Source organism: Carassius auratus, unplaced genomic scaffold (genome assembly GCF_003368295.1).
Source record: "Carassius auratus strain Wakin unplaced genomic scaffold, ASM336829v1 scaf_tig00217381, whole genome shotgun sequence".
Taxonomy (NCBI): domain Eukaryota; kingdom Metazoa; phylum Chordata; class Actinopteri; order Cypriniformes; family Cyprinidae; genus Carassius; species Carassius auratus.
The window spans coordinates 106,799-250,977 of record NW_020529037.1 but is presented as its reverse complement, the minus strand read 5'-3'; the positions used below and the strand labels follow the sequence as shown (position 1 = coordinate 250,977).

At 38.6% G+C, this 144,179-nt stretch overlaps 1 protein-coding gene across 3 annotated transcripts; it reads left to right on the top strand.

Moving 5' to 3' along the window:
* The first annotated feature begins 37,083 nt into the window (after positions 1-37,083).
* Positions 37,084-134,525, top strand: LOC113100858 (triple functional domain protein-like). 3 transcript variants are annotated; one of them, XM_026265380.1, is made up of 50 exons: positions 37,084-37,360; positions 38,005-38,235; positions 41,563-41,685; positions 41,826-42,017; positions 52,774-52,943; positions 54,845-55,019; positions 80,501-80,696; positions 85,270-85,436; positions 87,797-87,916; positions 89,521-89,712; positions 90,945-91,094; positions 91,207-91,321; positions 91,510-91,625; positions 93,741-93,863; positions 94,965-95,159; positions 95,310-95,428; positions 95,667-95,733; positions 96,609-96,718; positions 96,814-96,883; positions 97,710-97,799; positions 97,994-98,086; positions 99,016-99,127; positions 99,242-99,432; positions 99,555-99,656; positions 100,586-100,725; positions 100,925-101,024; positions 105,106-105,349; positions 114,018-114,301; positions 115,168-115,338; positions 116,663-116,758; positions 116,842-116,990; positions 117,537-117,603; positions 117,974-118,077; positions 118,176-118,245; positions 120,662-120,751; positions 120,861-120,953; positions 121,101-121,151; positions 121,577-121,654; positions 122,094-122,285; positions 122,379-122,559; positions 122,670-123,295; positions 124,516-124,763; positions 125,173-125,311; positions 125,426-125,453; positions 125,567-125,723; positions 127,335-127,456; positions 127,910-127,982; positions 128,114-128,314; positions 128,488-128,626; positions 132,792-134,525. In XM_026265380.1, exons 1-50 carry the CDS (start codon positions 37,232-37,234, stop codon positions 133,335-133,337), a joined length of 7,737 nt encoding a protein of 2,578 aa, XP_026121165.1. In that variant the 5' UTR covers positions 37,084-37,231; the 3' UTR covers positions 133,338-134,525. The 3 variants fall into 3 exon arrangements, with proteins under 3 accessions (XP_026121165.1, XP_026121164.1, XP_026121166.1); XM_026265379.1 differs by having other exon boundaries at positions 125,564-125,723; XM_026265381.1 differs by lacking the exons at positions 125,173-125,311; positions 125,426-125,453; positions 125,567-125,723; ... (3 more) ...; positions 128,488-128,626; positions 132,792-134,525 and having other exon boundaries at positions 122,670-122,885; positions 124,516-124,602.
* The last annotated feature ends 9,654 nt before the right edge of the window (positions 134,526-144,179 follow it).

Below are 144,179 nucleotides of genomic sequence, written 5' to 3'. Positions count from 1 at the left end.
ATTACAGCCTTTAATCTCCTCAAAATAAATGTGCATATAAACCATGAACAATTTAATTATAGCTGTATTTATAAAATGCTTACTAAAATATTAATTTTGGGAGAAGGCTATATAAAGCATGAACTGACTATTTACTAATGCTTAGCTAAGAATTGCAGCTATTATGAAGTGTTACCAATGCATTTACTAATGTTAACAATTGAGACATTATTTTAAAGTGTTACCAAATCCTTAAATAATTTAAAAGTGTTTTGTTATGATTTCATTAACCTATAAGCATTTGTGAAATAGTTCTGCTTGCATTACAGCTTAGTCTTGATCTGTGAGCTGAACAGTTTTACTGTTACATCCATGAGATTATGTAAATTCAAATAAATGTCATGTCACAGGGTGTCAGAGGTCAGTATCAAATGAGTTTGAAATTATTATTTGCAGCACAAATAAGGTTTTTTAGGATTTTTTTTTAATCCCTGAAACTGTCAGAAAAGGATAAGGCCTAAGATATTTCTTAAGCTGTAATGAAAACAGCACAATTAGCAACAACAACAAAAAAATAACAATTTAAAAAACAGTTTTTTTTTTCTGGTGATTAAAGAGATGTTTAAGTCTCTCTCTCTCTCTCTCTCTCTCTCTGTCTGTCTGCCACTCAGCTCACACCCCTCCCCCACTCACACTCACACACACACACAGTCAGCACTCATACATTCCTCAAACAGAGTGACAGAGTGAGATCAGATGTCTGACAGTTTTTTAATTTTCTTTTAATCATACAGTGCTGTAAAGTCATGAAACTATGCATATTTCCTCAGAATCACTGGTTTTCTAAATGAAAAATGTTTTTTAAAGGTTTGGAAGCTGCAATTTAAAAATAGAAGACGATTAATGTTTCACTTTTTACTGTCATTTCAAAAAATCACCACGACAAAACCGTTCAAGCTAACCAAAATCTGTTCGCAATTTAAGTTCCTCGATGTTTTTTCTTCATGTAGACAAAGTTTTGTGTGTATAGTGTACTTCCCCTGTGAGGAGTATTCATTAATTTTACAACTGTAAAATCTCAAAAATACACATTCAAATCAAAATAGCCGACTTCCTGTTGATCGTAGCTTATAACTGTGAATTAGAAAGTTGTCCGTCTTGATAAGAACAATTTATGTACCAAGTTTGGTGTCTGTAGCTAAAACTAACCCCCCCACTTTTGACAAAAGGTGGCGCTATAGAGTGCCTCTTCCACGCCCTTTTCAAAGCTTTTGCCATGGTTTAGCTATCTTTAATACTGATATCTGTTTCGAGTTTCATGTAAATCTGAGCTTGTTGTCTGCCTAAAAATCACCAGAACAGAACATTCAAGTTTGACACGTTGCCATGGCAACACTATATTAGATATCAATATCCCCACAACAGATTTTCTTCGGCCGTGTTTTGTCATTATTCTGATGAAGTTTGAAGCAAATCAAGTAAAAATAAGATGCTGAATTCAAAGCGTTTTGAAAATGATTCACTTCCTGCTGCCAGTTGGTGGCGCTATAACTTTGACTCCTAATAGTCACATATATACGATCGGTATCATACAACGAACAAACAAATTAAGTTTGATCAAATTCAGGAAATGTATGTGGATGTTATTAGACATTTCCTGTTTCTCATTTCTCGCCATAATTTCAACGCCTCGCCACGGGCAAACCGTTCGAGATATCAAAAATCTCTTCGCAATTTAGCATCCCCAATGTCTTGAGATCGTGTTCACCGAGTTTTGTGGTGAACGGGTGGAGTTCCTCAGAGGAGTATATCAAATTCCAGAGCATGTGTTTTTCATAAAACCCTAAATAGCCAACTTCCTGTTGGGCGGAGCTTATGACATGCAGTGTGAAAGTTGTTTGGTTTGATGAGTTATATATATGTACCAAGTTTCATATGTATACGTGCAAGTATGCATGATATATGGCCCTCAGTACTACAGGGGGCGCTGTAGAGCCCCTGTGCCACGCCCGTGTATCAGTCTCTGCCCGGCCCTAATGGCCGCAGGTTCCAATGTGTGTGCCAATTTTCAAGACTTTTTAAGCATGTTAAGGGCCCCAAAAGCCCCCGAAACCTTGAAGAAAAATAATAATAATAAATAATAATAATAACAAATAATCCTAAGGAAAACAATAGGGCTCTCGCCCTCCAGGCTTGAGCCCTAATAAAAAATAATCCTAAGGAAAACAATAGGCCTCTCGCCCTTTGGGCTTGAGCCCTAATAATAATAATAATAATAACAAATAATCCTAAGGAAAACAATAGGGCTCTCGCCCTCCAGGCTTGAGCCCTAATAACAAAGGAGAAAGCGGGCAACCCTGACGAGTACCTCGATGTATAAAGAATGGGTTAGACAGACAGAACCTGTGAGAACAGAGGCTGCTGGATTGGCATACAGAACTTTTATCATGTTTATGAAACTTGATCCTAGACCCAGATGCTGTAGAACCGCCCATAAATAGTTCCATTCTAGCTGGTCAAAAGCTTTCATTGCATCTAGAGATAATACTGCACAAGGGGAGGACGAACTATTAGTTGAATTAATAATATGATATAACCTGCGTAAGTTATCTGAAGCTGAGCGAGATTTAATGAACCCTGTTTGGTCATGGTGAACTAGCCTGTTCATATATTTCTCTAGATGACGAGATAGTACCTTAGCATATAATTTAACATCAGTCCCTATCAAAGAGAGTGGTCGGTAACTAGAATAGGAAGTCGGATCCTTATCCTTTTTTAACAAGAGAGAAATCACAGCTATATTAATAGATGGGTGAAATGAACCTTGAGAAACTGAAAACTGTATCATATCTAACATGAGGGGACCAAAATCCGAGCAAAAAGTAATATACAATTTGATAGGAATACCATCTAAACCTGGGGATTTCCTCTTGTTCATAGATCGAATTGCTGACTCCAGCTCTTGAAGGGTAATCGGTTCAGCCAGGTAATCAGAGTCCGAATCTGACAGCCTAGGTATATCAAGGTTGGACAGAAAAGATGCAAAAGAGTCAGGGTCACCAACAGCAGAAGAAGTATAGAGGTTAGAGTAAAAAGAATGAAAATAAACATTAATGTCTTTTGGATCTGTCACAATGAGCCCGGATTGGGATTTCACTGCTGAAATATTAGCAAACTTTTCACTGTTGCGTATTCTTAAAGCTAAAAGGTGGCTTGGTCTACTTCCGTGAAAATAATAATTCTGCCTGCATCTTTGAATCAGGAATTATGCCCTGGATCGCAGTAATGAATTAAGCTCGGATCTAACCGCCATGATTTTGCTGAGTGTATTGTCTGAGAAACAACGCTGATTGTCTCTAGTCAGATTCTGGATCTTTTTATGTCATTTTTTTTGAAGGAAAGAGGCATATGAAAATGAGTTATTCCTTATAAATCCTTTTAATGCGTTCCAAAGTGTTTGCGGATCATCCACTGAGACTTGGTTAATTTCAATAAACTCAGCAAAATTATTTCTGAATTGACTACAAAAGTTTTCATCTTGTAACAATTTAGGGTTAAATCGCCATCTAGTCGCACGAGATGGTCGAGGGATCAAAGATAATTTGCAAAAATTTCCATCATGATCAGAAAAAGATAAGGAACAGATATTGGCATCACAAACAGCTGAAGATAAAGAAGTAGAAATGAAAATATAGTCAATTCGTGAATAGGATTTATGAGTAGCAGAAAAGAAAGTGAAAGACTTAGCAGAAGGATTTAGTAAACGCCAACTATCCACCAATGAAGACGAGGTTACACATTGCCTAAGTTTGTCAGAACACAAGGCTTGAGAATGTGATTCCTTTGGTCCAGATCTATGTAGGATATGCGACATTACAGAATTGGTGTCTGCACCTAATACTATTTCAAAATCTGAAAAATTAAAAGATAGGAAGACAAAAAAGAGAAAAAAGTAGGTTCAGTAGTACAAGGGGCATAAACTGAAATAAATACAATATTCCTATTCTCCACTATTGTTTTTATATGTGTTATTCTACCGTCTGTATCACAACCTTTATCTAAAATAGTAATATTTAAAGTCCTCCGCACCAATATTAGAACACCCTTGGTTTTAGCATCTGAAGATGAATGAGATGCCACTTCATAAAACGTATTATTACACCTGTGTACATCCTCCTCTTTCAAATGGGATTCTTGAACTAACACTATATCAATCTTTCTCCTTCGCAAAAAATCCAGAAAACCTGCACGTTTGTGTGGGCCATTTAGGCCATTAATATTACAAATTAGAATATTAAGGTCAGTCATAGGTATCAAACAGCATTACTGCATAATAAGACAAAATAGAAATTTGAGAACAAAACCAGTTGAGTCTACCATCAAACCACCCCCCATCCCCACCCTTCCCATCAGTTTTTAAAAATATATTAACATATTTATTTCCATGAACTATGGCAGACCAAACCAAGAACAAACTTTGATCTGCCAGCACCCCTTAACATGATCCGTGGCGTCAACAAAAACCTGCACATTACAGAAGCACCAACATTGGCCCCAAAGTCACATTTTGACTAGATAGTATCTCTGTAAAAAATAAAAATAATAATAAATAAATAAATTAATTAATAAATTAATTAATTAAAACAAGAGAGAAGGAATACAACGAACAAAAATATTATACCACCGTGATCAGTAAGCGCACTCTTGGTTCTTCTGGGGAATATAACAATTTAGGTTCACCCTGATTGAGAATGACCTTCAGCGTTGCAGGATAGAGAAGAAAATTCTGGATGCCTGCCTCTCTCATTTGATTTCTTACTGGCGCGAATGCACTTCTTCTTTTGGGCGGTGGCCGGCGAAAAAACTGGAAAGAAAGACAGCGTTGCTCCATCGGATGTTTTCACCGGGGCGTGAAGTCTGGTGGCCCGCAAAATGAGCTCCCTGTCCGTGTAACTCATTCCGCATCGCTGTCAACTCAGATTAAACTGTGCAACAGTATTCGCCATCTTATCCACCACATCATCCATGGTCGGTGGTGGTTTAGATTTCTTCTTAATCAGGGAAGCCGACGGAGACATCTCTTGTTGTTTCCGATTGCCAGACATTAGGAAAAGTGTTGTTAGTGATATAAACTTAAAATGAAACGAAAAAATCAGCAAAAAGGGGCCAAACGTATGGAACTCTATTCAAGTGCGACTAGGTTCATGGGCACGTCATGTGACTCCCTATTTTTTATTTTAATTTTTTATGATCTTGCCCAACACTCTATTTACCAATAATTGGAATTCATTAAAATATAACATAAATTTCAAATCTAAGGTTTATGAAGCATTTGCAAGCCCAAGGGGTAGTTTTTGGGTCCAAAAACCATTAAAAGAAACAGTGTGCTATTTATTTGATTATTTTGATTATATTATTTTTTGTTTAGTTTGTATGAAAACATTTACATTAACAATTAAGGAAAAAACTTGGTATAGAAACGAAACAGTTCTAGATAAACAATTAAGAAAAACAGGTCACACTTTATTTTAAGGTCAAATTCTCGCTATTAATAAACCAATAACTATGACTTTACTAACTGTGACCCAAAAAACTCCTAATTTGCTGCTTATTAATAGTTAGTAAGTTAAGTTTAGGTATTGGGTACGATCTGTAATGTAGAATATGGTCATGCAGAATATGCGCTTTATAAGTACTAATTGACAGCAAATATGTTAATTATAGCCATGCTAAAGTTTTACCAAAAAACACTATAGTTATGGAAACAAAACAGATTTGGATAAATCAGTAGTGTAGCCAGAAAAGAGACTCTGGGTGTGCATATGAAAATCTGGGTGTGCCACATTTATTGTCAGATTACTTGTGCAAAAGTATGGGATAGTATGTTTGTCGCACTGCTTCCATCCAACCATACTCCTAGTGGTAATTTGCAGGTCATGTCAAAATGTAGTTAATTGTTAAATGTAATAATTTTCTTCCAAATACGATAATTTTGAACTTCTGGTACGATACTTGGACATTTCCAATCTGGCAACACTGACTGTATATTTTTGCCCCGGGGAGGGAGAAACATCCTCATCAGGTGTAATGTTAGGCCTTGTGTCCGGCTGTCCATCAAGTAGAGTTTTTTTGCTAAAAAAAATTAAGAAAGGATCTCTGCGACATATTGCTAGCTAGCAATGTGCAATCAAAAATTATCTGTTTATATCACAGACTGCTGGGGTCACAGTCAGCTGCTGTTTGCTGATTGATTGGCAGTCCGAATGTCGGCAGATGTATTTTAACAAAAATTTTAAATGTAAATTACATTTTAACATTTTTAGCATTATTGCATCATATATTGGATTCTTATTTCTGTGCCCCTGAGCATATGATTTAGAATGTTCAGTGGCATCACAGAACTGCCAGATTCAAACAGCTTTCGCGCGTTGGCTGGCACTGAGCCAGAGACGGACGCGCTAAGCACCTGTCATATATCACAATTAATATGAAGTGTTTTCAACCACATAATGTTTATTTTAGGTTTCATACATTTAAATATACATAATCACTAGTAAAACAATACATTGGTAGTTTGTAAAATGCACACTGATGTCTATGGAAGTAGGAAAAACTATCTAATCAAATGTATTAAAAGCATATTAGTATGTTATGTGTATGCCAGGTTAAAGAGATGGGTCTTTAATCTAGATTTAAACTGCAAGAGTGTGTCTGCCTCCCGAACAATGTTAGGTAGGTTATTCCAGAGTTTAGGCGCCAAATAGGAAAAGGATCTGCCGCCCGCAGTTGATTTTGATATTCTAGGTATTATCAAATTGCCTGAGTTTTGAGAACGTAGCGGACGTAGAGGAGTATAATGTAAAAGGAGCTCATTCAAATACTGAGGTGCTAAACCATTCAGGGCTTTATAAGTAATAAGCAATGTAGCAGAAATGAGTCAAATCAGACAAATCAAAGAGTCTATCAGAGCTGTGTGCATTGAAACATGAGCTGAATTCCTCAGGAAGTCATAAATCAGTTCTAGTGCCACAAGAACCAAGCAAGATAACCAACCAACCAACCAACTTGTTCACACAACAGCTTTCAACATTAACACCAATAGAACAATTATTAACAATTTTAATTCGAAGAAGAGATTGTCAAATTTATTGTTCGTGATTGGAATGCAACGCTGGACATCACATGTAAACCCAGGAGATCAAGTTAAATACTTGCATTGACTTCCCCCCCCCCCCAGCCAGTGAAACCAGACTGAAATTCCTAAGGGGGAAGGGCTTTAAACCTTTGTCTTCACAGAAAAGTCCTTTGCCAGAGAATGGCAAAGAAACCCTTTTTATACATTATATATGGACCAGAATGAACTCAAAAAAGACTTATGAATGAATCATTCCATTGCTTAACTCCATATTCATTTACGTGTAACCCACACATTTGACTATCATGTATAATCACTTATTGTGTATGTCTTTTGATAACTATAGGATACCTAGTCATGTCTAGTATTGAAATAATCGCATTTTCTTGCTTGATATTGTCCTGACAATCATTTATTTGTAAAATATATCATAATCATGTTATAGGAATCATGTCCAAAATTAGACCCTGTGAGGAAAGAACCACATGCTTGGTAAGATAAACAAATGATTTATGATACCCACCCCAAGAACATATCTGATTGGTCAAGGCAACATTTGAGGGGTGGCCAACAAGGAAGTTTAAAAACTTTGGACACGATTAAATCTTGCTTTTAGTTCTAGTCTAGCTGCTGCTATTAGCCATGTCGGCTTTTAGTTCCAGCCTTGCTCGTGCTATCAGTCATGCCTGCTCTTAGCTTTTAGCTTGTAGCTTTGCTACCTAGCTTTAGCTATAAGCATCTAGCCATGCGGTTAGTCGTCATTGTTCTTTGAGCGCGGTTCCAGCGTGCCTGCCTGCTGCTACGATACCACGATGAAAAGGAACACAACCTAGTCTCGTCAAACTTTATTTCTTTTCTTTTCCGTTTGAGAGTTTCGTGTTCTGAGTTAAGTTTTGTAACGTCCATTCAACTTCAACCAGCGAACACGACTCTGCACTTTCAGCCAACGCCCAACAACCACGGGCTTCCCAAGACGTCACTTCACTACTGAACTTCCAGCCAATCAGCGACACCGGGATACCCCTTTCAACTGGAGTCCCTTTCACAGCAAACGAAGGCAACGTACTCCCAGATATTTGTTGTGCTGGTGTATCTAATATAATTTTAACCCCATTGAGGAACTCAATGCGAGCGCTAAGTACGTGATTGATGGTTGTTCATGTCTATGCAATTTAACGTATTGCTGTTAACTTGGGATTCCATATTTCCATTCTCTTAAACTCATCTTTCCCTAACTTTCGACCTTCCTGCAACTTGTGTGAATGTGTGCGTGCGTGCGTTTATATGTTAGATTAGTTTATATGTCTTAGATTTATCTAATAAAGCCTTATTCATATTGAAAAGAGAAGTATCTTGTGTTTTGTGCTTACAAGTTAATGTCTTAAACTGTCGATCTTGTTACTGTGCTAATTGATAGTGTTTTCACTATAGTTTGGATATTAGTATCCAGCGCAGATTTGATGTTAAACGGCTCATTCACTGAACCGCAGGCGCGTCTCCGTGAGCAGCCGTGAAACAGTGATTCTGTTCAAATTCCCTTTAAAATCTTAAATGATTCCCTTTGAGCTAAATTGACCTGTTTCCCTTACACAATATTTTAAAATCTATACGATGTTTGATAGGGAGCCAGTGCAGTGTGGACAGGACCGGGCTAATATGGTCATACTTCCTGCTTCTAGTAAGAACTCTTGCTGCTGCATTTTGGACTAACTGTAGTTTGTTTACTAAGCGTGCAGAACAACCACCCAATAAAGCATTACAAAAGTCTAACCTTGAAGTCATAAATGCATGGATTAACATTTCTGCATTTGACATTGAGAGCATAGGCCGTAATTTAGATATATTTTTGAGATCGAAAAATGCAGTTTTACAAATGCTAGAAACGTGGCTTTCTAAGGAAAGATTGCGATCAAGTAGCACACTTAGGTTCCTAACTGATGACGAAGAATTGACAGTGCAACCATCAAGTCTTAGACAGTGTTCTAGGTTATTACAAGCAGAGTTTTTAGGCCCTATAATTAACACCTCTGTTTTTTCTGAATTTAGCAGTAAGAAATTACTCGTCATCCAATTTTTTATATCGACTATGCATTCCATTAGTTTTTCAAATTGGTGTGTTTCACCGGGCTGCGAGGAAATATAGAGCTGAGTATCATCAGCATAACAGTGAAAGCTAACACCATGTTTCCTGATGATATCTCCCAAGGGTAACATATAAAGCGTGAAGAGTAGCGGCCCTAGTACTGAGCCTTGAGGTACTCCATACTGCACTTGTGATTGATATGATACATCTTCGTTCACTTCTACGAACTGATGGCGGTCATATAAGTACGATTTAAACCATGCTAATGTACTTCCACTGATGTCAACAAAGTGTTCAAGTCTATGCAAAAGAATGCTGTGGTCAATTGTGTCAAACGCAGCACTAAGATCCAATAAAACTAATAGAGAGATACACCCACGATTAGATGATAAGAGCAGATCATTTGTAACTCTAAGGAGAGCAGTCTCAGTACTATGATACGGTCTAAATCCTGACTGGAAATACCACCTTTTCTAGTATCTTGGACAGAAAAGGGAGATTCGAGATTGGTCTATAATTAACAAGTTCTTTGGGGTCAAATTGTAGTTTTTTAATGACAGGCTTAATAACAGCCAGTTTGAAGGTTTTGGGGACATATACTAATGACAATGAGGAATTAATAATAGTCAGAAGAGGACCTATGACATCTGGAAGCACCTCTTTTAGGAGCTAAGATGGTATAGGGTCTAACATACATGTTGTTGGTTTAGATGATTTAACAAGTTTATACAATTCTTCCTCTCCTATAGTAGAGAATGAGTGGAACTGTTCCTCAGGGGGTCTATAGTGCACTGTCTGATGTGATACTGTAGCTGACGGCTGAATGGTTGCAATTTTATCTCTAATAATATCGATTTTAGAAGTAAAGTAGTTTATAAAGTCATTACTGTTGTGGTGTTGGGAAATGTCAACACTTGTTGAGGCTTTATTTTTCGTTAATTTAGCCACTGTATTGAATAAATACCTGGGGTTATGTTTGTTGTCTTCTAAAAGAGAAGAAAAGTAATCAGATCTAGCTGTTTTTAATGCTTTTCTGTAGGATATGCTACTTTCCCGCCAAGCAATACGAAATACCTCTAGTTTTGTTTTCCTCCAGCTGTGCTCCATTTTTCGGGCTGCTCTCTTTAGGGTGCGAGTATGCTCATTATACCATGGTGTCAAACTGTTTTCCTTAACCTTCCTTAAGCGTAAAGGAGCAACTGTATTTAAAGCGCTAGAAAAGAGAGAGTCCATAGTTTCTGTTACATCATCAAGTTGTTCTGAGGTTTTGGATATGCTAAGGAATTTGGATGCATCAGGAAGATAGCTTAAAAAGCAGTCTTTTGTGGTAGAAGTGATGGTTCTTCGATACTTGTAACAAGAAGTAGAATTTACAATTTTGGCTATATGAAGTTTGCACAGAACTAAATAATGATCTGAGATATCATCACTTGGCTGAAAAATTTCAACACTAACAACATCAATTCCATGTGACAGTATTAAATCTAGAGTATGATTTCGACAATGAGTAGGTCCTGAAACATGTTGTCTAACACCAATAGAGTACAGAATGTCTATAAATGCTGATCCCAATGCATCTTTTTCATTATCGACATGGATATTAAAATCACCAACTATTAAAACTTTATCTGCAGCCAGAACTAACTCGGATGTAAAATCACCAAACTCTTTAATAAAGTCTGTATGGTGCCCTGGTGGCCTGTATACAGTAGCCAGTACAAACATAACAGGGGATTTATCATTAACATTGGTTTCTCTGGATAATGTTATATGAAGCACCATTACTTCAAACGAGTTATACTTGAAGCCTGCCCTCTGAGAAATCCTGAAAACATTGTTATAAATTGAAGCAACTCCTCCCCCTTTGCCTTTTAGACGGGGCTCATGTTTCTAACAGTAATCTTGGGGGGTGGACTCATTTAAAATAATGTAATCATCAGGTTTTAGCCAAGTTTCTGTTAAACAGAGCACATCTATATTATGATCAGTTATCATATTATTTACAAAAAGTGTTTTCGTAGAAATGGATCTGATATTCAATAAGCCAAGCTTTATCATTTGTTTATCCATATTGCATTTGTTATTCATTTGTTGAACCTCAATTAAATTGTTAGCCTTAACTTGGTTTGGACGTTTTTTGTATTTTTTAGTTCGGGGAACAGACACAGTCTCTATAGTGTGATATCTAGGTGAAAGAGTCTCTATGTGCTGAGAATTAACTGACCTCTGTGACAGGAGGCAGCTAGCAGACGGTCGGTTTAGCCAGTCTGTCTGCTTCCTGACCTGGGCCCCAGTTAGTCAAGTATAAACACTAAGACTATTTGCCATATTTCTAGAGAGAAGAGTGGCGCCACCCCAGGAGGGATGAAGACCATCTCTTTTAAACAGGTCAGGTCTGCCCCAAAAGCTCGTCCAATTGTCTATGAAACCTATGCTATTCTGTGGGCACCACTTAGACATCCAGCCATTGAGTGATGACAATCTGCTATGCATCTCGTCACCACGGTAAGCAGGGAGGGGACCAGAGCATATTACAGTGTCTGACATCGTGCTTGCAAGTTCACACACCTCTTTAAAGTTATTTTTAGTGATCTCCGACTGGCGAAGTCGAACATCACTAGCGCCGGCATTAATAACAATCTTACTGTATTTACGTTTAGCATTAGCCAGCACTTTTAAATTTGCCAAGATGTCAGGCGCTCTGGCTCCCGGTAAACATTTGACTGTGGTGGCTGGTGTCTCTATATTCACGTTCCGTACAATAGAATCAACAATAATTAAAGCTGCAAGCAATGCAATGGGCCCTCGCACCCGGGCTCACCGCCATCATGTGGCTTTAGTAAAAAGGTGAATGGTGAGAAATATGCATTTAAAGTCTTAAAAATAATTGGAATATGTCAAAGTCATTTATTTGTGCCAATCCTCCTGTTGCCAGCAGGTGGCGCTATCATTATAATGTAATATTGGCCTTCAGATGAGTTCAGGGCAGGACTCTTATCGAACATGGGAAGGTTGGGGAAGATCGGACATTTTGTGCCTGAGTTACAACAACTTCTCTTGCTTTGGCGAGAAATCAAATTTTGTCATGGTGCCATGGACACGTCCTTTAACAAAAACTCAAGTTCTCCACAATTTAACTTTGCACAGACGTTTAGATTAGACTGACCACAAAAAATACATTCATGTCAAAAGATTTATAGGAGTAGTTTGTCGCAGCGTAAAACATGTGACTTCCTGTTGCCAGCAGGTGGCCCTATGATTATAACTGAATATGGGCATGTAGATTTGTTAAGGGCAGAAGTCTTATCTAACATGTGAAGTTTGGGGCAGATTGGTCATTGTATTTCTAAGTTACAGCAACCTCCTTTTTCATGGCGAAACATCGAAATTTGCCAGGCCGCCATGGACACGCCCTTTAACGAAGCCTCAAGATCTTCGCAATTTAACATCGCAAAGGCCTTTAGATCTAACTGACCAAGTTTGCTGTTGATCTGAATAAATCTCTAGGAGGAGTTCGTTAAAGTACAACCCCTGAAAATGGCAAAAATAACGCCAATTTTACTGGGAAAATTCTAAATAACCGATTTCCTGTTGGGATTCTGATTTCGTACCAAGAGACTTTTTTGTAGGTATTGGTGTGTTACATGTGTGTACCGATTTTTGTACATGTACGTGAAACATAGCTCGAGGCGCACTCCGTTTAAAATGTATACGCACTCCGCTGAAAGTGTATAGGTGGCGCTATCGAGCCTTTTTGCCACACCCGATGGAATATTGGCCTTCAGATCTGTTCAAGCCAGGACCCTTATCACACATGTGAAGTTTGGGCAAGATCAGACATTTTATGCCTGAGTTATAACATCTTTTATTCCCATAGCGAGACATTGAACTTCGTCATGGCGCCATGGACACGCCTTTTAACAAAAACTCAAGATCTTCACAACTAAACATCACACAGGTCTTTAGATTAGACTGACCACAAAAAAGACATTGATGTCTTAAAATTTCTAGGAGTAGTTTGTCACAGTGTAAAATATGTCACTTCCTGTTGCCAATAGGTGGTGCTATGACTATAACTGAATATTGGCATGTAGATCTGTTCAGGTCAAGAGTCGTATCAAACATGTGAAGTCTGGGGCAGATTGGACATTGTATGTCTGAGTTATAGCACCTTCATTTTTCATGGCGAATCATCAAAATTTGTCAGGCCGCCACGGACACACCCTGTAAAGAAACCTCAATTCCTTCGCAATTTAACATCGCAAAGGGCTTTAGATTACACTGACCAAGTTTGGTGTTGATCTGAATAAATCTCTAGGAGGAGTTCGTTAAAGTACAACCCCTGAAAATGACCAAAACAACACCAATATTGCAGGGAAAATTAAAAATAACCGACTTCCTGTTGGGATTCTGATTTCGTACCAAGAGACTTTTTTGTAGGTATTGGTGTGTTACATGTGTGTACCAATTTTTGTACATGTACGTGAAACATAGCTCGAGGCACACTCCGTTGAATCTGTATAGGTGGCGCTATAGAGCCATTTTGCCACACCCGATGGACTATTGGCCTTTAGATGTGTTCAGGCTAGGACTCTTATCAAACATGTGAAGTTTGGGCAAGATCTGATATTTTATGCCTGAGTTACAACAAGTTTTATTCCCATGGCGAGACATCAAACTTTGTCATGGCGTCATGGACACGCCTTTTAACGAAAACTCAAGATCTTCACAACTGAACATCGCACAGGCCTTTAGATTAGACTGACCACAAAAAATACATTGATGTCAAAAAATTTCTAGGAGTAGTTTGTCACAGCGTAAAATATGTCACTTCCTGTTGCCAATAGGTGGCGCTATGACTATAACTGAATATGGGCATGTCAATCTGTTCAGGTTCGGAGTCTCATCAAACATGTGAAGTTTGGGGCAGATTGGACATTGTATGTCTGAGTTATAGCAACTTCATTTTTCGTGGCGAATCATTGAAATTCTCCAGGCCGCCACGGACACGCCCTTCAACGAAAACTCAAGATCTTCGCAATTTAACATCGCAAAGGCCTTTAGATTAAGCATACCAAATTTGGTGTTGATTTGAAGAAATCTCTAGGAGGAGTTCGGTAAAATACAACACATGGAAATGACCAAAATTACACAAAATCTGCTCATAATATTAAAAATAACCGACATCCTGTTGGGTTTAGAATTTTGCTCCAAGAGTCTTTTTTGTAGGTATTGGTGTGTTACATATGTGTGCCAATTTTCGTGCATGTACGTGAAACATAGCTGGAAGGCTGTTGATTTTCTTAGTATAGGTGGCGCTGTCGAGCCATTTTGCCGCACCCTCTTCTGAATCCTATATCAGACGAAAATTTTCACCAGGTTTGACGCGTGTGCAAAGTATTTACAGTAACCCTCTGGCAATCAAGTTTTAAGGGTTACGGCAGTTAAAGGGTTAATCCAACCCATCTACTAGACTTTGAAATCACATACACAGAACAATATATATAACTTTAGTAACACTTTATATTAATATATATAAAAAATCTATAAGGTGTGCATCGTAGCTGACACTTAAATGAATACAATTGTTTTATGACTGCAAGTCTTTTTCCTCAAATGCTATTTAGCTTCAAATGTGCGTTTGAGCCCATGTGAAAAACTAGCATAATCTACATATGACTTTTAATAAATATCAAACATTCAATTTAATTGTGCATTATAGCTGTCACCTAGATGAACAATTACAGTTGTTTTTATGACTGTAAGTCATTCTCTTCAAATGCTACTGATATTAGAAAAGTGTATAACAATATCACATGTAACTTTAGAGATGGTCCCTAAATTTGAGACTCTCGAATCTCCAATGTTAAGCCAACTTTATGCCTGTTTTTGTTTTGTTTTTTACTTTCTTTCTTTTTCTTTTCTCTGTGCCGGATTGCTGATGTCCTTTACCCGGGCATAGATGTCTATCCATCAATTACGAACATTCATCTGCAAACATGAGGTGCGAGCGGTCGCGAGCTCGGATGGGAGAATGGCGCATGTTTTTTTTTTTTTTTTGAGCAACTGGGATGGTGCCCCCTCTGGGAGTTGGTGCCCTACGAATACTATATATATAAATTCAAGTGTACAGTTTTCTTTTATTTATTTTATTGAGTTCTGTGTTTGTTTATTTTTATTTATTTATTTTTTATTATTTTTTAGGAAGTTTACAGCCTTTAATCTCAAAATAAATGTGCATATAAACCATGAACAATTTAATTATAGCTGTATTTGTAAAATGCTTACTAATCACTATACATTTTGGGAGAAGGCTATATAAAGCAAGAACTGGCTATTTACTATTTGGCTATTTATTTGCTTAGCTAATGAGTGCAGCTATTATGAAGTGTTACCAATGAATTTACTAATGTTAACAAATGAGACATTATTTTAAAGTGTTACCAAATCCTTAAATAATAAGTGATTTGTTATGATTTTATTGACCTATAAGCATTTGTGAAATAGTTTTTCTTGCATTACAGCTTAGTCTTCATCTGTGAGCTGAACAGTTTTACCGTTACATCCATGAGATTATGTAAATTAAAATAAATGTCATGTCACAGGGTGTCAGAGGTCAGTATCAAATGAGTTTGAAATTATTATTTGCAGCACAAATAAGTATTTTTAGAATTTTTTTCTTAATTCCTGAAACTGTCAGAAAAGGATAAGGCCTAAGAGATTTCTTAAGCTGTAATGAAAACAGCACAATTAGCAACAACAACTGGTGATTAAAGGTGATTAAAGAGATGTTTAAGTCTCTCTTTCTCTCTCTCATTGTGTCTGCCACTCAGCTCATGGCCATCCCCCACTCACACACACACGCTCAGTCAGTCAGCACACATACATTCCTCAAACAGAGGGACAGAGTGAGTTGAGATGTCTGACAGTTTTTTAATTTTCTTTTAATCATACAGTGTTGTAAAGTCATGAAACTATGCATATGTCCTCACAATGATTTGATCTCTGTATGAAAAAATGCTTTCAAGTTTTTTGGAAGCTGCAATGTAAAAATACAAGACAATTAATGATTCCCTTTTTAATGTCATTTCAAAAAATCACCACGACAAAACCGTTCAAGCTAACCAAAATCCGTTCACAATTTAAGTTCCTCAATGTTTTTTCAACATGTAGACAAAGTTTAGTGAGTATAGTGAACTTTCCCTCTGAGAAGTATGCATTAAATCACAGCTGTAATTTAAGAAAAATACATATTCAAATCAAAATAGCGGACTTCCTGTTGGTCGTAGCTTATGACTGTGAATAAGAAAGTTGTCCGTCTTGATAAGAACAATTTATTTACAAAGTTTGTCATCTGTAGCTAAAACTAACCCCCTCCACTTTTGACAAAAGGTGGCGCTATAGCGTGCCTCCTTCACGCCCTTTTAAAAACTTTTGCCATTGTCTAGCTCACTAATACTGATATGTGTTTTGAGTTTCATGTAAATCTGAGGTTGTTGTCTGCCTCAAACTCACCATAACAGAACATTCAAGTTTGACGCGTTGCCATGCCAACGCCATATAAGATATTAATATCCCCACAAATAATAAGGAATTAATGTGAAGATTAATTTTTAGTCAATTCTGCAAGACAGACTTTCAGGAAAGGAGGTGGAATAAAAATGAGCTCCTAAATCTTAATCCCGGATTCTGGAAGATATATTCCTCAAACCATCAGACAAGAGGAGGTGGTGCTGCTCCTTCACGAGTCACTCTAATCTGTTCATAAAGCATATATATATAAAGTCTTAATATATAGTATTTCACAATACTTCATGGTATTCTAATTAAATAATTTTTTGGAATCTTAGATCTCTCAGAACTTGACACATTGTAATTCTGAGACTCCAGGAAAGTGGCAGTTCTGTAAAATGTTGGCGATGGAGACTAAATGCTCCCTGATAGTTTCACACCTAATTCATTTAACACACACACAAACACACACACACACACACACACACACACATTACCCACAGTGACAGAGGGACAGAGTGACATCAGATGTATGATAGTTTTTTTAATTTTCTATCATCCATATAGTGTTGTATAGTCATGAAACTATGCATATTTCCTCAGAATGACTTGTCTTCTATGTGTACATTTTTTTGAAGTGTTTAGAAGCTGCACTTTAAAAAAATAAAAGACATTTACTGGTTACTTTTTACTGTTATTTCAAAAAATCACCACGACAAAACCATTCAAGCTATCCAAAATTCATTCACACCTGTTCTGTAAGATTAATTCTTTAAACAGTGGTAAAAGAGGATGTGGTGCTGAACATTCAAGAGTCACTCAAAACATATCTGTCCATAAAGCCTATAAATAATTATTCTTAATATACAGTTCAATACTTCAGCTTGTTATTCTAATTAAGTGAGGGTCATTTTATCAGTAAAATACATAAAATTCATATTATTTTTCTGTGAAAGATTTCTATAAATGATTTAAATCATACTTGTTTCTACAATAATTATTTAAAAGTAATCATATCGCTCCATCTGGTGGCCATTATTGGTACTAAGAATTGCAAGCTTGATTTATATGTTATGATAGTTTTAATTTTATGCTGGCTCTTGAAAATGATAAAGCTATGAAACTTACTGTGCTTCCTTCAAATGATGACTTCTACCTATATAAAAAATTATGAAGAGTTGGAATGAAAAATTTTAAAGATATAGTAAAATAACTATTTTGAAAAATTTCTGAGTTCTGTATCAATCTGTGTTGTTGTTTGTTTATTTTTATTTATTTTTTTCATAGGAAGAAAACTGACCCTTTGCTCTCCTTTTTAATAAATGTGCTTATAAACCAAGAACAAGCTATTTATAGCTGTATTTATAAACTGCTTACTACTGACTATTGCTATTGGGACAAAGCTTTATAAAGCATTAACTGACTATTTACTAATGAGTGCAGTTATTATAAAGTGTTATCAATGCATTTGCTAATGTTAACAAATTAAACATTATTTTACAGTGTTATCAAATCCCTTAAATGATTTGTAAGTGTTTTGTAATGATTTTATTGACCTACAAGCATTTGTGAAAGTTCTGCTTGCATTACAGCTTAGTCTTGATCTGTGAGCTGAACAGATTTACTGTTACATCCATGATATTATGCAAATTCAAATAAATATCATGTCACAGGATGTCAGAGGTCAGTATCAAATTAGTTTGAAATTATTATTTGTAGCAAAAATAAGGTCAGAAAACTGTCAGAAAAGGATAAGGCCTAAGATTTCTATGTGAGTGGCTAAATTTATTTGTTTTTATAATTATAATGCATAAACTATGAAATTATACAAAATGTATAAAAAAGTACAACAGTTATTGATTTCCAATGTTTTTTTATTTATTTATTTATTTTTATTTTTTTGGAGTGACATTTCAAATAATTAGCCTACTACATTCATTCTAAACAGCTTGAATAAAACCTGTTAATATTTATTATAGACCACTGTAACTGTGTATAATCTAACAAACAAGTTTATTATGAAAATAAAAGTGTGTACACCAGATAAATTGGACGATAAAGAAATTGCTAACAACAGTATAATAGAGCATGTTTTAGGTTTTTAGGCGTTTAGATGCAGAAATGGACAAATCAAATGTAAAATATAATGTAATTGATCTAATTAAATATAGATTAAGTCTTGTTAGAGCAAAATAATAAATAAATACGTACACACATTAAAAAAGCAGCCAAGATGAATGAGTTTAATTTTTTATATAGATTAAAATTGAAGACAGAAGCAGGTATATGCGGTCACTTAATATTAAAATCCAGTAGATCCACTTCAGATTTATTTCTCAACAGTTTATGTTCACGTGGCTGTTTTCGTTTATATTAGCCAAGCTATTATGTATTTTGAAATAATCTTGTCCGTGATGTGTTCGTTCTTACGACGAAAGGCAGAATCCTGCAGCTCGAGAGATATATGTTATTCTGCCAATCGCGCTTTCAAACAGTCTTGTGCACTTAAACGGGTCACAAACACCTGCATTTAGCTCGTGTTGTGTTATAATGGGTGTCTTGTGTGCATTTATGGCAATAATTTATTTTAAAAAGCTCTTAAACAAGAATAAATTCGTTAGTTTTGAACTTGTGACACTGTGCGCGCTGATCGGAGGCAGTGATTTCAGATAGGCAGCCGCGAATATTTCATTTTCACACAAACAGTTCAAAAACATCTTAATTTAGCTCTTGGTGTGTTCTGATTGGTGAATTGTGTGATATCGCTGCAATACTTTATTTTTAATAGCTATAAAACAAGAATAAACTCGTTTTTTCTGAGCTCATCATTCCACACGCTCCTGCTCAGAGCGGTGATTCATCTCTCGTGTTTCTCACGTATCACTGACCACACATCAATTATTAATGAGCCCTGAGCTGGTAATAATCATATATGTTGGTTTAGCTTGTCAGTGTGAATTAAATCCAAGTATTTATTTGTATGTTAACCGATTTAAAAGTGAAACCAAAAGAGAGTCTCCTCCCTTTTTCAGATGCCTTTTTTAGTCCGGTAACTGCACCTGTAGGGGCGCTATTTCTCTCAGACAATGGAAGTCTAAGCACACAAACTCATACAGATGGACAGAGTGAGATGAGATGTCTGACAGTTTTTTAATTTTATGTTATCCATACAGTGTTGTAAAGTCATGAAACTATGCATATTTACTCAGAATAACTTTTTTTTCTGTATGAAAAAAGGTTTTGAAGTGTTTGGAATTTAAAAGTGCAGGAAAATTAATAATTCAATTTTTACTGTCATTTAAAAAAATCACCACGACAAAACCATCCAAGCTGTCCAAAACCCATTCACAATTTAAGTTCCTCAATGTTTTTTCAACATGTAGACCAAGTTTGGTGTGTATAGTGTTACTCTCCTCTGAGCAGTATGCATTAATTCACAGCTAAATGTAAAAAACAATCCACATTCAAATCAAAATAGCCGACTTCCTGTTGGTCGTAGCTGATGACTGTGAATTAGAAAGTTGTCCGTCTTGATAAGAACAATTTTTGTACTGAGTTTGGTGTCTGTAGCTAAAACTAACCCCCCCACTTTTGACAAAAGGTGGCGCTATAGAGTGCCTCTTCCACGCCCTCTTATGAACTTTTGCCAGTCACTAATACTGATATGTGTTCTGAGTTTGATGAAATTCTAAGCATGTTATATGCTTCAAAATCACCTGAGAAGTATTCCAGTTTGACATGTTGCCACGGCAACAATATTTTTAGATATCAATATCCCCCCAGCAGATTTATATCGGCTGTGTTTTAACATTATTCTGATGATAATAAGCCCTAATAATAAGAAGAAGAATAATCCTTAGAAGAACAATAGGGCTCTTCGCCCCTTCGGGCTTGAGCCCTAATAATCCTTAGGGGAACAATAGGGCTCTTCGCCCCTTCGGGCTTGAGCCCTAATAATAATAATAAACAAAGCAGATACAAGAGGGTCCTCGCACCTCGGTGCTCGGGCCCTAACTAGAGCACTTTCATCAGGTTTCTCAGTGGGTGCATCACTGAGTTGGGAGAACCTGTTTAATGTTTTGATCGGAACAGAAGAGCGGTGTTTTGACCCACGACTACGCTGCCTCACCGTCACCCAGTTGCCCTGCTGCAGGGGCTCTGTTGCCGGAACCGGACAATGTATAGGAATCCCTGAGCTAGACGCATCCAAAGCCGTATCTAGAGCCCTAACATTCTTACTGTCCTCAATTAAAGTTTGGATGCGTGTCTCTAATTCTGAAATCTTCTCCGTCAGCCTAACTATTTCCCTGCATTTATCACATGTGAATCCCTCATCAGCGACAGAGATAGATAAACTGTACATGTGGCAAGAGGTGCAAATAACGATAGCAGGCGAATTATAGGCGAATAATGTAATTGACAGTATTGTGTATTACTTAAAAAACACTTTACAGAAGGTTTCAGCACCTATAAGCTACCTGAATTTCTGAAATGTACTATTTCTAAATTGTTTCTAAAGAAATGTATTCAGTCATTATTCAATGGTATACATATAAATAAAAAATATATATACATATATATAAAAAAAAAATTACTTCGCACTGTTCTCAGATCAAATATTTGTATGCGATTTAAATGCGATTAATTTCGATTAATTAATTAGAAAGCCTCTAATTAATTAGATTAATTTTTTTAATCAAGTCCCGGCCTTAATATATATATATATATATATATATATATATATATATATATATATATATATATATATATATAAAATCTTTCCAGTGAAATTCAGTAAAGTTAATTCTATAAAAGTAGTTATACCATTATAATCTTGTCTGCTGATATATATATATATATATATATATATATATATATATTGTCACGGGGTGAAGAACCACTCGACAAGAGGTACGTGAAATCAAAAGCCCCGGAGGGTGGGTTTATTGAAAAGTGAAGGGTGCCTGGTGAAGTGTCCTGATCTGCTTTCCGCTGGTTGGTGCTCCCCGTGTGCTCTCCGTGCTCCTCTGTGCCAAACAAGGGGAAAGTGGGTGTCCAGACGTGCTCCAAAGGGTGTGGGCTGTCGGTCACTCGCTGCTTTCTGTGGGGATAGGAGAGAGGGGTTAGTCCAGCTTTGCGTTCTGTTTGAGAACCTCTTCTCAGTGCAACATGTGCTGCTTTTCAATGTGCTGGCTGATGGGGAGCAGCTGTGACCGATCAGCCGGTGACGAGGACGTGCAGGTGTTTTGGTTTGGTTTCCAGGGCGACGCTGATTCCTCTGGGAGTGCTCGTCACATCCCCCCCCCCAAGCGTCGTTCTGGTCCTGCGAAGACATGTAGAAAGTAGGGGTGAGATTAGGGGAGGGTGGGGAATGACCCCTGACAGACCTGCATAAGCTGTCCAGATCCGGGAGAGGCCATCGGCGTTCGCGTTGGCGGCCCCAGCTCGATGGCGGACTTCGAAGTGGAAGTCCTGGAGCGCTAGGAACCAGCGAGTCACCCTGGCGTTGGTGTCCTTGGCGCGGGCCATCCACTGTAGGGGCGCGTGGTCGGTTACCAGGGTGAACTTGCGGCCCAGGAGGTAGTACCGGAGCTCCAGGACTGCCCACCTGATGGCCAGGGCTTCCTTCTCCACGGCGGCGTATTTCCTCTCGGCGGGGGACAGCTTCCTGCTGATGTAGATGATCGGATGCTCCTCACCTTCCTGAATTTGGGAGAGGACCGCTCCTAGTCCTGTGTCGGAAGCATCCGTCTGCAGCAGGAAGGGGCAGCTAAAGTCCGGGGCGCGGAGTACCGGCGAGGACGTGAGTGCTGCTTTCACCTGGGAGAAGGCTTCTTCCGCCGACGGGGTCCAGCATACTTTCTCCGGCTGCCCCTTCCTGGTCAGGTCTGTCAGGGGGGCGGCTAAAGAGGAGAAGTTGGGGATAAAACAACGATAATAACCCGCCAACCCCAAGAAGGCTCGTACCTGGGTCTTTGTCTCCGGTCTTGGTGCGGCGTGGATGGCCTCAACTTTCTTGTCTTGCGGCCGGATGAGTCCTCGGCCGACTTGATAGCCCAGGTACTTGGCCTCAGAGAGGGCTAGGTGGCATTTTCGGGGGTTGGCGGTAAGTCCAGCCCGCCGGAGCTCCGAGAGCACCCTCCGCAGACGATCCAGATGTTCGTCCCACGCCTCGGAGTGGACCACGACGTCATCCAGGTAGGCGGCCGCGTAAGCTTGGTGAGGCCGCAGGAGGATGTCCATCATCCGCTGGAACGTCGTGGGGGCCCCATGTAGGCCGAAGGGAAGGGTCCGGTACTGCCAGTGGCCACTGGGGGTGGAGAAGGCGGTTTTGGGCTTGGCGGCCTCGGAGAGCGGTACCTGCCAATAGCCCTTGGTTAGGTCTAGGGTGCTGATATACCGGGCCCTTCCTAGCCGGTCCAGCAGTTCGTCCACCCGAGGCATGGGGTACCCGTCGAATTCGGAGACTTCGTTCAGGCGGCGGAAGTCGTTACAAAAGCGGAGGGTGCCATCCGGCTTTGGGACCATCACAATGGGGCTGGACCACGGACTCCGGGATGGTTCTATTACCCCCAACTTTAGCATCTGTTGGACCTCTTCCTCAATAGCCTGCCGACGAGCCTCCGGGACTCGGTAGGGCCGTTGCCTAACGACGACTCCTGGGGGCGTCCGGATATGGTGTTGAAGCACGTTGGTCTGCCCGGGCTGAGAGGAGAACACATCCTGGAACTGACTGACCAGGTGCTGCAGCTCCGTCTTCTGGGCAGCCGAAAGGTGGGGGTTGATATCCACAACCACGGGCTCGGTGAGGCTTAGGGCAGCTACTTGGTCCCGGGTCCCCACCCATTTCTTTAGGAGGTTGACGTGGTAGAGTTGCTCCGCCTGCCATCGTCCCGGCTGTCTCAGGCGGTAAGTGACCGGTCCAACCCTCTCGACGACCGAGTAGGGCCCCTTCCAGGAGGCCAGAAATTTGCAGGCGGAGCTGGGGACCAGGACCATGACGCGGTCTCCCGGTTGGAACTCCCGTGGCTGGGCTGTCCGGTCATAATGACGTTGCTGCGCTTGTTGGGCCCTGGTGAGGTGTTCCCGGACTAACGGCATCACTCGGTCGATCCATTCCCTCATTTGCCGGACATGTTCGATGACGGTACGATGCGGGGCCGGCTGCTGCTCCCACGCTTCCCGGGCCACGTCCAAGAGGCCCCGGGGTTGACGGCCAAACAGGAGCTCGAAGGGGGTGAAGCCAGTTGAGGCCTGGGGAACTTCGCGGATCCCGAAGAGCACGTAGGGGATCATGAGGTCCCAATCCCGCTTGTCCTCCGCCGCCACACGTCTGAGCATTTGCTTGAGGGTCTGGTTAAATCTCTCTACGAGGCCATCAGTCTGGGGGTGATAAACAGTGGTCCTCAACTGCTTCACCCGCAGCAGCCGGCAGAGGTCAGCCATTAGCCGGGACATAAAGGGGGTTCCCTGGTCAGTCAGGATCTCTGAGGGGAGGCCGACTCGGCTGGCCAGCAGAAACAGCTCCTGGGCGATGGACTTTGCGGTGGCCTTCCGCAGGGGGACTGCTTCTGGGTACCGGGTGGCATAGTCGACGATGACCAGGATGTGCTCATGCCCTCGGGCAGACTTCGGCAACGGCCCCACTATGTCCATTCCAATCCGCTCGAAGGGCACCTCGATGATAGGCAGCGGGATGAGCGGGCTGGGGGGAGGAGTCCGGGGACGACGTGGCCTGACAGGTCGGGCAGGCCTGGCAGAACCGCTTTACCTCGGCGTCCAGGCCCGGCCAATGGAAACGGTCGCGGATGCGTTGGGCAGTATTGGCTGCCGCGAGGTGTCCTGCCATGGGGTGGGAATGGGCCAGCTCCAGAATGGTCTCGGTCTTGGCACGAGGCACAACTAGTAACTTTTTCTCCTCCCCCCTACGCTGGGCGACACAATACAGCAGGCCATTCTCTACGACAAAATGTGGGAGAGGGTGGGGCCGGGGGAGGACGTCCTCTCCATCCACGACTCGCACCTGGCTCCAACAGTGCTTGAGTCGGTCGTCCTCCCGCTGTTCCTTGGCGAAAGAGCCCCCTCCAGCGGCCTGTTGGTAGACATCATAAAACAGATTAGTAGATTGGGAGGGGGCCTCACCTTCTCTCCCACTGTCGGAGACGAGCAGGGCCGGTCGGCGGCGGGGTCCAGGCGGCCGCCTCGGTCTTCGACGGTTCCCCTTGGGGCTGGCAGGCTGGGTAGCGGCGGACAGCAGCTTCTCGAAGCCGGGCCAATCCCTTCCAAGCAGTACGGCCACCGGCAGGTCCTTCACCAGGCCTACCTCCACTGGCCAGGTGCCCTGGGGGACGAAATGACCATTTCACGGGCCGGTACTTGACGAGTGTCTCCGTGCACACAGGTAATCGGTAGGAAGTTTTTCCGGCCGCTTCGCGGGGCGCACAGCCGCGCCTGGATGAGGGTGACCGCACTGCCTGAGTCCAACAGGGCCCGGAACCGTCTTCCATCCACCTTCACATCTGCTTCGGGGGCTCCCGCCGGCACCCGTTGGTGAAGGATGCAGCCTGCCAGCCAGGCTCGCGGAGGCGACGGTGGTTCGGCACTTGGCATGGGCTCATCTCACGGTGGGGGAACCGTCGGCCTGCTGACGGGTCGCGCGGTGCCTTCGAGCGGGCGTCGCTCCTGGACCACCCTCCGGGGGAATGGCGGCAGCCGGTCCCCTGCCCCGCTGGGATGAACGGCATCCGCCAGCTCGATCGCCTCCACTAGTTCCCGGACGTCACGTGGGTCCCTCATGCCGACGGCCTGTCGGTGGGCGCGAGGTAGTGCGCGCAGGAGGCGATCGACCACCACTCGTTCCGCTACCTGTGTTGGTGTGGGGTTTCCTGCCAACAGCCAGTGCTGGGCGAGGCGGCTGAGTTCGGCTGCCTGGGCACGGGCTGGCACCCGGGGCTTGTATTCCCACTCGTGGAACTGCTGGGCGGCACTTACAGGGGAGAGGCCCAGCCTCGCCAGGATCTCTCGCTTCACTTCGACATACCTGTCGGCACTCATCAGGGGGAGCGAGAAGTAAGCCCTCTGTGCTTCACCGGTGAGTAGGGGTGCCAGCGCACGTGCCCACTCGTCCTCTGGCCATCCCTCTCGGTGGGCAGTGTTTTCGAAGACCTGAAGGAAGGCTTCCACATCGTCATCGGCCGTCATCTTGGGCAACAGATGGGTGGCTTGTGCCCGAGGCTCAGGTAGCGGAACGCGCTGGGCCGCGGCCGCCCGGACGGCGGCGAGTTCATCCTCCGTCCTGCCCAGGCGATTGGCGAGGTGTTCCGCTATTTGCTGCTGGCGGATGCTAACCTCAGCGAGGCGTTGTAAGACGTCCTCCATCGCGGGGCCGCGCGTGCCGCCTTCCGTGGTGCTGCTGACAGAAAGCAAAAAAAAATTAGGAGTTGGGGCGGTGACCTTGTCGGTGATTCCTCACTGTTCTGCCCGCATTCTCCACCACTGTCACGGGGTGAAGAACCACTCGACAAGAGGTACGTGAAATCAAAAGCCCCGGAGGGTGGGTTTATTGAAAAGTGAAGGGTGCCTGGTGAAGTGTCCTGATCTGCTTTCCGCTGGTTGGTGCTCCCCGTGTGCTCTCCCCGAGTTGCCTTGTAAGTATGTACTGTTCACATAGTTCAATTTTAAAGACTTTACACCAGATGGATCCCAATGAAATAGAAAAAAAGTAGGATTCCAAACACAAAAACTCATACCAACTTTTAAAACCGTTTTCCGTTTATCAGAAAAAACAAGTTGTCAGGTTGTCTTAAATTCACATCACAGACTAGGGTTACATTAAGAAGGGATATGTTGACATTTTTGACCGCTCTTTTTTTTAAGAGCACCACAATCCACGCTTATTGCACTTTTTAGGAAGTCTGCCTATATAATAGGGGTGGCAAGGTTCGCTGAAAAAAAACTGAACCGTTCGGTTCACCACACACGGTTCGGCACACGCTGGGACCGCAGTTCAACTTAAATCTGACAAAGCATCTGTAATATGGTTTGCTATAAATAACACGTAGGCCTAAAACAAACAGGGTTCAGCTAATATCTGTTTCTGTTGATGGATGTGCATTCTTGCTTCCCAGACATTACAACATTAGCGATGAGAAATGAAAAAATTCCCACCCCTGAACAATGCGAATACCATATTCTGGAATATGAGCAGTCATTTATTCCATCATCATCAGGGTGCTGATAGAGCGCTCACAGATGAGATCTGAACAGAATATGTTAATATGTTTAAACTAAACTCATTTAAGATTTGCCAGTTTAAACATTTAAGAGCCAGAGGACGCAAGCGCAGTGAGAAGATTTGTGTGTGAGCTCATACAAAGCCTCAGAACGCGTGCAAATATTAAACTCTCTCTTAAGTATTGTGTTTAAATGGACAAATTCAGACAAAAAATATGTCAAAATGCTCGTCTTGGTAAGTATCCTACAGCAGACATAGCCGCCTGAACATAGGCCTACTGTATCAGTGCACTGGATCAGTGCATTTTCTTAAAGTGACAGTCTTAATTGAAGAGCAACAACAAAGAAATCGATCACTGCTCTTGATTAAAAAGCTTTTGAATCTTTAATAAAGAATACTCTTTCATTTTTACAGTTCAATATGTAATGATGTTTTACATTTGATTGCTTTATTCAATTTCTGTACCTAAAAACTTATGCTAGACCTACCTAAAAAAAAACTACAATTGAAAATCACTGTTTATGTATGTACTGTATCTTTACTCTATTGTATTTATTTGTGCTTTTGCTTGTAGTTGGATAGAATATAAAGTATAGTTCCTCTTCGGGAACTCGAGCTGCGTCGAGCGCTTTTGGGGAACGCCTTTGGCAAGAACAACTCTGAATATCGTGTGCAATCAGTTCAATGGAAGAGCGTGACGTCATGGATGGGGTGACGTAGCGACCAGGAAGCTATAAAGGCACATGCCACGCAGCTGGCTTCAGCTTCTCGTCTTTCAGCAAGCGCTCTGTGTGTGCATGTTCATAAGTCTGTCTTGTAAGTCTTATTTACTGTTGTCTGTCCAGTATCATTAGACTAAAATGCCAAAGTCTAAAGCAAAGACTAGACACGTGAAGGGCGAATCCAAATCGCGCTATAAACTGTGTGTTCCTCCATGCCAGCGCTACATCACGGCTGGAAACACACATGATTTATGCGTGGTTTGCCTGGGGTCGAAGCACGCTGAGTCGGCTCTCGAGGGAAGCATCCACTCCCCAGCCCATTGTGAACGATTGCCGATGCGGACGCTTCGATCCCGGAGGGCTCTCTTCGAGGAGGGAGCCTTTGCCAGCGTTCCCCGCGGTTCTGGCCCGCTTCTGCTGAGGCAGAGTGGCTGCTGCACTCGTTGGGTTCGCAGGTGGATCTGGCAGTCGGGGGCTCCTAGGGTAAAATCAGATCTTCGTATGGTTATCGAAGCTAGGAAGTCCTCGACGAAGAGGTCCTGACGCCAGAATCCCAGTGACCTCGAGGGTAGCCTCCACCTCATTATACGGTGCCCGTCTCTCCCTGGTGCCCTCTGGAGGCCGGTCTGCCAACCCTGCCAGTGTTTCAGGGCGCAGCGGTCTCCCGCGAGAGTCTCTCCCAGCTATTTCCGCCCGTGAGCGTAGCGGAGCTGGAAAGCTCGCCTCCCCTTCGAGGGCCTCTTACAACAGGGATCTGTCTCGAGAGACTGATTCCCTTAGTACATTATCGAGCAGCGTGGAAACTACTGCCAAATGTATCTCAATGGGTCCTGCACACAGTAGAAAGAGGCTATTCTATTCAGTTCAGCCGTCCACCGCCGAGATTCAATGGGGTTACACCGACAGTCGTCGGCCCCCAGCCAGAGATGGGGACTCGAGTTTGAGACTCGGACTCGAGTGCGACTTAAGTCGCACAAACAGTGACTTCAGACTCGACTTGAGACTCGTCCTCGAAAGACTTCAGACTCGACTCGGACTCGAGCTCCGGGACTCGTGAACAATGTTAATTTTTATTAAACGTCAGATGAGCTCGTTGTTAGAGTTGTGACGTTCGCGAACGAACCGATTCTTTTGACCGGCTCATAAACATGAACGATGGGAGCCGAGTCACGGCTGGAGGGGAGCCGTTCTTCCTGTCGCTCTTTTTTCCTATGCGTGTTTCAGAGCGCGTGTTTCATACAGATGCACACAAATGAGCTCCTCCGCGAGACAGAACAGTTATAGGGGGAGGGGCGCACCCAGCGCAGGCCAACCCTTTATAGCGTGATGATATTAGTTATTAGTTGTGCACGCATCCTTCACGTGAGTACTCCAGTGGAAAAAAACCTGCGTGCCTCTGTCATTGGGTAGGAGCGGAGCCATGACGTTTTGCACAGATATTCATTGCAGCCCACTTTGTTATTGTTCATTGACTTGAAGGGGCTGATGTCCTATTTGCAAAGTTTACAGTAGTAATAGTATGTAGACATTTCCATTTTATTTATTCTAATTTTATCTACTTTAAATATTTTTGGTTCTCTATCAAAATGTTCTTGTGTGATAACAATGTTCTTGTGTGGAAGTGTTTGTAGTAAAAGCTGTTTTGCACAGAAATTCATTGCAGCCGGCTTTGTTTTGGATGTTTATTTGTGAGTAGGTATTGTATGAATAACATAAGTCAGCGTAGCTTTGTTCATTCTTAAGCCAGACAAGAGGTGTGCAGCTATACAGCCAGGACAGACAGAAGGCCATTACTGAATCCATAAATGCAAAATACAGATATTAACTTAAAAGTAAAGCATTCTTGGTGTTTTTGTCATGTTGCAATAGCCTGTTTACACTGATTATATACCAAAATCAAAGTTGATATTGTATGCTAATAAATAGAGTTGTCATAATAACATATTACATGCTTTGAATTCCTTATATATAGCTATGCAGTGTTCTAAGCAGCTTGGATGGGTCACTGTACGTGATGCAACATTTATTATAACCAGAGACTTAATATAATAAAGAGACTTGAGACTTGACTTGGACTCTAGCTCAGAGACTTGAGACTTGACTTGGACTCTAGCTCAGAGACTTGAGACTTGACTTGGACTCTAGCTCAGAGACTTGAGACTTGACTTGGACTCTAGCTCAGAGACTTGTGAGCATCTCTGCCCCCAGCAGGCTCTCGTTATGGAACAAGAAGTGAATACCCTATTAAGGAAGGAGGCCATCGAGGTGGTCCCTCCTCTAGACAGGGAATCCGGGTTTTACAGCCAGTATTTCATAGTACCAAAGAAGGATGGAGGGGTTGCATCCGATCTTAGACTTACGTCAATTAAACCTCTCAGTTATGTCACTGAAGTTCAAAATGCTCACTGTCAAACAGGTTGTAGCCCAAATCAGATCCGAGGACTGGTTTGTCACATTAGATCTCAAAGATGCATACTTCCACATATCCATCCTTCCAGTTTCTGAGGGTCGGTTTCAGGGGCAAAGCTTATCAATATTGAGTACTTCCCTTCAGCCTTGTACTCTCACCCCGCACGTTCACGAAATGTGTAGATGCGGCTCTGGTACCCCTCCGTATGCAGGGCATCTGCATTCTAAATTATATCTCAATCAGAGCAGATGGCGGTTCGACATCGAGGTGTCGTTCTCGCCCATAGGGGTGAGCTGGGTTTGAGACTGAATGCCAAGAAGAGTGTACTTTCTCCAGTTCTGAGAACCACCTATCTAGGCGTAGTATGGGATTCGACCACAATGCAGGTACGTATGTCTCCTGCTCGGATCGAGTCGATCCTCACATCAGTCAAGAGAGTCAGAGAAGGCCAGTCACTCACTGTCAAGCAGTTCCAGAGACTGTTGGGGCTCATGGCAGCTGCGTCCAACGTGATACCTTTTGGCCTCCTGCACATGAGGCCCCTACAGTGGTGGCTCAAGACCAAGGGGTTTTCCCCAAGGGGAAATCCTTTCCGAACTATTCAAGTCATGCGGCGATGCCTTCGTGCCTTAGACATATGGAAGAAACCTTGGTTCTTGAATCAGGGCCCGGTGTTGGGAGCTCTTGGTCGCCGTGTAACGCTAGCGACAGACGCATCCCTCAACGGTTGGGGTGCGGTCATGAGTGGCCACCCTGCCCATGGTCTGTGGAGCGGTCGCCATCTGACATGGCACATCAATTGTCTAGAAATGCTAGCAGTATATCGAGCATTGAAATATTTCCTCCCAGACCTGAGAGGCTGTCATGTGTTAGTGCGCACCGACAACACAGCGGTAGTCTCTTATATCAATCAACAGGGAGGTCTGCGTTCATGCACCTTGTACAAGCTGGTATACCAGATCCTCCTGTGGTCCCAGGGCAAACTCCTCTCGTTAAGAGCAGTGTATATTCCTGGGAGATTGAATGTGGGAGCAGACATGCTGTCGAGACAGGTGCCGAGGCCTGGGGAGTGGATGCTTCAACCTAGGTGGTGAAGCAGATATGGCAAATATTTGGCAAAGCTCAGGTGGACCTCTTCGCGTCTCGAGAGACATCGCAATGTCCCCTCTGGTTCTCTCTAGTTCACCCAGCTCCACTGGGACTAGATGCCATGGCACAGACTTGGCCGAGGCTTCGTCTGTACGCCTTTCCCCCCATAGCTCTGCTCCCGGGAGTTCTGTCGAGAGTACGCCGGGACGGGGTCCGTCTGTTGTTAGTAGCCCTGTTCTGGCCGGGCCGAGTATCAGTGATGCGCGGGTTGATCCAAATTGAGCGGGTGCCTGCGGTAACCAGCGGTTGCCCACGTTTACGAGTCATCCAAAAATATTTTTAATGATATTCGGGTCGCGGTCGGTCGGGTCGTTTGAAATATAGATGCCAATTAAACCTTTGTAATTAATATTGTACTAGACACAATTTTGAAATACATAGGCCTACACTTTATTGGCTGAATAACTGGCACGAAGATGACGCACGAGCTCAGTCTGCACGTAGAGATGAAAGCGGAACGAGAAAAGGTGAAGACCTGTTTTTGGTAAAACATGATTTTAAAGACTTCATTAAGTGTTGTTTTATAGAAAACTCTTTTTAACCCTCTGTAGTCGATTAACGCATGAATAACCATGAAAAGAACTTTAATTACACTTTCAGTTTTGATCGTACAGTTAAGAGTAATACATCAATCGAATCTGTAAAGGGTCTACTTTTTTTGAATACAGACATAATAACAACAGAACTTTGCGCACTTATAAAATAAAGATAACAAACAAGGTGTGCTGTCTGTGCTGATCGTAATGTACAAACACGTCATTAAAATGAACTGTAACTCCGTGAATACTCAAAGAGACATGAGAGAGATATCTATAGAAAGCTTGACATGTCTGTTTTTAAACTAAACAAGTGCTGCCAAAACAAATATTCTGTGATAAAGTAATCCATATGAAAACAACGCGATGTCTAGTTTTTCATGTCTCACTTCATTATATTTACTGTGACCACGTCCCCTCGCTGAACGCGCTATTCAGATTCAAACTGAAGCGCGCGGCTTGAATACGCCAATAACAGAAGAAAAAACAGCGAGACTGTTCAAGTTTTTTTATTTTACTGTTTGCTTCGCGATGAGAGCAATAAGACATAATGAACCCCGAAAAGATGTGATGTGGTTGAGGATTTGAGAAATGGATTTCCTCAGAAAAAAATGATGAAGTGCTTTATTCAGCAGAGATCATAAACATGAGTAAGTCTCTTTTCATTTATATATATACTTGTAGTACTAGTTTTCACATAACCTGTAAACATTTTACTAGTTAGACTTTTTCCAAAATATAATTCCTGACTAAATTTATAATCACATGAAACATTATGAAGTTTCAGTAACAATATACAATACTATACCATTCAAAAGCTTGATGTAAATAATATAAATGTAACAAATAAACGTGACTGTAACAAATTTAATAATGCTGTTCTTTCAGTTTATCCCCCCTAATAAACCTGAAAAAATATTCTCAGCTCTCTTCAACATTAATAATAATAATAATAATAATCATAATAATAATAATGATAATAAAAATAATAATAATAATTTTTTTGTAGAAAATCAGATTGTTAAGATAAAGATTTTTGTTTTCTATAAATTGTATCTTAATTTTGATCAATGTTTTATCAATCAATTGCCCGTATTTTATAAATAAGAAGCAAATATATAACAGACAATGTAATGAGGCGCCGGCAGGATCACTTGCATGCATCAACTACTCCAATCCAGAGCTCCCTCTACGAGGAAACTGTACGCCCTGAAGTGGAAACTCTTCACTTCATGGTGCAGAGATCGCCACCTTGACCCTGTTAACTGCCCAGTTGGTACAGTTCTGGAGTGTTTACAAGCTAGGCTCTCTGCGGGGTTAACCCACTCCACCTTAAAGGTGTACGTGGCGGCCATAGCTGCTTACCACGTCCCTTTCAATGATCAGCCACTGGGTAGACACCCCCTAGTCACACGTTTCCTCCGAGATGCACTGAGGCTGAGACCTCCAGTATGGTCCCGTATTCCCCCATGGGATTTGGTTGTGGTGTTAGAGGCTCTCTGCAAAGCTCCATTCGAGCCAATTCAAGAAATCTCAGACAGACATCTGACACTTAAGACTGCTCTATTACTGGCTATTACCTCTCTAAAGAGAGTTGGAGATCTCCAGGCCCTCTCGGTGGCCCCTAACTATCTAGACTTTGCCCCTGGTATGGCCAAAGCATTCTTATACCCTCGAGCGGGTTATGTTCCGAAGGTTCCCTCTGTCACACCACAACCTGTCATACTGCAGGCCTTCTGTCCTCCTCCCTTTCGGGAGCCAGACCAGGAAAAGCTAAACTGTATGTGTCCAGTGCGAGCATTGGACGCATACATCCACAGAGCTGCCCTGTGGAGAAAGTCTGACCAATTGCTTGTTTGCTACGGTCCTCCTAAAAAGGGTTCTCCTGCCTCTAAGCAGACCCTTAGTCATTGGATAGTCGGTGCTATCAACGTCTCCTATGGGTCCTCTGGTCTTCCCCTTCCTTTGGGAGCCAAGGCTCACTCTACGCGGAGTATGGCTGCCTCTAAGGCCTTTCTAGCAGGTGTGTCCCTCTCGGACATCTGCAACGCTGCGGGGGTGGTCCACGCCCTCTACATTCACCAGATTTTACAATCTCGATATGCAAGCCGCTCCTGGCTCTTCTGTCCTCTCGCCTTAGCTGTGCTCTCCGGATACACACTAGGCAGGGGTTTGGTAGTCTGGCAGCGTTGGCACATCGTTCCCCAAAAGTGCTCGATGCAGCTCGAGTTCCCGAAGAGGAACGTCCCTAGGTTACGTATGTAACCCTAGTTCCTCGAGGGAACGAGACGCTGTGTCGCAGAGCCATACTCCCGGCACCCCTGCCGGGGCTTGCTTCCCTACTCGAAGCTGAAGCCAGCTGCATGGCACGTGCCTTTATAGCTTCCTGGTCGCTACGTCACCCCATCCGTGACGTCACGCTCTTCCATTGAACTGATTGCACACGATATTCAGAGTTGTTCTTGCCAAAGGCGTTCCCCAAAAGCGCTCGACGCAGCGTCTCGTTCCCTCAAGGAACTAGGGTTACATACGTAACCTAGGGACGTTTTTCCATAAACATAGCACGTACAAAACTGTACCGAAACCATGACTCTAAAACCGCGAAACAAACTGAACAGTGAAAAAGTTGAACTGTGCCACCCCTACTATATAAACAGTCAGACTAAACTATATTTGTTTTTTTCTTCCAGTGTAAAATCTTGAATGTTTATTACTTGTTTTGTAAGTGACTCACCAATGATTTTTCAGAGACTCTTTAGTTGAATGCTTCATGCATTTAATATCTGTTGTCAGCATCAATAATAGACTGTAATTCTAGGTTTGTATAATAAGCTGCTCAAGCAAGCGGCAAAACATTTAAACACAACAATTAGCGTACTTGTTAGGATAAAGCAAATATTTAAAATTAAAACACCACTAACAGAGACAGTCGACTCTCCTGTTTTTTGCTTTTAAATCTTTATTGCAAGCAATCCCATGGGTCTTAATGAACTTTGTTTTTCTGCTTCCATAAAAGTGTATATATTTGCCTTGTTTATCTAAAAGTGCTCTTTTTCTTGTTTTAAACCTAGCCAAAAACCCATGTTTTGCGTGTGATACACAGTAGGCTTTAATTAGTATACATTTATTGTTAAATTACAGCATTTCCGTGTCAATCCATGTTCATTTTTACCACAAATAATGCACTGTCACTTTAATTCAGCGGGTGCATCAGAGCAAAAATACTCGGTACGTAAACAATCGCTGCACTGCTGCAGACGCACCACTCCTGGAACGCACTGACGGACTCCAACCTATTACAGTGTGAATGCTGAAAATCCATTAACATGGGTGCGTAAAAAAATATGCAATGCATAAGCACTGTAGACGGTGTAGCAGAACATCTTGGATACATACGTTACCCTCATTCCCTGATGGAGGGAACGGAGACGTTATGTTGAACGACATATGGGGTCTCACTTGGGAGGCCAATCATCTTTGAGTTTAAGAGAAAATGCCAATTAAAATTGGCTAGTGGATTTAACATATCTGAGCCACTCCCTGTGCCAACGGGTATAAATAGGGCGACAGGTGCATCCACTCATTAGGTTTTATGCTGAGGAGCCGAGAACGTGTCTCTGCAACAGCAACCAGTTCAAGGTTGTGGCATGGGGACATAACGTCTCCGTTCCCTCCACCAGGGAATGAGAGTTACGTTCGTAACCGAGACGTTCCCTATCTGTCGGTCACTTCGAGTTATGTTGAATGACATATGGGGTCCTATGGAAAACGCCACAACCTGAACACTGTCACAACCCTGTGGCGCTGCAATTGACGACAAGCCCTGGCGTGCCACAAAAGCTACGCTTAAGGTCGTAACCTTCCCAAAGCCCCAGCGCAAATTCACTGACCTTGGTACCGAAGGGGCCAAAGGGAGAGTACATCGCTGCTGGAGAAGGCCACGCTGCTGTTCCGCCCATACAAAGTTAGTGGAAGGGATTTCAACCTTCAGAGAAAGATTGCTTCAAATCTTCCCTATTTGTGGGCACGATGCAGGGGGGTGCCCACGGCGACAAGCAGGCTGAGGCACTGCCCACGACGGAATGGTAGCAACCGGAGGATCACGTGAAGATGTGCTGGATGGCCTCAGTCTGCTTTTGCACCGCCGAGAACTGCTGGGCAAAGTCCTCGAACGTGTCGCCGAACATGCCTGCCTGAGAGACGGGAGCATCGAGAAAGGGAGCTTTGTCGACGTCTCTCATGTCGGCCAGGGTCAGCCAGAGATGGCGCTCCTGGATCACCAGCGTGGACATCGCCTTCCCGAGGGACCGCGCCGTGACCTTCGTCACCTGTAAGGCGAAGTCAGTCGCCGTGCGCAGTTCCTGCATCAACCTCGGGTCGGTACCACCCTCGTGCATTGATTTCAGCGCCTTGGCTTGATGTACCTGCTGGATAACCATGGCATGCAGGGCAGAGGCAGCTTGGCCCGCAGCACTATAAGCCTTGGCAGCCAGAGCGACCGACAGCTTACAGGCCTTGAACGGCAGCCTCAGCATGTTGGACGCCCAGACACCGCTCGTGACCGTCAACCGAAGACGGGAAATGACCGCATCCAGAAGGACACGGACGAAACGGCATCTTGAAAAAGACGCAAATCGTCCGTGATTTGCTCTTTTAGAAACTGCTCTTTTAACCGAAGCGCCCAGGGGAATCGCTCACAGGGACACCGCTGTAATGCGCCGTCACACCGACCAGGAACAGCTCTCGAACACACAGATGAAGGCTTTGTAGAGACTGTATACATCAACTACTCGGCTCCGAAGCAAAAATCTAATGAGTGGATGCACCTGTCGCCCTATTTATACCCGTTGGAAAGGGGAGTGGCTCAGGTATGTTAAATCCACTAGCCAATTTTAATTGGCATTTTCTCTTAAACTCAGAGATGATTGACCTCCCAAGTGAGACCCCAAATGTCGTTCGACATAACTCGTAGTGACCGACAGATAGGTAACCTGATTTTACCAAGTGAGACATGTTCCTGGGACAACATCTTTGTTGTCCCTGGAACAACATTGTGATTAACCAATCAGATTTGAAGAACCAGTTTATAGATTTTGTGAAGTTTATGCTTAAAATCACAGTTTGGTGCTTGTACATCAGTGTCATTCATCTATCATTTCCTCTGATTTTAGGGATTACTCGTGGTTAAGGTTAGGTTTAGGTGTAGGGATATGGTCAAGAATATATTTTTGGAGTAAAATGTTGTTCCAGGGTCAACAAAATATGTTGACCTAGGAACACATCTAACTCAGCAAAATCAGGACGTGCAGACGGTGTATGTGCGTTAGCCTCATAACAACAATTGCTGTGTTGAGACTTGGGTCATATTCTTGACTTACTGTGTAATCATATGTGTATGTAGTAACAGATTAAAATGTGAATGTGGCTGGTTTAACAACCAGTTACTGACTATTCTTGTCTTTTTCTAGTATATGAGCAACATTGACTCATGGTGTAAGGCCTGTGGAGAGGGAGAACTTCCTTCTGAGCTACAGGACCTGGAAGACACAATCCACCACCACCAGGGTCTCTATGAACACATAACCACTGCCTATTCTGAGGTACAAATCTCTTTGTGTCCATTAAAGTAAAAAACTATGCTCTGCAGTAAAAAAAACACAAAATGTTTTACTAGTGTTTGTGAATAGTTTTGCCTTAAAGACTAAATTCAGTATACCTCTAAGCTGAGAAAGAACTAAGAAAAAAAAATCAGTCATGACAACTTTTGGAATAGTTTTTCTTCAGTATGATGATTTTAATGTTGTTGGTCTTTGTGGACTAGATCTGCTACACACTGCTGCTGCTGCAAGGCAAATATGGACTTGCTTTACACAGACATGTTGCTGTGATATTGTAAGATACGCTGCTGCTGCTGCTGCATGTATAGACACATATACAGTAAATCCCATAGCAGATCTAGACAAGTGGGAGGTGGAAAGTTTCAGGGAAACTATGATGGTGCACTGCAGGACCAATTTATAGTAACAGCTGTACCAGAATATTTAAATGGTGTGCAAGCAAGCTCATTGGCTGCAGAGCATAGGCCAATCACCTTGTTCTGTGTAGATTTGATTGCTAGCATATTGCATGTAAAGGAACATGTAGAGTTTTATGACTGAACTGGATTTTCAGATGAAGGTGGAATTATTTTTTTTCTGTAAGTAACATCTTTGGGTGTTCATGTGTATTATCTGTACTTCCTCAGGTTAGTCAGGATGGCAAAGCCCTACTAGATAAGCTACAATGGCCTTTGACCCCAGGGAGTGCAGATTCACTGACATCCTCGGCTAACTACTCCAAGGCAGTGCACCATGTTCTGGATATCATTCATGAAGTTCTGCATCACCAGAGGCAGTTGGAGAACATTTGGCAGCACCGCAAACTTCGTCTTCACCAACGGCTACAGCTCTGTGTCTTCCAACAGGATGTCCAGCAGGTCGGATACTTACCCTTAACTAAAAATACTTTATATACAAAATATTGTAAACACTGTTTTTTACATCCCATGTGGATGTGGATTTAAATTTATTGCATTTATTCACATGTTATTTGTGAAGTGAGAGATGTTCAGGGTGGATGAGGTGTCAGAACGTTACAGGAGACATCTGTGCGAGACAGATTTTTTTCATTTCATTCTCGCCCACTTCCCACAAGCTTCTTCTTGCACATGCTTATTTCAACAGAATTTTACTGTCTAATTGCAGTGATTTTGATCTGCCCGTTTCACTTAATTTTGGTCCAATTTATGATGTATTTAATCCCATCAAGCTAATTTATTCCTGTGATGACAATTCTGAATTTTCCATAGAAAATGTTCTTAATATAAATTGTGTGGCAAAACACAAAATTATTTTTTGATCATTTTTAGTTTGATATGACAGAGTGACACTAAAATGAGTCCTGCTCGTAAATGAGGTTAATCTGGTCGAATCTCTTCTCTTTGTCTGAATGAAATGGCAGCATCTGAATGCCTGTTAGGCATCGTTATGTTGAATATAAAGTGAGTTCTGTTTAAATAAGATTTCACTGCTCAGTTAAGAACAAATATAAATGTATAAGTGAGATTTTAGGCACCACTGCATTAAATTGTAAACATGCAACTGTTAACAGAAATGTTTTTAATTTTATTTTTAATTTTTTTTCTTTCTTTGTTTTTTGGATTAAATATTTACCTTTTTTCTTTTTCAAGTATTTTATTTATTTATTTTTTTAAAGGAGCAGTTAACCCCAAAAATAATAATTAATCTTTTAATAATTCATCATGTCATCTTTTTCAAAACAGCATCCAAATGTCTCTCCACTCTCTCTCACACACGGTCTGTCCCACACTATTGCCGCGTTTCCATTGAAATTACCCAGAACATTTGTACCAGGAACTTTTTTTCCCAGGAACTTTTTTCCCCCCAGACCTGTTGCTTTCTGTGTTTCCACCACGGTGTAAAGTACCGGGAATATTAGGCAAATAGACTGGTGACGTAGGTCTGCGCGAGTTTCCCAATACAAAGTGCGCAGATTTTGGACGTGCATCCTCGGTAGTTCAGATTTTGTGCATTCGACTCGGGAGTGTGATGTCCACGACGATGCAAATCCAGTAATTCTGCAAACGGCAGCGTACTTGATAACTTCAGTCAGCTGACCATGGCTACTGCAATTTTCCTCTCTGTATTTACAATAAAACGAAATTTGATTTCAAATACCACTGCCTCCTTTCGTTTTCATTTAAACATAATAACAGCTGCAGAAATGTACTTAGTTCAGGGATATGTGTATATACAGCCATTACAATGAAACAAAATATTATATAAACATTTTTTTTTTTTCATTTTAACATATAGATAAATTGAATAGAGATCAAAGATAACCTGTTAGATTTACCCAAAACGAATTATATTTTATGTTTAACCACTAAAGAGACATCAAAGCCAGTGGCACATATCAGAAGGTCTAGCCGAGGTGAGGCTGCTTCTCGGCGGATACATAAGCACTGAGCTCCCGCTGATCGCGTGGAGTTCACTGTCTCCGAGATCGGCGAAACACATTTTTAAATAGGCTCTGACTTCATAAATAAACCACAGATTTGAGTTTTAAACAACTACATTCTCGCCTGAAATACTTTTAAAATTACATTTCATGACACAATAACAGTAATATTTTGAAAATGATCTGAATAAATGGTGGTTGAACTCAACCAATGTTGCGTGAACAACCAATCAGGATGTTTAGCGCCCAAGTCCTGCCCCCGAAAGTTCCAGAATTTTGAAAAAGTACCACCTCACCAGCAGGGACTTTATGAGGGACATTTTTTTACCCGGAACTTTATTTAGTTCCTGGTTTCCTGCGGTGGAAACACAACGAGTACCAGGCCAAAGTCCCTAGTTCCTGGGTAAAGTTCCTGTGGTGGAAACGCGGCATATGATCCCGTTTTTTTTTTATTTTTTTACTTAGCATTTTTCTCTCAGAAGCATTCAGTATCAGTTGTCATAGTAACTGTGTTAAGCAGCCTCATTATGTTGAGGGTTTGCCCCATAAAATTATGCAGGCATACGGGACATCTAAAACTACCAGACATCAGAAAACAGCCATGTGAGCCTGAGACTGAGCATCTGCATGACAAATGATTGCTTCTATTAGCACGCACACAGATGCCAGCACACAAAAAGCTCTGAATGTTTCTATGTGTGGCACATTCAGCCAGATCAAAGGTGGCTCAATGCAAATATGCATGAGTAGAGGACTCAATGTGTTTTTGCAGTGTGCTCCTGTGTCTTTTGAGGCAGGTAGAAAGCTTTCAGACTTAGAAAGAGTCTTAGCAGCTTCACCTTGCAAATTCCATATGGTTAATAAAACATATACTACTCACTTAACCATTTCTAATAGTTTTTTATTAGTGAAATATTGCATGTGTTCAGATGTTCATGCAAACCTGTGAGAAACAACAGATACTACTCTGTTTGTCAAATTTCCATTAATAAACACAGTTATTGTATTCTCAGACAGCACCATCAGAGCAGACACCAGAGTCTTGCTGCTTAATCTGCAGGATGACCTCATTGCATGTTCGTGCTGATGTTTATAGTGGTGTAGAGCTGTCGCAGTGACTCCTGCTGCTTAGAGGTGCCCCCTGGTGGCTGTACTCTGGAAATGCAGTGGAACTCTTTTACTGTAATGAATCAGATAGATGCCTTTAGCCAAATCATCATAAAGTGAATTTAAAGTATACTTTTATTATTATTATATTGTTATATTATTGTGTTTGTATTTTATATTCCCTAGAAGAGATCCCATGATGTTTGTGTAGCTAACAGTTACAGGATCCCTTACAAAACCCCTCCAGTAAAAAAAAAAAAAAAAAAAAAAAAAAAAATGTTTATATATATATATATATATATATATATATAATTTTATTTTTACTCTGCTCTTTAATACTTATTCTGCTAGAAATTGACATAACATTTACAGGAAAATCACTCATGGAAAATCCCACTCCCATATTCACAAGCTATTGAACAAATATGGAAATTGACTTGCAAAGTTCTAACAGTTGCATAAAACAAACAAAATAATAATAATAATAATAATAATAATAATAATAATAATAATAATAATAATAATAATCTCCACATACGAAAAAGACAAAAACCATAAACGTATTCCATATAGAATGTTACTAAAGTCATGGTCCTTTTATAGTGATTTAGTTGTTAATATGACCCTCTGAACAATTTTTGTTTCTTTTCTTCTTTGTGAATATCTTCTCACATAGGTTCTAGATTGGATTGAAAACCATGGTGAGGCGTTCCTTAGTAAGCACACAGGAGTGGGGAAGTCTCTGCACAGGGCCCGAGCATTACAGAAACGTCATGAGGACTTTGAAGAAGTGGCTCAGGTAAGAAAAAATGGATGTAAGATCATCACTTTGGCTATCTACTGAATATCTAGTTCTCCCCCCCATAATCAAAAGTGGGCTGGCCATCTCAGAAATTACTCAAATGCATATTAACTTCCAAACCTCTGCATGTTTCTCAGAATACCTACACAAATGCAGACAAACTACTGGAGGCGGCAGAGCAGCTGGCTCAGACTGGCGAGTGTGACCCTGAGGAGATCTACCAGGCCGCACACCAGCTGGAAGATCGTATCCAGGACTTCGTAAGACGCGTTGAACAACGCAAAGTCCTGCTCGACATGTCTGTGGCCTTCCACACTCACAGCAAAGAGGTAAGTTATGAGAGAGTAATATTGGGTGTGGACATGTCTGGGTTTGCTAGCGTTTACATGTGCCCTACTTGACATAAATGTTTTCTCGAATATGATGTAACAGTTACACACAGTCTATACTTTTTTTGGTCTTCACTTTCAGAGATGAAAGTATAGGTTTGACATAATTATGTTCCTGAATATTATGTAACAGGTACAGTACAAACACAATTTCTGAAAACATACCTAGAGATGTATTATTGTTGCTGATATTATTATTATTATTATTATTATTAATTAATTGATAGATTTGGACCCACTTTATATTAAGTGGCCTTAACTACTATGTACTTACATTTTAATTAATAATTTAGTACAATGTACTTATTGTGTACATAAATGTTTTTACATTGTACATTGTGCTTGTACATGAAAATGATGAAATGATGATTATGATATTATATATTTGTATTTTGATTAATGTTGCTTATTGTTATTGGGCTATTGAGGAAATAACAGAGGCTGTTTGTAGTATGCACTTGAAAAGTGAAACGTTGTATGTCTTATTGTTTCAGGTTTATTACCTGGTTACTTGATTATCCTTGTGGAAAAAATAAACAAACAAATGTGGAATACCGAGTAATATCCTTTTGTACACTGGGTTGCCCTTTCCGTGGGAAGAAAACGGAACAGTAATAAACCAACGGTTCAAGTGCATTAAGCCAAGTCTGCTACCGCCCTATCAGCATTGACCAGGAAAGGAATAAGGTGAATAGACCCTCTGTGTTAGTTGCTGGGAAAGGAAGATGGATTTGACAGAATTAATGGCCCTAAAAGGAAAGCGCTCAACAGCACAGTGCTCTTTCAGCAAGAGAGCCAACAAGCTGTCCCTCACTGTAGACCTTCTAGAAAAAAGAGTTCTTATCGACGAGATTAGAGCACTTGGTGTAGACTTTGGAAAGGTGCACGACGCTGGACTAGAATATGTTGACGCTCTAGGAGAAGTAAGAAGTGAGGAAGAAAAAGTAAGTAAAGAAGCAGCTCATGTGGTGTAGAAAATGGCGATGTGCCTTGTCACTTATACAGAAACGCTCCGGCTCGCTAAGGAGACATTGTGGTCCAAATTTGCCCATATCGACCTTGAGTTGTACGCCAACGGAGCAGAGGAGAAATGTATTGAAGTGGAAAACACTGATGTGAAGTGGTCAGAGGAAGACTTTCAAGTCCTGAGAGAGAGTCTGGTGGAGAGAATCAAAATGCTTGAGCAGAAGGTGCTTGAATGGGAAAGTCTTGTCTCTGGAGCAAAGATAACCGTGTATAAGCAGCAGTTGAAGCGGAAAGAAGAGGTCGATGAGGGAGAAGAGGTTGAAGATGTAGGTATTGATGGAGGACATCGTGAGTTCGGTGAGGGGCCTATTAGAGCTGGTACACAGTCCCAAATTCCCAGTGTAACACATGTATCCACTACTGAAGCATCTGCATTTTCATATGCACCACCACAAAGCATCTCTAGCCTGCATCCTGGAACGTACGGCTTCAGACCACAGATTAGTCTTGAAAGAACACTTCTGCCCACGTTTTCGGGAGACATGACTGACTACTATCGGTGGAAGGCTGAGTGGAAAGAACTGGAACAGCTAGGAAACCCACAGATGACGGCTGGTGTTACAAGGTTCCACCTGCTGGCAAGTCTTGGTGACAGGGTGAAGAAAGATTTAGTTTTAAATAGCTGTGCATCAACGGATGAAATGTTCAGGCGCCTCGACAACCGTTTCGGGTACAAGGCGAAAATCGTCCTGAAGATATCTGAGGAGGTTCAGGGCCTATCCCCCGTAAAGAGAGACAATCCTAGGAAAGCAATTGAGCTGATCCAAGCAGTAGAGCGGGCCCTTAGTAACCTTGTGATTCTGGGAGAAGAGGAAGTTATAAAGAATCGTTGGGTAGCACAGTCCCTTGAAAGCAAGCTGCCAAGCTTTCTGAAGGAGAAATGGATTGCACATAAGATTAAGCCTGCAAATGGGTTTGCTCCACATAACCACTTTGACTGCTTAATGCGCTTCCTGAAAAAGCAGGAGGCAATTCTGGAGGAGTTGGATCAGCTGCAGGTAAGCCCTAGAGAGGGAAGCTCTTCAGTTAAAGGCCCAGCAGATAAATCAGAAAAAGGAGATAAGAAAGTATTCTCCAAAGCTACCTCAGGCCGAAGAGAGTTTCAGTCGAAGCCACGCTTGGGCTTGTGCACTGCCTGTGCTGATGAGACACACGCTGGCAGGTTGTTTGCCTGCAAAGCCTTTAGGGACATGGATCTCCAGAGGAGAAAGATCCATCTGAAGACCCATGGGATATGCAATCAGTGCCTGTGTTTCCACCTAAAGGATGGCTGTTGCAACCTGAAGTTCCTCTGCAGTAAAATGGACTGTCATAAAGAAGATCCTCACCATTATTTGCTCTGCCCCAAGTCCATCGCTCAAGAAAAAGATGCTAGCAGCGAGGTGCAAAGTACCAAAAAGGTGGAGAAAAAGGGCCTCGGGCTGACCACTAAGCAAGAAGAGCTCCTGGCGAAAGTCACTCAGAATTTAGGAAGGCATTTTCCAACAAAGCCTCAACCATGATCTACACTGCTGGCGGTGAACTGAAAGAGTACCCAGTTATAATGATGTTACTGGAAGCGACCACTAACTCAGGACAGCTGATCTAACTCATTGACCTTGCCTCTGACACCAATTATATAACAAACAATGCTGCCCAGCGCCTTGGACTGATTGCTGAGCGCATCAAGTTAATTGTCCATGGAATAGGAGGGATGAGAACGACAGTCACAACCAAGAGATACTCCCTGCGACTAAGAGTGAAGACCATCAAGGGTATGGTAATGGAGCACAAACTGCTCTGCTACGGCCTGGAGAGTTTTGCGGAGATAAGTCAACCTGTTACTCCACAACAACTGCAAAGGATCTTTCCTGATGTCGCTGCAGAGGAGCTTGCCCGCCCTGAGAATATCGATCTTCTGATCAGTCACCGGGAAGGTCGTTTAGTTCCACAGCCATTCAAGTTGGAGGGAGATCTAGTCCTCTGGGACGGCCCATTGGGCAAAACTGTTGGTGGTACTCACCCTGATCTCTTTGAGGTGGTCGACTTAACGCTGCACCAGTCTGAAACTCACTTTGCAAGGTCTATGAGGACATCCTCAAGGGTGTATAAGGAAGTCCTTGTGGACATCAAAGACCTGTGTGGGGACCCTACAAGGATGGAAGAAGTGACTCTTAGCAGCACCACTGCCACGAATAAGGAGGTGTTTGAGTGGTTTAAGTGGGATAGTATTGGAGCAGCATGTGACCCGAAATGTGGGAGCTGTAAGTGCAACAAGTGTCCTCCGGGTGGCAAAGAGATGACCCTTGGAGAAGAAAGGGACTTAGAAAAGATAAAAGACTGTCTCTCTTACGTGTTAGCAGACAAACACAGTGACTCCACACACTGGGATGCGGCCTACCCATGGAAAGTAAGTCCAGCGATTCTGCCAGATAACTGCAAAGCAGTGGAAGCAACTTTCCGGAACACAGAGGTTCGGCTGGCAAGTGGAAAGCGGCGTATGGGGAGCAGATCCATGAGATATCAAGAGGAGCAGCTATCAAGCTCACGAAGGAAGAGATCAAGGCATGGAACGGCCCAATCTGGTATCAGCCATCTGGTTGCCCCGAATCCTCATTCCAGCTCAATGCCAGTGAGGATAGTCTGGAATAGTAGCCAGGAGTTTAAAGGGTTGAGCTTGAACAACCTCCTTCATAAAGGCCCTGATGTCCTCAACTCGATCCGAAGAGTCCTGATGAAATTCAGGAGCAGATTGTATGCTGCCCTTGGCGATGTTAAGAAAATGTATAATTCAGTGTGGCTGAAGGACGAAGAGGTCCATCTCCATCGATTCCTCTGGAGGGATAAACCCGAAGATGAAATCGGTGTGTTTGCCGTCAACAGAGTCAACATTGGTGACAAGCCTGCTGGATGCATCGCTCAGGTTGCCATGAGAGAGACGGCACATTTGCCTCAGTTTACATCTATGGTTGAAGAGCGTCGGATCCTGACAGAGGACTGCTATGTGGACGATATTTTGACGTCGCATGATGATCTCCAAACTCTGATTAAGATGACTAAAGGAGTGGAAGAGATCCTAAAAGCAGGTGGCTTTTCCCTCAAGCCCTGGGTCCTGACAGGCCAAAGTGGGAGGAGTGGAAAACCCACTGACTCTAGCAACATCAGGTTAACAGAACCCAATACCCTGATACTCCCCAACCAGATTCGGGATGAGGACAATAAGGCATTGGGATTGGGATATGAACTAGAATCTGATAAACTCCGTGTCTTGACGTTGGTGAACTTCTCAAGGAGACGAGGAAAGATGAGGACCGGTCTGGATCTACGAGAGGATGAGATAAGAGGTAGCACCCCTGACCCTCTTACCCGACGTATACTGTTGAGTCAGATTGCAGGGTTCTATGACCGAATTGGCCTGGCCTCACCTGCCAAGCAACGAGGAGTGATGCTCATAAGAGAGTCCTTTCAGGAAGCAGGAAGAAACCATCCCTCCAAGGACACCTGGGACGATCCTCTTTCTTCACGTCTTCGAGAGGCTGCAATAAAACTCTTTGAGCAATATGTAAGGCTTGGCCAACTTAGATTCGACAGGAGTCTCACACCCCTTGGAGCCATAGGTTGCCCAATGGGGATCACGTTTTCCGATGGTAGTGAAGCTTCCTATGGAGCCGTTCTTTATCTACGGTGGGAGACAGAAGGAGGAATTGTGGTGAAGCTGGTTGAATCAAAGGCCAAGCTCACCCCTCTAGACCAGAAAGGTGATGTCATTAAAGCAGAGCTGTGCGGAGCTGTCTTTGCAACCCGCCTGAAGATATACTTTGAGAAGCACTGCTACATTAAGATCGATCGGTGGATTCATTTTGTCGATAGTCAGACAATCCTGGGAGCCATCCAGAAGGATAGCTATGGCTATCAGACATTTTTTGCAAACCGGATTGGAGAAATCCAAAAGGCTGGATCTGTAGATAGCTGGAGGTGGGTCGAAGGAAGACGAAACATCGCTGACCTCATCACAAGGGGGGCATCCCCTGAGGAGCTTGCTGAAGGATCAGTCTGGCAGGAAGGCCCAGAATTTTTGAAGTTGCCTGAATCAGTTTGGCCTGTGAAAACTGCCAGAGAGATCAACCCCCTTGTTGCTGAAGAGATCGGGGGACTTCGGAGGAAGGCGTTCTCGGCACTGGTTACAGTAGGAGCCCAGCCCAGGAAATGGTTAGGCTCAACTAATGTTGCGCTTGTGGGCCTTGTGGACCCCCGAAGGTTCAGTTCACTGGCACGGTTATGCGGGACCATTGCCTGGGTGAGACAAGCAGTAGAAATCTGGTTGGGAAACAGCCAGGCCTCAGTCCGGCCAAAGTGGGAGGCAAGACCATACCTGTCTGTGGGACAAAGATCAACGGCTTTCAAAGATCTAGCTCTTGCAGCTCAAGAGGGTGTTGAGTCTCGGGATACAACCCTGGATCGCCTGGTTGTTCAGAAGGAGGAAAAGACAGGACTCTTTTTCTGTGGAGGGAGAATTCAATGCTGGAATGAGGATAGAGTGGCTGTACCGCTAATCCCGTGCCAGTCGTGGCTCGCAACCCTACTGGCTAGGGAGGCACATGAAGAAAATCATGAAGGTGTTGCCTCTACTCTTCTACGGACAAGAAGGAAAGCCTGGATCATGCAGGGACGAAGAACAGTTAAGAAGGTGTTGAACAACTGTGTCACCTGCAGAAAGAAAAGAGCCAAGATGTGTCAGCAAGTAATGAATGATCTCTCTCAAGAGCGTACTGAAAGAGCAAGCCCATTTAAGTATACAACCCTTGACCTTTTTGGCCCCTTCGAGGTGAAAGATGCTGTTAAAAGAAGAACAAGCAAGAAGGTCTGGGGTATTGTTTTCTGTTGTATGGCCTCGAGAGCCGTCCATGTGGACATCACTGATGACCAGTCGGCAGAAAGCTTCCTCCAAGCATACTCTCGCTTTGTTGCTCTGAGGGGGCATCCAAGGATATTATGGTCTGACAGAGGCACCAACTTTGTTGGTGCTAAGCCGGCTTTGTGTGAGCTGCATAAACATCTAGCTTGCCTTCAGGCTGTGTCTATAGAAGATGTAGCTGCTAAGAACGAGACTGAGTGGAAGTGGAATTTTCACCCTGCAGATGCACCCCACAGGAATGGAGCTGCTGAGGCTGCTGTGAAGCTTTTGAAGAGGGCGCTCATGAGCCTCGGAGAAGCTACAAAGTCTCTCACATGGGGGGAGCTTCAAACTCTGTTTTATCAGGCAGCCAACCTGACAAACGAACGCCCAATCGATGCCAGAGCTCAAGAACAGGAGTATTCGGTTGAGTACTTAACACCTAACTCCCTTATACTGGGTCGAGCATTGCTTGGAGGAGATACTAGTGGGCTTGACCTAGAGACCCATCCCTGGCGTCGTTTAAGGGCTATTCAAATCGGTGTGGACCGGTTCTGGGCAAAGTGGAGGGAATTAGCTGGCCCAAATCTGTTCATTCGACATAAGTGGCACCGAACAGTAAGGAATGTCAAAATTGGTGACCTCGTCTGGATTGCTGACCCAAATGCTTTGAGAGGTCAGTTTCGTCTGGGCCGGGTTCTGACAGTTTATCCTGACAGTAAAGGGATTGTCAGGGATGCTGATATCGCAACATGTGCTGGCTTCCCTGTTTCCTTGGTGGGTGGCCGGAAAAAGAGTTCTTCACTGTCCATGATCGTTATCAGAAGAGACGTGAGAAGACTGGTGGTTCTTCTCCCGGTGGAGGATGAAACTTATCAACCATGAAACCGCCTTTTCCCAAACCCCTCTCTGCCATAGCCCTTACTCCTGTTGGCTGGTTGGTGTAAGCCTAGCGCTGCCACCATGCCAATCATATTGCACATACATGGAAAAGTAAGAGCATTACACATCCCATATATTGTATAACCGGGCAGTACATTATATACCAGCCCACAGGATGTGATTGTCTTGGACATTGGACTGAGTTGCTCTTCCATCTGTCGTACCTTTAATTAGACACTTATACCTGGACGTTGAAAAAAAAAAAAAAAGTGTCATTAAGTCTGGGTCCTTTGAGTAATTTTTGTAAGTTCTAGATCATAAGATCAGGAACTTAAGTGGTAGGTGTTGTGTTTTCTGTGGAGTTCTGTCATTTCTGAAGTTTGTTATTTCTTATTTTATGTTTAATCAAATGGTAACCTTAAACTAGAGCTACAAATGTTGTAAGTAGAATTTATGGAAAATGTTTGAGGTTTAGCAGCCCAATAGTGTAGTGTTTCTTTAAGAGAGGAGTGTGCTGTGAGTACATGTGACCGGTGTCTATTAGTGAAAAGGAAGCATGAACTTCATTTGTTTGTAATGACTTTCAACCCGGTGTGCAGCCACTTGGTAAGCTCTCTTAATTTTAAATGGTTTCTTGTCTGTTATGATGTACGCTTCATGTTGTTTGCTGTCACCATGCTATGTTGTTGTATCATGTTATGTTCATTGCATGTTAAAGATAACATTATTGTTTGGTAGATCTAAGCAGTTTAGTTAACTGTTAAAGATAATGCTATGTTCAAATGTTATAATTGGACGGGGTGGCGAAGCCTTGGGACATAGTCAACATTTAGACTTCTAACATTGTTAAATCATATGTGTTTATTTGTGTTTACTTTCTTTAGTTTTGTAAACGTTTGATTAAGTATGAATCGCAGATCTGTATTTAACATACTTCCTGGTTTGCCGTGGGGTATTTTGGAAGCTGTAGTTTTCTGCTTTTGATAAGACTGTATGCATAGGTTCTTTGTAGGATTTGAGTATGTTGAATAATGTTTGAAGTGTGAAGCTTGTACATGAAAATGATGAAATGATATTATATATTTGTATTTTGATTAATGTTGCTTATTGTTATTGGGCTATTGAGGTAAATAACAGAGGCTGTTTGTAGTATGCACTTGAAAAGTGAAACGTTGTATTTCTTATTGTTTCAGGTTTATTACCTGGTTACTTGATTATCCTTGTGGAAAAAATAAACAAACAAATGTGGAATACCGAGTAATATCCTTTTGTACACTGGGTTGCCCTTTCCGTGGGAAGAAAACGGAACAGTACTTATATTTAAAAAAAAAAAATACATGTAATTACATCTGTATTTAATTTCTGTAATTACATTTATAATTACACTGTTGACCCATACTTTACACCTTAACCCACCCTTAAACTTACCCATACCTCCAACCCTCTCCCTAACCTTAACCCTATCCCACCTCAATAGCAGCAAAATACAATACGAACACAATAAGTACATTGTACTTATTTTATGTAAGTACATAGTAGTTAAGGCCACCTAATATAAAGTGGGACCACATTTCTCTGTAGGTCTTGCATGACACATTTTTACTAGTAAGCTAGTCAACAGATCACCGTTTATATTATTTAAATGTAAATGATGCATGAACGTAGAGCGTGTTAATGGAGAGACCGTCACATCTGAGATGACTGGCGAGAATGCCAGACTGTTGAGAATGTAAAAGATGCATGAAAAGAAGATCGGTGTTAATGTAGTTGATGTCAGCCTTTAAATTACATAAGAATAATGTTACGTTCCCACTCTTTAACTAGTCTAGGGGAATGGAGGAATACGTAACAAAGAAAAGGAAAATCCACATGGAGCCTCTCGTCCCAGTCCCAGCTCTGAAGAACACTGCCAACCACCAAAGGATCCACTATAATTTGATTTATTATACTACTTTAATACATGCAGGAGTAGCAAGAACAAAGCAAACAGGCTTCAGGAGGGGGCATAGCCAAAATAACAAACAAAACAGCAGCTTACTCCATTTTGAAACTAACTTGCCTAGCACAGGGAAAAATAAATAACAAAAAGACAATATACTTCCTTAACTACCTAACTTGTCCAAAAAAACAGGAGAAAAGGAGTTAAAAGAAATGGGCACCCTCCTCCCTACAAGTTATAAAGTAGACAACTTAAATATTGAAGACAGGACTACAGAAGTATTAGCAATATTGAGTGGAGTTCAACAGTCTAGGTGGGAGCAGCAAGCAACAGTACACAAACTGAAACTCTAGCACAAAATTGGCATTAGGCATCAACTAACAACAGTACCAAAACCACAACACTAGTCTGGGGCTGCAGAGAGGGTCCATGCAGGGAGAGGGAGATGGCTCAATCTTTCTCCTTTCCGCTCTCCTCCAACTGTGCTTTCTCGGTGCTTTTATAGCTGGTTCCTCTCTCTGGAGGAACCAGTGAATGGGTTGATTGGTCATCACGAGTATCAGGTGTCAGTAATCAGCTCCTATCAGCACAGCACAGGAGAGAAAAGATGACTGAGAACAAACAAAAGCTCCTGACTGACCCCAGAACAGTACAACCTACGTCACAGGACGTAACAATAAGAAAAGGTTGTATGTGATCATGCAAAATAAACTCAGACTATCTCAAATGTCTACAGTGCAAATCACTACTTCGTTGACACCAAACCATCCATTTCTACTAATTTTAAAATGCACGTTGGTATTCCAATTAGAGGTTATAATACTAAGTTTATACAATAATTTCAGAACTCTTTCCTTCTGGCTCATCTATATTCCACAAATGGTGAATGATAATGAGTAGTAGTGTGTATATGTGTCATGATTCTGCCTTCATGTCCTGACTTTTCTCTAGTCTTGAGGCAGGATCATGACAGACCTGTGTTTTGTGTACAAGTTTTTTTTGTGTACTTGTCTTTGGGCCATGTGCTTGTGTTGTCTCGTCCCCTTGCCCCACCCCCTTGTTATCCTAGTCTTGTCGTGATTGCCTTATCTGTGCCACCTGTTGTGTCTTAATTAGTTCCCCTATTTAGATCCCCTAGTGTGCTCTGTCTTTTGTTGGTTCATTGTTTCTACTTGTGATTGTTCCACATATGTTTCTACTTGTCAGCCTCGTGAGATATCGTATCCTTGTAACCCCTCTAAGAAGTCTTTGTATAACTGTGAGTGTTTATTTGTAGTTTGTGTTCAGAGTCTTTGTTTGTCTTGTTTATCGTGTCTTGTAAAGTTATTTAGTGTCTCAGCCCTAGTCGTTGTTTTCCCCCTCGTGGGTTTTGTTTTCCCCTTTTGTTAATAAATCCTGTGTTTGTTACTTCCTGTCTGCATCTGAGTTCATCCCAACCCCTCCACATAACAATATGATTCATTTGTATACTTAATACAAGCATGCAAAGCTCTCTTTAATGTCTCCATATGGCATAATGTTAGCCATCTGCTATCTGTAGCGAGCTGGCTTATATAGACATCTTTGTTCCTGAAAGAGTGTTTTATAATGGTATAAGTGATGATAAAGGGTTAAAGGCTTGAGTTTTGGAAAACAAGAGAGGTAGGGGAGGTGGAAAAAGACAATGGGGAGGTGTGGAAGGACAGGGCATGGCCTGCTGTGGCAGGAGATATACTCTTTGACATGCCAACACAGGCAGATGGCTAATCCTGAGCTCACACAAGATAAAGCCATTTACAGGAAATAACAACACCAGCCATTCGGTGGCAGCCAAAGTCAGTCTGGCTTTTCGTCTTCTCATGTTCGTGCATTTGGATATTTTAAATCATATAACAAATATAATTTTTTTGGAGACCCATGGATCTATATAGTTCACTGACTGGTTCACACCATTGTGAAGTTTCTGATTGGGTGGTAATGCTGTTGTTCCTCTGCAGCTGTGGACATGGTTGGAGGAGCTTCAGAAGGAGTTGCTGGATGACGTTTATGCTGAGTCAGTGGAGGCAGTGCAGGAGCTGATCAAACGTTTTGGTCAGCAGCAGCAAACCACCCTGCAGGTCACCGTCAACATCATTAAAGAAGGGGAGGATCTCATCCAGCAGCTCAGGTACTGCCCAATGAGAAAACTTTGGTTTAGTGGAAAATGATGACATTGATTTGTTGTCATGAGAATTCTGACACAAACACATATTCATGTCATGTAATTGCCTTAGTATCCCATTGACGTCTGTTGTATTAATTACAATTGCTAAACCCTAACCCTACAGACACGCATTTTTTTAAGGGAGCATTTGGTGCGATTTCAAACTTTCCTTTCTCTTTGGAGTGTTACAAGCTCTTGGTGAATAAAGAAGATCTGTGAAGTTGCAAAGACTAAAGTCTCAAATTCAAAGAGATATTCTTTATAAAAAATAAACACTTGTCCACGCGCCCTTGAAACGGCTCGTTTTAACATGCCCCCACATATCTACGTCAGTATGTGGGAAGATTTGCATAACGGCGCACAAATGTTCACGAAAAAAAAGGCGTACCTTTTATTCTTGTTGTAGTATTGTTGTTGCTGAATCTACTTTTTTTTGCCCTTCCAAAAGAGGATGATATCCACTTGGTCGTGCTTGGAGCTGGTCACTGAGGAAATATATAAACTTTGCACTGTGGATCGCCGAATCGGCTTTCCGCAAGCTCCTTTGTAGAATCCGCCTGACGCACTGTTCTCAAGCCGCCCGCCTCTGCTCACTCAAGCCAGCCGTGGCTCATTCCATACCATGGCTCACTCTAGGCCTCCAGCTTCCGCTCACTCAAGGCCGCGGTGTGTGACTCTGTTCCGTTGTGAAAACCAAACTCCTTTGTTTTAGCCTTTCAAAAGAAAACAGGACTGGAAATCATGTTTATATCACATTTATAATGTGTTTTATTTTTTAGTCTCTTCGATCCTGCCAGACAAAGCTTCACAATATGTTAAGAGGCATAACATTTCCGTCTCAGGCTTGAGGCATTCGGTCAATCACAATGTGCTGGATAGCTGGCCAATCACAGCACACCTCTCGCTTTTCAGAGAGATGAGCCTTATGAAAATCAATGTGTTTCAGAAGGCGGGGCATAGAGAAGTATAATAATGTACAGTATGTGGAAAATAATGTGTTTTCTTTTACCTTAAACCACATAAACACATTTCATTACACCAAATACAAAAAATAATGTTATTTTTAGCAGCATCATATGATGCCTTTAAATATTGTTTAGCCATTTTATGAAACTGGTGACCTTCTGGCGACTGAAAACCAGTGCAACTTTTTCAGGTTTTATAAATAAAGCAAATTTAGCAGACAACAAAACCATGCACACCACAACACCCCTAATAACTTCCAAATGTGTAATCACAAATGTTTTGGAAAATCCATTGTGAAACACAATGTAAATATGTGTTACTCTCACTAATACATTCACCATTCCGTTCTAATGTTTCATTTGGAGCTATCATTCATTTATCTATTTAAACCAAGTCAAGTCAATTTTATATGTATAGCACTTTCACAGTACACATTTAATTCATATTTCAGCTGCTTTACCAAAAATTATGATGTTAATGTTTATAATATCATTATATCTTCACGCCTTATAATCACATTAAGCAGATTAGTGATGGCCAGTAATATGATTAAATGATGTAAACAATCAAGCAGTTGAGTATATATTATAGTATATAATACAGTATATATTGTGCACATGTGTGCAAATAAAATTAACGTATCTGTCCAACTTCATATATAGGGCTGTGCAATAATAATTAAAATGAAGAAAAAAAACAAGGAGTGGACATGTCCAGTTTCCAATTCGCCAGCAAATGCAGATTGATCGCATCCATAATATATATACAATTTTATGCAAATAGACTTGGTTAAAAACAAGTTAGACACAGTAACACACTCATACGCTTAATTGAACCATGTCCTAATCTGCAGAGACTAACTAGATATTAACTCATACAATCTTTTTTTCTGACTGCAGAGACTCTGCGATCTCCAGCAATAAGACTCCTCATAACAGCTCTATGGCTCACATAGAGAGTGTCCTGCAGCAGCTGGATGAGGCCCAGGCTCAGATGGAGGAACTATTTCAGGAACGGAAGATCAAACTAGAGCTCTTTCTCCAGCTCAGGATCTTTGAACGAGATGCCATTGATGTAAGTCCACAATTTGTCTGACAGGTTATTCCCAAATGATAACCCACTAATTTGTTGTAAACAATGGATTCTTACATTCAAGACAAGTGGTTCTCGATTGATTATATTATTAGTGAAATATATAATATACATTTAAATTTAATATAAACATTGATGTAGAATTTAGCTAGCTAAAATGGCAAATAAAAGAAATAAATAAATTGTAATAATAATTATGAAGGTGAGCAGAGGATTTCAAAATAGTCTTGGGTTGGTTCACCCAAACAGGAAAATTATGTCATTAATAACTCACCCTCATGTCGTTCCAAACCTGTAAGACCTCCGTTCATCTTCGGAACACAGTTTAAGATATTTTAGATTTAGTCAGAGAGCTTTCGGTCCCACCATTGAAAATCTATGTATGGTTCGCGTCTCCAATACGCATTAATCCACAAATGACTTAAGCTGTTAACTTTTTTAATGTGGCTGACACTCCCTAGGAGTTAAAACAAACCAATATCCCGGAGTAATTCATGCACTCAAACAGTACACTGACTGAACTGCTGTGAAGAGAGAACTGAAGATGAACACCGAGCCGAGCCAGATAACGAACAAAAGATTCCGGGACATAGTCATCGTACAAGCAAGGTCTATAAAAGACATACTGTAGTTAGATGAGTTTGGTTTGGAAGAACTTGACTTAGTCCTGACCTCAACACATCGAACACCTGTGAGACACACTGGAACCGAGATGGCGATCCAGGCCTTCTTGTTCAGCATCAGTGCTTGACGATTGGAAGCTGCTATAGCTGCAATGGAGGGACCAACTCCATATTAATGTCTATGAATTTAGAAATGCATCATCAATAAAGTCCCTTTTTAATACACTGATTTCACCCAATAATAGAAATTGTTGAGCAAAGTGGAACAAAGTTATTAATATGTGATGAATGGTTACAAAAAAAAATAAAAAAAACTAGATAGTAAAGTTTGTTTTCAAACTTTAAGTTGGCTTGAAAAAGCCTGGCCAGAAAGTTAGAAAAATGTAGAAAGTTTGAAAAGCTTAAAAAGTTTTAAAAATGTAAAAGTTTGAAAAGTTAAGAAGTTTAAAAAAGAAAGTGATTAACATATTACTAGCATTATAAGCAAGTGACTACCATGTCGTTAGCATGATTAGCAAAGTTGTTAACATGTTTCTAGCATGTTGAGAGCATGATTTTAGCATGATTAGCATTTTGCTAGCATGTTTCTAGCATGTGACTAGCATGTTTCTAGCATGATTAGCATGTTGCTAGCATTTCGCTAACATTTTGCTAGCATGATTAGCATGTTGCTAGCATGTTTGTAGCATGATTAGCATGTTGCTAACATGTTTCTAGCATGATTAGCATGTGGCTAGCATGTTGTTAGCATTTTTCGAGCTTGATTAGCATGTTGCTAGTATGTCGCTAACATTTTGCTAGCATGATTAGCATGTTGCTAGCATGTTTGTAGCATGATTAGCATGTTGTTAACATTTTAGTAGCATGATTAGCATGTGGCTAACATGTCTCTAGCATGATTTTCATGTTGCTAACATTTTATTAACATGATTAGCAAGTGACTAGCATGTCGTTAGCATGTTTGTAGCATGATTAGCATTTTGCTAGCATTTTGCTAGCATGATTAGCATGTTGCTAGCATTCCACTAGCATGTTTGTAGAATGATTAGCATGTTGTTAACATTTCGCTAGCATTTTGTTAGCATGAATAGCATGTTGCTAATATGTTTGTAGCATGATTAACATGTTGCTAGCATGTCGCTAGCATGTTTGTAGCATTATTAGCATTTTGCTAACATGTTTCTAGTATGATTAGCATGTTGCTAGCATGTTGCTAGCATTTTTGTAGCATGATTAGCATGTTGTTAGCATGTAACTAACATTTTGCTAGCATGATTAGCATGTTGCTAGCATGTTTCTAGCATGATTAGCATGTTGCTAGCATGTTTCTAGCATGATTAGCATGTGGCTAGCATGTTGTTAGCATGTTTCTAGCATGATTAGCATGTTGCTAGCATGTCGCTAACATTTTGCTAGCATGATTAGCATGTTGCTAGCATGTTTGTAGCATGATTAGCATGTTGCTAACATGTTTCTAGCATGATTAGCATGTGGCTAGCATGTCTCTAGCATGTCTCTAGCATGTTGTTAGCATGATTAGCATGTTGCTAGCATGTCGCTAACATTTTGCTAGCATGATTATCATGTTGCTAGCATGTTTGTAGCATGATTAGCATGTTGTTAACATTTTAGTAGCATGATTAGCATGTGGCTAGCATGTCTCTAGCATGTTGTTAGCATGTTTCTAGCATGATTAGCATGTTGCTAGCATGTCGCTAACATTTTGCTAGCATGATTAGCATGTTGCTAGCATGTTTGTAGCATGATTAGCATGTTGCTAACATGTTTCTAGCATGATTAGCATGTGGCTAGCATGTCTCTAGCATGTTGTTAGCATGTTTCTAGCATGATTAGCATGTTGCTAGCATGTCGCTAACATTTTGCTAGCATGATTAGCATGTTGCTAGCATGTTTGTAGCATGATTAGCATGTTGTTAACATTTTAGTAGCATGATAAGCATGTGGCTAGCATGTCTCTAGCATGATTTTCATGTTGCTAGCATTTTATTAACATGATTAGCAAGTGACTAGCATGTCGTTAGCATGTTTGTAGCATGATTAGCATGTTGCTAGTATGTCTCTAGCATGTTTTTAGAATGATTAGTATACAACTAGCATGTGGCTAGCATGGCTAGCAAGTGACTAACATGTTTCTATGATAATCGAGCTAAAACCAGTTGATTCAGTTAGAAACCAGCTAAGACCAGCTTGACAGTGGCCAAAACCACTTTAAACCATGTTAGAAGTATGTTTCTAGTCTGATTAGCAAGTTACTAGCATGTTATTAACATGTTTCTATGATAATCTAGTTAAAACCAGTTGATTCAGTAAAGAAAACCACCTAAAACCAGCTAAGACCAGCTAAAGCCAGCTTCACAGTGGCCAAAACCACTTTAAACCATGTTAGAAGTATGTTTCTAGTCTGATTAGCAAGTTACTAGCATGTTATTAACATGTTTCTATGATAATCTAGCTAAAACCAGTTGATTCAGTAAAGAAAACCACCTAAAACCAGCTAAGACCAGCTAAAGCCAGCTTGACAGTGGCCAAAACCACTTTAAACCATGTTAGAAGTATGTTTCTAGACTGATTAGCAAATTACTAACATGTTGTTAATATGTTTTTATGATAATCTAGCTAAAACCAGTTGATTCATTAAAGAAAACCACCTTAAACCAGCTAAGACCAGCTAAAGCCAGCTTGACAGTGGCCAAAACCACTTTAAACCATGTTAGAAGTATGTTTCTAGTCTGATTAGCAAGTTACTAACATGGTATTAACATGTTTCTATGATAATCTAGCTAAAACCAGTTGATTCAGTAAAGAAAACCACCTAAAACCAGCTAAGACCAGCTAAGGCCAGCGTGACAGTGGCCAAAACCACTTTAAAACTTGTTAGAAGTATGTTTCTAGTCTGATTAGTGAGTAACTAGCATGTTGTTAGCATGTTTCTATGCGAATCTGGCAAAAACCAGCTAAAAACAGTGGATTCAGTAAAAACCAGCTAAAACCCAGCTAAGACCAGCGTGAGAGTGGTCAAAACCACTTAAAAACCAGTTTGGGAGACTAGCCAAAACAACTGATCAGCTTAGGCTGGTTTTAGCTGTATTCTCAGTAGAAAGTTTTTAAGGTTTGCCCTGGTAGTAGACAGCTTAAATATATTATAAGCCTTATTTTTCAAAAGTTTGTACCCCCGCAATGAAAGTCTATGGGATTTAAGGTGGTTTTGGTAGTCTGGTTTACGAAAACCATAAGCAGAATCAGTTAGAAAAGATATAGCAACCCGAGTCAGACCAGTCTGAAGGTCTGACCCGAGTTTGGTGGTTCTAGCTTGAAAGCTCTAGGAGGAGATAGTGTTTAAAATTTGGCTCAGAAGAATAATAATAATAATAATAAGATTAAATAGTAGATCAGTAAGTTGGCTTTTTCAAGCCAACTTAATAAAATACTGGATAGTGTAGGTCAACCGATACTGATAGTTAGGTTGGACCATACTGGTTGCTCCTGATTAATCATCCAATAGGTTTTAAAATGGATACTGAACAAAAACAAAAATAGTGCTTTACTATTTAACCAAAAAAATATGACAAGAGTTAAACTGTGTCAGAACAAATTCCTCTTGATAATGTCAGATAACACTTGTTGTCAAAACACCAGGTCAAAGTGTCTGAATAATTTTTGGTCCCAAATTTTACTGGTAGTCCACTGTATGAAGAATTTTTGGGTATAATATGTCACAGTTTGCTTTATTTTTCTATCCTCACTTACATAAATGAACTATAGAGTCCTTTTACAATTATATCTTGTGTCTGAATAATTTTTGGTTTGACTATAATGCAATGAAGTATATGAGGAAACCAAAATCCAAAAGGAATGACATAACACCTTTGTAAATTTAGAAAAATATTAATATTATATTGATAATTACATTTAGTTCATAAACTAATGTTCACAGAAACACATTTAAATTTGAAAAATATATTAGTAAATATTGAAATTAACACACTTTTACAATGAACAGTGCTCCAGTTTGAAGTTTTGTTTCAAATCCACTCCTATTGTAAAGTGTTAACAGAAAAACCGATCAATTGGTTGACCTCCACTGAACAGTAATTTACAAGAAGTTTAGAAACATGTTGATGTTAAATTAGATGCCCTTCTTCTGCTCATCTGCCATTATTATCTTGACCTGCAGAAAGCCCATTCTTTGCGATTGACCTTTTGGTGGCTGTGTTTTAAAAGTTTGTTTGTAGGAAACCCTATATGAAGTAATTAGAGACCACAAAACAAGCTGGCTTTTGTAGTAAAAGTGATATCGCTCTCTGTAACATAATCCAATATAGATCTAGGAGTATCACATTCCATGGGGAGTGTTGAAGGCACTGACATTCCACTGATAGTTTGCTGATAGATAAGATAAAACCGAGAAGACCTCGCTCATAGACAAAGAGCAAACCTGGAAACCGTACACAGGCATATACACATGTATGACTTCCAGGATGGGTGACGATTGTAGGTGAACCCCTACATCGGATGTAAGGTATTTGTGAGTAGTTACTGCAGGGCTGGTCGACACTATAAGTCAGTGCGGCAGGGTACCAGAAGGTACAGCAGTGGCCTTTTGCTTTCCCAAATGCTGCTCCCACCCACTGAAGGACACGATTACTTCTTACAGAAAACACTTGTGTTCCCGTTGTAGTCATCATGAACTGTCCTTATCAGTGCTTTACTCAGAGCAGCTGGGAAAAATGCTCATATTCATTAGAGAAGGAAGAATTGTAAACCACACAGCAGTGTAAAGTGAGTGCTTTAGGCTTTTGAAGGGAGGAATATTTTTTTCAAATAATGAATTTAATGTCATGTTATTATAACTAGAGCACTGATTTTTTTTTTGCCTTCTGTAGAAATAATTTAGTAAACTGCTGTGTAAAGTATTGATAAGATGATGTTTGAAATGGCTGAAGTGAACTTCTTTCTAAGTGCTTGTTCTCTGATTCATGTTTCTCTTGTTTTTACCTACATGTTGTCAGGGCAACTCACTGTAAAAAGTTTAACTATTATTTACTCAATTTTTTTTGGTGAAACATTTTTACACTCAAAAAAATTGAGTAAATTTTAAAGCTGTGAAATCAATGAAATATACTGTTTAAATTGAGTAATTTTCAGTAAAAAAAAATAAGTAAATCTGAATAATTGAATAACTTTATTTGAGAAATACAATTAATTAATCAAATAATAAACAACAAATAATCAAAATTATAAAACACCACAACTGTAATTCTATGTAAAATAAACAAAAAATATTGAGTAGATATAATTGAAATAATGGATGAAATTTAACCAAACAAATGTGCTATGTTTACTACATGTAAAAGTGAATTTAACTTAATATTGAACTATAAATTATCAAAATGTTGCATTCACATTTTTTTTTTTTACACTATTTACCCTTTACAATTATTATAATGAAACCAAATAAAGAAAGAAACACATTTTTTATTAAACATTTATTTGTCAATTAAACATTAGACAGTCTAAAAATCAACCTTTGAAACATTTTATACATTTTAATATTCCAGTAGATTGCAAAAAAATTAAAAATTGTAAAGTAGCCATAAGGGAAATGATTAAACCTTATGAAACATTCCATCCATCTTAGTATTCAAGTAGATTACATGTAAAATAAGATAGCCGTAAGAGAAATGACATCTTACTTCAGTCACACTCATTACTACTCATTAAACCATAAAAAAATAAATAAAAGCAACACTTACATCAATATTAAAGGGATAGTTCACCCAAAAAGATGATGTTGTCATAATGTACTCACCCTCAAGTTGTCCCAAACCTGTACGAGTTTCTTTCTTCTGTTGAACACAAAAGATATTTTAATGAATGTTGGTTAACAGACAGTTGCAAGTTGCCATTGACTTCCATGATAGGAAAAAAAAAAGTATACTATGCAAAGTCAATGGCAACCTTTAACTGCGTTAACCAACACTCTTTATTAATACTTGGCTGAATGTCACGTCACTTCACTTAAAATATATTTTGTGTTCAACAGAAGAAAGAAACTCGTACAGGTTTGGGACAAATTGAGGGAGAGTAAATTATGACAACATCATCTTTTTGGGTGAACTATCCCTTCAACAGAATTAATCCGATAACAGAAACACTTCCATCAGGAATACCCATTCTGTGGGATGACCACGAACCACTAATATGCAAGAAGATAATTTTTTTAACCTTTGAACATTAACAGAGAGTTTTGGAGGATCCAGCTCAAGAAACAGTTTTTGGAACAACTCAAGTGAGTACAGGTCTTTCTCAAAAAAATGTGCATATTGTGATAAAAGTTCATTATTTTCCATAATGTAATGATAAAAATTAAACTTTCATATATTTTTTATTCATTGCACACCAACTGAAATATTTCAGGTCTTTTATTGTTTTAATACTGATGATTTTGGCATACAACTCATGAAAACCCAAAATTCCTATCTCAAAAAATGAGTAAATCATGAAAAGGTTCTCTAAACGAGCTATTAACCTAATCATCTGAATCAACTAATTAACTCTAAACACCTGCAAAAGATTCCTGAGGCTTTTAAAAACTCCCAGCCTGGTTCATTACTCAAAACCGCAATCATGGGTAAGACTGCCGACCTGACTGCTGTCCAGAAGGCCATTATTGACAGCCTCAAGCGAGAGGGTAAGACACAGAAAGAAATTTCTGAATGAATAGGCTGTTCCCAGAGTGCTGTATCAAGGCACCTCAGTGGGAAGTCTGTGGGAAGGAAAAAGTGTGGCAAAAAACGCTGCACAACGAGAAGAGGTGACCGGACCCTGAGGAAGATTGTGGAGAAGGACCGATTCCAGACCTTGGGGGACCTGCGGAAGCAGTGGACTGAGTCTGGAGTAGAAACATCCAGAGCCACCCTGCACAGGCGTGTGCAGGAAATGGGCTACACAGAAGCAGCACTGGACTGTTGCTCAGTGGTCCAAAGTACTTATTTCGGATGAAAGCAAATTTTGCATGTCATTCGGAAATCAAGGTGCCAGAGTCTGGAGGAAGACTGGAGAGAAGGAAATGGCAAGATGCCTGAAGTCCAGTGTCAAGTACCCACAGTCAGTGATGGTCTGTGGTGCCATGTCAGCTGCTGGTGTTGGTCCACTGAGTTTTATCAAGGGCAGGGTCAATGCAGCTAGCTATCAGGAGATTTTGGAGCACTTCATGATTCCATCTGCTGAAAAGCTTTATGGAGATGAAGATTTCGTTTTTCAGCACGACCTGGCACCGGCTCACAGTGCCAAAACCACTGGTAAATGGTTTACTGACCATGGTATTACTGTGCTCAATTGGCCTGCCAACTCTCCTGACCTGAACCCCATAAAGAATCCGTGGGATATTGTGAAGAGAAAGTTGAGAGACGCAAGACCCAACACTCTGGATGAGCTTAAGGCTGCTATCGAAGCATCCTGGGCCTCCGTAACACCTCAGCAGTGCCACAGGCTGATTGCCTCCATGTCACGCCGCATTGAAGCAGTCATTTCTGCAAAAGGATTCCCGACCAAGTATTGAGTGCATAACTGAACATAATTATTTGAAGGTTGACTTTTTTTGTATTAAAAACACTTTTCTTTTATTGGTCGGATGAAATAAGCTAATTTTTTGAGATAGGAATTTTGGGTTTTCATGAGCTGTATGCCAAAATCATCAGTATTAAAACAATAAAAGACCTGAAATATTTCAGTTGGTGTGCAATGAATCTATAATATATGAAAGTTAAATTTTTATCATTACATTATGGAAAATAATGAACTTTAACACAATATGCTAATTTTTTGAGAAGGACTTGTATTTGTGGGTCTTGGGATATCTCAAATACAATGAATACGTGACTCCCAAAAGATAGCAGCAGGCTCTGCTGAGATTCCCAAGATTGCGGAGGACAGTGATGCAGTCAATCACAACTCCTACATCGCTGACTGCCCCATCATTGTCCCGAAGGATGTAGATTTTTATGAGCTCCTCTGCCAACTCTGCTTGTACGAAGACGGGTAGATCAGCTGAACCCTACAGGCAAATTTTAAAGATAACTGGTTAGAGCTAACATTCAAACCTGAATGTTACAAGAAAGCGACAAATACACAAAACAAATAGCACCTGAAGAAGCAAACATTCTGTTTGACCATATGATAGGTAAAATCTCAAACAAAGTTTACTAGGGGGAGGAGTTGCAAAAATTTACAGCATTCTTCTTAACAAGAAACCTGGTTAATTTTCTACATAGGGACATTTATTTTTAACAATAAACCTAAAAGAAAAATGAAACGAGACCAACTGCGAGCTTCTATGCTGTAAATCAATGCTATATGCTTTTATTGAGGTCCGCATTATTTCAACCAATTTCTTTATAAACATGTTTAATATTTAAGTAAAATAACTAATGGTTTTGAAACAAAAAAGATTGTTTAATTGCACTACTTAAAAAAAAAAAAATGCATTGCATTAACCCTCACACTCAACCCTTAACCCTCTAAATAATTCTGTGGCTTAGTAAATATTACAGTAATATTTAACTTTATTAACTTAATAAAATCTCTGAATATCGTTTACTTGATTATACTAAAGATGGCTTTCCTGTAGCTCAAACAGTAGAGCGTTGGCGCTAGCAAAAATTGATAAGATTGTAAATGTGTACCTTGAAATGCAATGTAAGTTGCTTTGGATAAAAGCGTCTGCCAAATGCATAAATGTAAACATAATAATTGACTAAAAATACAACAGTTAATTTTATCTAAAATGTACAGTTATAGTTTATCTTTTTTTCCACTAAAACAATTTAATATTTGACTAACAAATTGTTAATTTATAATACACATAATATATTTGTGAAATTTCTATCAAACTATTTAACCCCTTAACTGTCACTCATATTTTTGAACATTGACTTTGTAGTGCACGATCCAAACTTAAATTTTTATTATTCATGAATGAAAATATTTTGTAACATGATATTGATGTACCATTTACATGGTAATGCAATGTCTGATTTTAAAAAGAGTTTTAAAGGATGAATTTTGAGATTTTAAGTTTTCAGTTGATATATAATTTCTCATGATTTCTAAAATGTGATAGAGAAAAAGGCAACAAAGAAGTCTTGTTTTTTTAACAAAGGTCAAAATTCCTGTTATAATGTAGATTTTTGAGGGTGCACTCTTGTCATAAATTAATCTATTACTTTTCCTACATAATTTTTAACAAAAAACATTGATTAAATATATATTTGGGAGTCTTAGACCTTTCCAACGATATATAGTTTGTCAAGATTAGATTAGATTTAATTGTAATATAGTGAAGTAAATGTAGGCGTCCCACAGAGCGGATGGGTGACAGTTAGCAGGTTATGGATGGAAAATTAAACTGATCTGTTTCAGGGAACAAAAATATTACTTAATTCAAATCAAAATTAATATATTTAAACACACTCTTAAGAAATTTATTAAGTTTACTCAATTAAAACAATGTACCCCTGCCCCAGCCTCCGCTGTCCTTCAATACCCACCAGGTCTGGATTTATTGTGAAACAGCTGCGGTGACTGGAGTAATGGAATGAAAATTCAGCTTTTATATATATATATATATATATATATATATATATATATATATATATATATATATATATATACACACACACACACACACACACACACACACACACACACACACACACACACACACACACACACACACACACACACACACACACAAATATTATATCAGTCTGGCGAGTTACCCTAAAAAAAATTACTAGCCAAATGGCGATAGAGGGTAGAGGGGGATAGCCGGTTGTTTTTTCTGCATTTTTTTTTTTAAATAAATGCAAGCTTAATGAGCTTAAGAAACTTATTTTAGAAACAATAAAAAGCTTACTGTTTTCAAACTTTTGACCGATATTGTATGTGATCTAGGTTTCAGTGCACTAGAATGATTTTACAACGAAGCAGGCCTTAATCTGGCCGACTCCCTAAGTTATAGTGGGAGCTGATTAAAACGCACCAGTCTATGTTATGTCCACGCCATTTTAAATACTTTTGCATGGGGTATTTGTAGTGGTGATTTAAGAGCTCATACTTGAGTTCATGTAGTAATTATGATGTTTTACAACAACGTGACAGCTTTTTACAAGACAGAATGTTGTCATTTGAAAGTTCATAAACGATGTGTTCCCTTTTGACAAGCCACTGACCCCAAAGGGGAACCTGTACACAATCTTTTCCATTGGGCATGTATAGTTATAGTTGCTGGACCATGGTTACACTTATCGTTAGACTTTCAAATGGCGGTTGAAATAAATGAAGATCCAAATAGTACGAACGTTAACCCACTCCAAAAAAAAAAAAAAAAACTAACATGCATATCGCTGCCCCACTAACTAACTTAGAAAACTACACTGTTATGTACACGTACACACGGTCAATGTTTAGTCAACTTTTGAATAAAGTATTGCAAATATACATCGTTATAAAATTACTTCTTACAGGAAATTCGAGTAATGCTGTTCACGTCGTTGCTGAGAAAAGCAGTCCTTCAGTGACAGGTGCCTCTTGCTTGAGCCGCGAAACTTGTTAAACATCTTAAGATGACGCAAAATACAAACACAATTGTTAGGAAATCCTTAATAATTAACTTCTGAATTAAACATCACAAACATAATTAGTATTAGCTGGCTAAATTACATAACGTACCACGATATGAGAGGAGTGCGGGCCTTGCCATTGCTGAGGAAAGCCGTCCTTCAGGTGACTTCGATTAAGCTACGAAACTTGTTAAAGATGACGTAAAACACAAAGACAATTGTTAGGAAATGCTTAATAATTATTAACTTTATAATAAAGTGTTACAAACGTAAGTAGGATTAGCTGACTAACGTTACTTACCAGGAGTTGTGAGGAGTATGGCTAGTCGACGTCGCTGCTGAGGCAAGCAGATTTTTTTTTCCTGCGGAGCTGCACACGTGATCACTTTAGCCGCAAAATTTACTCAATTTATTTAAACTGTCATTTATTAAGCTGGAACTTTATTTAGGAAAATTGGTAGGAAATACTTAATAATTTTAGTTTCTAAAGCAGATCAGTACAAGTAAATAATTATTAAATATTTCTATTAGAATTCACCAGAAATATTGAGGGTATATTAAAAATATAATTAGTTAGTTAAATACTTATTTATTTTCACTACATAAACTTAAATAATATATGTAAATTTTAGAGAAATTATTTGTTGGATTTTTAATTATTATTTTTAACCTGACCCACTCAAAATATCACTTAAATGATTTCAAAAGATTTTATTAAGTTAATATAGCTCTTTATTTTTGTGAAATTTACTAAGCCTCTGAATTATTTTTTACACCATATTAAGTTGTTTACTTAAACTTGACATTAATTCTGTGAATATAAATTTTCAATAGTCTACTAGTGTGTTTTTATTGGCTTATGTCGATACCAAGAGAGCAGACTGACCAAAGTTAATGATGACAGTTGAGAGAAGAAAAAAAAAAATTATAAAAATTATTTTATTTTTTATTACTATTATTTTTTTTTTTTTTTACACAAAACTAAACAAACATTGGCTTAAAAGAAAATATATTTGTTGACAAGACTGTCATTACATTTGAAATCGAGATAATAAATAATCCCAGTAATGTCGGCGGACATTCAGTCAATTTTAATTTAAGTTTAACATGAAAGTGCATTTATTTATACATTAGTGACCTTGTGAAGACAATTTACACACAAAAAAACGATTACAGTTTTGACATTCTACTAACTGCAACTATATGTCAACTAACTCTCATTAGAGTATTAGTAGACTTTATGTTAGGGTTAGTACAATAAGTTGATTTGTACTTGCAGAGTTACTTATAGTTTTGGGGAAGGCATCAAAATAATGTGACAGTAGATATTAAGCAGACAGTCTACTACAATTTTTCTCAGTCACTTTGTTGCATTTCTCAAAACAAAAATGAAATTCTCAAAACTACTTGTACAACCTCTTGTACATCATCTAGTCATTTATACATATCATAAAACCAGCTTCTCATTCTTTTGAACAAGTTGCGATTGCTTTTGTACATTCATGCAATTGATTACACACATATATCTGCGGTTTCCTACTGTAAGGGAAACAGGTCAATTTAGCTCAAAGGGAATCATTTAAGATTTTAAAGGGAATTTGAACAGAATCACTGTTTCACGGCTGTTCACGGAGACGCGCCTGCGGTTCAGTGAACGAGCCGTTTAACATCAAATCTGCGCTGGATACTAATATCCAAACTATAGTGAAAACACTATCAATTAGCACAGTAACAAGATCGGCAGTTTAAGACATTAACTTGTAAGCACAAAACACAAGATACTTCTCTTTTCAATATGAATAAGGCTTTATTAGATAAATCTAAGACATATAAACTAATCTAACACATAAACGCACGCACGCACACATTCACACAAGTTGCAGGAAGGTCGAAAGTTAGGGAAAGATGAGTTTAAGAGAATGGAAATATGGAATCCCAAGTTTACAGCAAGACGTTAAATTGCATAGACATGAACAACCATCAATCACGTAATTAGCGCTCGCATTGAGTTCCTCAATGGGGTTAAAATTATATTAGATACACCAGCACAACAAATATCTGGGAATACGTTGCCTTCCTTTGCTGTGAAAGGGACTCCAGTTGAAAGGGGTATCCCAGTGTCGCTGATTGGCTGGAAGTTCAGTTGGCTGAAGTGACGTCTTGGGGAGCCCGTGCTTGGGCGTTGGCTGAAGCTGGAGTTGTGTGGCTGGTCGGAGTTCAAACGCGCAGACGAGGTCGACGTTACAAAACTTAACTCAGAACACGAAACTCTCAAACGGAAAAGAAAAGAAATAAAGTTTGACGAGACTAGGTTGTGTTCCTTCTCATTGTGGCATAAGTAGCAGCAGGCAGGCACGCTGGAACCGCGCTCAAAGAACAATGACGACTAACCGCATGGCTAGATGCTTATAGCTAAAGCTAGGTAGCAAAGCTACAAGCTAAAAGCTAAGAGCATGACTGATAGCACGAGCAAGGCTGGAACTAAAAGCCGACATGGCTAATAGCAGCAGCTAGACTAGAACTAAAAGCAAGATTTAATCGTGTCCAAAGTATTTAAACTTTCCTGTTGGCCACCCCTCAAATGTTGCCTTGACCAATCAGATATGTTCTTGGGGTGGGTATCATAAATCATTTGTTTATCTTACCAAGCATGTGGTCCTTGCCTCACAGGGTCTAATTTTGGACATGATTCCTATAACATGATTATGATATATTTTACAAATAAATGATTGTCAGGACAATATCAAGCAAGAAAATGCGATTATTTGAATACTAGACATGACTAGGTATCCTATAGTTATCAAAAGACATACACAATAAGTGATTATACATGATAGTCAAATGTGTGGGTTACACGTAAATGAATATGGAGTTAAGCAATGGAATGATTCATTCATAAGTCTTTTTTGAGTTCATTCTGGTCCATATATAATGTATAAAAAGCAGTTTCTTTGCCATTCTCTGGCAAAGGGACTTTTCTGTGAAGACAAAGGTTTAAAGCCCTTCCCCCTTAGGAATTTCAGTCTGGTTTCACTGGCTGGGGGGGAAGTCAATGCAAGTATTTAACTTGATCTCCTGGGTTTACATGTGATGTCCAGCGTTGCATTCCAATGTAGCAGAAATGAGTCAAATCAGACAAATCAAAGAGTCTATCAGAGCTGTGTGCATTGAAACATGAGCTGAACTCCTCAGGAAGTCATAAATCAGTTCTAGTTCCACAAGAACCAAGCAAGATAACCAACCAACCAACTTGTTCACACAACAGCTTTCAACATTAACACCAATAGAACAATTATTGACAATTTTAATTCGAAGAAGAGATTGTCAAATTTATTGTTCGTGATTGGAATGCAACGCTGGACATCACATGTAAACCCAGGAGATCAAGTTAAATACTTGCATTGACTTCCCCCCCCAGCCAGTGAAACCAGACTGAAATTCCTAAGGGGGAAGGGCTTTAAACCTTTGTCTTCACAGAAAAGTCCCTTTGCCAGAGAATGGCAAAGAAACTGCTTTTTATACATTATATATGGACCAGAATGAACTCAAAAAAGACTTATGAATGAATCATTCCATTGCTTAACTCCATATTCATTTACGTGTAACCCACACATTTGACTATCATGTATAATCATTTATTGTGTATGTCTTTTGATAACTATAGGATACCTAGTCATGTCTAGTATTCAAATAATCGCATTTTCTTGCTTGATATTGTCCTGACAATCATTTATTTGTAAAATATATCATAATCATGTTATAGGAATCATGTCCAAAATTAGACCCTGTGAGGCAAGAACCACATGCTTGGTAAGATAAACAATGATTTATGATACCCCAGACCCCAGGACCATATCTGATTGGTCAAGGCAACATTTGAGGGGTGGCCAACAAGGAAGTTTAAAAACTTTGGACACGATTAAATCTTGCTTTTAGTCGGCTTTTAGTTCTAGTCTAGCTGCTGCTATTAGCCATGTCGGCTTTTAGTTCCAGCCTTGCTCGTGCTATCAGTCATGCCTGCTCTTAGCTTGTAGCTTTGCTACCTAGCTTTAGCTTGTAGCATCTAGCCATGCGGTTAGTCATCATGGTTCTTTGAGCGCGGTTCCAGCGTGCCTGCCTGCTGCTACTTATGCCACAATGAGAAGGAACACAACCTAGTCTCGTCAAACTTTATTTCTTTTCTTTTCCGTTTGAGAGTTTCGTGTTCTGAGTTAAGTTTTGTAACGTCGACCTCGTCTGCGCGTTTGAACTCCGACCAGCCACACAACTCCAGCTTCAGCCAACGCCCAAGCACGGGCTCCCCAAGACGTCACTTCAGCCAACTGAACTTCCAGCCAATCAGCGACACCGGGATACCCCTTTCAACTGGAGTCCCTTTCACAGCAAACGAAGGCAACGTATTCCCAGATATTTGTTGTGCTGGTGTATCTAATATAATTTTAACCCCATTGAGGAACTCAATGCGAGCGCTAATTACGTGATTGATGGTTGTTCATGTCTATGCAATTTAACGTATTGCTGTAAACTTGGGATTCCATATTTCCATTCTCTTAAACTCATCTTTCCCTAACTTTCGATCTTCCTGCAACTTGTGTGAATGTGTGTGCGTGCGTTTATGTGTTAGATTAGTTTATATGTCTTAGATTTATCTAATAAAGCCTTATTCATATTGAAAAGAGAAGTATCTTGTGTTTTGTGCTTACAAGTTAATGTCTTAAGCTGCCGATCTTGTTACTGTGCTAATTGATAGTGTTTTCACTATAGTTTGGATATTAGTATCCAGCGCAGATTTGATGTTAAACGGCTCGTTCACTGAACCGCAGGCGCGTCTCCGTGAACAGCCGTGAAACAGTGATTCTGTTCAAATTCCCTTTAAAATCTTAAATGATTCCCTTTGAGCTAAATTGACCTGTTTCCCTTACATTTATAATGGTGGAGAATGATTGCGGGCAGTTTAATCTAAATTATGAGCATAAACCAAGTTATTTAATCTTTGATTTTGCTAAAGGAATGAAAGATGAGAAGCATGCGAGACCTGAGTATGTTTGTGTGACGCGTGACGAAAACAGCGCGCGCCCTCCCGCTTGAATGAAAGGAGCTAGAAGAAACTTTAACTCAAGTCCGTCTCCCCTTTGTTAACAGCAGTAAGTGAACTTAAAAGTAAACATCTGAGATCGTACAATAAGGTAGAAATTGAGCGTGTTCCTCATTTGTGTAATGCCTTGTTTTATAGCTGATTTGATTTCACTGCGTGTTCCAGTGTCTCAAACGCTATCTCAGTCACTGTTTGCTGAACGGAGCTAAACTGTTAGTGTTTCAAAAGGGATATAAATCGGTGAATAAAGAATAGTTTTGAGCGGGTTCCTCAATCTATTTATCAAAGTCCCCATATTCATATTTCATATAGTTTGATTGCCAGTGCGTGTTCCACTGCCGAATCAAATTTGATATTCGACTCCCCTACGTTAACGTTAAACATTAGAGAACAATGTTTGCCCATTTGTATCCGTTCACAAAGTGAATGCAATCTCGCGTAACACTGCGTGTGTCCGAGAGTAATTTGAATGGGAGTGTTTTAAAAGCTTGATCAAGTAAATTTTAACTGTGTACCAACAGCGAAGGAAAACTTTTATGTTTGTGTCCAGAAAAACTGGCACGGAGATTCAAATTGCTGAGATTGATATAACTACAGCAGGAAGCTGCTATTTGAATTAAGATAAATTTAACTCTATACAAACTGAGAGTTTAAGTGCCACATCGCAAAACCAACTGAAAGGCGGTGTTGTTATTTGTATAGTGTTGAAATGAGCCGACATTTCATGTAACATGCTTAACTGTATTTGCAACAATGCAACGATTCATGTGCTAATCCACTAGAATGTGTTTTGGTTGCCATAGTGACGACCGTGACCCGGAAGCCTAACGTACTTCCGGAGCAACTCTGAACTGTGCACGCGCAGCGCACAAACTCCGCGGTTTCGCTAAGCTAACGAAACCATTGCATTTACATTGAAGTCTATACTAAAGCCACTAGCCTCGAAGGTTAGCCGTTAGCATTACCATCCAGTGGTAGAATAATGTGTGTTTGGGCAACGCTGACGTGATTTAACCATTTTAAACATCTTAACTAACACTTGTTAGTCTCTTTCTTTTTATCGCTCTCTTTTCTCACTAGACCACTTATTTTGATTTTACTAGAAAGGGAAATATTGACTCACAATTATTAATTGTCAAATTGAAATTTAATTGAAACATTAAATTTATTTGGAAGCATTTAAAATTTCCCTTTCAGATCATTTCATATGATCTTTTATTTCTAGTATTCTCTTTTGGGTCTAATTATTTTAGGAATGAATAAGCCTTGAACTTTGGAAGTTAAAGTAAACTTATTCTTCCTAATTTATTTATTACCCATCTGAATATATGCTATTCAGACCTTTACTTATTTGAATGCGTTTTACCCCTCTTCCTGTTTTGGTTATACACTTAACCACTATTGTTTTACGTATTGATTTCCTCTTTTTAATTTCATTTTTGCATATTTTGCCCATTTATTAATTTTTTTTAATTTTCCTATTTCTTACCATTTCTTTTGTGTATCCTAGCCTGGGAACGACAAACCTGAGCCCTAAAAGGAGACATTGTTATCCCTCACTACGAGTTCAAATAAATTAGAAAGACAACTCTCTTTCACTTAAAGTTTATTTTGTTTGATAAGTTGTGCAGCAACTAACACAACGCTCTCCTTGTAGTTCAGATAACCGCTACTGAGACTTACCATCTCCGTCCTCTCTCTCCTTTACTTTCCTCTTCTCTTTTTACATTTGTAGGACATGTAAGAAACATCAATCAATTCTAAGTGAAGTAAATACACAATCGTGCCAAAGACGACGAATCATCCTTATGAATTTGATTGTAATCATCCTCTCATTTGTTCTTCCTAACCTCCCTTCATTTGGAAACGCAATTCAAGTTTTAGCATCTCATCCAACGTTGAGATCAATTTAATAGAGATACGTGTTGAGCAACTGTCGCCTTCGCTGACTCCCTGGTGAGCGGTCCAACTGAAAGGTGTACGGTGTCAATCCTGTCAGACTAAGAAAAGAGATATCAGAATTATTATTGTATTCTTTTGTCCAAAGCAAGAAATATAATAATATTGTTTATGTTTTTGATAACATTTAATTGAAAAAAATAATTTTCCTCATTTGAAAAACAGAAATTTTGCTTGTCATTTGAATTTGTTTTTCACCTCTGTCTCTCTTTTCCTCTTCCTCATTAGAGTGACAAAGTCTTCGCATCTCTAGTCTACTTAGACACCCTGAGACCAACACAGTCATCACCACATTTCACTAGTGGTTCACAATCACTGATACAACACTTAGTTGTCCCACCACACATAGGCTTTTACTCCACACAGATCTGTGTCAGTCTCTCTTCTCCCCAGCGTGCCAACATGCCGCAGACTGCAGACCCCATTGCCCATGGGGAAGATGTGAACATTTGGCTGAGAGGCATAACAGACAGCCTCACTCCAAAGACATTTGAACTGTTATTATTTTTAATAATAATCCTAATCCTGAGAAGATTCCTGACACAAGATTCAAGCCAGAACAACAACCACGAGGAGCTAGTCAAGATCACGAGCTCACTAAGCTATGCCTTCACAACCCAGCTGAAACTGAGCGACAAGCACATCACCCACCTTCAAGAGGAGCTGACACGTGCTCAACGTCGCATAGACAAGCTGGAAGTGAAAGTTCAAAATCAACTCAAAGCACCCAGCGAGAGGGAGCAGGATACAACAGAACAAGTTATGAAGCTCCAAGCAGCCCTGGCAGCAGCTCAGCTCGACCAGCAACATACAACGGCTGCTCAGAAAGACCTGGTAAACAGACTCCAGTATGCCGAACAGCTACTAGAGAAAGCCAAGATAGACATCAGAAACAAAAACTCTGAAATCAGTGCTTTGAAAGACCACCTTGAAAGGTACAGAACTGAAATGGACAATCTGACCCAACAACTAGACGATACCAACGATGAGCTCTACATGGTCAGAAAAGAACTCCAAAATGCTTACAAGCACAAACTAGAGCCAAGAAAAGAGAAACATCTCTTAGCCTCATCACTGCTGAGCAGAGCAGAGTCCCACGTCCAAGAACTGGCATATGACGAAAGGAGCGAAGGGCCACAACCCAAAACCTCACCTGCCTTCGCCACACAACCCTTTTCTGCCAACGAAAGAAAACCTCCCGTCCAAGGCCTTGAAGCTGCACACGGGATGACCATCAAAGACCTCAACAAGCTGTCTAAAAACATCAGCAGGTTCAACCCGAACTCCACAGAGAGCCCCGACATCCAAGCTTATCTGCGAGATATCGAATTTCACCTGGAAGTGAGACCTCATGTGACTGACAGAGACTGGTTATACCTCCTTAGAGCCACGTCCAGTTCCGAGGTACGAAACTTTCTAAATCGACAGCCCAGTCAAACAAAGTCAAACTACCAGCGACTTTGTGAGGTCCTGATTAAAGAGTTTACAGACCCAGAGTCTGAACATGGACTGTTAACTGCCTTGGAAACCAAACAAGGTCGTCAAGAGACTCCACAAGCTTATTACAACCGACTCCGACAAGCCTACTTTGGTGCACACAACAGCCCTGACCTTGAAGAGGATGTGAACTTCAAAAGCCTCTTCCTAAGGAATCTGCACCCTGGAGTCAGTCACCATCTAGGTGTCATGGCCTGTCCGAACTCCATGACCATCCAACAGTTGCGTGACCTAACACAGAAGGCCTATAACAAGCAGAAGTTGGCCTCAAAGAAAGGTAACAAAACATCCACACTCTTGAACTCTGTCAACAAAGACTCAAGCCTTGCACTGGACGACACCCAGTGGCATCACAACACCAGAGTCTTCCATCAAGAGCACAGAGAACGTGACGCCCATATCCACGACCGCTTTCAGCCCAACTGCTGGAAAAATTCATGGGACCAGCCACGCTTCTCAAGAAACCAAAAGGATAAGAACATCTGGAAACCTAACCAGATATCCAAAGGTAATCACCTGACTCATCCAAGAGCAACTCGTGTGGGTAAGCGACAACAAAACCCACCTCAGCACCACTCAGACCTGCACAGTGCTGAGTATGCACAAGAACATAACCGCTTACAATTAGAAGACACGGAACAAGTCATGGAACAACTAAGAGAGTTCCTTCAAGACAATTTACATGCAGGTGACCACAAAGTTGAGTCATGCTCGCTGTGACCAGCGACAGAACGGAAGGCCGGTGATCACCTGGTGCACCGCATCAGAGATGACAAGCACCTGTTCAACAACAACCCAGAATGAACAAGTCTTTAACGGCCAACTGTTGATGAAAAATCTGAGGTACTAAAGGACATCACCTCAGTCACTAACAAACTGTCAAATGAACTCCAACTCCAAGTTCCAAATTCCCTGTCTGTGCAACAGCAACCACCAGAGCACAGAAGGTCAGAAAGTCTGCTACAGCCAGAAGGCATCACAAGAAGAATGCAACATTGGAGACAAGTTTTGCAACTCAGCTTCACACAGCCATGCCAAACTGCCTCCGACTGTCTGCTAAAGAACTTCCTGCCTTGCTGGACTGACCCCTCATTAGACCATGGACACGCCCTCATCCAAGCCAAGGATGCTGAGAGCCAGTCTTAAGTGACATGCTAGAAAAAGGGGGAGACAACACAGACTTGAACAGATCTGACCACACATGCACTACACCAGTAACACACAACATTACCTACACCCAGAGGTAAACACATCTACTGATAACACAGTCAACAAACATATTCTTCCCACAGGTAGAATATCCAACTTTTAGCGTAACAAAGTTACACATACCCACCATGAAGAAACGTGCAGCCATCCTCACAATAGGTAGAACACCTGACACTAAGTTAAGGTTCACGACACACTAGCTGCACCTGACATCCTAGCTCAATAGTAGTTGTAACACATGCTAGGAAAACCCACAGCAGCCTTGTTTTGTTTTGTTCTTCTTTTACCTATCCTTCTCCTTCCCCTCTTTCCTGAGTAGGTGAAACGCCTAGACACCCTGCGAGGGTCGAAGGTCTGATATTAGGATTGACTCGCAACACCTAATATCCGCCAGCCACTCTAAACTGAATGGAAGCCAGAGAGCTCCATGCATGATAGGTCAATTCATTGAATTGAAAATGAAATTACTAGAAAACTAATGGTAAACATGTAAAGTAAGACAACCTAGAAGAACCAAACAAAGTTAACCACAAATTTGATTGATGAATCAAAATAAAAACAATTTCCAAGACGATCTAAACTATCCTCAATGTGCTAAACTACATTGACTAATTGAACTTAACCACGTGTACCTAAATAGCCTGATGCCTGCACCAGTACAGTAACTGTCATGGAGGTGTTGTCTTGCTGTTTGCTGTGTTTGTCTGCTTCTTCTGCCTTTGTTTCTCCAGCGATCGACGATGTCTTCACCTAAACACCTCGCCGATCGAAAGGGGGATATATGTAGCAGAAATGAGTCAAATCAGACAAATCAAAGAGTCTATCAGAGCTGTGTGCATTGAAACATGAGCTGAACTCCTCAGGAAGTCATAAATCAGTTCTAGTTCCACAAGAACCAAGCAAGATAACCAACCAACCAACTTGTTCACACAACAGCTTTCAACATTAACACCAATAGAACAATTATTGACAATTTTAATTCGAAGAAGAGATTGTCAAATTTATTGTTCGTGATTGGAATGCAACGCTGGACATCACATGTAAACCCAGGAGATCAAGTTAAATACTTGCATTGACTTCCCCCCCCAGCCAGTGAAACCAGACTGAAATTCCTAAGGGGGAAGGGCTTTAAACCTTTGTCTTCACAGAAAAGTCCCTTTGCCAGAGAATGGCAAAGAAACTGCTTTTTATACATTATATATGGACCAGAATGAACTCAAAAAAGACTTATGAATGAATCATTCCATTGCTTAACTCCATATTCATTTACGTGTAACCCACACATTTGACTATCATGTATAATCACTTATTGTGTATGTCTTTTGATAACTATAGGATACCTAGTCATGTCTAGTATTCAAATAATCGCATTTTCTTGCTTGATATTGTCCTGACAATCATTTATTTGTAAAATATATCATAATCATGTTATAGGAATCATGTCCAAAATTAGACCCTGTGAGGCAAGAACCACATGCTTGGTAAGATAAACAATGATTTATGATACCCCAGACCCCAGGACCATATCTGATTGGTCAAGGCAACATTTGAGGGGTGGCCAACAAGGAAGTTTAAAAACTTTGGACACGATTAAATCTTGCTTTTAGTCGGCTTTTAGTTCTAGTCTAGCTGCTGCTATTAGCCATGTCGGCTTTTAGTTCCAGCCTTGCTCGTGCTATCAGTCATGCCTGCTCTTAGCTTGTAGCTTTGCTACCTAGCTTTAGCTTGTAGCATCTAGCCATGCGGTTAGTCATCATGGTTCTTTGAGCGCGGTTCCAGCGTGCCTGCCTGCTGCTACTTATGCCACAATGAGAAGGAACACAACCTAGTCTCGTCAAACTTTATTTCTTTTCTTTTCCGTTTGAGAGTTTCGTGTTCTGAGTTAAGTTTTGTAACGTCGACCTCGTCTGCGCGTTTGAACTCCGACCAGCCACACAACTCCAGCTTCAGCCAACGCCCAAGCACGGGCTCCCCAAGACGTCACTTCAGCCAACTGAACTTCCAGCCAATCAGCGACACCGGGATACCCCTTTCAACTGGAGTCCCTTTCACAGCAAACGAAGGCAACGTATTCCCAGATATTTGTTGTGCTGGTGTATCTAATATAATTTTAACCCCATTGAGGAACTCAATGCGAGCGCTAATTACGTGATTGATGGTTGTTCATGTCTATGCAATTTAACGTATTGCTGTAAACTTGGGATTCCATATTTCCATTCTCTTAAACTCATCTTTCCCTAACTTTCGATCTTCCTGCAACTTGTGTGAATGTGTGTGCGTGCGTTTATGTGTTAGATTAGTTTATATGTCTTAGATTTATCTAATAAAGCCTTATTCATATTGAAAAGAGAAGTATCTTGTGTTTTGTGCTTACAAGTTAATGTCTTAAGCTGCCGATCTTGTTACTGTGCTAATTGATAGTGTTTTCACTATAGTTTGGATATTAGTATCCAGTGCAGATTTGATGTTAAACGGCTCGTTCACTGAACCGCAGGCGCGTCTCCGTGAACAGCCGTGAAACAGTGATTCTGTTCAAATTCCCTTTAAAATCTTAAATGATTCCCTTTGAGCTAAATTGACCTGTTTCCCTTACACCAATCACGAACAATAAATTTGACAATCTCTTCTTCTAATTAAAATTGTCAATAATTGTTCTATTGGTGTTAATGTTGAAAGCTGTTGTGTGAACAAGTTGGTTGGTTGGTTATCTTGCCTGGTTCTTGTGGCACTAGAACTGATTTATGACTTCCTGAGGAATTCAGCTCATGTTTCAATGCACACAGCTCTGATAGACTCTTTGATTTGTCTGATTTGACTCATTTCTGCTACACTACATTATCAGTTGCTAATGTCATGCTGCTCAAAACGTATTATACAGTTTTCTGTGCAATAGTCTTACCCCTCAAAACATCTAGTCTTTAGTTCATCGTATAAGCCATTAAATGCACAATGGTTAATCTAGTTGTCACAAACTGCCAAGCACACTTTTTATTTTTATTTTTACACATTATTATTAGACTTTTTGTCAATTTGGCATGAATTGTGCAAATGAATCTTGACTAATGAAGAGAATGTAGATGATAAACCAATGATAAACCATTTCTCTGAAATAGCTCAAAAGGTTACGTAATCTCATGAATCTTCACTTGGAAAGTTTATACTGTAAAGACAGAGGACAACACAAGAGTAACAAAATCTGAAAATGGACTTATTTTCATCTTTGTGCCCATATTTCTTTGTCCTTTTCTATATCACAAAGGCATTGTAAAGTTTTTTTTATTTTTTATTTTTTTTTAATATTCTTTGGGTCAGACCACTAGTAAAAGTGTATCTGGGAATTCTATCCAGTCTCTTTCAATCAATATCCCACATAAAGTAATGTGTAAATTTGTACTTTTGAAATGGATATATGGCATACATAAGCATATGGCATACTGTTCAATACAGTAACTATCATCCAAAATGTTGCCATAGTTTACATCAGAACATCCCTCCAGAGTACACTGTTTTATTGACAACATGACTAAGCAATTTGACTGTCGTATCCATAAACTATGACACAAGGACTTGTCATTCGATGGCACTGACATGTTCATTGATACAGATATTTACTTTTGAGAGATGAACTAAGGATTTTGAGCAAGAGACTGACTTTTGCAGGTTATCCATGGTGTTTTGCTATTTGTACAAATGGTTTTGGGAAATGCACTTACTGTTTTGAAAATTGTGAGTTTGATTCGAGAAATGTACCAAAGCGACTGAGAAAAACTGTATTATTATTTTTTTCTTTTTTTGGTCAGACCACTAGTAAAAGTGTAACTGGGAATTCTATCCAGTCTCTTTCAATCAATATCCCACATACAGTAATGTGTAAATGTGTACTTTTGAAATGGATATATGGAATACATAAGCATATGGCAAACTGTTCAGTACAGTAACTGTCATCCAAAATGTTGCCATATTTTACATCAGAACATCCCACCAGAGTACACTGTTATATTGTCTTATCCCTAAACTATGACACAAGGACTTGTCATTCTGATTGCACTGACATGTTCATTGACACAGATATTTATTTTTGAGAGATGAACTAAGGATTTTGAGCAAAAGATTGGCTTTTGCAGGTAATCCATGGTGTTTTAATATTTGTACGAGTTGTTTTGGAAATGCACTTACTGTTTTGCAAATCTCAAGGATGATTTGAGAAATGTACCAAAGCGACTGAGAAAAACTGTAATACTCTAATGACAGCTATAATACAATATTCTTTATTTTGAATAAAATAAATGTTTTTAAGTATTACAATAACTATTATATCCAATATTTGCATTTTCAGGCTAATAAAATACATTTACAAACCTGTTCACTCATTTAATGTCGATATGGTCAGTGATACATGCCTTCTTATGGTGTTGTCTGTGTGGATGTGTTATGTAGGTCATCTCAGACCTGGAGGCATGGAATGAGGAGCTGTCCCAGCAGATGAATGAGTTTGACACTGAGGATCTGACACTAGCTGAGCAGAGACTACAGCATCATGCCGATAAAGCTCTCACCATGAACAACCTCACCTTCCACGTCATACACCAGGGACAGGAACTCCTTCAGTATGTCACAGAAGTACAGGCCTCAGGTGAGCACACATCCAAACACAAAGATAAGGTTCTGGCGTCGCCCCCTCACTCGAACTATCCCACCCCCTCACCCAAGATGGGTGTGAAAATAGATTTTAATTATGAAATATAATGGTTTATTAAATTTTTTTTAGGACAGTCCGCTTCACAAAGTCACATTTTAATTGTTACTTTGATTCCCTCACAAGCGGTGCAACTAAGAAAGCAGCACTACAGAGTAAGCTATGATGAATTATCTTTTTCATGTTTAATAGAGGTCTAGATGATTATAGTTAAATTATTTCACTGTATTGTTATTATTTGTTGCTGTTCAAGTTGTTCTAATTTAAAATGATGCATCTTTTAAATGGGTCGCAATGAATGTATTATGTAATGGAAATCGATTGTAATGAACTTGTGTTAATTCACTCAGAACGCATTTTTCATTCTACTGCTGTGCTTTTCTGTTGTTTTTCTGAGACGAATACTGCGCTCTCGTCTCAGGTCCCTGATCTATAACGTTATGTTTCTCTATTAGTCTATAGATCAGTGCTCAGGTCTTTAGTAGCTTCGCGCGCATAATTCTTTTTTAAATATATATATTTTTTTATTTACTCTCTGCTATGTCATCACCCCCTTTCCTCACCTCAGCTGCCCCCTCGTCAACACTGTGCTGAGAGCCTGTTATTTATTTATTTAAAACATGGTAATATCTTAGTTTATTTGGGCATGTATCATAGTAGTACTATGGTGTTTTCTCAAATGCCTTGTTCTACCATAAATTTTATGCTACATTAAAATGGTAATAAATGGTATAATAAAAACCATTTATATATTAAATGTGTATATGGTATGCAGTCAGAAGCAGGGTCATTATCGTTATCTAAAAATATTTAAAACATTTTTGTTATTTTAAATACAACGGAGAAAAAAAATTTAAATAAAGAAATTAAAGCTAAATTGTAAATATTTCAAATTAAAATGGAAAGAAATACAAATCAAAACGCACATAGCAAAATTGCTAACAATTGTCAATTGTTTAGGTATATGAAGTACATCTAACATAAAACCACTTTCAAAATAAGTAGCATTCTATTGGTAAATGCAACGAAATTGCATGACCAACTTAACCCATCGCAAAATTTGCATGGGGAATTTTTTTTACCCTCAAATAAAATTCCCAGTTGCTTGGATTCCTATTAAAATTGGTGGATTTTGCTGCCAAAAGTTCACAAAGCACAGTGAATGTAACTGCACTTTGAGTGTCAATGTTTTCTAGTACTGCCACTTGCAGTAGTTACAGTTTGTCAGGTTACTGTGTATTATATCCAACATGATGCACACACAAGTAGTATGGCACTAAATTAAGATATCTGATCCATAATTTGTAAATGTGAAACCGAGTGCATGTCTTTGTATAAGCCAAACTTTGGGGTCACAAGATCACTGTCATGAGGCATCAAAGATTTGTGTGTGCACATGTGTGTGTTAGTGTGTCAGTCCAGTGCAGGCTTAAGGTAGGAGGAGTGGATGGAGCTAAACTCTAAAGCCAAACACATCAGATCCAACCAGGCACCCAGCAGCCCTCCCTTTCTCCCACCCGGCCCTGTAATCCTATAGACTCACACTGCCTAGCAAAATCACTGGTCACAGACACACACACACAAGATTTTACATCTGACATCACGCACAGATAGCAGAGAGCAAAACGAGTCCTCAATTTACTAGCGTCTTTTTGTGGAGGCACAAATACAAACGCAAAACTGGAGTACTCTCAGAGCTTTAGCCCAGTGCAGCTCTGGGCTACGGGTATAAAATGTGAGTACATATGTCTGTGTGTGTGATAAAATGTGTGTGCTAACAATGCTAAGGTTCCAGGTATCTGCACTTCTGTACATGCTATTTTTGTTAACTATACATATAGCTATATAACTATATGTCAGTTATCATTTGTTTTATTGTTGTTGTTGGTTTCATTTTACTTTATTTAAACAAATGTAGCAGAAATGAGTCGAATCAGACAAATCAAAGAGTCTATCAGAGCTGTGTGCATTGAAACGAGAGCCGAACTCCTCAGGAAGTCATAAATCAGTTCTAGTGCCACAAGAACCAAGCAAGATAACCAACCAACCAACTTGTTCACACAACAGCTTTCAACATTAACACCAATATAACAATTATTGACAATTTTAATTCGAAGAAGAGATAGTCAAATTTATTGTTCGTGATTGGAATGCAACGCTGGACATCACATGTAAACCCAGGAGATCAAGTTAAATACTTGCATTGACTTCCCCCCCAGCCAGTGAAACCAGACTGAAATTCCTAAAGGGGAAGGGCTTTAAACCTTTGTCTTCACAGAAAAGTCCCTTTGCCAGAGAATGGCAAAGAAACTGCTTTTTATACATTATGTATGGACCAGAATGAACTCAAAAAGACTTGTAAATGAATCGTTCCATTGCTTAACTCCATATTCATTTATGTGTAACCCACACATTTGACTATCATGTATAATCACTTATTGTGAATGTCTTTTTATAACTATAGGATACATAGTCATGTCTAGTATTGACATAATCAAATTTTCTTGCTTGATATTGTCCTGACAATCATTTATTTGTAAAATCTATCATAATCATGTTATAGGAATCATGTCCAAAATTAGACCCTGTGAGGCAAGAACCACATGCTTGGTAAGATAAACAAATGATTTATGATACCCCAGACTCAAGACCATATCTGATTGGTCAAGGCAACATTTGAGGGGTGGCCAACAAGGAAGTTAAATGCTTTGGACACGATGTAATTTCGCTTTTAGTCTGCTTTTTAGTCCCTAGCTGCTGCTATTAGCCATGTCGGCTTTTAGTCTAGCATTGCTTGTGCTATCAGTCATGCGGGCTTTTAGTCTGCTTTTAGTTCCAGCCTTGCTCGTGCTATCAGTCATGCCTGCTCTTAGCTTTTAGCTTGTAGCTTTGCTACCTAGCTTTAGCTTGTAGCATCTAGCCATGCGGTTAGTCATCATTGTTCTTTGAGCGCGGTTCCAGCGTGCCTGCCTGCTGCTACTATGCCACAATGAGAAGGAACACAACCTAGTCTCGTCAAACTTTATTTCTTTTCTTTTCCGTTTGAGAGTTTCGTGTTCTGAGTTAAGTTTTGTAACGCCGAGTCTCCGACGCCTGACCTCGGATGCCCGTTCAACTTCGACCAGCGCACACGACTCTGCACTTTCAGCCAACGCCTAACAACCACGGGCTTCCCAAGGCGTCACTTCACTACTGAACTTCCAGCCAATCAGCGACACCGGGATACCCCTTTCAACGGGAGCCCCTTTCACAGGAAACGAAGGCAATGTAGCCCCAGATATTTGTTGTGCTGGTGTATCTCATATAATTTTAGTCACATTGAGGAACTCAATGCAAGGGCTAATTACGTGATTGATGGTTGTTCATGTCTATGCAATTTAACGTATTGCTGTTAACTTGGGATTCCATATTTCCATTCTCTTAAACTCATCTTTCCCTAACTTTCGACCTCCCTGCAACTTGTGTGAATGTGTGTGTGCGTGCGTTTATGTGTTAGATTAGTTTATATGTCTTAGATTTATCTAATAAAGCCTTATTCATATTGAAAAGAGAAGTATCTTGTGTTTTGTGCTTACAAGTTAATGTCTTAAACTGCCGATCTTGTTACTGTGCTAATTGATAGTGTTTCACTATAGTTTGGATATTGTTATCCTGCGCAGATTTGATGTTAAACGGCTAGTTCACTGAATCGCAGGGCGTCTCCGTGACCAGCCGTGAAACAGTGATTCTGTTCAAATTCCCTTTAAAATCTTAAATGATTCCCTTTGAGCTAAATTGACCTGTTTCCCTTACACAAAAGTAATGCCACTTCTGGCAATTCTTAGTTTAAATATTCAAATTCATCCCATTTACTTTCTGCATGATTATTGCACGTTGCATTGTGCACGCTCATCAGTGCACATTATTTTTTTTACAAATATATAGTTTAGGGATCGATTCTCACTATTAACTAGATGCTTGTCAGCATGCATAGGATTAGGATATTGGTTATTTATAAGTACTTATAATTATTTCATTGAAAAATGAAAATCAAACAAGTTTGGAACAACAGGAGGGTGAATAAATGACAGAATTGTCATTTATGTGTAAACTATCTTTTTTAGCTGGGATTGGAGGGGAAAAAAATGATTAGGGTTATAATTCACGTGATTCTTTGTGAAAATACCATAATTTAAATAGAGTTCAGTTAAAATAAATCAAATATGTGTGATCCTTGGCGTTTCTCCTTTAATGTTTATTGTGGCCTCTCTAATGCCGGTGTTCTTTAATCGGGTCTTTGTCTTGTCCAATAGCTGTCATGGCAAAAATCACAGGCTGAATAAAGTGTTCATACTAAAGTCTTCTTATGGATTACCAACATAGCCTGCCTTTGCATGCTATACTCTTTCTTGTTTATCCAGCTGGGATTTTCTTTTTTTGTGAACAATCTTTCTGAAGTCCATTGTCTTTATCTAAAGTCAAACTTTTAGGGTAAAATGCTGGAAATAATTTACACTCTTTCTCTGTCAAGGTGTGGAGTTGTTATGTGACCATGATGTTGACATGGCGACGCGGGTGCAGGACCTGTTGGATTTCCTGCATGAGAAACAGCAGGAGCTGGACGCAGCCGCTGAGCAGCACAGGAGACACCTGGAGCAGTGCGTGCAGCTCCGCCACTTACAGGCCGAGGTCAAGCAGGTAACATTTGACTGTCTGTCTCTCTATCTACCCATCCAGCAACTCAAGGACACATTCAGGCACATGCATACATGCTCATGTAAGCATGGACTTAAATTTTAGATCATGATACAGCTTTGTCAGCGAAGAACAAAACAACTGCTACGTGATGTGTTCCAACACACCTCCATATTGTCATGATTATGCAATAGTGATTTTATTTTAGAGGTGGGAATTTCCTCTGTCTGTACCTGGGCAGTGACTCATGGGTAATGAATGTAGACCAATCTGAGGCTGAAAATTAGACATTACCTTGTACACTACTACCTCTGACACATTGTTGCATATTTTTGGTTTATTACATTGTCACACATTGTAGCTTTTTGTGATGTAACTATGATAGATTATCTTGCCCCTGTAAACAATGAAAATTAAGATCATAATGGTTTAGGTAGTACCCTTTCTTTCACAAACAATGATACATGTAGGGTTCAATTGGGCTAAAGGCATACCTTAAGTAATGTTTTTTTTTTTCATAATATATGATATCAGAATAATGTATTGTTTGAACACTGATACAAAGGAAACATAAAAGTAGTTTGTTTAAAATCATAAAAATTTGTTTCAATTAATTAATTTTTATTTTATAACACCTACTAGCAACTTTATTAACTTTATTGTAATTACGTTAACAATCATATTACATTACAGACAAAATATTCAAAATAGCTAGATGCTTTATTTTATACATTGACATATGCATTTGAAATACTAAATTACTATTAACTAATGATCTGTTAAGCATTATATGATGTTTGTTAACAATTGTTTTTAATATTGAGTGAAGGGCAGTGTTGATAGATTTGAATTGCGGTTTTGGTTACATACAGGGGCTGATGGGAAACAGAGCAGTTTTATAGCACTGGGCACGCTTAAGATGAGAAGGAAAAACTAGGCCAGGAAAAGCAGCTGGTAATCTCATTTCATCCTTTCATTTATTTATTTTATTATTTATATATTTATTTTTGTCTGGACTTCTCTAGAGGAAAAGAGTGATTAGCATAGTTGTGTTATCTGTGACTGGCAGTGTATCATTACTAAAGCAGGTGTGTAAAGTCACTGTGTCAGGAGACACAGTGCCTGGAATTTAGACCTGAAGGTGGAGTCAAAGAGCACATCTGTCAGTATTTTAAATATGTTCACTTAACCTCACTGATGCCACCCAACAGTTAACAGCACACTACATGCTTTTCATGAAACAGTACTTTTCGATTCAGTTTAAAAAGGCAGAACTGCACACTTTACACCATTTTTTCAGTCAATTTATAATGTTGGTCACGGTTTCTAATAATCTAGTTTTAAAATTAACCTTTACTGACCTTTACAATGAAACAAGCTGTTCTTGTTATTCCACCTTAAGGATTTCTATATGTTACTGTCCACTATTTTGATTGGCTAACCATTCTGCAAGTGAAATAAGTATAAATGATCTAAACCAAGCCACTGCATACTGAATGGGCACTGCTGATGTGTACATTTAAAAGTTTCTTTCAGCCACCAAGTGTAGTAACTCAGCTCTGTTTAACATTCTTTACTGTGTTTTAAATACATTATACAGTCTGTAAGTGTTAATTTACTAATAGTTTTAATTAAGACAAGTTTGGATGTGGAGAAGGTGCGTCGCAATATCAGAATTTTCACTACAAGATTTTAGTGGTCAAAAGAATTCATGATAACGATTTATCACAATAGTTAAGGAAATCTTGAATATATCATCTTTATTTATTTTTAAATCTCACCATTGCATACAACAGGAGCATTTCCACTTAATGGCAACCAGTTTAAAATATTATTTCCCATTTCAGCAAAATAATAGCAAATTACTTTATGTACAGTAGAGGTGGGTGAACAGGTTGGTGGTATTGCCCCCTTTTACACTCACTTTTGACTGGCAAGTCCTGCAGACTGAGATGATTAACAAGCCATTATTGCCGAATCCAAATAGTTCTCAAACTGACAAGCTCACTTTTTATCCAACGCCATTCTTTGGCTCGGCAATAGTAGCTGTGTTCTGTGTCTATTCTGTTTTTTGACAAGTGTCAAACATCATTAAGGTACAATACCTCCACCTACATTGGGATGTCAGCCAGATAGCTAGTGGTAGTTGTTCACTTTTAAATATCACAGATATTGCCAAACTGATATATTGCAACACTCATAATTGACAAAATAAAAATATTTATTTATTTAAATAACAATTATCATCGATACTGGTATAGAGCACCCCCCATAATGTTAAGACAAACTTTTCTTTCTCAAAATGAGAGTGTGTTTACACAGATGATTGAAAATCCTGTTTTCTATGTGCATGTGTGTTTCAGGTGCTGGGTTGGATCCGTAATGGGGAGTCAATGCTTAATGCAGGTCTCATCACATCCAGCTCTCTACAGGAGGCAGAACAGTTACAGCGGGAACATGAGCAATTTCAGCATGCTATCGAGGTACCAATCTTTTTTATTAGCATTTAAATGTAGATGTTCCATAGACATGCCATTTTTCTTTTGTTTGTTAAATTTTTTTTTATTTTTGTTTTTATGATACTCATTTATTTTTATTTTTTTTGGCTCCGGAAATAACTGGCTTATTCAGTATGTTGATTTATATTTATATTTGAAGTTGTCTCTTTCGAACATCTATATGTATATCATAAAAAAAAATCATAAAGAATAAATGGAGTATGATGGCCACAGTTTTTCTTGTCAAATTAATAATTCCACTCTCTTTTCGAAGTGAGGTTTAAACGCGCAGTATGGAATTTTTGGCCACCAGGGGTCACTCAATCAAAATAATAACATAAGACGTACTTTGATGACGTCGGGAAAGAGCGTAAGGCTCATGGGAGTTGTTGTTCATTGGAACACGTGCTCTGTCGCTCCCTATCATTCCTCACTCATTCTAACTTAGTATTTTGACAATCACGTCTTTTCGAAAGGAGAGACGGTTTCAACGGCAACAACATAAACAAACGTTACTGCGCATGAGCGCTTTTGTGGACCTAACTTATTAACTTCCGGTAGACTTCCAAATAGAATCAATAACAACAGCCAAGTCTCTCTAGAGTAGATATTTTTTGATAACAAACAAAATGTTTGCTGCGTGGATCAGGCGGACTTAATGAAAATGCAATTCATTATTTGCCAACAGTAGATGTTTTAAAGCATAGACATAAAGCGCGAGAAATAGAGGTTTCCCCAGTAACAGCTGTAAACGAAGCAGAGCTGCTACTCTCACACGCTGCTATCAGGCATATAACATGCAAGTCTTCCTTCAGAAATACAGCGATATAAAAACACCTGTGCCTCGCTTTGATATTTAAACATATAAATGTAAGGAATTATTATTATTAAACGTGCAGTACTTAACGTTACTCGCGAGTTCGGCATCTCTCTGTAGTTTCAGCTTGTCACGAAGCTCTCTCTATCTTGGAAATGCAACTCCAATATTTACCCGTGTCTTGTTGCTTCTCTTATCCCAAAACCATCTCGGGTCATTTATTTCACCCGTACGTTTGCGCTTCACAGAACGTGCAGGCAAAGCATAATCATGATCCATAGTTATTGATTGTTATTGATTGAGGTTTAAATACGAATATAAACAATATAAATATAAAATATAATGGTCTCGATCAAGGCTACTACTTTTTCTTCTTCGTCTCGTCTTTGTTTCTGTTCACCTTTGTATTTGGTGGTTCCGCAGGAAGTTAGATAAACTAGAGGGGTCAAAGTTTATATGACGCCATAGACGGGCGACAAAACGGAAATAAAGAAACGTGCCTTGTCTTATAATTAAACTATAATTTTCTCCGGATTTGAAAGTTCGTGGAAACTGTTGGGATGATGTAAGTACACAACTAAAAAATATATATAACATAGATATAGTGATTTCTGCTATTTTTAATGCAGAAAAATTACATATTGCGCCTTTAAGGCCAAAAGAGAAAGGAAAAATGTTTTTTCATAGCATGAACCATTTTTACAAATTTCCTGCTAATTTCTGGTCATGTATGCTTTCTCTTTTGTTTTCCTTATCTTTTCATTCAATGCAGAAAACCCATCAGAGTGCACTGCAGGTGCAGCAGAAGGCAGAGGCTCTGCTACAGTCCAATCACTACGACATGGACATGATCCGTGACTGCGCAGAGAAGGTGGCGTCTCATTGGCAACAACTTATGCTAAAGATGGAAGACCGCCTCAAACTGGTCAATGCCTCAGTGGCTTTCTACAAGACATCAGAGCAGGTCAGTGAGTTTGTCTTAATAGTGATTTTGTAATTTTTTTTTTGACTTCTTGTTCATTTAGCACAATAAGTGGTAGACATTTTGGTCATAATTATTTTGCCTCAGCAGTTTGGGATTTTCCTTAATGTGATGAACAGTTTTTTTCCGAAGACTATAGATATGCAAAGACAGGTCTGTCCTATTATGAACTGGAGAAACGCAATATGGGGAAATAGTCCCGCCTTTTAAATGAAAGAGACAATCACTGATTGATTGAGTTGTTGCATCACTGAGATGCCGTTATAAGCTCTGGTTCCTATATAAACCTGAGACTCGCGCTTATGACTGCACATGTGCATTGGCTGGTCTAGCCTGAAAAATAAGCTTTGTTAATGCTATTTGAGCATAAGCAACAAAATGTAACACGTGATTTAATTGTGAGTTCAGAATGCAGTTTTTGGGATTTTCAGAATCTATAGTTCATTTAGATAGGACATGGTCTTGGATGGCCAAAATATTTATTAAAGGGGTAATATGATGCTTTTTAAAGATCATTATTATTTTTTTTGGTAAAACAGAATATGTTGACATGCTTTAATGTTCAAATTTTTCAAATACTGTACATTATAAGTAGTGTAGTGAAGTGACTTTCAGCCAAGTATGGTGACCCATACTCAGAATTTGTGCTCTGCATTTAACCCATCCGAAATGTACATACACAGAGCAGTGAACACACACACACACACACTGTGAGCACACACCGGAGCAGTGGGCAGCCATTTATGCTGCGGCGCCCGGGGAGCAGTTGGGGGTTCGATGCTTTGCTCAAGGGCACCTAAGTCATGGTATTGAAGGTGGAGAGAGAGCTGTTCATGCACTACCCCCACCCACAATTCCGTCCGGCCCGAGACTAGAACTCACAACCCTTCGATTGGGAGTCCAACCCTCTAACCATTAGGCCACGACTTCCCAAATTATTGTAGGTCCCCATTATTGTAGGTCCTCCATAAAATGTATTGCTGTTCTGTGGTAAGTAATCTTAAAACTTTCCTAAATGCGTTTGTAACAATAAAAACTCCATAACTACGGGAAGAAGGAGGCAGGAACCGGCCTAAAAAAGGCGTTTTAGGCGGCGTGGCAGAGTCTAGACTTATATATATATATATATATATATATATATATTATGTGATGGAAATGGGCTTATATAGTTTTCCATTATTTATTATGTATAACTACATGTGTGTATTCTGCAGGTGTGTAGTGTCCTGGAAAGTTTAGAGCAGGAATACAAACGAGAGGAAGACTGGTGTGGAGGGACTGATAAACTGGGACCAAACTCAGAGTCTGATCATGTGACGCCCATGATCAGTAAACACATGGAGCAAAAAGAGGCCTTTCTTAAGGTACCTAGCTCATACACACGTACACACGCATACAGGCTCTCAAATATCATTCCGATCTTTACATTAAACATTTGATTCAAATTTAATCATAACTGACCCTTTTTTTCTGAAGGCATGTACACTAGCAAGACGCAATGCTGATGTCTTCCTCAAGTACTTACACAGAAACAGCGTGAATATGCCGGGAATGCTTGCACATGTCAAGGCCCCTGAACAACAAGTCAACAGTAAGACTACTGTACATGCTTTTTAAAAGAAAAACTTTTATGACTGGTTTAAAGGACCAAATATTGTATATAATATATTAAGCCACAGTTTAGTTTGAAGTGAACCATTGTTTGCTATTTGATTAGTATTTGATTAGTTATATGATCATCATGTTCTGTGTTTCTTATTCTGTCTCTGTGTCCTGCAGACATCCTGAATGAGTTGCTGCAGCGGGAGAACCGGGTTCTGCACTTCTGGACCATGAGGAAGAGAAGGCTTGACCAGTGTCAGCAGTATGTGGTGTTTGAACGCAGTGCCAAACAGGTCAGTACTGGCAGGGGCGTCGCACCCGTGGGGGATGTGGGGGTTTTAACACCCACACTTTTCCCGGTGAGAGGGTTCGACACCCGCACATTTTCTGCAGTTTTTCCGCAGTTTTGCACAAACGCCTTACTACAGTCGTTCCTCCGTTTCTCTGACCGCTCTTTGTCTGTGCTCGCCGCGGCTGCCTCCTCCCCCTCCCTCTCAAACTTGACACCGGCTTTGAGTGTGATCGGCTGATGATTGGCTGTTCTGCCTTAATTCCCGCCTCTCTTGGGGTGTTAACGGTCAGCTCGTGCTGAGGAGGCGGGAACTTATGGTTATTTACGTCTCCCTTTTCCAGGTACTTTGAATGAGTGTTGCTTTAGAGGTTTTTAAATAAGCTTGATATGTGTTTGGGAAGATGTTCTGTTAATCGTTTTGTTGACATGTCGAGTGTTTTCAGTATTATATTTCGTTTTTTAGACTAATGCTAATTGCTATTATTGGGATATTGTTTGCATACCTGTTGAAGAACTATGAAATAAAAGTGTATATTATTTTAATGTTTAAAAACAGTAAATTGTTACATTATTTATACCACCAGAGAAAAAGCTTTGTGTGGGCGTTTTTTTCTCCCCTTTTCTGATTTTTTTTCTTTTTTCTTTTTTTTTTAAATGTAGGATTATTTTTTTCCCAGCCAAACGCTGCAAGCCGGAAATCCCGCACAGTGCCAGAGAACTTTTAAGACCTGCATTTTGTACCCCTCTGTCAATGTGTTCATCATTTTTATTGCTTATAAACAAACCACATCCATCCCCCACACTTTTGAAAAGCTTGCTACGCCCCTGAGTACTGGTTTAATCCAGGTCTGAACCAGTAAAAAGGCTAGAGCAGTGTACAGACTGTCTAGCGGAGCCTGCTTTTTGATTTAATGTCAAATTTGTTAGAAATATTCCTGCTTTAAGGGATACTCAGAGGGATTAGAAAGGAAGAAAATAAGTTAAGTTTTAACACAACGTCCTTAAAACAAGTTAAGGAAATTGGAGGGATTAGGATAATAATTTATTGGATATTTTTATATAATAACAGCAACAGTAGTAATAATAATAATACTGTTATTTATTTTTATTTATTAAATGACCATTTATTTAAATGACTGCAAAAACACTCTCCATTGACAGTTTTAAATTTTTTAAAAGGTACATTACATAAAAGTTAGGACAAAACTGACAGACAATGATTTTTTAGCATAACCTGTTTGACAATTTTGTTTTTCAAACCCTACTGTCGATTTCAACAAGTATTTCTGGAGTCTTAACCGAACCCCAATTTTTTTTTTTACTGTATTTGTAGCTCTTACTAGCACTTCATTAATATTTTTGCCCTATTATGGTGAAAAAGCATCTGCCTTAAAAAAAAAAAGAAAAAAAGAAAAAAAAAAGTTGTCTTCACAAAGTTGTGTAAATTGTGTCTGCTGCATAATTACAGTCTAGGGTTTCTGAAAAAGTCTGTGGTACTGGATGGAGTTTCTGTATTCGTTCCATATTTAAACGTTTAGTAATTGAGAGAAAGTACTCTAGTCTGACCACACAGTGCTCTGCTTCAGTACTCACAGTCTTATGTCCTGATGTTCCCCATGCCCTATAATGAGGGTGGCCCACAAAGTTCCTCTTTGACACACAGAAACATTTTGTCAGTGAAAATAAGTGGAAAACCTGCACACAATGCATCCTGTTCTAAAATAATCATTTACTTTTAAACTGATATGAAAATGCTGATGGATTTCAAAATGATAGAGACAAAGCACTTTTAGAGATTATCATATACTCCCTCTTGTGGACACATGAGAGTATAACATATACACATTTATTTCCACATGCAAGATTTTTATATAACCTTTTACAGCTATTGTTATTTTATTTTTATTTTTTAATTTTATTATAACCTTATTCAATTAAACCTCAATTAAACATTGAATACATTGTTGTGTCCCTTTACTGCTTTTCTTTTGAGGCCCTTTTTTTAAAACTTTGCTCCCACAAGATTATAGAAAAACAGCAACAAAAACACATGCACATATTCACATTTTATCCTCTAAGTGTCTTATTTTGGTTGTCATTTTGTCATTTTCTCTAGGCTTTGGAGTGGATCCATGATACAGGAGAGTTTTACCTATCCACACACACCTCCACAGGCTCCACTATACACCACACACAGGAACTGCTGAAAGAACATGAGGAATTCCAGATTACAGCCAGGGTATGTCTCAATTAAGGGACATTTTGCCTAGAAACTTAATCAGAACGGTTGTACATCAACATTTACAGTAGACCATGTTCTATTGTGTTTGTTCTCATCATTTACTCTTCCTTTTGTAGTTCCAAACCCAACTTTGTTTCATCATTGCAATTGAAAAGAAGAATGTCTAAATGTCTAGGGTGCTCTTTTACGTAGTAGAGAGTGATGCTGTCAAGCTCCAAAAATCACACAAAGGCACCATAGTAGTAGCCCTGATGACTTGTGTGCTATATTCCAAGTATTTTGGATTTTGCTAAATTTGTAATATGCCAACAAAAAGGGTAACTAAAGGTAACTAAAATAATAATAATAATAATAATAATAATAATAATAATAATAATAATAATAATAATAATAATAATAATATTTTACTTGCAATGTAATAAACTTTAACTAAAAATAATATTTATATAATGTAAAATATATTAAAAAAAAAGTAATTTATATTAGTTGCTGAGGCAATTTTTTTTATTTATTTTAATTTAGAAGATATATTGAAAAAAGATTTCTAATACAAGTGATGTCAAACATATGGCAAAAGGTTGTTGTTTTTTGGATAATGACGTCTTTATGTCATGGGTACACAATGTGAAGTTGTGGCTTTGAGATTCTGTGTTGAGGGATCTATATCCTTTTCTCGTGGCCACTGGTGTAATGAAAGAACACACCAGTGTGACCATAGAAACCTAGGATTATCATAAATGTAGTGTTAATAAATAAACCTTTTCTTAATAAATTAATGTTATACTGACAAAGGCATTAAGACATGGCTATATTATATTGTATTATTTTATTATATCAGATTAAATTAATGTAGGTGTGTAAAAAGATGACTACAGTTTCATTTTGGCTAAACCAAAGTGGCAAAAAGGTTCATCTAAAGTTATTCTATGACTGGGATTGTCAGCATGTTGTTGGTTTATCAACTCACCAGCAAATCACAATACACCTCTTAGATTGTGTATACACTCTGATCTTTGCCTCTGTGGAAACAGTGCAGCTCTCTCTCTAACTCTAACTCTCTCTCTCTCTCTCTCTCTCTCTCTCTCTCTCTCTCTCCAGCAAACCAAAGAGCGGGTAAAGTTGCTGATCCAACTGTCTGATGGTTTTTGTGAGAAGGGCCACTCCCATGCAAGTGAGATTCAGAAATGGATCGCCTCGGTGGACAAACGCTACCGTGACTTTTCCCTCCGCATGGACAAGTACCGTTCCTGCCTTGAGAAAGCACTCGGCCTGTCCACTGACTCCAACAAAGCGGTGAGAGGGCTGTGAGAGTAGGTGTGTTGATGTGGCCTGCATGGCTGGAGTGTGGTTGAACAAAACGTTTGCTGTAAGAGTCATTAACCATGTTAATTTATGAAAGAAAGGTGATTTCTTACCATTAAAACATTTCTTTTGGGGTTTCAGAGTAAAGATCTGCAGTTGGACATCATTCCAGCCAGTGCTCCTGGTGCAGAGATCAAGCTCAGAGATGCCGCCATCCACGAACTCAATGAGGAAAAACGGAAATCGGCCCGTAGAAAAGAGTATGTCTTTTAAACCTTAAGCCAACAGCAGGAAGTGCTGAAAGGGAAGGCTTAATACGTAATCTGATGAAAGTCCAGCTTTAGTTACTTTGTGTTTAAAGGAAACACCCATAAATATGAATACTAAAGGAAACTTGTTTTAACTGTTGAGGTTTTTATACTAGATTGAAACCCCTCCCAGAGTTATTGTGATTTCTAACAAATGTTGACAATAGGTCTCTTACCTCTCTCTTTTCAGGTTTATAATGGCGGAGCTCATTCAGACTGAGAAGGCATATGTGAGAGACCTGCGGGAGTGTATGGATGTAAGTTCTTTTGTGATGGTTTGCTCTGTATGGACCAACATTTAGAGGGTGTGGTACACCAATGTCCACTTTGGATAGATCACAAAAGTGCTGTGCTATAAATGTATTCACTGCAGTACAGCCCAAGAACAATCCAGTTTATCCAGGAATAGCTGCTGTTTGATCTCATGAAAAGATTGGGTGTCATTAAAACACTGGCCATGTTAACATGCACCATTTTTGAATCTCCACATCTCCACAGCTATTGGAATATTCATGCACTTTGGAATACATATGTAATCAAATTCCGAAAATAATACACGACTATCAGTGATTCATTTATTATGATGCATTTTCATAATTTTGCATGGTAATTTAATCAGCTCATTTATTTTCATTCACGTCTGTTCTATTGCAGCACCCAGAATTACTTTTGTTTTGATATACATTAATATTCGGTTTCAGTGCATATTCTGGATTATATGGTTTATGAACAAGAATTCTGATTAATACTGGTTAATACCACAAGACTTTGTCAAACTTTGACCAAAAAAACGGGATAAACAAGTTCAAAATGTAAACTTTTTTAATATCATGTTCTTGTTGTTTTCATAATCATCTTGATCAAAGTACAGTATGTTTGATAAAAAAATTATTATAGGATGTTCTTCACTTCAGAAATACTTTCCACTGACATAATTAAAGATGCATTTGAAGAAAAATCGTATTTACCAATAAAATTAAGACAGAGTTAACACAATCTGGCCACATCCAGATAGATAAAGTCCATATTTACTATTTCAGAACAATATAAACACTGAAATACAGGAGTTGTCTTTAAAAGTGTAATAGTATTAGGCTGTTATAACATTAAAGTGTGAGTGTGTGTGTTTCAGACATATCTGTGGGAGATGGCCAGTGGTGTAGAGGAGATTCCTCCAGGGATTGTCAACAAAGAGCACATCATTTTCGGCAACATGCAAGACCTATTAGAGTTCCATCACAAGTCAGTGAACCTTATCTGAATTTGCGATTCTTAAAATTCTGTATTTCTAACTTCCTTTACTTAACCATTAATATGCTTATCTGTCCTTTTCTCAGTATTTTCCTTAAAGAACTGGAAAAATATGAACAACTTCCAGAGGATGTGGGTCACTGTTTCGTCACATGGGTGAGTCTCAGTGTGCTAAAGATAATCTTATGAATAAGTGCACTAGACTCATGTAACATTATACTGACATTAAATCAGATCATTAGAACAAATATCTGGGTTGCACTGTATTGACAGTAAATACAATTACAGTTTACATATGGATAAGTTTACATACTATGAGAGTACAAGACTACATACACACATACTATTACTAAAAAGTACTATAAGGTTACTTTTTACACTTCAATGAGTTTAGTTTTAGGTTCAGGGTTAGGACCTTGTTATTATAGTTGATACTGTACAAGGTACATACATTAAGCTTGGAAATAAATGCTGTTCTTTGTACTTTCTATTCATCAAAGAATCCTAAAAAAATAATAGGTTTCCACAAAAACACATGATCTATTTCAACTGTGATGATAAAATGAAACATTCATTCGAGCATCAAATCAGCATATTTGAATGATTTTTGAAGAATCATTCTGCTGAAAATTCACCTTTGCCATCAAAGGCAAAAAAAAAAGCAAATTTTACATAAAATTATAAAAGAAAAGTGTAATTTGTTGTTGTTTTATTTTTTTTATGCTTTTACTGTATTTTTTTTTTTTTTATTAAATACGGTTCCTGTTAATAAAAAGCAAGGACTGAGTGCATATTTAAACAAATACATCCATATTAAACTATTTATGAAGCATCACTTAAATTAGCATTTATTTAATATTTTCTAATAACAGTTTGCCATTCTAAAAGAGACACCAGTTATTAGAAGTAAAAACAGAGCATCTTCATGTTCAAAATTTAATATATATAATTATATATATAATATATGTATATATATTTTTAGGCGGATAAGTTTCGGATGTATGTGAATTACTGTAAGAACAAGCCTGACTCCACCCAGTTGATTCTGGAACATGCGGGGACCTATTTTGATGTGAGTATTAAGCAAACTAATCATACAATTCATATGATTTTGTTTAAGGACATACAATTCTGTGAAAGTATCACTTATACACTTTAATCAAGTAAGTTCCATTTATTTATTTAATATTATGTAACACTTTTTTTTACGTGTATTTGACGTGTATTTTTTTTCAGTAATACTTAAGTGTGCTTGTATGTGTACAGGAAATCCAACAGAGACACAGGCTGGCTAATTCCATATCATCATACCTTATTAAACCAGTTCAAAGGATCACCAAGTATCAGCTTCTGTTGAAGGTACTCAGCTGTGTACTACTATACATTAAATAAACTCAGCACAGTTCAGATTGTTAACTATAAAGATTCTACAAAAAAAAAAAAAAAAGCAATAATCCTATTTTTAGCACAGACTCAGCACCAGATGCAAACTAAATACAAACCCATCAAACATTCAGAACAGTTCCATCACAAACCCATCACTGAGCCAACATAAACTCTAACTGTAACCCTACTCAAAGCCAGCAAATACTAAATACAGGTCCATCACAATATTAGCACAGACCTACTAAAAGCCTGCACTGAACCGGCTAAGAACCATCACAAATCTAAGTACAGACTAAACACAGACCTACCACAAGTCAGTAGTAAAACAATAGTCTAAATGTGATCAGAAACAACACAGATACATCATAAACCAAGCATAGATGAAACACAGACCCAGCACAGATTAAACGCAGAACCATAACAAACCCAGCATAGATTTAACATTAAACCATCACTAGCTCAGCACTAACTAAACACACAATCAATAACAAACCCAGAACAGATTTAACATGAAACCATCACTAACCCAGCACTGACCAACACCAGAACCATAACAAACCTAGCACAGACTTAACATAAAACCATCACTAACCTAGCACAGACTAAGGACAGAACCATAAACAAACCCAGCACAGAGTTTACATAAAGCCATCACTAACCCAGCACTGACTAAACAGAGAAATATCACAAACCCAGCACAGACTAAACATTAAAATACCATAAACCTATCACAGACTCAACACAGAACCATAACAGAGTCAGCTAAGACCAAACACAGAACAATTCAGACCAAACACAAGAAATTCAGCACAGACCCAACAAAAATCCAAACTAGACTGAACACAGACCTTACCCAAATCAAAATGTGGGTCCAAAAGTGCAATTGTTATGTTTGTTTGTAGGAACTATTGACGTGTTGTGAGGAGGGTAAAGGAGAAATTAAAGATGGCCTGGAGGTCATGCTTAGTGTGCCCAAAAAAGCTAATGATGCTATGCACCTCAGCATGCTGGAGGGTGAGTAACACCGCTTACTAAACCAAACCCAATGCTTCTTCTTTAATCTTGTATCAATGTTCATTGTCTTTCCTTTTTGCTCTCTCTCTCACTCTCTGCTTCATGTTCTCTCAGGTTTTGATGAGAACATTGAGTCTCAGGGTGAGTTGATTCTGCAGGAGTCATTCCAGGTTTGGGATCCAAAGACTCTGATTCGTAAGGGCAGAGAGCGGCACCTCTTCCTCTTTGAGATGTCTCTTATCTTCAGCAAGGACATAAAAGACTCCAACGGCAGGAGCAAGTACCTCTACAAGAGCAAGCTCATGGTATGGGTTTTAGTTGTTTAGCTGTTTAAATAAATTATAGGGTCATGGATGGCCATACTTTATAATAGACTGAATTATTTCATGCTTGATCTATGTTTTTTTTTTTTTTTTACTCTGCTTAGACCTCACAACTAGGAGTTACTGAACATGTGGAAGGAGATCCATGTAAATTTGCACTCTGGCTTGGACGGACACCTACCTCAGACAACAAAATAGTCCTAAAGGTATGATTCAAGTTCCAAATTTATACTTCATCCAGGGTTTTGTTTCATTACAGCTGCCACTTATTTTTGGCTTCTAATAAATGTTTCTTTGTTATCAATTTTATTTTTTCTATCCAAACATTGCTATCTGGCTCAGCATACAAGCATGTTGCATTACTGAAAACTTGCCCCTGATCTCAAATCAGATGGATCTTTTCATTATGTCTTGATTATAAAATAAAAAGTATCATTAATCTGAAGATCCTTGAAATAGACCACATGAGTGGATGTTTTCAGGTTTTGAATTTTCAAGTACTGTGGCTTTGGCTTGAGACACTCCTTTGTATAAATCATTTGGTAAGACTTGTATGCATTTTAAATAATAACTTATGTAATTATGTGTCTCTGAATGGTTGCCATTCATCTCTGAAGACATAATTGAATCATGTAATGAATGTCATTCCATGTGTTCTCACTTGTGTATAGACCGACACGTGGATGCAAAATGGATGCTCTCATGTTTGCAATTTTAGCCTGGCTTACGGTTATTAAACATGGTTTCCACCTATTTTACTTCTGTAATCTGATGTATCCCCAAGTGAAAAGTAGGAGGGGAATTGATTTTATCCTTTGAGAATTGATTAAATCATTGATTGAGTTTATTTGACAGGTGGTTGGAGGCTAGGGACCTTAAAGGAAAGCACATTAATAAATTTATTATATTTTGATAAAATATTAAAAAACATTTTTTTTTTTTTTTTTGAAGAATGTGCATTATAAGACACATACACATTAAGTAGGTAAACAGTGTTTGACTTCATTTGAACTCTGATTGCATGTTATCATTATTTTTGCAACAGATTTGTAGGCTTTGATAATTCTAATTGATATATATGTCTGATGTGTAAATCGAGGTTCATTAATGTATTACTGGTTAAATGCACCTCCAGGCTTCATGTATTGAAAACAAACAGGATTGGATTAAACATGTACGCGAAGTTATCCAGGAGCGTACCATCCATTTACGGGGGGCACTCAAAGAGCCAATCCACATGCCCAAAGCCACAGCAACCAAACACAAGGGCAAACGGTACATCAACAACTCATACATAAGCATCAATCCAACTCAATAAGCATGTTTGGATCTCTGGATCTCAGAATATGTTAACACAGAAGAAACAAGTTTTATGCATATCAGTATCTTGTCTTTGACATCGACTGTCTAACCAGGGTGGCTTTTCCTTGGTCAGTTTGTACTTTTGAATGATATATATTATATTGAATAACAGAGATGGAGAGGACCTAGACAGTCAGGGTGATGCAAGCAGTCAGCCAGACACCATCTCCATCGCCTCCCGCAACTCCCAGAACACACTGGATAGCGACAAGGTGAGTGTAAAAATCTGTCGACCTTAGTGTAAAAGTGCCATGCTACACCAGTGTTCAGTTCTGGTGTTTTGGTGACATGTTTAAACTTGCAGCATTTTAAGACAACGAAAATTGTTTAATGTCTGTACTGAATGTTTAGCCTCACCCTAAAATATATATATATATATATATATATATATATATATATATATATATATATATATATATATATATATGTATGTATATATATATATATATATATATATATATATATATATATATATATATATATATATATATACCAAGATTTAAAATGTGGTTTGAAACATTCAATGCCATCAAATTCAAAGACCACTGTAGTGAAACTTGTAATAACATGATCTAAAATCAAGTTCTTAAAGGGTTAGTTCACCCAAAAATGAAAATTCTGCCACAATGTCATTCTAAACCCATAAGACTTCACATTCATCCACATAAAACAAAAGAATACTTTTTTTGTCCATCAATTTAAAGTGTATGCAACCAAAAAATCTTCACACATTAAGTAATTTTTTTTTTAAATAAAATATATATGGTAAACCTGAAAGCCCAACCATACTTGCTGTATTTGATGAGCTCTACTGTGTGTATGTGCGATGAAGAATTTGATTAACCTGCTCACTGTGTTCCTGTGGCTCAGTGTTAGTGCATTGCATGAGCAGTGCAAAACGTTGTGGGTTTGATTTCCAGGGAGCCCAAATACTGGTTAAAAAAAAAGAAAAAAAGTATAGCCTGAATGCAAGTAGCTTTGGATAAAAGCGGCTGCTATGTAGGGTTGTCACGATAACAATTGTCCAAGAAATCATCGCGATAAACGATAATATTGTCGTTTTAAGAACAGTTTCAACTAATTTAATGATAATGGCATAATAAGGCAGGTACACCTTTTCAAGGATCAGTAAACTTTTATTTTATTTTATGGCAGATTCAGAGCAAGAAATACCAACATGTTGACTTTGTGTGGCTTAAAATTAGTACATTTTTTATGTTATATTATGTTTATATGCCTGTAAGGGATTCTCATATTGACCGTTTAACCTTCAACCAAAAGTAAACATTTTGACCGATGAAGGGGCCATTCACATATCACGTCTTTTTTTGTGCTCAAGTTCGTTATTTCAAATGCGGTATGCGCGCTCATAATGGAAGTGATGCACTCGCAACACGCTCGTTTTTCCAGGCCTGTCTGCACCGCATCGAGTTAAAAGCAACAGTTTTTTTGAATGACTCAAGCGCACCAGGTCATTTGAAAAGAACCAACTCAATCAGCTTCCTTCAGGGTTAAACACGTTAAACAAGTAAAAAAGTTTTTTACTTTTCTTTGAAAATGAATCTTGTAGCAGAGTTACAGCAAGGTAGTGGTGGAAATCCATTGCTGAAATTTCCTTGTTGTAACAGAGATCGCAGCTGATGGATGCTTAGCAACGACAGACACCTCAGGAGCACAACTGCCCGAGCGTTTTGTGTGCATAAATGCATAAGTGCATAAATGTAAATACTCATGTCATATGGATTTCTGTTACAATGTATTTTGAGGCATAAGCATTTTGTTTGTGTGCACTTTCAATAGGTAGACACAAATTGTGAGAGAATATTAAAATGTGTTTATTCGTGTTCTCAAGATGAAAGGAAATCTTGAATTTGAAACCACATGAGGGTGAGTAAATGACTTAAAATGAATAGCATTTATTGTGGCAAGGATTACTCATCAGTGGTGAGGTGATAATGAGGGGACATTATTTTTGTCAAGTTGTTTGTCAAGTGACAATTATTTATACTGCGCTTTGTTCAATACAGACAGTGTGATCATTGGTAATGTTGTAAAATGTATAAACTATAAAACAACTCCAATTTCAGCTGTAAAGCAACTCTACAGAAGACAATAATTTATTAAGCACAATTTATTTAAATGTTGTATAGTTCACAAGTGTCAATGTTGCTTATTAATTATGAAGTTTAGTTCAGCTTTAAGCAGCGAGGCAATTACTTATAACTTACTATCATATAAATTAGTGTCATTTATATGCCAAATTAATCAAACATAAAAAATAAAAAAGATCTTCAGTGCAAATAAAGTAAAAACATTTTTATAATCTCTCATTTACACTGTCTACACTGGACTCGAGCGGTGTGGCGCAGTGCGGCATGACAAAATACTATAGAACTAATTATAATCAGTGATGCTGTCTACACTGGATGCGGCGTGGTGTGACAAATCCCAGACAGAAAACTGCTGCTGCATTTTATTTATGACATATTGACACAAATTACAAATGATTTTCAACAGTCTGTCTACACTAGATGCAATAAAACGACTAAGTTAACTGTCACCTCCGATGTAGACACAGAGTTAGATGATTTAGGGTTTACATTAGAAGTTTTGGTAACACTTTCTATGAAGCCCAAATTTGAATATAAGTCATTATAATGAATGCATTATGTTTAAAAAAAAAAAAACACACACCAAAAAACTAGGGCTGTCAAAAATAGCGCGTTAACGACGTTAATTAGTTGTTTGTCGTTAATTATGCAAATTTTCTAACGCATTTCGCGCATGCGCAGAATTATACACGTCAGGAAAGTCTCGTCGCTCTCTGAATTCTCAAGATAGTAAAAAACAGCGGCGAGCGCCGCGACGAAAACACCGAAGAAGCTTAAGGTTTTACCCCAGTTACTCTCAAATACATTCATGCCAAGCTCGATAAACAGAAACGACTTTGGTAGTTGATACGCTGGAGCTTCTTCCTGTTATAGCGTCCTGTGTTTCACACTGCGCATGCGCAGAACGCCTACATGCAATGCAGCGAAAATTACCGCTGTTTGGAAAAGCATATGCATTTTTACTTGGTTTTACTGGCACTTGAAGCCTTCAAAACGTGAAAATATCGATCCTAAAGTATTGTGGCAGAGCAAATGAACACCTCCCAAAAACAAGAGTGCCCAGAGTGCAGAGGGCGCATGTTTGTGTTTCTGAGTTCATTCTTTCGAGTTTCTCTGCATAATTTCATAGATATGTGGCTATATTTAACCACTGGTTCACCTAAAACTCTTACACTATCTGTAGTTAAATGGCATGGTTTGATATAGTGCTCAGGTAAATTTGATCTAAGTAAATGTTAAACTTTTGAAATTCAGAAAAAAAGAACCACATATTGATGAATCAATACATGAAAATTTAGGATTCAGGTGTAATTGCAAATAGTGATTAATCCTGATTAATCCACTGAAAATTCTGATTAATTTGATTAAAAATTTTAATCATTTGACAGCCCTACAAAAAACATGATGTGTTGGATCATCTCATGAGTAATCATAATAAAAGTTTTAATGAATTATAATATTTACTTATTTGTGGTTATAGCTCTTAAGATTTTGATGATTTATAATACACTATTAACACAATGCATCCACTTAACTTACAATAGATTATATTTCCCATATCTATAATGTATTATTTGTCTCATATCTTGCCATTGTTAACTTACTTTACTTAAAGCAGACAAAGACCATTTAGGAAACATAAAATTTCTCTTAATTAATGAATAAAGCTCTCAGAAGCAGACAAGTCCCTGCATGTCAGTTCTAATGAGCAACAGTTTGCCTCTTGCTCCTTTAAATTTTGGCACATTGTGTCCATCTCTGCCTCCTCTCCCTTCCTCCTGCCAGGCATCACTCCTTCAGCCTTCATCCGCCTTCCACTTTACCTCAATGGAGTTTGCTTAAGCGTGAACTGTAGAGGAGATTCATTTTGATAAGACAAGATGAAAGCAATGTTATTCAGCCCTCTCTCTTCCAGATTGAAGGATATAGCATTGTTTTTTTTTTTTTTTTTTTTTTTTTACCCAGACCATCATCCCATGTGATGTTTACTGAGTAAGAAAATATAAATGTAGAAACATGGCGTGTAAAGATTCGGGGTCAGTGACTCACCTTTTGAGCTCATTGGCAATGCCACTTTACCAGTGGGTACGTTCGTTCTGACTTTAGACTTTCTGGTTGTTTATATTATCTTTTTCACAGATATTTTTGAATTTGAATGTGACTTGTATGCCTACCTCCACAGTTGTCTGGTGGTTCAGAGTTGACGGTGGTCATCCACGACTTCATGGCTAGCAATGGATTGGAGTTGACTGTACGCAGAGGTCAGACGGTGGAATTGCTAGAAAGGCCCCAGGACAAGCCCGAATGGTGTCTGGTTCACACCACTGACCATTCACCTGCCCAGGAGGGTCTGGTTCCCAGCTCTATGCTTTGCATCGCCCATTCCCGAAGTAGTATGGAGATGGAGGGCATTTTCAACAGTAAAGGTAAGATGGAGAGTTTATTGTTTCCTACAGTAATTTTTTGCCAGGCAAAGATTTTTGAGGTCACCTACACAAGGATGACTGGGCAGCATCTGAGGGAAGATCTTTGGTGTTTAGTTTAGAGAAATTCTGGGAAGTTTCCGAAACGTATTTTTAACTCATGATGTAGTTAGAAAATGTTAGAAAATATTGTCCAAAAAGGTATTTACTGTATCAGTTTGTCTGTCTATTAAGGAGATAATCAGTGAAAAGCTTGTAAAGTAATATAACAAGTCATATTGAAACTGATGATGTCCAATGCATTTAATTTCTATCTTTTTACACACACCTGTCATTTATGTCTGTTTTATGACATCATTACAAGTAGACAAGCACCTTTCCTTTGATAGAGGTCATGGGAAATGTCAAACAGCTGGTTGTCTTACAGCAAGGACAATCTGTATTTATAAAATGTGAAATAGGAACCATCATAACTCATGATGCCAGTGTATTCAACCTCTTCCAGTTGCTGCCCAGACTATTTTGTTAGCTGAAATGTTCAAGGTATACAAGTGCATCACAATAAATTAGAATGTTGTGGAAAAGTTTATTTATTTCAGTAATTAAATTCAAATTGTGAAATTTGTGTATTAAATAAATTCAGTGCACACAGACTGAGGTAGTTTAAGGTTCTTTTAATTGTGATAATTTTGGCTCACATTTAACAAAAACCCACCAATTCAATCTCAACATATTAGAATATGGTGACATGTCAATCAGCTAATCAACTTAAAACACCTGCATAGGTTTCCTGAGCCTTCAAAATGGTCTCTCAGTTTGGTTCACTAGGCTACACAATCATGGGGAAGACTGCTGATCTGACAGTTGTCCAGAATCATTGACACCCTTCACAAGGAGGGTAAGCCACAAACGTTCATTGCCAAAGAAGCTTGCTTTTCACAGAGTGCTGTATCCAAGCATGTTAACAGAAAGTGTGAAAGAAAAAGATGCACAACTAACCGAGACAACCACAGCCTTGATTCAAGAATTTGAGAGAACTTTACAAGGAATGGACTTAGGCTGGGGTCAAGTCATACAGATGTGTCAAGGAATTTGGCTACAGTTGTCATATTCCTCCTGGACCACAGACATGTCAGAGGCGTCTTACCTGGGCTAAGAAGAAGAACTGGACTGTTGGCCAGTGGTCCAAAGTCCTCTTTTCAGATGAGAGCAAGTTTTGTATTTCATTTGGAAACCGAGGTCCAAGAGTCTGGAGGAAGGGCAGAGAAGCTCATAATCCAAGTTGCTTGAAGTCCAGTGTTAAGTTTCCACAGTGTATGATGATTTGGGGTGCAATGTCATCTGCTGGTGTTGGTCCATTGTATTTTTTTGAAAACCAAAGTCACTGCACCCATTTACCAGTAACTTATGGAGCACTTCATGCTTCATGAAGATGCTGATTTCATTTTCTAGCAGGATTTGGCACCTGCCCACACTACCAAAAGCACCAAAAGTTGGTTAAATGACCATAGTGTTGGTGTGTTTGACTGGCTAGCAAACTCGCCATACCTGAAGATTCTCTATGGGGTATTGTCAAGAAGAAAATGAGAAATGGCAAAGAAACCTGGGCTTCCATGCCACCTCAGTAGTGCCACAAACTGATTACCTCCATGCCACACCAAATTGAGGCAGTAATTAAAGCAAAAGGAGCCCCTGCCAAGTATTGAGTACATGTACAGTAAATGAACATACATTCCAGAAGGCCAACAATTCACTAAAAAGTTTTTTATTTTATTTTATTTAATTTTATTTTTTATTGGTCTTATGAAGTATTCTAATTTGTTGAGATCGTGTATTGGAGGGGTTTTGTTAAATGTTAGCCAAAATCATCACAATTAAAAGAACCAAAGACTTAAACTACGTCAGTCTGTGTGCATTTAATTTATTTAATAAACAAATTTCACAATTTCAGTTGAATTACTAAAATAAATAAATTATTCCATGACATTCTAATTTACTGAGATGCACCTGGTGTGTTGCCACGTGGTCCAGAGGGGCTGAAAAAAAATCTAATTTTACCATGAGACCAGAGCAAAATCTTTAGCAGAATGTTGATTAGTTCTGGCATTAACAGTTAAAGATCTGTGTGTGTGTGTGTGTGCGTGTGTGTGTGTTTGTGAATGTGTGTGTGTGTAGCAAAGGATGCAGTTTTACTGGCCACAGACCAGCTACTGTTAAGCAGCCAAAGCCGCTTAAACAGGGAGATCTTTGTAGCCATCCACCCCGGTGCAGTCTGTAAGAGAGACAGCCATTTGTGTAGGTGATACAGAGGTAGTTGTTTTGTATAGTTTGCTTGATTTTCTTGCTTTGACATGATATTGGCCAAGCCTACGAGCCGTACTGTACACTTTAATACTGTCATTTATGGCTGAGATGTATTATTACTGTTGAATAATAGTGAAAAATGATAAAAATGTTCGAACAGGTCAAAGCTTGACTGATGTTGTTTTGCTGAATGCCATCATCAACATAGTATTTTCTGTAATCTTCACATAAAGAATCTAAAGAATCTTTTTTTTTTTTTTGAAATTTTAATGATCTAATTGGGTGAATCTCACATTGCCAACCTGTCAAATCTCATGTCATATTGTCTCCAAGATCATGTCAAACCCACAGTCTTGGAAAACCACAGGGAATTTTAAAAATGTGATTTCCCGGGAAAGTCATTATAAATAAATATATATATATATATATATATATATATATATATATATATATATATATATATATATATATATATATATATATATATATATATATATATAAAACTTAAAGTGACAATGAAAACTATAAAATCAAAGACAACTCCTTCAATTCATTAGTCAAAAAGAGTGGAGAATTTTGTATGGACTAATATACTGTAAAATGTTATGTAATGAGAATCTGGTCTAAAATTTTTGGACAAGATTAAATACAAAATGCCACGAAAAAAAGAATGGTCATAAAAATAGGTTTACTTCTCTAAATGCAAATATATGCAATATAACCTGCTTATAGTCTTTGTGATTTTCCGCAAATTAAAAAAACTAGTAAATAACCTGAAACTATCTAATTGTGAGAAGTCTTGTAACTGTCTCTTTCAGAATGACATCTCTCATATTAAAGAATTGTAGGTTCACCTCTTTCCTCCTTTTGAATCTTCTCACCCCCCCCCCTCTCTCATTCAGAGCATAACTTAGTCACAGCTGTGCATGAAACAGCAAACCTCCCTCTCTTTCTCTCCCACCCTTTCTTTCATAGTCCATCACTCTCCTCTCAGCATTATGCAGTAAAATCCTTTTGGTTTAGAGGATTTAGTGTAGTTTACTTCCTCGGTTCGGATCACTTCTTGGTATGGCATATGGAATACACTCATTTTGATCAGTCAAGCCAATTTGTCATATGGGTTCAGCTTCAGGACGCTCAGAGAACTGCAAGTACTGGCTGCTGGATTTGGGTACGTGCCTCACAGGACAACAACACTGTCAGGACTGAATACAATAGTCATACTCAGCTTAATATAGTGTGGTTTGTTTATTTAAGAATTTTCAATGTATTTAGGAAGTTAAGAGTAGGGTGTGTTGGTATACAGATGTATAAATCATATGCAGGGTTTATCTTAAGATTCATATTAAGTGATTCAATTCAATTAAATTCAAGTTTATTTGCATAGCACTTTTTACAATACAAATCATTACAAAGCAACTTTACAGAAAATTGTTTTTACAATAAAACTTTTGGAATTTGAAGATCAAGGTGAATTGTACTTAATTTGTGTACCGGGGAAACATACAAGTATCTTCTGTTGCTTTTGTAGGGCAGAACTAAGTGGGAAAAAAGTATATTTCAACAAAATAAGACAAATTTGGGCATCTTCATCGTGTTCAAAGGTTTTCACCCTCAGCTCTTAATGCATCTTGTTTCCTTCTGGAGCATCAGTGAATGTTTGAATCTTTTAAAATAGTTGTGTTTGAGTCCCTCAAATGTCCTCAGTGTGATAAGATGTATCTCAAAATCATAAAGTTACTGCTTGAAAGGGTTCAAATATGCAAAGATGCTGGAAAACTGAAGAATCTGTAGGACCTTAAAGATTTTTCTGAAGAACGCTGCTCAGTTTAACTGTTCAGAACAAACAAGGGACTCATGCACAACCATCACAAAACAGAAAGACAGTCGTGGATCATCAGGTGACCACACACAGTACTAAGAACCAAGTGTTCCCAAACTTTTGAATGGGGTTATTTTAATAATTTCAGCATTTTTTTTTTTTTTTTTTTTTTGTCTTTTTGGACAATGTTAATATCTTTTATGTACAATATCATACTCAGGACAGTACTAAATAAAATATCACATGCATTTAGTATGATCTCTCTTATTTTTTGAAAATTACTTGCATTTTCACAGATTCTGCAAAGGGTGCCCAAACTTTCGAGCCCCACTGTATGTATATATGTATATATATATATATATATATATATATATATATATTTTTTTTTTTTTTTTTCACCCAAAAACTGAATGAATGTGATGGAATAGTTCAAATAAAATATAATATAATATAATTTACCTTGAAAAAAAAAAAAAAAAAAAAAAAAAATATATATATATATATATATATATATATATATATATATATATATATATATATGTGTGTGTGTGTGTGTGCGTGGTGCGTGTGTGTAAAAATGTTTTTGGAAGTCATGTACAATACCCCAATGTTTTCAATAGGTTATTACATTTACTTAATTACATCATTTATAATATTTTCATTATGTTATTGTATTATTAAAAAAGAAAAAAAAAAGAAAAGAAAAGAGAAAAAAAAGTTTATGTATTGTTTTCTGGTCACCAACCTCCTCTATAGTCTCAACTTGTGGTGTGGCGTTTTTATAAAAAAAATTCTAATCCTTATGAAATCAAGAATACAATGAGTACTTTTGTAATAACTTGTTGCACATGTTTTAAATTATTAATAAAAAATATTAACACGTTTTCCCCCAATAAAGGTTGCTATGTGCATGCAGTAAAACATTATGAAACCTTGCGCATGTGTTTGTGAGTGAGTCTTTATTATGGATTCAGACAAATATTCCTATTTGAAAGCGCCATAATTAAGAGTTTCTAACAAATAAATTTCTTTTTTAAATATTTCACATCAGACCTTTGAAGTGAGAGGTGAAAAAATAATTTTGTCACGCCTCAAGCATGTGATATCACACCCTTTCCTAATTAATCAACGCTACCTCAGTTGGGATGGAGAGTGTTTTTAAAAATAGTTCAAGTTTTCTGAAATATTTCAGATTTGTTTAAATATGATTTATATCTGGTATAATGTACAAATTACTGTAAGTTTCATATGAGGGGACACATACACAGTGTCCAACACAGGCCTCATTTCTGTGGCGCTGAAGGCTTGGTTTGTTCAGGTGTGAATTAAACGTCAGTTCAAGAGAATTTAATTTGTAACTGAACTTCAAACACACATACCACATTCATCACTGAAATTTCTAGTATCTAGTAACAACACACTAAAATCATAAACTTAGATAATCATTTTCAATCATATTCATGTCTCAAGTTCTCCAATCTGGGATTTGTCATAAATATTCTGTTGTGGATATTATAAAAACCAACATGTGTTAAACAGGCTAATTTACTATTTATATCAAGCTATGTAGGTTGTAAAAAAAAAAAAAGACAGATACAGATACAAAAATGTAAAAACTTGCCAAATTGTGTGCCAAACACAAAATTATGCTGTTAACCAGTTCAGACTGTGAGTGAATCGGTTTGTAACGTCAAACGAGGAGAGGAAGCAAATGCAAGTGCAATGAAGATTTAATGAACAAAGTTAACAAAGTTAACACAGAACGTCAGGGAATCAACAGAAAACCACACAATGAATATAGGGCAGATCTCTCGCGGCCAGGGATCAGGTCCGGAACCAGACAGGAGAGCGTGACGCAGGGACTGAGAGGGGCGATCCTGAGGTAAATGAGGAGGTGAAGAACCAACGGTGATACAGAAGTGAAACGGCCCTTCTTGAGCGAAACAGGAAACTATCAAAGATGAAAAGACCAGGTGAACACGGGAGACTTCAAACAATGATCTGACAAACACAAGACAAAAGACAGGGAATTGAAATGAATCTCAGCTCCCGCTGATGAAACAATTAGCCGTCATACCCACATGAAACAATCAGTGATGACAAGACACACACATAACCCCACCCACAAAAGATCAAAATGAGACAACGGTTCTACCAACTGTGACACAGTTCAAATGAATCAATATTATCAATCTGTTCACCATGATTCACTTGTGGACATCAATAGTATAAAATACTCTCTGCTGTTACTGATGTGTTTATTAGTTAGTAAATGTTGGCATTTGTTACCAGGTGAAGCTATGTGTGTGTATATTTAACACGTTAACTATATGTGACAAATGGGACACAATAGGGTCAGATACTTCAATATACTGCCCACAGTGAGGGGACAAACTACTAAGAGCAAGACAACTGAGAATTATATATATATATATATATATATATATATATATATATATATATATATATATATAGATATAGATTTGAACCTCTTGTCTCCATAGAAATCTTTGTCAGATAATGACAAAGAAACTGTTTTTTGTACATATATATGGACCAAAATGAACTCTAAAATGACTTCTAAATGAATATCAGTCCTTCGCTTAACTCTGTATTCATTTATATGTTACCCATACATGTGACAATCATGTTATAATCACTTATTCTGTATGTCTTTTAATATCTATTGGATAGCTTAAGGATACATATTCATGTTTCATATGTATGTGCTCGAATCTGCTTGCTTGAAATAGTCATGACCATCAGTTATTTGTCAAATGTATCATATTCTTGTTATAGTAATCATTTAGACCCTGCAAGAGCGGGAAAATTCGGACCACATGCTTGATAAGATAACATATGATTTATGATACCCCGGAGCCAAGACAATATCTGATTGGTCGAGACAACATTTGAGGTGTGGCCAACAGGCCAGTTGAAATACTTAGGACACCATAAAATATTTGCTTTTAGTTGTTAGCTTTGCTTCTGCTACTAGTCATGCCAGCTTTTAGTTTTAGCTTTGCTTTTGCTATCAGTCATGCCAGCTTTTAGTATGCTTTTAGTTTGCTCTTAGCTTGTAGCTTTGTTACCTAGCTTTAGCTTTTAGCCATGCTGTTAGTCATCACTGTTCTTTGAGCGCGGTTCCAGCGTGCTTCAGGCTGCACGCCTGCTGCTACTTAGCAACGATGAGAAGAAACCACATAGTCTCGTCAAACTTTACTTCTTTTCTTTTCCGTTTGAGAGTTTCGTGCTCTGAGTTAAGTTTTGTAACTGAGTTCCACTCAAACCAGCCCACACAACTCTGCGTCTTCAGCCAACGCCCAACCACGGGCTTCCCAAGACGTCATTTTAGCGACTACTGAACTTCCAGCCAATCATCGACATCGACAACAAAGGCAATGTACCTTCAGACATTTGTACTGGTGTATCTAATACAATTTTAACCTCATTGAGGAACTCAATGCGAGCGTTAATTAAGTGATTGATGGTTGTTCATGTCTATGCAATTTCACGTATTGCTGTAAACTTGGGATTACACATTTACTTCTCTTAAACTCATTTTTCCCTAACTTTCGATCTTCCTGCAACCTGTGTGAATGTGTGCGTGCGTTTATGTGTTAGATTAGTTTATATGTCTTAGATTTATCTAATAAAGCCTTAATCATATTGAAAAGAGAAGTATCTTGTGTTTTGTGCTTACAAGTTAATGTCATAAACTGCCGATCTTGTTACTGTGCTAATTGATAGTGTTTTCACTATACTTTAGATAGTAATATCCAGCGCAGATTTGATGTTAAACGGCTTGTTCAGTGAATCGCAGGGTGTCTCAGTGATGAGCTGTGAAACAGTGATGCTGTTCAAATTCCCTTTAAAATCTTAAATGATTCCCTTTGAGCTAAATTGACCTGTTTCCCTTACAATATATATATATATATATATATATATATATATATATATATATATATATATATATATATATATATATACAACATAAGAAAGATGTATATAGTGACAGTCAATGAAGATCTTTTTATTAGTTTCTTGATTTTTCCACTCTCCCTCTGAAGTTTTAAGGTATTTATTCTGCAAATCAGTAGACTTCTTTATCTTATGCAAGCTTTATGTAAGGAAATACTCTCTAAGGAGCAGAGCAAGGTCTTTTAAGACGGTTTTGCAGTTTCAGTTTTGACTAGGGCTGAAAACAGAAACTTCTCTGAAGTGAAAAGTAGGGCTGCAATTTGCATCACTGTTATGGTCAGAAAAGCATGCTCACACACTTCCCCACAAGCCCCAGAATAATTATCATTATTCAGAATTGACTTTTCAGATATACTTAATGTCATTTTAGCTATATTTATAAAAAGTTTATTATATAGTTATGATATAGTAAACTATAGTACAGTGACATTGCATGCACAGTAGCCCCAAAAGAGTTGTAGAGTTGTGCTGAAAGCCTTTTCAGCAGTTCTATAAAGCAAAAACACTGACTAGGCCCAGCAAAACATGTGAACACCATTTCTCTCTCTCCTTCTTTCTTTGAAGACACGCTCTCAGTCTCCAGTAATGATGGAGGACTTTCAGGCAGTGCCACCCTGCAGCCAGGTCATTTGCAGAGCTGTCCTGGACCCAAACGGCCCGGAAATACTCTGCGCAAGTGGCTGACAAGCCCTGTCAGACGACTCAGCAGTGGTAAAGCAGACGGCCATGTGAAGAAACTTGCACACAAGCACAAGAAGAATCGAGATGTCCGCAAGAACGCAGACGCTGGCTCACAGAAAGACTCAGATGATAGTGCCGCCACACCACAAGATGAGACCATAGAGGAGGTTGGTTACCAGAAAACAATACAGACTTAAACAAAACAAAAAAAAAACATATATATATATATATATATATATATATATATTTTTTTTTTTTTTTTTTTTTTTTTTTTTTTTTACAAAAATTGAATAATTATGAAAAAGCATTACACTGTCAAGAAGACATGTAACATATCAAGAATCACTTAAGGGGTTACAGACATAACAGCTAAATTTTAATTTTTAATTTTAAGTTTGACAGTTATATAACACTTCCAGATCCCCCCCAAAAATAAAAAAGTTAATAAATAATATTAATTAAAGTATAAAATGTGTCAAAAGAGTCTATTGCAACATCAGGGATGGTTAAAGTGAGACGAGTAAAACAATTTTACCCAGACGAGTAAAAAATATTGTAGTTTGTTAATTCCCACTAATATCCTGGAAAATGCATTTGGTAAATGTAGCGTTCTGTCTGTTTTTATGTCCTTGATTTGAAAGTGTGGTTCCACTTTATATTAAGTGATCTTAACTACTATCTACTAACTGTAATTAATTTCTGTAATTAAATGTATAATTACATTGTTGACCCATCCCTGACACCTTAACCCCCCTTAAACCTACTCAGACTGCCAAACTTGTCCCTAACCTTACCTGTTTGCAATATAATATGAATACAATAAGTACACTTACATTTTTTGATGTAAGTACATAGTAGTTAAGACCACCTAATATAAAGTGTGACCGAAAGGGTTATTCATGTCTTTTAAATACAGTGCAACTCTTGCACTGGAGCTAGTTTGGTATAAAAATGCGCCACAGCTGTTTCATAGCTTAACAATGTTATTAACAATATTTTTATTTGTCTTTCTTGCTTTCTTCTGTCCTCACAGAGAATGAGAAGTGAGGGATTGAGCAGTGGCACTTTGTCTAAGTCTTCCTCCTCAGGGATGCAGAGCTGTGGTGAGGAGGAAGGGGAGGAAGGGCCAGACTCTGTTCCCCTGCCACCCCCTATGGCCATCCAACAGCATAGCCTTCTGCATCAGGACTCCCAGGAGGGCAAGGTAAATGCCAGTCACATGAATATAATTTTGTGAAAGGATTTTTTTTTTTTCATCATTATTGATTTGTTTAAAGATTTTGTGACTGCTTAAAAATATGCTGTTCTAGACCAATTAATAAATTAGTCTAATACTAATTGTTTTAGGGAGAGAACAGTCCTCCACAACTGCTCACCCTACATTTCCTTGTGGAAGTACAATCTGTTGTAAATATGGTTTCATGCTGACTTAATGTTGACCAATTATGATAGTTTAGAAGGTCTCCGATAGGCCTCTCTAACTGCTGTCTGTTTTCTCTTTATTTCTTAATGTTCTCCAGCATTATGTTGATTTCTGTTCTGCCTCTGTTTTGTGTCAGTTTCCTTATCTCTCTATATAGTTCTCTCTCCTCCAAATTTCTCCTCATCTTTCCTATTTTTCAGTCATTTTTTCTACTTTACACCTTGTCCTTGTTGTATATTTTCCTTCTTGTCCATTAATTTCTTTGAATACTCCACATGTCCTCACTTGTGCCTTGCCAGAACTTGTTTATTGAGTCACATAATCTGATCCTGTTCAGTAGCATTTCTATAAATGTGAACTTCTGACTGTTATAGACTGAAAAGGCCCTTGACCTTGTCCGTTACGTTTCATGTGTCCCTTAATGGAGTATTCGGGAGTGCGTACAATCACATGCGATGGGCCATGTGTGCACTTACTCTTTACCCAAAACAACCTAAATCTTCCAAACCAAAGTTCCTACTTCCATTCCCCCTATATATGCCCCTACCAGTTTGAAATCAGCCCCTGATTGAATGGCGAATACAGAAACCACACCTATTGCCATATTTGGACTGGAATGTTTCCGTCTTCAGTGTCAGAACACTTAAATGGTGAGCATCATTGCAAATTCACATAATAAATGGATATTAAAGTCTATAGTAGGTTGTGGTTGTGAGTTGTGGTTCACTTTTTAGCACTAGATCCAGTGCTAATTATTTATTATTATTACTTATTAAATTGAAATAGTCATTCAGCTATATAACCATAACGCAAAGATGGTTTCACACAACTTAATAGATTAGGCCTCATGAAAAAAAAGAACACATGTAGGGTGTTTAATATGCAAATTAGATATCACTGAATGTAACACCAATATTTGATGAGTAACTTGTATAAATTGGTGCTAAAAACCCCCCAATGTAAACTAGCCTAAGTTCCTGCTGGTTTTTTGTTTAGCTTTTCTTTGCTTTACTTTTTGTTTTGTTTTGCTTTGCTTTGTTTTTTGTTATATTCCTACTTTAGTGAGATTATGAACATTTTTTTTTTTTTTTTTTTTTTTGCGTAGGCTACATCCCGTCTGTCTGGGCGTCCCAGCAGCTCAGAGACACAGAGTGCAGCTGAACTGGTCAGCGCCATTGAGGAACTCGTCAAGAGCAAAGTGGTAGGAGCCCACAAAGTTGTATGAGATCACAACTTGAGTTTTTACATTGAATGTTTTTGTATTGTCCACTTTTTCTCTCTCAGAGTCTGGAGGACAGGCCTAGTTCTCTCCCTGTTGAGCGAGGAGATAGCAGTAGTCCTTCCTTCAACCCATCAGATAACTCCTTCATGTCTTCCTCCTCTCCCATCGAGGAGATGGACGAACGCAAGACTGGATTCTTCAAGAGACGACAGTGTGTTCCTGTCTTATTTTCTTCATATATTTGTTATATTATCTCTCTAAGACACATACAAGTTGAACGGCCACAACAAAATAAATCTCATGTTTGGAATGTTTAGGTGTCTGACTTAGATGTTGAATAACGTGAGAGCTTTCAAGCATTTCTCAACACAATATCAATGCAGGTCACAGAGCTTCAGAGAGGTATAACACAGTTAGTTTGTTGGTATGACAAAAGTTTTCAAAAAACATTTTGAACAGAAAAGTGTTGTACTGACGGCATCTTCAACAAAGTTCAAGGCAGGTACAGGATCATGTGTCATAATTTTTTATACATTGTGATGTGCCACGCAAATCGTCTTGAACTGATTCCTACAAAGTACTATAATAAGCATAAAAATGCGTAGCACTGAAATATTGGGTACAATTTAATTAGATTTCTTAATTAGAAATGTTTTTACAAATACGTTTTGATACTGAAATTGAATGTTTCCTTTGACTCTGCCAGCCATCTTAAATTTGTCTTTGATTTGAATGAGAATGATTCTTTGATTTTCAGCTATGTACTGCTGGAACTGGTGGAGACGGAGAAAGATTATGTGAGGGACCTTGGTGCAGTCGTGGAGGTTGGCTCTTATTAAGTTCTTTTAACGAATACCACAATGAGATCGCTATGGTCACCGCATGCAACGGAACACATTCATTCAAGTAATCATAATTGGCAGCTGCTGTCAGGGTTGAGTTCTGTTTGTTCAGTGGTCTTATCTATCTATTGAGGAGTTAAACAAGTGTTGTCGTGAATTAATCACATGATTTGTTTGACATTGTTAAGAGTGTCTCTGAATGCCTTGTGTCAGCTGTGTTGGCACAGTGTAACACATAAAATGAGAGTGGTTTGGATTTGTCGCTTATTCAGAATGATCGTCGAGTAAGATCACATGCTTTATGTATCAATGTCTCCATGGTAACCATACTGATGTGTTCTGGCACCTGCAGGGATACATGAGCAGTATGAAGGAGGAGGGTGTACCCGACGACATGAAGGGCAAAGATAAGATCGTCTTTGGGAACATTCACCAGATTTATGACTGGCATAAAGAGTATGTGAAAGTGACACTTAGATTCCATTCTCATAAATACAGTTAAGACCCCTTACTTTAATTTCCTGTCATTAATGTTACACCTCTCATCTTTGTAGCTTCTTTCTTGGTGAACTAGAGAAGTGCTTGGAAGACCCAGATAGGCTCGCACCCCTGATTATCAGACAGGTATGAAATGATTAATTGTGGGGTTTGGCAGATTATGCAATTGTGTTATATTTAAAGGTGAAGAATAGTCCCATTCCAAACTAAACTTAAACATAATTTTGCAATGATGGTCTAGTAGATTATGTCACACTTCACTTTTAAGCCATCAAGATTTAGATGCAGAAAATTGTGCAATACAATATAAGATTTTGAACAATGTCTCAATGTTTTGAAAAAAAAAATATATATATATATATATATATTTTCTTTTCTTTGCTTTGCTTTGCTTTGCTTTGCTTTGCTTTGCTTTGCTTTGCTTAGCTTTGCTTTCAATTTTATGTGAACTATATTATCACCCAGTGAAGTATCAAGAGTTGGGTATATGGTACATTCTACTTTACTTGCATACAGTACTGGGTAGATTACTTACAAATTGTGGTCTATTACTGATTACAAATTACATTATAAAAATTGCTTTTAGTTAATTAATTGTGTACCATATTAATAAAAAAGAGAAAGAAAATATATTACATTATTTGTTATCAACATCATGAAATGCATTAAACATTACAGGCAAGTTTTTTCAAAAATGTATATACAGTAAGTGGTAAGTAGACAATTTAAAAGGAAAAAAAAAAAGAATTGGGGTGAATCAATCAATTCTGAATAATTTACTTCACTTATGTGAATAGTACATAATCATGTAATCAATAATAAAAAAAATTCACAATAATTGAACTAATTGAGCATTTTAAAATTCAATATAATCAAATTACAAGTCCTTAAATTTTGAAATCTGATTACGTAATCCAGATTACTTTACATGTACTTAGTTACTACCCAGCACTGCCTGTATACATTCAGTAAACTCACTTGAAGCAATATATACTATAAAGCAAATATCTGCAGCAAAAATAACTATATTATATTATATCAGCTTTTTACATAAAGTAAGATATATAAGTATGTTTCATTTTGTCCACATACCTACAGTATACACGTAAACGGTGATATGTAAATCGCATCGCAATATGTAAACTGTATTATCACCCAGCTCTAATCTGATATTAAAGATTTGACCAGACTTGACTTGGCTTTTGTTTTTCCATCCATACAATGAAAGTCAGTTGGCTCTATCATACATCCGGCGCAATGGGACACACGGTGCAGCGCAAGTGTGTTTGCTAGTTTCAGTCCGGTGCCGTTTGCATTTTCCCGTCCTGCGCCACGTCGTTTAAATAGCAAATACATTTGCGTCCATGGTCTAAAAAAGAAGTGTGTTCAGGCGCATTGCTGGCGCATTGCTATTTAAAGGAGCTGAAAATAGACTGCGCCATAGACCGACTCAAACCTGGTCTAAAGTCTAAAGTGAATGGCGCAATATTTTTTGTTATTTAAAGAGCGTTCTGGGCGGGTCCACAGTGCGCGTCCACAGTGCGCGTTGACTTTTCTTATACACACAGGGATGCGCATCACACAAACATGCCAACTATTAAAAACAAAAGGATTACAGTGTAAAAGAATATTATTGTGTAGGTTAAATAAATATAAAAAATTAATGATGGATAGTCATTGTGTGTATTAGAATTAGTCTACCTTTTGCAATTCAGCCTATTACTACTTATTATGATGAATGAAATTGGGTAATTAATTATACAATCGTGCCAATACACATACATATATATTAACTGACTCATCGCATGGAGCTTTGGTGGATTCCTGCTTGTCCCGTAGATGATCTGCTCACGCGCTTTAACTTCGTGCACAAGCAGATCTGTTTCTTGGCTTGAGAAGCGTTAAGCTTCTCCAGCAACAAATTCCGCCATGTAAAATAGCGATCTGCCATGGCGTGAGCGCATCTCGCTCTTAAAGGGAATGGGAGATGACACTCTGATTGATTTATTTGATGTTACGCCCATTACTTACTATTAAGAATAGGTACTGTACAAACCATTCCAAAAATGCACCTCGGCACACGGACCGTTTTTCCGCCGTTTAAATAGCAAAAGTGGATTTAGACACGCTTTGAGTGCACCTGAGCCGTGCACTTAACACTTTGCGTTTAGATCGTTAAAATAGGGCCCAATGTCTTTTTGGACCCCACTTACTGTACTTTTATTGTAGGGGCAAACCATTTTTTAAATATGTTCTTTTGCATTCCACAGAATAAAAGCATTCATGCATGTTTAGAAAACCATTAGGGTGAGAAAATGGTGATAGAGTTATCATTTTTAGGTTAACTTTTCCTTTACGTGCCATACTTGTACTAAAAGAAAGTGGTCAATATGTGATATACACAATAGATTAGTGAAGAGATGAATCATAGCTGTTAGTACATTGTGTGCTTTAGCCCAGCTGGAAAGCAATTTTGTAAATCTTACTTAGTATAATGAATACATTTTGACCTTCTTTGTCTGAAATTCTGTTTTGGCCAAAGGAACGAAGACTGCACATGTACATTGTGTACTGCCAAAACAAACCCAAATCAGAGCACATTGTTTCAGAATACATTGACACATATTTTGAGGTAAGACTCAAGTCACTGCCTACATCCTGCCTGACATTTAAACATGAGTCGTAAAAAGCGAGACAGACTCATAACTACACAATCTCATCTTTTCTTATATCCTCATCAGGATTTAAAACAGAGGTTGGGCCACAGGCTACAGATCACAGATCTACTGATCAAACCAGTGCAGCGGATCATGAAATACCAGCTTCTGCTGAAGGTCAGACAGAAAAATTTCATTAGCAAAGTAGTCATTCCTCCCATTGCTACTGACCCATCTTTATGTAAAGAATAGATGTTGAGAAAAGATTGATATCTTCCAACATAAATTAACTTTCTCATCATTGTTCTCATTGCTTAATTGTAGGATTTTCTCAAGATCTCCAAAAAGGCTGGTTTGGATACCGTAGAATTAGAGGTAAGGGTATTTGTTAAGACATTGGTTAGTTTTTAACTTTGGCATGTAACTCATTCAGCACCATTTATGCAACAAATATGAATGATTTTGTACCTCAAATCATGCAGCTGGAGGAAAAATGTTGCTAACTTTATGCCATTTCTAACCAATCATACTTAATCTGCCTATGCCTAGTAGATTATAAAACTTAAAACATAAATCATATTAGATCTGTAACCATAGCCATATGTACAGACCAGAATATTGTAGGCATGAAGGTGAATGAAAGGCCTTTGTCTTGGGCTAGTTAGCGAACCACCTAGCAGCACTTTAGCAGTCTCCTACAACACCATAGTATTATTGTGACACATTTTACACAAACAAGCACCAGTCATGTTTTCTTCAGAAAATTTAAAAATGTAGTTCTAAACTACGTTCTCTCACAGAAAGCAGTAGAGGTGATGTGTGTTGTTCCGAAACGCTGCAATGACATGATGAATGTTGGACGCCTCCAAGGATTTGATGTAAGATGCATTTCTCTTACCTTATTTACCTTATTTAAGTTTTCAAGCATGTAGGTGGGATCCTAAAAGCACAGTCATTAACAGCCTGAATGGTCATAAATCAGCAGGAAGTCCACAAGCTGTTCGCAAACTTTTTTTTTTTCCACATCATAATAAATCAAACCAAAAATGAATCCTCATTTTGAGGAAATAGTTTAGATGCCTGACAAAAAATATTCACAATCCGAGCAAATAAAAAAAGTGACCGCGCCTCCAGTTAAAAAAATATGGGAACATCACTGTACAATATTTCAAATGACACTCTACTTGTTGTGAATATTCATTTTTTTAGTGCAGTTTTGAACTTGAAGTTGAAATTGTTATTTATGTTTGCTGATTCTAGGGAATTTGAATTGTTCTGAGGACTGAGTATTGTTTATTTTGTTATGTATGTGTTTAGGGTAAAATTGTAGCCCAGGGAAGACTGCTTCTCCAGGATACCTTCATGGTCTCAGACCAGGATTGTAGTCTCCTTTCCCGCATGAAAGAGAGGCGCGTCTTTCTCTTTGAGCAGATAGTTATCTTTAGTGAACCTCTAGATAAAAAGAAGGGCTTCTCCATGCCGGGCTATCTGTTTAAGAACAGCATAAAGGTGTGTAGACAGAACCACTGCTGTAGAAAACACTGTGCTCAAGACACAGTATAGCAAGTAAAAAACATACATGTCTTGTTTCTCTCTCTGCAGGTCAGTTGGTTGGGTCTAGAAGAGAGTCCTGACAATGACCCTTGTAAGTTTATTTTGACCTCAAGGTCATCAACTGGCAGTACAGAGCACTATGCCCTCCATTCCTCGAACTGGGCACTTTGCCAGGCCTGGATACAGCAGATCAGCAGCATCCTGGAGAATCAGAGAAACTTCCTTAATGGTAACAAAATCTTAGAGTTTCCAATAAAGTTACAAAATGGGAGGTTGTAGGTGTAAAACCCCATGAACAACCACCAGACCACCTTTTAACGGTTACTCTTGTCTTCTCAGCACTGACTTCACCCATTGAATACCAACGGAACCATGCTGGGGCAAGCAGTCTGGGTGGACCCAGCAGCAGTGGACTTCCAGGGGGTAGCAGCAGCTCTGCCATGGGTGCAAGCTGTGGCTCTCGGTCCCGATCTTCCCGAATTCCTCAACCTTCTTCTCGTCTCCCCCAACCAGTGCAGCATCACCACGCCCCTGCCCCAGATGACCGCACTTCAGGTACGTGTCCACTTCCTGACCAGAACCTAAACGGCGAGGTCCCTAGGATGCGGGTTCTGGAGACCACCTTGAAGGAACTACGTGGGGATACCCAATCAGGGACACACGTTTCAAGAGCTACAGTCGTACCCCTGTCTCTCACCCTAACAAAGCCCCGTATCAAAGAACCCTTGCCCATTCTCTCCCCCTTAAATCCTCAGAACTTTACAGTCCAGAAAGGCTCCCCATTTTGGGCCTCAATGCCAGTCTCGCCTACTGGCAGGCCTGGCTCTTTCACAGAGCAGAGTGACACATTGAGTCTCAACCAGTGTCAGACTCGCAGGCACTCCACCCACAGTAAGGAGTTGGACCGCATCAGTAGTTGCTCCTCCACCAGTGAGCAGTCCCTGCATTCAACTCACAGCAATGGGGTAAGAGCCAATCCCTAGCTCCTGGCTTCAGTGAGGCCTAGTCCTGCTTCACCTCCACCTCCGGCTTCATACTAACCCGCTGAGGTATATGTGCATTGTCCTTGAACTAAAAGAGGTTTCTTACAGGCTGTTGTGGTTATTAACTGGCCTGGTTTGACTGTGCTGAGCAACTAACAAAGTACACTGTTAACCAGGATAACTCTTTGAGAGTTTCTCAGAAACTCTGTACTTCCATTGACTATCTCTTCTGATTATATCTGCTCTGAACTGGCAGGATTTTCTTTGTCTAACTGCTTGAGAAGGCCTGATGTGCAAGCATTGGCAGTACATAAACCAGCCAACTAACAATTACTAGCTCTTTTTCTTTTTTAACCTTTTCTTTTTACAGTTTTCAAAAATGCTTTTTGGGATAATCCATTTAAAAACAAATTGTGGGGTGTTAAAATCCCCATAAAAATCCAGTGCTGATTTGTTTACTATTGAAAAGGGAAGTTGGAGTGAGACGTATCATAGTATAAGGGTATTAGAGGGAGGTATATTCTCATTCTAGAGAGCATTTTATTGGACAAAACATTTGGGTACACACATGAGTGCATCAGCCTATTTTGTTTGTTTCCTGGAAGAGAAAGATTGTACATTTTAAAATCGGATATTTCTGTTCAGCTTTTAGCAGTCCACTAGCATATAGATGCTTCTGAAGTTAAAAGACCACAGAACTCCAATGTTGATTTCATGGGGTCTTTAAGGGTGTTGGATTTTTGTCTTTTAAATCACAGTCTTAAGGGGTAATCACACTGAAAGCAATTTGCAGCAACAAAGAGGCCAAAGTCATTATTTTTAGAGAAAGTAAGTGATTAGCAATGTTGAACATTAAGAGTTCAACGTTGCGACTACTGTCAGTTTGAACATAAACATTTGAGCTCACTTCATCCCCACGTAATGACACATGATGCACTTAACCAAAGTACAACCATCAGCAATTTAACTGTGAACTGTCAGTGTGCATGACTCTTTAGTGTAACTTTCAAGAGAATATTGTAAACTAAAACAACTTTGATTTGTAAATCTTTTCCTAGAACTGCTCTCACTTGCTTTATTCTTGCCATCTGACATGCTCCAGCTCACTAAATGTCTTCAGCATACTTCATATACAGAAATACTAAATCAAATATAAATAATATAAAAAGTACTCTAATGTTTTGCTGTGTATCTGTTTTTAGAGTGAACGTAGCAGCAGCAGCAGTGTGTCAACCATGTTGGTGACCCAGGACTATGTGGCTCTAAAAGAAGATGAGATCAGCGTGTATCAAGGAGAGGTTGTGCAGATATTGGCCTCTAACCATCAAAACATGTTCCTAGTTTTCCGTGCTGCCACAGAACAATGCCCAGCAGCCGAGGGCTGGATCCCTGGCTATGTTCTGGGTCACACCTCCACTATTATTCCTGACTACCCTGATGTAAACCTCAAGTTAGTATTGGTTATTAATTGTTAGTGATTATAGATTGATTGGTTACTTCTAAAGTGAAGCAGCAACACTTGTATTGAAATTTGCATTTTTTTTATTCATTCAAGCAACATAATTTCTATATTTTATCCATGCAGCTGTCTTTTGCATATATATATATATATATATATATATATATATATATATATACATATATATATATATTGCCATGTGCACTGATGAACTGTCAAAATAGAGATGTGTATTAAGAATGTTTATTAAGTATATAAGTAAGTTCACTTAGCGTTCATATTGACCTTAAATTTAGGCTTAAAAGAAGACACCACTGTTTTGACTTCTTGTTTGCTGTCTAATATTTATAGTCTAGCTGTGAATTAGCTTTCTTAAAACAGTGCTATATTTGTCAATCAGGAAGTCCTCATCGTGGCACACAGCTCTACGTATCAGACGAAAATCCGAAAAGAGAGAAAACGATGTAAGGAAGGAGGGCAAACCAGAGAATGGCTATCACAAATCTAGAGATGGATCAGCCAATAAGGTTTCTGCAAAGGTACTGCCTTAACAGTCTAATGATTCATTATGTAATCATTACTCTTTATGAAATTTCATGGTTATGACAATTTCTACATATGAACATTCAAATGACATCATTTTTTTTCTTCAGCTTTTGAATCCCAACTACATGTATGATGGTGAGTAAAAAATATTGTTCTTTCATTCTTGGAAATCTCTCTGCATAGATTAAATGGTTCTTCAGTCATAATGAAACAGCCAAATGACTATGTTTCTGATTTTCTCGTAGCAGTTCCCCCAGAGTTTGTGATCCCCTTGTATGAGGTGGTCTGCGACAGGGGCGATAGTGTAACTCTCCGCTGTAAGATCTGTGTGAAAGCCTCGGTCTGTTGGAGAGGCCCTGACCAGAGCACTCTCAGCAATGGTGGAAGATACACACTCACACACAGGTAAAACCAGGACACAGACATCATTGTACATGTCATGCACTTATACAGACTGCAGAGGGCACTTTTGCTTTATGGTTTCTGATCGAGTTTGAACAGTCATTTTGCTACTTTCATAACTGTATATTAAAAGAAACACTTTACATGCTAAATATTTCTGTGAAATTTTTCTTAATGTTGTTCACGGACAACATTTGGTAGCTTTTAGCTATATGGACAAATAATTAAATTAATTTAGTTTCACAATTTGTCATTGCTATCGGATAGACAAACTTAATCTTTAAACTTTGCACAATATCTGATTTCCTCTGTGAGTAAAATTCCTAATTACATATTTGAATTTTAAAATGTAATTGCTAAATAAGCAAACATTTTGTATTTATTAATGAATTAATGTATTAATTCATGGCATATTGTAACCAAAAGTACTGTTTTGAGCCATGATTAAGCTTTTAAGATTTTTTCTTTGAAATCTTTTAAGATTTTATTCTTGATTAAGCTCTACATGGATCTAACTGTTACTTTTGATGAGAAATTATATTTTTATTATATAAATATTTTTCTACTTTTTTGAGTAGCTAAGGTGTGCCAACTTGGTTTCATTGTTTGTTATTTTTTATGGTCGAGCGCCTTCGTTGAGCTCCTAGATTTGCATACTTTTTGGAAAGATTTGCTGAAAATTAAAAACTTATCTTTAAAACTGTAAAAACTTGTACAAATAATAAAAAAGTGAAATACATTAATAAAAATGTATAAAGGTTTATTAAATAAACTAAAAACATAAAATTATACATTTACAGGTTAATGTACTATCAGTGAGTTTCCTTTTTAAAATAAAGCCTGACAGGGTGATCTGGACCCAGGTGTGAAGCATCTTGTATTATCCACAAATGGATTATTTTCTGGTAATGTCTCACTGTCTGTTAATTATTTATTTTATTATTATTATCTTTTTTTAAAAATTGGGGGGGGGGGAATTCATGATTTACAAAAATAAATAAGTGAAATGCTTTAATAAATGAATGTACATAAAATATTGATCTGAAATTTGACTGGAAATTTAATTTAATTGTTTTATTCTGTGAGAATTATTTATTTTGCTTGTGGGATAAAATTGGCTTGGGACAACAGTCAATATATAGTTTAGCGGTCATTATACATTAAATACATTATGTTCGTAACACTTTACAGTTATGTTAGTAAACATGAACTAAGATTGAATAATACTTCTACAGTATTTATTCATCGTAGTTAATGCTTATTTCAACATTTATTAATACATTATTAAAATGAAAAAGTTGTGCTTGTTAACAGTAGATAATGCACTGTCAATTAACATGAATTAACAATGGACTACTTTATTTTCATTCATTAACATTAACAAAGATTAATAAATACTGAAGTAAAATATTGTTCATTCATGTTAGTCAATACATTAACTAACATTAGCTAATGGATCCTTATTGTAAAGTGTTAACATTATATTTCTGATGAAGTATTCCAGGGAACCATTTTTATTATTATTATTTTTTAAATAGACTATGCTGTAGATTTGTGTCCTTATACATTACAATTTATACATTATTGTCACTTAATTGTTTACTTTTTGTTCAGTGAGATGGGTGAAGTGACCCTCCATATCTCACCTGCCACTCTGGATGACAGCGGCACCTACACCTGTATCGCCTCTAATGACATGGGCTCAGTGACATCATCAGCTTACCTCAGGGTGCTTGGTCAGTTGAGTTTCAGTTAACACTGCTTGGATTGGTCCTACTTTATATTAAGTGGCCTTAACTATTATGTACTTACATTTAAATGAATCATTTGGTAAAATTGTGGGTTGCATTTTATTTTACAGTACATGTAATTACATGTACTTATAGTGTACTTACAGTGCATTTATCTAAGGAAGTTCTGGTAATACAAGGTAACTACAGTACATGGCTTAGGGTTAGGTTTAGGGGTAGGTTCAGGGTTAGTACCTAGTTATTACATAGTTATTGTAGTTACTATAATAAGTACATAGAATGTACATAAGGAAATTGTACAAAACTGTGAATACAATAAGTACCTTGTACTAATTTTGTAATGCTAGTACACAGTAGTTAAGGTCACTTCATTTAAAGTAAGACCCAAAAAATGTTAATAGTAGTCGAGTCAAACCACCAACATCGTTTTTTTGGTAGGCACTTCCTGTGACGGGATCCTCTGGAAGGATAACTTTGAGTCCCTCTACACTGAAGTCATGGAACTGGGGAGGTACTCTACGAGTGAAATGTTCTAACATTCTGAATTAACTTAATGTAGATTTAAAATATAACATAGTCATTTATCTCTATGAATAGCTAACATTTTAAACCAGTTAATGTTTAATTTCTGACCTTCTGTAGAGGCAGGTTTGCCGTCACTAAGTGGTGTGAGCAAAAAGGAAGCAAACGATCAGTGGCTGCTAAGCTAGTAAATAAAAAGCTAATGCGACGAGAGCAGGTGGTTCAAGAGCTGGGTGTCCTACACTGTCTTCAGCATCCTCACCTGGTGGGTCTGTTGGATACCTATGAGACCCCTGCCAGTTACGTTCTCATCCTGGAGATGTACGTGAACTTCCTTCTTTATCAGTATTCCCACACATAATAGCAATGCTAATGATAAAACAATTAGTTCATTTAAGACTGATGGAAAGTGTGTGTTTTGTTTTGGGGTCAGGGGTAACACATTTAGACGTGACACATTTTTTGGTTTTTCTTTTTCTTATTTTGCACATCAGTGCTGTTCAAGGTCGTCTCCTGGACTATATTGTTAGCTGGGGGAACTTGACAGAAGAAAAGGTGTCTGTTTACCTACGGGATATTCTAGAAGCTTTACACTACCTTCACACATACAGGATTGCTCATCTTGACTTGAAGGTGGGCCTTCTCTTGGAATTTTTCTGGCACACATATGTAATCATGCGTCTTGACCGGTGGTTCTCAACTAGTGCTGCGTTCCAGACAGACATATATTATATCGATATAATAACTATAACAATACAATATTGTATTATAGTGTACAATATTATACTTTACATAATAATATATAATATACTTTATATACTTATATATTATGTTAGGTAAAAAGCTTTGGTTAAAAGCGTCTGCTAAATGCATACATTTATTTAAATGTATTTATTTATATGCAGTATAGAGAGAGAGAGTGAGACATTATTTCCGGGTTCAATACATAGCTGGTTTTTGTGCACTTCAGCAAGCCATTGACATACACCCCCCCCCCCCCACCCCCCAGTCTTTGAAGCATTTCCTACATTACTTATTTTATTCTTTTTTTTTTTTTTTCAGGCATTTAATTAAATGTGTATTTCAAATTTTTCCTGCCCTTTTTAATTAATTCATTTATAAATAAATAAAAAGTTTACAAAAAGTGTACAATAAAGCACAATCAAATCCTTATATTGTATCACATTGAACTTGAATCAAGTTAAAGGTGTAATCTGCCGATTGTCCTGCAGGTGACTGCATAAATCTGTCTTCTTACGATGCACTTAGGGCTTAACGATTACTCCACCTCACCCGTAGATCTACAATGATTTTCAAGTGCTACTTTAGTTACGATGCTTTTGGGAAACAGACCGTAATATTAAGATCAGTTATACGATCGTTTTTACGAACTTCTTAGGCTTAAAAAGCTTTTGGGAAACTCAGCCCTGGTTAGTTTTTGAAAATAGTCATTTACATTTTAATTACTTGTAAGAATTTAACATTTATTTTTAATCATTTAGCAAACATTTTTAATCCAAAGACTAACAAATGAGCAATGCAAGTGATTTATCTTAATAACATGAGAACTGCTAACAATACAGTTTTATACATAAGAATAGTACAGACTTGAACAGGAAAGGAAGGATTTACAGTAAGTGTTGTTTTTGAAGAGTTAGCAGGATGCAGTAAAGTGCTTATGTAACACAAAACAAAAGAGCAGTGTGAGTAGCTCAAATCAAACTGCTGGAACTCAGCTCATATATATATATATATATATATATATATATATATATATATATATATATATATATATACAGAACATCTGACATTTTTCTTTAAAACTAGTATTTTTTCTAGCTACTATGTGTAGGTTTCTATGTAAGTACTGGTACTTCTGAATTGTTTGAGGGTGGGACTTAGCACTTTTGAAATGAAAGTACTTGATGGACATATACTATGTGTTGTGAACATTCACTCAGTATCGATATCTCATTTCTGAACAAGATGGCTTTTAGAGGCTTTTGGACTGGAACTTCTCATATATATATATATGCGCAGGTCAATGTATTAATAACCTACACCCGACCGCTTTTTCAACTACCCCGCCCGCAACTCGGACCGAAAAAAAAAAAAAAAAAAGGCCAATAAACTCATAATTTGTACTAAAATAGTCTAGTCTGGCTATGTCTATTTTTATGTTTCTGCAAGGTCAGCAGACATTGAGGCTCGGGTTTGTTCTGATCAGAGCTTGTGAGCGGAGAACGCATTTCTGAATATCCCGATCCGCTCACTCATTCCGTGGGGTCTCAGTCTCACTCAACCCAGAATGGCCTGCTGCAAGGAGTCATTTAATTGTTTAGCAATAAACTGGTGTTTTCTGTGTTGCTGCAAAGATGAAGTTGACGATGCAGAGTCACCATGAACGCCAGAGAGAAATGCACACATTTCATATGGATTACATCATCAGAGAGTAGCTGTAGGCTAAGTGCAAAATCACACAACTGCAAATGTGATACTCATCTTATAAAACAGTTCCTTAAGAAGTTAATATTGTGTTATTTTAGACACAATGTTGTCTGATTTCCCCAATTTTGCCAACCAAAATATTAAGAAAAATCTGAACTGTTCATCCCCTAGCAACTCTCAGTGGGATTTAATTTCTTAATCCACGTTTTGAATGAATTTAGTGAACCATTTGGCACGTTGATTCATTGGCCATAGTCACATTGGATTTGAAGTGGCGCTGCACAGACCGATCGGTGTATGACATCAAAGTACCGCAAGAGCGATTCAAAAGCACAAGGAGTCGTCTGCTCTCTAAAGCCCCTTTCACACTGCCATTCCGGCAAATACAGGGGTAAAGTGTTCCTGTAATTGTTCCCTGGTCGCTAGATTTGGCACTTTCACACTGCCAGTGATGACCCGGTATATGTGCGTGCTTTCACACACAACCCTTGAAGATCCCGTAACGACACGTGACATCAGCACGTGACGTGTAATGCATGAGTCGAAAACGCTTGGCACGTTATACTTTAACTGAAGCAAGCAAACGATCTCGGCGTCAGCGCGGAAAGTGAGGAACTAACTGATCTCTGCTTCATTACAGTTTGCACATATGTTTTCGTCGCGAATGTTGATCTTCCTTCAAAACAGCCGGTAAAAGAGTCGCGCGATAACGCGCGTCATCACTCCGATACGGAATTAGATCTGGCTTTTGTTCACACAGCGCTCGTTCCGGATCGATTACCGCAATGTTACTATGTCCCCGACCCGGGTTAGATTCGGTAATCAATTCCGGGACGTGGTTGCTTTCACACAGAAGGCGACCAGGCAATGTTACGGGAATATTGCGGGTCCGACGTGCAGTGTGAAAGGGGCTTAAAGCTCTTGCGGTTCTTTGATGTCATACACCGATCGGTCTGATAGTGATGATCCGCTTCAAGTTGAACAAGCCTAATCATTCAATGAACAATTCATAAAGAACCTTTTACTTCACTCCTAAATGAATCAGCCATTTGAACGAATCAAATGAATGAATAAATGTTTCGATGACTTTAATCATCAAGACATTTTTATTTTATACCGTATATATATATATACCGTATTTTCCGGACTATAAGTCACACTTTTTTTCATAGTTTGGCTGGTCCTGCGAGTTATAGTCAGGTGCGACTTATTTATCAAAATTAATTTGACATGAACCAAGAGAAATGAACCAAGAGAAAACATTAGCGCCTATAGCCGCGAGAGGGTGCTCTATACTGCTCAGTGCTCCTGTAGCCTACACTAAGCAGCATGTAGCGCCCTCTCGTGGCTGTAGACAGTAATGTTTTCCCTTGGTTCTTGGTTCTAAATAAATGCGACTTATAGTCCAGTGCGACTTATGTATTTTTTTTTTCCTCGTCATGAATTATTTTTGGACTGATATATATATATATATGACGTCAACCGAGGCTATATTACCACCGGGTCAATTCTATCGACGTTTTACACACATTATTCACAGCTGGTTACGAATAAGACGTTTCCCAATGTGCTGAGCAGCACAGCATCTCGTTCCGCTTTCTAAGGGAACAAGGTTACAGTCAAGTAACCGGGAACGTTCTGCCCGGACATTAACAGATTCATATAGGTAATACCAGTAATACGCAGCTGTCGCAGTATGCATGATACAGGAAATGGTCAGTAACATCATAAGGTTGAGGTACCATATCTATATCAGTAATATAAATTCCATGCGATATAATGAAATCTAGCGTATGATTAAAATGATGAGTGGGCCCGGTGACGTTTCGTTTGACTCCTAAAGAGTTTATTAGGTCAGTAAACGCAAGTCCTAATTCATCATTTGTATTATCAGCATGAATGTTAAAATCTCTGACAATTAGTGCTTTATCAACATCTACCAATAGGTATAAAAGGAAATCTGCTAACTATCCAAGCGAATATGTATTATATAAATCTGTAATATATAAATATTCATAAGTGATGAAATATCCAGTTTACACCCTTTAAGCAAACATACTATACTGCAGTCTCCAGCTGACTAATTTCTTCTATTTTAATATATTGCCACTCCCAGATATTTTGTGACATCTTTGGTTAAAAGATAGGAGTGGGAATTCATTTTATCCTCTTCCCTATACTAATGCATAATTGAATTTTTTGAGGGATTTTAAGTTTTGACTACTTTGCTTGAATACTTGACTGGATTGCATCATTCTGAAGTCAAGTGTGCTATTGAATTTCTATTTGTATCATTTAAAACTGTCATGTATCTGTTATTGCATGCTTGTCTGCATTATGTGTCTTTCAGCCCGAGAATATATTAATTGAGCAAATGTCAGCCCAGCCTCTAGTCAAACTGACGGATTTCGGTGATGCGGCACATCTCGCCAACTCCCCTTACATCCACCCTCTGCTGGGCAGTCCAGAGTTCTCCGCCCCTGAGCTGGTGCTGGGTGAACCAGCGGCTCTGGCGTCTGACATCTGGAGTCTAGGCGTGTTGGCGTACGTGATGCTCAGCGGGGCATCCCCTTTCCTGGATGAGAGTGTCGAGGAGACCTGCCTCAACATCTGCCGTCTCGACTTCAGCTTCCCGGAGGACTACTTCCATGGTGTGAGTCAGGCGGCGCGGGATTTTGTATGTGTCTTACTCCAAGGCGAGCCATGCAGACGTCCCTCTGCACAGGTTTGCCTGCATGAGGAGCCATGGCTGCAGCCCATCGCGGCCTCCGGCGCAGCTCGCCTCGACACTACTAGACTTATCTCTTTTATTGAGCGGAGGAAACATCAGAACGACCTACGACCCGTGGCCAGTTTCCGATCATTCCTGCGTAGTCGCCTACTTAGCAAGACCTGAGAGAAACGTAGAGTGGAAATCCAATAGTATGCTTGTTCTCCTGCAGTTATATTAAGGAAAGTATAGGTTATAAATAGGAAATATGCTGAAATCTTATCCTCGTTTTAGAGTCATTCTGAAATGGTTCTTGGTCTCTGTTACTGTCACTGCTGCTGACAAAATTCTGAAGTCCCCCTTTCCAACCCTTCAAAAAAAAATGTTTAGCTACATGTACATGTTCTCTATTTGTATGGACAAAACTCATGAGAAACAAATGTGAATTAAGAAAGGGGGGGGGGGGGGGTTCTTTTGAAGTTTTTTTTTTTTTTCCTGAGCCAGAAAGGTTTAGCTTTAGTGGAGTACTGTAATTTATATAGCTACATTCAGGAAGGAATACATTTTGTACAGACCATGTATAGAAGCACAGTAAAGATAATATCTTTATCTTGAACGTTTTGGACAAAAGAAAAACAAAAGCTTATTTAAAGATTTAAAGAGAAGTAAAATAAGTTACACTATGGCATTCATCTCAAGTTCCATGTTTGATAGACATACTGTCATATTGGAAGTCAGGCATAACAAATTTAACAACTTTTAACAGCTGCATCTCTTTCACACAAGTAAAGTAAAATGTAAGCTTTTCATTTCAATTTGCATCTGTCTATCAGCCTTATGTTGTAAATAAACTGGACCTCCCTTCATTCATGTTAATCTGCCATGTTTGACATGCTTTCTCATTGGCTGATCATGACTTTCAACTGACCAGTTAGAATACAAGCTGGAAAGCCGCCTAAGGCAGGAAGTTTTAGTAACCACAACAAATGTGCACTCTTTGTAACTTGTTGAAATGTGCAATGTTGGGGCTTTAACATTCTGCAGCTATTTATAATGATTTGTGTTAAATCAGCATTGTTAAGTACATGTATTGGCCACTGCAAGTTGAGATATGATGTGTCTGTGACTCTTTCTGTGTTCAGTATCATTTTGTAAGCTTAAGCCTCATTTATTAAAAAACATTTGTGTCTTTGTCACACTTTTGTTATGAATGTTGTTATTTTTATGGTTATACCAAAGTTAATCCTCATTTATCTAAATGCTTCTTCTCACTATTTGGTGGTTATAACTTGTAACAATAAGTTATGAATGCAGTTTTGACTCCTGGAGCAGGAGTATTGATTGTTGATTTATTAATTGTGTCTTGTTTTGTTTTTGTTAATCAAATTTAATTGTAGATGAAGTAATGCTACATATTTTAAATTCCATATCTGCTCATTGTAGCAGCAATCTGTTTATGTAGGTTTGCATGACTAAATGACAAGGATGATCCCTTGTTTAAAATACATTGAGATGAATTGTTCCCTGTGTACTGTATCTGTTGTACAGGGAGATAGTACTAAGTTAATTGCCTCCATATTGTGGGTTGAAGTTTAAGAGGCAAGTTGCAGTGGTCTAATAATCCAAAATAGCAACTGTCAACCCTTGTCACTAAAACCTAGTTGCAATCATTTTAGTGCTGAATAAAAAGGAGGTAAATAATATGCTGGCTCAGTTATGTTAGTATGATTTTTCATATTTATATTAAGTTAGTTTCTCATAATGCATAAATGTATACCCGTTTTTTTTTTTTTTTTACATACTGTAACAATGTCATTTTGAATGCTTTTGACTCTATATTGATTTTGCATGTATATTTCTTTGTACAGAAACCATACATGTTTGCACATTCTGTGCTGAACATGAGTTACTTTATCCTCAGTTATTTTTGAGATTAAACATATGAAACATTTTATTTGTTCAACTAGTCTCCAGTGTCTTTGTTTATAAAGTGTTTCTCTGTTTCGTGTTCGTGGGATTGGAGGAATTATTCAACAGCATTGTTGCCGTACAGTAAGTTTGATGTGGTGTATAAAACTACCCTGATCTGAAGATTAGTATTTTTACACATTTCCTGTCTACGTCTCTTGAGGCTTCACCCAAACCATGTGAAAACCATCCGGAGAGGCTGAGGCAGCAGGCAGGTGTGAAACTGCATCTGCAGGTGCTGAGATCTTAGTAAGATCCCAAAACAGATAAATGACTGATTAAACTTCCCCTGATCTTATCGCAGTGGACTCAACTTGTGCAGGTGACTGTAAATGCATTAGAATGTATAAATTGGTTTGCAAAACAAAAAGAATATCAAGAATCCTTAGGTGCAGATTTTATTATATGTAACCAAACAGGCAATAAAATGCATTTGTGTGGTCACTTATTTTATTGTACATAATTATTATGCATGCTGGTTTCCAGTTTCCTTAATAACATGGAAAAATTGTACTTTTAAAAATGGTTCTATTTATGTTTTTTAAAGACGTATCCAGTTAAGTTCAATACCTTAACTGGATGTCTTTAAATGAATAAATAAACATGTTTTGTGCTTGTCTTTTTGGCAGCATGTAGGCAAAAGAAAAAAAAGATGCCTTTTACAGAAAGGTTCGTGAGATTATTCACGTCTGTTTTTGACACTTGCAGCATCTGTGGTTGTTTGTCTGATTGTGTGAATATAACGGCTTTGTTTTTTTATGAGGTGTGAGGAGAAGGTCTAGGTGTCTATTTTAAACTGTCTTATGCTGTTCTGCAGGCACCCACACATACAGACTGTTTCTCTTGAGAAATGTAATGTGCGACTGTTTTCAAGTTTGGAACTCTTGACTTTGACATTCAAATAATTCCATTTAATGGCCCAACCCTGGCTTTGAGGTGTAAGATAACCAACCAAATAAAATGAAATGATCTCTATGAACCTTTCATACTGAAAATAAAACTTCCATAAGTATGAATCAAAATTTCCCCACTGAGATTGCTTTCTAAGAAATCATGAATATAGTGTGAACAAGTTTCCATGACTCATTTTTGTCTTCTGCTAATTTAGTTTTGAAATAAGTTTTCTATTGACTGACATAATAATGGGGTATTTAGACATCTCTGTCTGTGTGCAGTTATTAAAAAAAGTGCGTTGTAAAGCTTGTTGCTATACCACCAGGAGGCACACTTTATCTAGATCAGGAAGTCTTGATTAATTTAAGTGGTCTATTTATTCTGTGATATGGTGACAGTCCATAAGACATTTATCAGAATGCTATATTTGTGGTTTTTAAGTGTGGTCATGATTTGATCGGATATGTTCCAGATAGGTTATATTACTGAAGATAATATACAAGTTCTGACAGTTGAAACTACAGTATGGAAACAACACTGTTCTAGGGTTATCTTGAAGCATAGAATACTTCAAAACATCAATGTTTAAAAGGTAAGAGTCTTATTCATCTTAATGAATTATATTCCTGTGCAAAATATTGCAAAAACAATAATGAAACAACTTTTTATATTCAAGTTTTTATTTAACAAAATTATATTTTAAGCCTTGTTAATATAGTTTAGACAAAAAATTTAGTCTACAGCAAACAGCTGGTACGGCAGGTAAATTAATTGATATAGTTTTTGCAATATTAGAACTTAAGGAAGTTTCAAACCAACACATTAATGAGTGAAAATAATTCAGGCTGGCTGGAGTCATGTAAATAAAATGTCAAATCACTCGAGCAAACTTCCTGATTTGTCTTGTACAGAAATAATAAAAATGTCATTCCTCAAGAGACCGTATTTGCAAAAGTGCATAGAAAATAATTGAATTTTAATTATATAAATATAATTATACTTATAAACTTAAAATAAATATTAATTATACTTATACTTATTATGGATACATTTTTATTGTGTTGATTTGCTAACATATGTGTATTCAAATTGCCCAAAAAAAAAGAAAATAAAAAAATAAACTTTCTTTTGACTTTATTGCTGGTTTTTATCTGTTTCCAAGCTGCTTTTGCACAGAAGACCTAAAGGAGGCGACACCTGCATAAACAGTTGCCACTGTTCTGATACATTTAATTTGAAATATGTATATTAACAGCTTTGACCTTAGCCTTATATCAGTTAGAAGTACCTGTAAAAGGCCTTTATTTATTTTTTTGCATGATAGTGAAATGTGAATTCTACCAGAGGTACAGTTTAATTTAATATTTCTAAATGCGTGGTACCATCCTTTTCAACTTAATGCCACCAGATCCTGTAATATGTTTGTTCAAATCATGTTTGTTTTTTTGTTGTTTTTTTTGGTGTAGTGAGTGTTTAGTCCAAATCTTTTTATTGGTTTTCGGTTTTACGGGCACACAAGATAAACCCTTAATGTAATTTAAAAAGGGAGCCCATGTCTTTTAAAAGGATGTAAGTGAACCAGAGAGTGAATATCTCAACTTTTCCAGTCCAATACAGTAAAACCTTTCCTGTATCCACCTATCATGTGTTGGAGGAGAAGCATGTCTCCACTTAAGAAAGATGGCCCATCTGGCCAAGATTGTAGAAGAAGCAATTACTTTACGATCTCGGGCAACCAAATCAGGCATAGGGGAAACGGCTATAATTGGATCAGGGCTAATATAAGTGGTGATAGCTTTTTTAAGTGTACATTAGATCAAAAGGTCACCAGCTGCGGACAAGTCCAAAACATGTGCATATAGTCGGCAGGAGAGAGTTTACAATGGTTACAGGCAGCACTCTTGCCTGGAAAGTTTTTTGCCAATTTTATTTTTGCATTAAGCCATCCCTCTCAAAAATGGAAGAGGCATGTACCTGGTTCAAGTAATTATTGAGGATGGGCATATAAATGGAGCCTCTATGTAAACTGTAATGTTTCCTAAATTGGACCCAAATTTTAAGAGAACTAATGACTGCTGGATTAGCAGAAACTTTGTTAACAACTAAGGGAAGCTGAGAACAGACAACCGAATAGAGAGTGCTTTTCATTGATGACGTTTCTGTATGTACCCATAGAGGACTCTCAGAGTAAATATCTTTGTTCCAAAAAAGAAGCTTGTTGATGCTACAGGCCCAGTTATACTGCTAAAAGTTGGGAAGTGCAAGGCCTCCTTTAGCTTTAGGAAGTTGGAGAGATGATTTCTTAAGGCGAGCGGGTTTATTCCCCCATAAACATTTCCACAAAAGACTGTCAAAGACAGTAAAGAAAGATTTACTAATAGGTAAGTGTTGAAAGAGGTTCCATACATTTGGTTAGAATAACAATTTTGACCAAGTTAATTTGACCTACAAGGGATAAAGAGGCCCACATACACATGTCTAGCTTTTATTTGTCCACAAGCAGTTGGACATTTTTTGCAAATAGATTATTATATGAATTTGTAAACAAACCCCCCAGGTATCTGAAACCATCAGGCGCAATCTTGAAGGGTAAGATTGATCATGGAAGTTTTAGCTTCAGAGTAAACCAAAAAAAAAAAAAAAAAAACTTTTTTGTAAATATATCTTGTTGCCAGAATGTTCACTAAATTTGTCTAGGGTATCCAACAATGGGGGTAGAGACAGCAGGGTTTTAGACGTATAATAAAAGGTCATCAGCATAAGGAGAGACCTTGTGGCAGGCCCGGCTCCAGATATTAGATGAAAGGTGGGCCAAACGATATTCCAGGTGGGCCGGTCAGATTCGGTGGGGGGGTTCTTTAATGCTTTAATCTCACATGTCTATTGATATAGTTTTAATATCATATATTTAAGGCAATTGTTAGGGTGGTTTGTTATTGTTGTGTTTGTTTTCTTCATTTTTAATGTTTTGTACATATTTTTGAACTATTTAGTAGTAACAGAACCATGGATGCCAAAATTTCAATCACTTAATTCTGGATGGCTTTGGAAGTGTACTTTGCATTTTGTGGGATACCTGATGTAACAGCAGCAAGGTATTTATCTTTTTCCAACGTGTATTTAAACAACTTGGCAAAAAGCCCAGCAGCTGTGCAAGCTTCCTCACTGTCACATGTTTCACAATCCCTGCGTAGTGGAAGCTCATTGACTGCTAAAAACTTCACAACATACAGTCCCTCCAGAAAAACACGGATTTTTTTTTTTTTTTTTTGTGATGGTTGCGGGCAAAAATCCTTGATTTTGCGGCACTTTTTCTTAAAAAATGCGATGGAATATGCAGGATATTTTTGCTATTTTATGCGATGAAATTGCGTGAATTTGCAAAAACTGCGGTTTGATGAAAAAGAGAAAAAAAGGTGATTCCCCCAACACCTTTTTATCACTAGGCTACTACCTTAATGTAAATAGTCATTTCTTATTACTTCCTATGATAAGCGAGCATACTAAATCACAGAATATTTAAGTTGCAATCTCTTACTGCAACGTAAATTATTTTACATACTACTAATATAATTACAACTGTAAGTTTTTTGTACTGTTCTGTAACAAAAAAGTGCAATCTTACAACTGTAAAGTTGGATCAACTTCTGAATGAAACTACAACAGTGTTTATAGCCTAGTGAGAAGGGGGTGCTGGGGGAATCACCTTTTTTTCTCTATTTCATCAAACCGCAGTTTTCGCAAGTTCTCGCAATATAGTTTGGCTCCACTGTCATGTAACAAATCGGGAAACTGCTTTGCACGTTCTTTTGCACTTATTTTTGTTGGCAAATAAGAATGATTTGCGCTCTTCAAGTTTAACCCTGGTTTCACCGCGGGGTTTGCAGATGATGTTCACGTCACGTAATTACGTCACTTCATAAGGTTCCCATGGCAATAGGGGGAAAATGGCGCTTTACTTGTGTGAAGTACAGTAAACCCATCATTTTTCAACTTTCTGCTAATATATGTGAGTTTTTTGCACCGAAAATACAGGGATTATGAAATCATGCTAGCCCCGCATATTTTGCTTTCTGAAATCGGCAATTTATGCGGCAAAAGAGCGGCGTATTTGAAAAAGGCCCACCCTGGCCCCCCCGTGGAGCCGGGCCTGCCTTGTGGACTAAGCCATGGCGAGAAATTCCCTCAAAGCCATTGTGGCTACGGAGCCAGATATATAAAGGTTCCATGGCTAGATTAAAAATTAAGGGAGAAAGGGGGTAGTGATTGTTTAATAAAGCAAACTATAACGAAACAATCTGTGTATTCAGTTTCCTTACTTTATGCAATCTTCTCCTTTTTTTTTTTTTTTTTGGTTTAGCACTAGCTACACAGCAGTCTCAGCATAACTCAGAGCTAGAGAAACAGAACAAAGAGCTCAGAGCTATAGTATCCTCTTTGACTAAGAAATTGAACCGCAACAAAGCTGGAGCAAAAACTGATGTGGAAGAGGTTAGTCAGCCTGATTATATTTATCTTTACTTACAAGCTTTATTTGAAACAGATGTAGCCATCCAGTCAGTAACTGATGTGCCTTTAGATTCAGTGAAGGTATGTGTCGCTAGGAGAAGATCTCAGAGAACTGAGGGAATTGAAAGTGTTCCTCCCAACTCTTCTTTTGTCCAAGTACTAACTGTTGCCAAAGGGCTAAGACCTAAAGATATAGAGAGACTATCCCTGAGCTTACCCTCAGGATGGGCACATTTTACTGAATTTAGAAGAGCATTGATCAGCAAAATGCGTTTCTATGACATATTAGCAGAAGTCACACAGCTGATGTCACAAATTCTAACTGAATCTGAATTTAACAATTTTGAGTCTGCTGTTACTCCTGAACTACAACATGCCAGTAAAGATGAATTGAGAGAGGGAGTTATGAGAGAGTTAAAGAACATTGTTAGACCAAAAGTGGATTGGTCAAAGTTCACTAGTTGTATACAGAAGGAGGCTCATACTCAGTCTACTTACTACTCTGAAGCAGCCTCTCCCCACTTCACCTGACTCTTGGAGAAGCTTGCTCAGGTGATAACTGTCAGGGCTGTGAGTGCTTAACTTCCCCAGTAATGTACAACAAAGATGAAAGATCATTTGTAAATAAAACTACAGGAAGCTGATTGTTACTACCTTTCATTGAGAGAATGTTATATGTTATGTGCTATATTACATCACACTCCAGTCACTCCTATTCTCTTTGGGTTATGATGTTTTGTTATGACTGATGTTCAATTGGAAGATGAAGATGTCACACAGTAAAGTTTGCACACAAATTACAGGGACAGACTAGGACACACAGTGGGGAGCCCAGGGAAGAACCAAAGTGCAACAGGCCTCAGTGGCCAACCCTGTGGTGTAGACTTCCTCATAGGCTTCTCCTATCAGTAGATTTATCCCCACCTCACTGTTCCATAAGTGTCCAACTACTTAAAACTAGGTTGAGAAAAACACTATATGATCACCAGAAAATGTCTATGCATGAATACTGATGGTCTGCTGTTTCTTTGTTTTCTTGTATGTGCATGAGATGTAATCTCCATAAGCAGCACCCTGGTGTAAAGTATCACCTTAGACATCCATGAACAAGCTTCTTGAGGACAAAGAGTCATCTGAGTGAATCTACATGGGAAAAGGACTACAGAAAACAGATTTCACAGCTATTCGGGCGCCATGGACTTCCACTCTTATGCTACATGGTTTTCTGTGTCAACATGTAGTTTCCACGACATGTTACCATCCATGTCATATGTTTTAACAGTTATGGATTTAAAAATAACTATTACACCTAAGTAAATCTAGGACAAGATACCGAATAAGTTATACGTGCCTGTAACATTTTCAAGTTACATGACTGCAAGATAGGGCTTATGTTAACAAACATAGGCCATAGAATGGATTTATGAAGGTTTAAATTTGTATTATGTGAGTTATTAGAATACTCAATGGGAGGACTGTGGGATTACAAATTTATAAAATGTTAAATCTAGGTTCCAATATAATAGTAGACATTTTGAGGCAATAAAGCTGACATATCCAAGAAGATCAAATCAGGAAAATCAAGTGTTTGAGATAATGACCTTTTTGTTTTTATGCTCTTCCTGACCATAAACTCAAGGCACAGCTGTGCCTTTGTTTCTATGATAATGTGAAGGTATGGGCGATACTGTCAGGCACCTCTGCATTTGAATGTCACTGTTATGCTAATAAATACGATCAAAGATGGGAAAATGGCCAGTATCTGACCGATCCCTGTATTAAATTTGCATTTTTTGTTTAAATTGTATCCACCTCTACTCGATGTATCCCTCCCACTTGAATGAATAAAATATCCAAAGTATCTTTGCTTTGGAGAGACTTGAATGACTGCAGCGATGCACAGTGAGTCCTCAATAAAGAAGCTTCTGTGTGAAAGATATCCCAAAGTCTACTAGTTTTCGCTTCTGAGTTCCCAACAACAGTTTATAACAGTTACCCCGTCGGATGAGGTTCAAACCATCCCAGACAGCAAGCCGTTTCGGCCCAGGTCTGGCCCACATCTGGCCCACATGGATTTCATGCGGGCCAAATGTGGGCCGGATCTGGGCCAACACTATGTTGCTGTCTGGGATGGTGCCAACTTTAAGACTTTTTGGGTTGTATTGGATAAACTTCAACCAGATTTTTCTTTAAGAAATGATAGAGGTGTGTGCATCCATCAGCTCATACATTTTTACATTTCTCTAATAGATAATCCTTGTAATTTGTATTTACAAATTTACATTAAATCAATTAGCACAGACTTTTATCCAAAGCGCCTTACAACTCAGGAATACAACAAGCGATTCATCATAAACAGTCAAATAAAAATAGGAAGTGCTTTTAATACAAAGTTTCAGACATTGTTCAGATATGTACAAGCTAGACAGGGAGGGGTTAAGGAAAGACAAAACTTTTTATGATGATGATTATTATTATTATTATAAATTTCTTTTTAGGATGCATTCAAATGCTGATTGAAATGTTGAACGAAAACATTCGGGAAAGTGGTTTTGTGCCTCTATGTTATAGTACCACACGAGGCGTCGCTCACTTGTAGATCTCAGGCTTTTGGAGGGGGTGTGGACTCGTAAGAGTGAGTGAAAGTAGGAGGGTTTTGAGCCCTTGGCTGTTCTATACGCAAGCATCAATGTCTTGAAGTTGATACAAACCACGACCGGAAGCCAGTGCAGGGAAATAAAGAGAATTGTGACGTGGGGCGATTTGGGCTTGTTGAAGATCAGTCTTGCTGCTGCGTTTTAAATCAGTTATAAAGGTTTGATTGCACATGATGGAAGTCCAGATAGAAGAGCAATGCAGTAGTCCAGCCTAGAAATCATAAAAAAGGCCCTGTAATTTCCCATGTAAATGCCATTGTGTTTGAGTAGAACATATGCATATACTTTTAACTTTAGAATCTGTGACTCATATGAGAATACTTTGCAAACTTGTAAAAAGCAAAAACAGTAAGCACCCATTTCATTAGGGTAATGAGGATAGTCCCTCAGGAGGTGTCAGTGTGATATTATGAATGTGCTGTCCTATGAATGGATGATGTCTATCACATATAGTTGTTTTGACTGGTAAGTGAAAGCTTAATCACTCTGACTGGTCAGATGTGAGAATAATACACACAATTTTATTAGAAGGGCTGCACTGGGGATATTAGACTGAATCATAATGACTGCTATGATGCCAATCTATACAATAAATTATTTATTTATTGTTCCTTTTTTTTTTTTTTTTTTACATATTTGAATTGATTTTGGCCTGGAATTTTTTTTATGTAAAATGGCCACCTTAAAGATCGGTCAAGTTTGAAATCAAGCACAAAATATATCTATTTGTAAGATAGCTATACAGTACATTCTAAATGTAGATTAAACTGTGCAGAAGCACAATGAATATAAAAGAAAAAGTGTGAGTGGTGGTTGCTAGTAGTGTGAAATGAGAAAAAAAGGTAAGATAATGTCTGGCATCAGGGGAAGTGCTTGTTTGTTTATTTAGATTAATATAGCACCTTTCAAAACAAAGTTACAAGATGCTTTACAATGTCAGTTTGTTTTTACTGATTTTTCAGTCACTTCTGCAAAAATATTTCCTCACTGTATTTTCTCC

Excerpts from the sequence above, each read along its gene's own strand:
- LOC113100858 (XM_026265379.1), top strand. The coding sequence starts at position 37,232 with ATGAGCAACATTGACTCATGGTGTAAGGCCTGTGGAGAGGGAGAACTT. Across the intron at positions 96,719-96,813 it reads CTATTAGAGTTCCATCACAA|TATTTTCCTTAAAGAACTGG; the intron begins GTCAGTGAACCT and ends TCCTTTTCTCAG. Across the intron at positions 128,315-128,487 it reads TACGTTCTCATCCTGGAGAT|TGCTGTTCAAGGTCGTCTCC; the intron begins GTACGTGAACTT and ends TTTGCACATCAG.